General features: G+C 39.7%; 1 protein-coding gene and 1 non-coding gene across 3 annotated transcripts; one reads left to right on the top strand and one right to left on the bottom strand.

Annotated features, from left to right (window-relative positions):
- Positions 1-3428: 3428 nt before the first annotated feature.
- On the bottom strand, positions 3429-118165 carry SPATS2 (spermatogenesis associated serine rich 2). 2 transcript variants are annotated; one of them, XM_076007231.1, is made up of 14 exons: positions 68398-68570; positions 67915-68026; positions 63414-63666; positions 47964-48043; positions 46091-46199; positions 44552-44601; positions 41297-41558; positions 38736-38915; positions 35052-35187; positions 22672-22730; positions 18158-18267; positions 13907-14009; positions 11856-12070; positions 3429-10729 (listed from the first exon to the last, which is right to left on the bottom strand). In XM_076007231.1, exons 3-14 carry the CDS (start codon positions 63436-63438, stop codon positions 10409-10411), a joined length of 1650 nt encoding a protein of 549 aa, XP_075863346.1. In that variant the 5' UTR covers positions 63439-63666; positions 67915-68026; positions 68398-68570; the 3' UTR covers positions 3429-10408. The 2 variants fall into 2 exon arrangements, with proteins under 2 accessions (XP_075863346.1, XP_075863345.1); XM_076007230.1 differs by lacking the exons at positions 67915-68026; positions 68398-68570 and adding an exon at positions 117824-118165.
- Positions 65035-65141, top strand: LOC142873551 (U6 spliceosomal RNA). The gene has a single exon (XR_012921565.1). It is a non-coding gene; the product is annotated as a U6 spliceosomal RNA (small nuclear RNA).
- Positions 118166-123107: the final 4942 nt, after the last annotated feature.

Below are 123107 nucleotides of genomic sequence, written 5' to 3'. Positions count from 1 at the left end.
GGTAGCCCTAGGAGTAAGGTTCAGACGCCCTCCTGTGACCCCGCCCTCCTGTGACCCGGGACGTGGACAGGGTCTGTGGTGAAGAGGGTAGCTCTAGACCCTTTGTCTTGCCCCTGTGTTTCTCTCTTGTATTTGTCACCTTGTGCTGCTCGTAGGCCGCCCTACAGGGTCGGGGTGCAAATACTGGGGACCGGTAGAGGTCAGACGCTGGGAAAAAATTCTAACCTTGTGCGTGTGGGTCACTGTAAGGGGAGTGAGGCGGGCTGAGCGCCCCCTGACCATCCCCTCAGTCCCCGAGAGCCGGGCTCGGAGCGGACTGCGGAGCTGCGGCAGGCGGCCGCCGGAGCCCCGCGCGAGGGGGCGGGAGGAGGGGCTGGCGGGGCGGAGCGCAGCGGGCCAGGGGCGGCCGTCTCTTGCCAGTCTCTAGCGCGTCTCCTGCGCCGCGGCGGTTCCCCGGCCTCGCCTGCCAGCGCCGCTCCTCCTCCCTCCCACGATTTGCCAGCGAGCACGGCTACCGCCTGCGCCCAGAGGGGCCGCCGGGGCCAAAACAGCAATTTGTTCCCGAACGAGTGAGGCGGGATGCTCAGCACCCCCACCTCTCGGGACACACCCACAGTCACCAGCGTCGGAAAGAAAGGAGTGTTCCCAGTTCCACCTACCACTCATCAGTGACCAGGTCCAAAGCCCAAGGCACCTGTATTTAAATGAAAAGGAGGAAGCGCTCCCCCTCCCCCAGTCCTACGAATTCTGGAATCTGGCTCCCAGGAAGAGGAATGACCCTAAAGAGTCTGCAGATCATGCTCCCCACCCCACTTCCAACCTTAGATGGGTCCTTGGATGTCCCTTTTCCAGCCGCCCATCTATTCTCTTGGCAACAAGGAAGGTCAAGCATTCATTCTACGACAGAGAGGGGCATTTTAGGAGTCAGTTCACTTTGAGACGGATGAGGCTCTGGTTGAAAGCACCTATTGACTTGGGAACCAGGCTACCTAGGTTTGAATACAACTCTACCACTTGCTGTCTGAATATTATTATTAGTGTTTTTGGTCCGCGTGGTTTTTTAAAGCAAGTTATTAACTTATCTGTGACTGTTTTCTCATCTGTAAATTGGCGATAGCAATAACCACCTCCCAACGTTGTTGTGAGGATTACAAGAGTCAACATGCATAAAGGACCTGGAACAGCATGTGACACTTGCATCGTGTAAATGTTTATTGTTTACTGATTATCTGACTTTGAGACTCACAGGAGCCCTGTGAAATAGCCAGGGTACATGCTTCTTACACTGCACTTCACAAAGGAGGAAACAGAGGCAGAGTTCTCTGTTCTCAGAGTTCCCTTCAGAGAGACAGGGAGAGAGGATGACAGGGGTGAGGGGTGGGAGGGGGGAGACTTGCTCAAGGTCACAAAGTTGGTACATGGCAGAGGCAGGATTCCAACCCTGACAATTTCCCAATCCCAGGTCCTGAGTCAGCCTCCCTCCAGCATAGCTGTGTGGGCACTCAGAGGACTGATTATCGGTGGTTGTGTATCATGTCCAGGTGGTCCTTGAGTCACCCTTGTAAGAACGAAATGTTTAGACTATCAGGCTTCTAGCTCACCTGCCTGGGCTGGTTTTGGGCACTAAGCCAAAGCAGACACCTTGGGTTAGGGTGAGCCATGGGTAGAGGGAATGTGTGGGGTCCCCCTGAGAATTGCAATAGCTTAGATTTATTTTATTTTTGTTTTTGGTTTTTTTTTTTTTTTTTTTTGAGACAGAGTCTCGCTTTGTCGCCCAGGCTAGAGTGAGTGTTGTGGCATCTGCCTAGCTCACAGCAACCTCAAACTCCTGGGCTCAAGCAATCCTGCTGCCTCAGCCTCCCAAGTAGCTGGGACTACAGGCATGTGCCACCATGCCCGGCTAATTTTTTCTATATGTATTAGTTGGCCAATGAATTTCTTTCTATTTATAGTAGAGACGGGGTCTCGCTCTTGCTCAGGCTGGTTTCGAACTCCTGACCTCCAGGGATCCGCCCGCCTCGGCCTCCCAGAGAGCTAGGATTACAGGCGTGAGCCACCACGCCCAGCCTGTTTTTGGTTTGTTTTGAGACAGAGTCTCACTCTGTTGCTCTGGCTAAAGTGCTGTGGCGTCAGCCTAGCTCATAGCAACCAAGTGATCCTCCTGCCTCCCGAGTAGCTGGGACTACAGGCATGTGCCACCATCCCCAGCTAATTTTTTCTATATATTTTTAGTTGGCCAATTAATTTCTATTTTTAGTAGAGACAGGGTCTCACTCTTGCTCAGGCTGGTCTCAAACTCCTGACCTTGAGCGATCCTCCCACCTCGGCCTCCCAGAGTGCTAGGATTACAAGCATGAGTCACCACACCCGTCCTTACAATAGCTTAGATTTATTGAGCACTAACTTTATGCCAGGCACTAAGTACTTAACTTGGATACCCTATTAATCTTCATAATATTTTTATGAGCTAGTTACTGTTACAATTAACAATTCAGAGGGAAAAAATGAGGCAGAGAGGTTCAGTACCTTGTCTAAGGAGTACTGCCTCCTCTAGCAGCTCCAAGCACAATGCCTGTGTCACCAGGTTTGGTGCCCTAGTTCCCACTTCCAGAAGAAGATACACTAATATTTATTAAATGTTATGGTCATTCTTTATCCCAGAGTGAAGCAGCAGTCTGTCCAGGCCTTTAAACCCCTTCCCCCAGTACCTCTCAAAGAACTTGTGTGTGTGTGTGTATGGGTGGGGTGCAGCCACTGACTCTTTCCCTTAGTCTGGGCCTTTCTGTTTAGATGAGTGCATTCAGGTGTAGAATCTCAGCCACTCTCCTCTCTCTGCACCTTTACCTGGTTCCTCAAATCTTCCTGCCAGACCTGGCTTTCATTAGTTTGGATAGGTTCCCTCAGCTCTTGGTGGTTAACTTACTACCTTTCCTTCCTCCCTCCCCAGCACACACACACAAGTGGCAGAGACCAATGTTTAGGTGGGGATTGGGGAGGAGTTGAAACCTGAGCAGGACACTGGGAAGTTGGGACCACTATCCTCCTCACTGTAATCTCCTTTTCCTCTCCCCTCCTCCAACTCTTGACTCATTCCCCAGCCTTGGTGGGGAGTCACTGGGAGGGGAAGGTTGAGGAGGAGCCCTGTTAGAGATGCTCAGAGCCTTTGTCAACAAGAAACTCAGGAGGCTGCATTTTGGAGCTGCTGTGGGAGGCCTGTGGGAGTATTATCTACAAAAAGGAACAAGGAGAGAGAGTAGAGAAGAGCAAAGCAAGGAAAAAACTGCTCAAGACACAAAAGATGGAAAAAGCTCCCCAACCCCCCAACCACAAAGCGCAGGCGGAGTCAGACAGTGTGTGCATGCGATGGGAACAGGTGGCTGTCGAGGAACAGAGCCCAGACCCTCCTCCCCTCTCCCCCCTCCTCTTACTCTCTCCACCCTCCTTTCTGGAGGTCCCCAGGCCTGTTCCAAGCCCAGGCTCTCAGCCCATGTGGCCAGGCTCTGTGTCTAAGGTTGTGTTCTGTGGTGGGAAAGTCTTGGGCTTTCAAGTCAGACTAATCTGGGTTCAAATTCTAGCTCTGCCACTGACCAGCTGTGTGACCTGTGTGGGGAGAATATTCTACCTTGCAGAATATCAGTGCCTTTGTGAAATGAACCATAGCAAACTGTTATTAAAAGACCTCTGGCCCTAGGTGCTTGAATGAGGGAAATGAGTCAGGATGAAGCCTCCCTGAAGGTCCTCACCCCCACTAAAGCAAACTCAATGTTTTGGAATGCTTTGAGGCCTCCAGCACTTGGTCACTCCTTGGCTCTCTCATTCTAGGCTATTCCTTTTCTTTTAGTGGAAGACTCTAGCTAGAGTGTGAACAGACCACAGTAAACCTTGTTCCAATAAGGGAATCCTGGGAAGTACACGGTTTTATTTACAGATAAAGAAACTGTCACATATTGCTTGGCTAGTAGTAACTAGAGGAACCAAGCCTGAACCAAGATTTGACTAGGTTGACAGCAGTTCCCTGTGTGAAGCTGCAGGGGCGCTTTATCCTGTCCTTTGGTAAATAGCCTATGAAAAAGGAACAGCATGGCCAGTTTGATGGGTAGTTCAGATAGTGATCTGTAGTGAGTGTCCACTGGGAACAACCACCTGGACTTCATACCACAGGGAGACACTGCTGTTGACTGTAGCAAGAACAGGCCCCGACCTCCCAAGAAACCTCATGCTCTCTGCTCTGTGCGTTCTAGCAGCACCAGAAAACCATGTGTTTGAAATCAAGTTATAGAGAAAGTCTGAGTTAAGTTGGAGAGACATAATAAGGAGACCTGACTTTTCCCTGAGGAATCAGAATGGGTGGTATTTGTTCCTGCTGTTTTTTTTTTGTTTTTTTTTTTGAGACAGAGTCTCGCTTGTTGACCAGGCTAGAGTGAGTGCCGTGGCGTCAGCCTAGCTCACAGCAACCTCAAACTCCTGGGCTCAAGCAATCCTTCTGCCTCAGCCTCCCGAGTAGCTGGGACTACAGGCATGCGCCACCATGCCCGGCTAATTTTCTATATATATTAGTTGGCCAATGAATTTGTTTCTATTTATAGTAGAGACGGGGTCTGGCTCTTGCTCAGGCTGGTTTCGAACTCCTGACCTCGAGCAATCCGCCCGCCTCAGCCTCCCAGAGAGCTAGGATTACAGGCGTGAGCAGCCACTGCGCCCGGCTGTTCCTGCTGTTTTGACGGCAGTGAAGGGGCAGGCAGAACAGTTGTGCTGGTGGTGGGTGAGTTGCCTCACCCAGAAACATCTTCAGGTAGGGTTTCCTCCTTGGTATGGAATATCAAGGCAGGTAATAGAACTCCATCACCACCTGTATGGAAATGATGTTCCTCGGCTGTACCCAGGGAAACCTTGGCCCTGGCTTCGCTCCTGCCAGGGAGCTATTGCAGTGAGGAGGACTGTGTTCACCGAGTCAGCTCCATCAGCATCTACCTGCCCCACTCACATAGCTCTGAAACTGGAGTGAGGGGACATTTTCTGACAGGCATTGCAGACAGGGGGCATGAGGCTCACATGCTAGAGGGACATGTACACAGGGAGAAAAGCTACAGAAGGAATAGGATAACTGAATTCAAATTTTTTTTCTGGGCTGGGAATGGTGACTCATTCCTGTAATCCTAGCACTTTGGGAGGCCGAGGCTGGAAGATCCCTTGAGACCAGGGGTTGGAGATAGCCTGGGCAACACAATGAGACCCCTTCTATAAAATTAAAAATGAAAAACATTATTTGGGTATGGTGGTGCACACCTGTAGTCCCAGCTACTTGAGAAGCTGAGGCGGGAGGATCCCTTGAGCCCAGGAGTTTGAGGAGCTATGATTATACAGTGAGCTATGATTATGCCACTGCATTCTAGCCTGAGCACCAGAGACCCTGCCTCAAAAAAAAAAAATCTTTTTTTTATTAATAGTGTCTGTATAGCTGGAGATGGGGAAGTCTTTCAGTTTTTAACAGAGCAGGAGACAGAAAAGCAAAGGAATTATGGTGAGTGAACGTTCAACCTGTCATAGGTTAGGTTAGATACCTATTCTGTAGCACCTAGCTAGATACCTCTTAAAGTAGTTGCCATTGTCTCCGCTTTACATTTCAGGAAGAGGTTCAAATATATTGTTACTTGTCCAAGGTCAGTCAGTCACACAGCTAGCCAGGGTTTTTCTTTTCTTTTCTTAGAGACAGGGTCTTGCTCTGTCACCTAGGCTGGAGTGCAGGTGCGTGATCATAGCTCACTGCAGCCTCGAAGTCCTGGGCTCAAGTGATCTTCCTGCCTCAGCCCCCAAGGAGCTGGAACTATAGGTGTGGACCATCGTGCCTGGCCCTACCCAGTCTTTCAACTCTACCACACTGCCTGGCCACCAGGCAAGGCTTTCAAGGGTTTAAGGAAGAGCTCTACTTCCTTTACCTGCAAAGTGGTTGAGGAAAGAGCTGGAATCATTTATGTTTGCCTCAGAGCTGAGCAGAGTGCCTAGCACACAGGAGGTGCCTCAATGTTTGAAGGAAAGAAAGAATGTGCCCAAGTGACTACAACAACCAGAAGTTTGATTGACTTTGTAATATGTTGTTCTGGCTACCAGGATCATGGGCCAGTACTCTGAACTCACTGGTTAAAATTGTGATAAAATAATTCTTTGTATTAGTTGGTGGCCTCCCAACATGTATTGTTTTGGACACCTGTTTCTTCCAAGAATTGTGCTGCTATAAGGACACAGTTGTCACCAGGTGGGACAATAAGGTGGGATGAACCCTATAAATTAGGCAAGACGAGACCTCATTTTGGGCTTACACCTATAATCCTAACACTCTGGAGGGCTGAGGCAGGAGGATTGCTTGGGCTCAGGAGTTTGAGACCAGCTTGATCAAAAGCAAGAACCTGTCTCTAAAGAAAAAAACAAAAATGAAAACCCAGTTTTGTTAAGTCATGTGGCAGGATTTCCAGGGACAGGAAGTCATTATTGACTTCTCTAAGAGAATCGGTTAGTTCACATGTTGATGACCATGTATCTTGGATTTTTCAGGCCACTCCTAACCTCAAACAGTTTATCCTCTTCCCTCTATAAATATGTTCATGCTCACAAGATTATACCCTCATTTGGGATTCTGAAATAGGTTACCATCTCTAAACACCACTGCACAATTGCCTGATCACCTGCTGGTATAGTTCTAGCTTAAGCAAAGGACCCAGCCTTTTTGGCCCATCCTCCACCTTACTCAAGAAGACAGTGGTGCCTTCAGACAACACTATTCCCTTGTATTATTTATCCATATGTCTCAGTTACCAAAACTAGTTTATCAGCCACTTGAAGTCAGGGACTGTGTTTTAGTTACCTTTCTCTCTCCTTAGCCTCCAACTCAGTGACTATACAAAGCATTTCCAAACACTGGAAAGTGCAAATTGTGCAACTTTATCAATAATAAAGAATACTTTATCAATAACAGTATGACCTAGCAATTCCACTCCTAGGGATTTATCCTACAGAGATACTCTCACAAGTGAGGAATGATACATGCATTATGGGATGCTCATTGTAGCAATACGTGTAATAGCAAAAAACTGAAAACTTTCATTAGGGACTGGTTAAACTAATTATGGCAAGTGTATACAATGGAATACTGTTCAGCCACAGAAAGAACAAGGTATGTTTATATATACCTACACAGGATGAGGTCTAAGTGGTATACATTCTTATGATATACTTGTACTAGCTAGAAAATCTCCAGAGGTATCGATACACAAGAAACTTAACAGTGGTTGCCTCTGGGGAGGGGATGATAGTTCAGCGAGGTATAAAGGCTTATTTTCATCATATGCCCTTTTGAAATATTTAGATTTTTTTTTTACTCTTTGCATATGATTTTTCTTAAAACAAAAACAAATTAGTTATGAAAAGTGAGGACAAGTGAAAAAAAGCACGCTTTGTAAGAGTATGCATAGTATGAATCCCATTTATGGAAAAGAAAGAAAAAACTTATTTCCACATTTGGGTTTACAACATTTCTGGAAAGATACATAAGAAACTTGCCAGTGATTTCTCCTGGAGGGTGGGACTTTTAAAATTTTCACTATGTATCCTTTGTATTTTTAAAAATTAGTCTGCATTACTTTTTTAAAAAGTAAAATTTAAAAATGGCCATAAATTAGGGGCTTAGGAAATATTCGATGTTTATAATAAAGTAATGCCAACTTAAATTTTCCCTCTCACAATTTAAATACTGACAGAGCTAAACAATTTAAAGTCCTAGTCCTATCTCTAGTCTGGGAAAGGCAAGGCATTTGTCTGCAAGGAGAAATGGAAAAGGGAAGGAAAGATGATGGCTAGGTAGGGCATCTTTGAGCACCAATAGTAGCTGCCCAGGGTATGGAAACTTCCTTCCCTCTTTTGCGAAGTCCGGAGTTATTATGGTGAGGAGTAAGGAATAGGCTACACAATTCAAACTTAAGATAAACCTAACTTCTCTTCACTGCAGCAAAGTCAAATGGGCAAATTTAGGAGAATATCTACAGCATGAGATCCTAAATGAATTATGGTATAGACAGATTAAAAATGAATTATAGAATATGTATAGTATGATATTTTTTACAAAAAGCAAACATTTAAAAACCTGAATACCCAGATGTATATGTACATATATGCTTTAAAAAAGGTCTAAGCCAGGAGCAGTGGTGTACTCGGAGGCTGAGGCAGGAGGATAGATCACTTGAGCCCAGGAATTCAAGGTTGCAGTGAGCTATGCTCACACCTCTAAATAGCCACTGCAGCACTCCAGCTTGGGCAATACAGTGAAAACCTATCTGTAAAAATAAAAAAAGAAAGAAAAAGGTCTAGAAGGATATATGCCAAATAATGAACAGTTATTATCCCTGAGGAGTGGAATGGGAATATAGAAAGCTTTTTCTTTTTCTTTTCACATTTCTATATTATTTGATATTTTAAATACTACTTTTGTAATTAAAAACAAAATACAAAAAAACCTTCATAATGTTCAAACTTTTATGTCCAAAAAAATTCTTCAAATATTTTTCTATAAGGAGATTTTAATTTTAACCTCAGGTGGTTTTGACAAACATGGTTTCCCATCTGTCTGGGTGGTTAAATACGGTCTTGCCTGGATAAAGGGAGAGAACTCATAATTCTTCAAGGTTGTTTCAATCTCTGGATTTCTGATAAAGTATAGGTAAGGTAAGTAATTAATCAGAAAAGCAGGGCTTTTTCCTGACACCCAGCAAGCTGATGGTATTGAACAAATTCCTAAAACTGGGGTGATTGGCCCCTTGGAAAATGGCTTCCCCAGTAATCCTTGACTAATGTTTTCTTTACCGAAAGACACACACATATATTCTCTCTCTCAATCTGTTCAACCAACCTGAACCTTGGCAGCTCAGCTTCAGCCAAAGAGCCAGGGGAAGCCCTGAGGCAGCTACGTTCTGCACTGCTGCCACTAACAGTCTGGGCTTCCAACTTGGGGAGAATACACGCTGGAGAAAAAGCTCTGCTGTTATTAAATCATAGATGCTGGGGGCGGGTGGAGGGTGGAGGGGTCTGGCATCCATGCCACCTGCTACATCCAGGAGCTCAATTATATGTTTACATTTACTACTCAGTCAAGGCACAAGGAGTGTGGGAGAAAAGTGCCAATATAACCTTTGCTTGCCTGGCAGAGCCGTTGGCAGCTGTGGTTTTTCTTAACTGGTAAATTCTCCTTAGGAAAGTCACCATTCCTTATCCTACAGATCCTTTCCCACTAGGAACAGCTGCATTTGCTCATCCTCGCTTTCACATTTTAATTTGGTCCTGAAGCTATAAGCAGCAGTGGACAAATGACTTGGGAGTCAGATACCTCATTTAAGCCCAGGAACAAGCTGTCTGAGTAATTTCCACCCTATGAGGCCCAAAGAAAAACAGAAAATGAAATGAAATCACTTGCTGCTGTGAAACAAATGTGGGAACATTTATGCAGTTTTTATTTATTCAACTATAAAGATTGCAGCAATTTTTTGATGGGTAACACCTTATATTAACACTAATTATATTGCTATAAATTTGGTTCAGGATCAGAGCAGGATTCAGGAAAGGGAGAGAACAAAAAAAAAAAAAAAAAAAAAAAAAAGAGTCTCCGAACATCAAAATAGAGAAATACTTTTTTTTTTTTTTTTTTAACTTTTCCTTTTAACTTTAATTAAATGTACTTTCCCACAGACTTCCCTGGACTGGTTTGTAATCTAAGGTAATAGGAGACAAGGCTTTGGGCATTTTGAAGAAACTGCAGGGTAAGCCATGGGTGCCAAGCAGAAGATTGAAAAACCCTGATTTGAGTTTCAAATCTCAGGCATGGTCTGGGATACAGGCAGATTCTCAAATGTTTCCTAGTGTTCTCTCCTTTACACCAATTTTCCCTTCTCTGGCTGATCCAGTGCAGTATATAATCCCCTCATTGTCTCTCCTTGTCGAACTACTGTTTGGAGGAAACCTGGCAGGCATCTGTGGCTTCTGCTTAGATTGGCAAGGCCACAGACTAGCTCTGACCCACCTCCTCCTGAGACAGCCTGACAGCTGGGGGCAATTGGAAGGCCTTATGCACTGGGAAGAATGTTGCTTACTCTTGGGAAACCTGGCAACAGTTGCCTCTGATTCGTAGTGGAAATGCCCAATTTGAATCAATCCATATTACTGGGAAAGATCAAGGAAAAAAACAGCTTCCCCTCCAAAAGTGGTAAAGAGGAAATAAGGAGACAAGAAACCAAAAATATTTAGAATGGCACGAAAAGTTGTATGCATAAACTTCTTTCTGTTATTAAATCTAACTGTAAGTTTCCTAAAGTCCAGTTATCAGGTTGAACTGTGTGGGATAGAGGAGAGAGGCCAATTGGAATTTTCCTCAAGAGTTCACAGCTTCTGCCCGAGAGGTCCTGGGTTTGCGCTGGGGGAGCCCCTTTTTGAATGAAGGCTTGGGTGGGCTAGGCTCCACGCTGACTCCGCTGACTCCAGTTCCGCTGGTCCCTGCAGAGTGAGCCAGGCCCCATTCACTAGCATTTCCTGGTGCCTGGGGTGGAGCACTCTGATACCTAGAACCAGATGAATACCACGAGCTATTTCTATAACGACCCACATTGTCATGTCGCCCTTGGTTCATAGGGTCACTGGACTTTTGGCCTTGTGGCCTGTAGCCTTGTCCTCCTCGTCTGTTCCCCGGCAATACCTAAGGAGAAAAGAATACAATGTTCAAGGTGCTCTGGCATTATCATGCCCCATTTGTTCTAGTTTTGTTTACAGGAGTATTCTGAAAGCATAACTGTGGTATCCCATGCTTGGGACTCAGTTATCTCTCAAGACTCACAGAATTCTGTCAGCAATCCAACACACTCACTATAGAATTAATACATCTTTCCCTGCCTTTCACTCCTAGGCTCTTCTCTATTGAAGAGGAGTTTATTTTTCTTAAGCTGGGCACAAGAAGAAAGCTAAGAAGGAAGAAAGAACATTCTTTGGGTTGTTACAAGACCTCAGTTGGACAAGTATCTTATCACACATCTGAACTTCGCAGATCACAGGCCATTTGTAAAGGTAATAAACATCAGTATAATAAAATAAAGTATCATTATGGTCTGCTTTGCTATATATTTTTTTTTAATTTTTTTTTGCTATATATTTTAAACTATAGATTAAACCATGCTGCTGTGACATGTAGTACATCTTTCACATTACAATCCAAAAAGCTTATGCTTATGGCATGATGGATTATGGCATGGGATTTTATTTTTGTCCTCCAAAATTCCAGTGTTTTACCAATCCTATAGAATTACTGACAGCATTGCCTCAGAATGCTTTTGTGTTTCTTCTCCAAACAAGGAAAAGAAACTATGGTTATTCTTCAACTTTCTAGTGTTTGCTCCTCATCCCCCATCCCCAGGTTCACTCTCTTACCCTGATATAGTCCAACTTCTAGGGAGTTGCTGATTTCAGTTGCTGGTGAACCTACCACAAGTGTTATCTGTCTACCTTAAGATGGGTGCACAACTCCCAGTGTGACTAATTACCAGGCAATACTACCTACAACGGCAAGGTTCACTGCCAACATAAGACAGTCAGCAGTTCTTGGCACCAGGAAATCTAAACTGGCTGACAGTTTGGAGTATACATCTCAAATGCTTTCTCAAGAACTAACTGGGGCTGGAGGGATTCAAAATAGGTGTGGAATGGGAATAAAGAGAGTAAGGTAGTATCTTTATTCCCAGTGTATTACCTAACACTGAGCTATCAACATTTAAACTCTGACAGTCTGGTGGCTTTTCTTCCTAATATGCTCAGCGTGGAAGCTAGGTTACCTCCCGGTGCGGCTGGTAGGGCCGGCCACTGGAGTGTGCTGTGGCTGCAGGCATCTCTCCTGGCGTAGAGTTTTTCTTGTTAGCACTTGTAAGGCTGGGAGCAGAGGCACAGGTGGAAGAGGAAGCAGCAGAGGCATCACTCGGGCTATTCAAGGACACAGATGTAACTAAGCTACATCGGGATCTGGTTGAATAGCTATTCTTTGGATGGGACACTGAAAGAGAAATATGAGGAGTATGTGGGTCATATGATGGGAGAGTACAATGGGTAAGGTTTCTACTATATATCAATTTCACAATGAGCAATTTAAGATAAAGAACTGTCTACTCAAGTAGTCATTTAAAAAATCTATAAAATGGATAACAGGAAGAAAAATCTCTCTTCTGCCTTCTTTTTCCACCCCTCCAAATCTTCACTGCTTTTTTTTTTTTTTTTTTTTTTTTTTTTTGAGACAGAGTCTCGCTTTGTTATCCAGGCTAGAGTGAGTGCCGTGGCGTCAGCCTAGCTCACAGCAACCTCAAACTCCTGGGCTCAAGCAATCCTCCTGCCTCAGCCTCCCACGTAGCTGGGACTACAGGCATGTGCCACCATGCCCGGCTAATTTTTTATATATATATCAGTTGGCCAATTAATTTCTTTCTATTTATAGTAGAGACGGGGTCTCGCTCTTGCTCAGGCTGGTTTTGAACTCCTGACCTTGAGCAATCCGCCCGCCTCGGCCTCCCAAGAGCTAGGATTACAGGTGTGAGCCACAGCGCCCGGCCTTCACTGCTTTTTTGTAAAGGAATTCTTAGAGACAGGAGAACAGCTTAGGACTGAAGTTACTCATCTCTCCAGCTAATGACTTCTTGGCATTTCCTACTACCTAAACTCCTGGCTACGGCTCTAGCAGCTGACTAAGCCTGAAAACAATAGTATGGGCCATATGTTCAGTTTCCTATGCAAGGAACATTCTAAAGTACAGACTTTGCAAAGAAAGAGAAAGGTAAATAAATCAAATCTTTGCTAAGTCCCTTTTTAAAAATTTGAATGATGCAAGGTATAAATAATCAAGATCATTTAAATATGAATAGAACTAATCTTTACAACAAACATGTACCTTGTAAAAAAAAATTTTTTTTTGAGACAGAGTCTCACTCTGTTGCCCAGGCTAGGGTGCCATGGCATCAACCTAGCTCTCAGCAACCTCAAACTCCTGGGTTCAAGTGATCCTCCTTCCTCAGCCTCCGGAGTAGCTGGGACTACAGGCATGCGCCACCATGCCCAGCTAATTTTTTCTATTTTTGGTAGAGACGGGGTCTTGCTCTTTCTCAGGCTAGTCTTGAACTCTTGAGCTCAAATGATCCGCCTGCCTCGGTCTCCCAGAGTGCTAGGATTACAGGCGTGAGCCACCGCGCCTGGCTTTGTCAAATTTCTTTCTGCAAAAATAACTCCAAATTCAAAATACCAATCTAACTGAGAAAGTATTATTAAATAAATAATATGTTCAATTCAAATTTTGTCAGAATTCAATGGTTTAAAACTACTCCCCCGATTTTTTTCTTGGCTTTAAGCCTGGGCTAATGATGAATTCATAATTATTGCCCTAGGTTCAACATTTCACTTTTGTACTGAGATACAAAGAACACAGAAGCTGAGTTCAGGGCTTGAACAGTAAGTCACCATAACACTCACCTTGTAGGCACCCCCCCCAAAGTTAAATGCTATTATTTAAGGATCTATTATGTGCCAGGCATTATTCTCTCTATTCTGAAAAGGTGGAAAATGAGGTTCCAAGAGGTTAGTGTAGAGGCAAGGTCTGACTGCAGAGCCCTATGCTCTTTGCACTATATGTCACACACCTCTCGATTCAGCAGCAAATCATGAAAAACTAGCCCTCCACATTTAGGGAGCTGGCAAAGGCTCATCTGGCAAAGGCCCCAGAATTCAAAGTATCTGCATCCATGGAGTTCATGTGTACCTCAGAGTTACTTTTCAGAGAAGCCAATCAGCATGTTAGTCTCTAATTAATAATCACCACCTCTATTGCCAGAGTCCCTCACCGCCTCACCTTGTCCAAAGGAATCAATGCTCTTCTTTAGGGTCTCCACATCACAGGTGAACCGGGCTACTCGTCCCAGATCTTCGTCATATTTACGTTCACTAACAAAGTGCTGGAGAAAGGGCAAAGAAAGGCCTCCAGGTTGGATAAACAATACATAATCAGGTCCATAACTTAAAATGTACAGATAAGACAGAATTATTTTCAATTGTCTTCGTTTTACTGCTTCAAAGTTTACTAAATGACCATATTACCAATGCTGAGTGATAGAACGAATTCACTCATTTCCTCAAGAGCCCAAAGATAAGTTTGGAAGTTTTATGAAATGCTACACAATGGTCAAAGCCCATTAGGTATAATCAAGAGAAACTGTACAGAAAGGAAAAAGGAGGAAGAATTTATAGTAGAGGCCATCTTTCCACTGTTGGCTATTCTCTACTTCATGCTATTCTATATAGATACAGAGGCAGCAACAACATTTATAAGCTACAAAAATGATCCCATTTAGATAGTTTGGTGTTAATAGGAACTTCCTTAGGAAACCCACTTCACCTTTTTATAAAGTAGGATTTTATTTTATTTTATTTTTTTGAGACAGAGTCTTGCTTTGTTGCTCAGGCTAGAGTACCATGGCGTCAGCCTAGCTCAAACTCCTGGGCTCAAGCCATCCTCCTGCCTCAGCCTCCCGAGTAGTGGGGACTACAGGCATGCGCCACCATGCCTGGCTAATTTTTTCTATATATATTAGTTGGACAATGAATTTCTTTCTATTTATAGTAGAGACAGGGTCTCGCTCTTGCTCAGGCTGGTTTCGAACTCCTGACCTCGAGCAATCCGCCCACCTTGGCCTCCCAGAGTGCTAGGATTATAGGTGTGAGCCACTGCGCCTGGCCTAAAGTAGGATTTTAGTCCTTGAAACAGGAACAATTGCTTGAAATGGAAAAATCATTCATGTGAAAAGTCAACTTTGCAAATGAGAAGAGTTTTTGCTGCAGGTAATTTAATCTTTTTAAGTAGGTTGAGCTAAGAAGTAACCAACCCCTTAAGTCAAAAACTAACTACTACAGAAATTGTGGGACTAGAAATATGTCAGGAATACAGTGTTTCTGGGAGTCTATTTCCATAAACAATGTCTAAGATAGCCTGCAATCATTTTTTTTTAGATGAAAAAGAAAAATTAAAGACCTAGATATAATTTGGAAGAATTGAACTAACTCAGAGCACTCCTCCTAACTGGAGGTGGTCTGATACCACTTTGAATGCATCAGAATTCTCAGGATGTATCCAGAAGCACTGAAAGGGAAAGAAGAGATAAAAATTACCTTTCTGGCCTTGAAGTCTTAAAGCATCAGAGTATATCATGGCTTAGGAAAGCACATAAACTTCTTATAACAAAGCCTTCGACATGTAATATCAGTCTAAGATTAATTGTGAAACAAATTTCTAGGGTTGAGCCAAAGACATAATAGGAATAACGGAAATAAAATGATCTGGAAATAAGACATTTAAATTGCACAGCACCCACTTCAGTACACTGAAAATGTGGAGAAAAACAGATCCTTAGTCAGCCTGCAGAAATATTTCTAGCAGCTTTTCAGCCACGTGGGAAGGGGAAACAGATGAAGTCTGTGAGAGCCAGAATTCTCATCTAATTCCAAAGGGGTTTCCGGCTTCTCCCAGATAGTTGAATGAGCCTGACTGGCATCAATGTGAAAAGCCTTTCTACAAAATTTAGTAATACAGTTTTAGTTAAACAGAACATGGTAACTTAAAATTTGTGTTGTTTGGCTATTTCATCTCAATAGAGTCTAAGGGGAAAGAGTGTGAGAATCATAATACTCCATGGCTTTGTGTAAAACAGTGGGTCAGAATATCACAAGGATCCTTGCAGGGTCCTAGATATCTTCCACCTATGTTTTTATTTTACAGAGGCTATTGTATAGCCTTTGCAGCAATGTTTCTATTATGATAATAAATCTATGTGTTCAGAAAGAGCAGAGGTTGAGGGCACAGGAGTAGAGAAGGCCAATTCTTGTTCCTGCAATTCATGGTCTATAACCAATTATTTAGAACATCAGGCCAGGCGCGGTAGCTAACACCTATAATACTAGCACTCTGGGAGGCTGAGGTGGGTGGATCGTTTAAGCTCAGGAGTTCGAAATCAGCTTGAGCAAGAGCAAGATCTCGTCTCTACTAAAAAAATACAAAGAAATTAGCTGGACAATGAAAAATATATAGAAAAAATTAGCCGGGCATGGTGGCACATGCCTGTAGTCCCAGCTACTTGGGAGGCTGAGGCAGGAGGATTGCTTGAGCCCTGGAGTTTGAGGTTGCTGTGAGCTAGGGGACGCCATGGCACTCTAGCCTGGGCAACAGAGTGAGACTTTGTCTCAAAAAAACAAAACAAACCACCAATGTCCACAACTACCGATGAATATCATCAGTAGTTTCTCTTGGGTTCAGATGCTTAGTCTCATAAACACTGTTCTTTATATAAGAATTTAAAAAGTATGAATGTTGAACCCACGGAATCTTTATAAATAAATTATAATATAATGAACATTTCAAATTGCTAATTTTTCCTCTATAAAATCAGAATCGACCAACCAACTACTATTTACTGAAGACCCACTATGTGCCAAGGCACTATATTAGACACTAGGGATACAGCATATCCTGCCATTGTGAAGTTCACAATCTTGTGAGGAAGACAAATTAATCAAACATACATAAAATTATAAGTGTGCTCTGAAAGCACAGATTATGGGGATATGGTAATCAGGGAAGTCAGGAAGGATGAGTAGGTCAAGAGTGATTGAAGAGTGATTATGGGCCAGGCATCATGGCTCATCTGTAATCCCAGCACTTTGGGAAGCTGAGACAGGAGGATAGCTTGAGACCAAAACTTTGAGACCAGTCTGGGCAAAACAGCGAGATCCTGTCTCTACAAAAAGATATATTAAAAATTAGCCGGGTGTGGTGGCTTCTGGCCTGTAAGTCCTAGCTACTTCATGCCTGTAAGTCCTAGCTACTCAGAAGGCTGAGGTAGGAGGGTTGCTTTAGCCTTAAGCCTGGGTGACAAAGCAAGACCTTGTCTCAAAATAAAAAGTAATTACGTCTGTTCAAGAGGGAGAGGGAAAAGTGTTTTGGACAGATGGAAAAGTACATGTAGTGGCCCTCTAGCAGGGTGGAGCAGGATATGTCTATGAAGAGGAAAAGCAAATACAGCTGGAGGACAGAGGACAAGACGTGCATGGGGTGAACAGAGCGTGATGGCAGAGTCAGACCACGCAGGCCTACAGACCAGGTTAAGGATTAGAACATTCATCCTAAAAGCAATGGATTGTTCCCTCTCTGCTCCCACTGCTTCACTTGACTAGCCTCAAATAAATCCATACATAAATAAAACCAAAACCAGCCGGGCGTGGTGGCTCACACCTATAATCCTAGCACTCTAGGAAGCCGAGGTGTGTAGACTGCTCAAGGTCAGAAGTTCAAAACCAGCCTGAGCAAGAGCGAGACCCTATCTCTACTATAAATAGAAAGAAATTAATTGGCCAGCTAAACATATATATATATAAATTAGCTGGGCATGGTGGTGCATGCCTGTAGTCCCAGCTACTAGGGAGGCTGAGGCAGGAGGATTGCCTGAGCCCAGGAGTTTCCGGTTGCTGTGAGCTAAGCTGATGCCACAGCACTGTAGCCCAGGCAACAAAAGTGAGACTCTGTCATTCATTCATTCATAAATAAATAAATAAATAAATAAATAAATAAATAAATAAAAAAAAACCAAAACCAACCAACCAACCAAACATGAAAAAATAAAAAAAGGAATGGAAAGTTTGGAGCAGACTGCTATAGTGGAAAGCAGGGGCAGTGGCAAAATAATACACAGAATCAGTTCAGAGGCTATTACACAAGTCCAAGCAAGAGACAGCAGTAACTTGATCATGATCCTGATGGTGGTCGTAGAGATGAAGAGATACGGTCAGATTTGAAATTTAGTAGGAGGTCAAATGGACAGGGTCTGCTGATAGATTTAATGTGGGAAATGGAGAAATTTCCTAAGGTTTCCAGCTTGGACAACTGGATAGATGACAGTTGACAGTACCACTTACAGAGAAAGGTACTGGAAGAGGGCCAGGCCTGGGAAGGGAAGATCATGAGTTCAATATATTAGATATGGCCATGAATTACAGAGATTTGTTACTTTAGCCCCCAAGGGAAAGAAGAAAGGCAAAAAGAAGAAGGAAATTTTACCTTGATATCAGCTCTGAGCTCAACCAATTGCTCCTCTGACATTCGAACAGCCACATCAGTCATCTTCTTTAGAAGTTCGGCTTTCTTTTGTCGGCTGAGCAAAATTTCCACTGTAGAGGAAAAGCAAGTATGAATCTTATGTTGCTGCTAAACAGGATAAACAAGAACTAGAAGTATGAGCCTTTCAGTTTGTATTTGGACAGCCAAAGGCTTAGCTGCCCACCCATCCAGAAAATGAAAATATCAAAGGTCCAGTTTCTACCTTCTGGAGGCTCTCTGAAGGCAGTTAAAGGGTAAACATTTTTTATGAATCATAAAGATTCATAAATCATTTGTCATTTCTCATTTTCCTCTTCCCAGTCAAAAAAACTTTTTATTAAGTAGCATAAAAAACAGAAATATGCACACATGGTAAAAATTTCATCTAGAATAAATGGGTATAAAACAAAAAGTAAAAGCATCCTTGTACTTTTGATTTTGTGATCTCCTATCCAAAGGAAACCACTGTTAATGATTTCTTGTGTATACTTCCAAACATTATCTATATCTATATAGAACATAAGTATCTCTCCTTGTTTTTCCCTCCTGACAAAGGGAAGTATATCATACACATGGTCCTTCCTTTATATTAGCTTTTTTAAACTTAATATATCTTGAAATTCATTCCCTATTAATATATCTGGATCACTTTCATTCAGTTTAACAGCCACCTAGTATTTCACTATGTGGATATATCACAATTATTTACCAAGAGAGTGATAGCTATTTATATTGTTACAGTCTTTAAGAGGCACCTGCTTTGGCATGCTCCCTGATGTCCAGCTCACATATGGTGGATAAGAGACAATAAGAATCTCCCAGAGAAGGGAGACAAGGGCTACAATGAGCAATGGGTAAAAGAAATCCTCCCAGAAAGCAGAACTAGGGCTGTAAGATAAACCACTCAAGGAACTTTCTCTACCACCAGGGGAGGGCTATTTCTATCCAGTGAGACTTGATCATTGCTTTTCCAAATGGGAATTCTGACTATATTTATCCTCATCTTTCTCTAACTATGTAATATTGGTAGGTGGGGCATTTAACTTTTCTTTTAGTTTATGAGACCCCAGACCACAACACACCATATCTAGACCTGATGGAAGATCTGAAATTACTCAGAAGACTTGGCCTTTCAGCTGAATATACTAACTAGATGTGACTTTGGAGGTGTTGCCATTGAGAAGAGGGTGAGTATGTTCTGATTTGGGGAAAAAGAGGGATATTGGCTAGCTACAGGGGAGGATTGTAGCAAAGACTGTTAATTAATTGAATACGCGTACTCCTTTTCTTCCTAGCTATCAGAAGTCCAATGTTGTTGGGTACCAACAAGCTCAGGTAAATATCTACATTTTCTGGCTTTGTTACAACACTTACAGGATGGGATGCACAGGAAAGCTTTTAACAGGAGTCATAGAGATCTCAAGATGTAGAAACTGTGATGAATAAAGATTTCTACATGTCAGGTAACTCACAGGACCTAATTATACAATACTTGACAAGTCATACTTATTCCAAAGAATGAGTTTCTTCATTTATGAAATGAAAAAAAAAAAAGAAAAGAAAAAAAGAAAACCAACATACCTTGTAGGGTTAATGTGAAGATCATACATGAATGTGTATGAAAAAACTCTGAACTGTGACCTACTATGAACATATAAATTATTTAATTAAACTAATGTGTAAAAAAGAAAAAAAAAGCACCTTCTTGATAGTATTGGTAGTGAGTAATCATATTGTGTCACTAAGAACCAGGATGTTCAGGAAGAAAGGAAGCATAGATATAAAACTGAAGAAGTGAAACTCTGTGGCCTTGGAATCTGATAAAATAAGATTGGCCATGAATTGGTAATTGGTTGAAGCTGGGTAATGGGGATTTATTATATTAGCTCCTCTATTTGAAATACATTTGAAATTTTCTATGAAAGGTGTATTTTCAAAAGTACCTTCTTCTCAAAAGTAAGGACTACCTCTTCTTTTTTTTGAGACAGAGTCTCATTCTGTTGCCCAGGCTAGAGTGCCATGGCATCAGCCTAGCTCACAGCAACCTCAAACTCCTGGGCTCAGGAGATCCTCCTGCCTTAGCCTCTCAAGTAGCTGGGACTACAGGCATGCACCACCATGCCCGGCTAATTTATATATATATATATATATATATTTTTTTTTTTAGTTGTCCAGCTAATTTCTTTCTATTTTTTTTAGTAGAGATGGGGTCTTGCTTTTGCTCAGGCTGGTTTCAAACTCCTGAGCTCAAATGATCTGCCCGCCTCAGCCTCCTAGAGTGCTAGGATTACAGCCGTGAGCCACCATGCCCAGCCAGGACTATGTCTTCTTACTGATTTTAGTTTATTAAACCTTTATCTTCAAAAAGAGAATACACAGATGTAAGAATGGGCTGAAACTGTCAAATTTAGAAATTCTAAGATATACTCAATGTAAATGAAATCTCACTTTTGAAAAATAGTGGAGAGCATCTCTGCCACATTCTCAACATTTCAAGTTAAAATGGACCAAAATTGTACTCAGTTCAGAGCCAAGCTGCCTCCCCTGGCCTGTGACCACAGACACAAATGATTTAACTATGAGTCATCATCTCAACCTAGCCCAGCATTTCTATTCCTAGCAGTTTGAGGGTGAGTTAAAAGAAACAACCTTCCTAATTATAAATCTGGCATTCAATGCAGGAAGGTAGAACCTGCCAATGAAATGCCCCAAATCAATGCTATTGTATACATTGCAGTTGGCAATTCCTACTTTTCATACAGCTGTATATCTTCAACCTAACATTTAACAGAAATGACCAAAAAGCAGTTATATGGTTCTTCTATACAAAACCTCACAAATTACTTAAGTTAGACTCTATCCCTCCAGAATCTATTTTAGTCAGCTTTCAAGGAATCCTAGTTATGGTATCCTGAACCCTCAATTCTCTGAGTTTTCTTTAATCCATTGATAATAGACACTGAGTGAAAACTGTTTTATAAATTGAGAAAACAAAGTAAGTTCTGAGATAGGCAATGATAGAAATGTATATACTCAATTATAGGCAACCTGATGAAATCTTCTCTGATTGTGCTAAAGGTTTTTCTCCAAGTAGAAAAAAATCCTACTCACGCCTGTAATCCTAGCATTCTGGGAGGCCCAGGCAGGTGGATTGCTCGAGGTCAGGAGTTCAAAACCAGCCTGAGCAAGAGTGAGACCCCATCTCTAAATAGAAAGAAATTAATTGGCCAACTAATATATATAGAAAAAATTAGCCGGGCATGGATGCTTGTAGTCCCAGCTACTTGGGAGGCTGAGGCAGCAGGATTGCTTGAGCTAGGAGTTTGACGTTGCTGTGTGCTAGGCTGACACTATGGCACTCACTTTAGCCTGGGCAACAAAGCGAGACTGTCTCAAAAAAAAAAAAAAAAAAATCTCAGTGGAACTGTTTAATCGCCAGAGGAAAAAACAAAATAAAACAAAACCGTGGTGGCAGATACCATGATGCAGTCTCTTATACATTGAACTCTACATTCAAAATATTAAAATTTGGAAACATTTTAAAAGCAGGCTTATATAAAGTTACTTTAGCTAAAAAAAATTCACATGCCAAAAAAATAAAAAAATAAAAAAAATTATATGCCAGTGCAGTACAACTGTTCAAGACTGTTTAACTAAATATATAAAATCATTTTTTAAATTAAATTAAATTAATTAATTTATTTTTTGAGATTGAGTCTCACTCTGTTGCCTGGGCTACAGTGCTGTGTGGTGTCAGCCTCCTTCACAGCAACTTCAAACTCATGGGCTCAAGTGATCCTCTTATCTCAGCCTCCCAAGTAGCTGGGACTACAAGGCATGTGCCACCATGCCCAGCTAATTTTTACTGCATATTTTTAGTTGTCCAGCTAATTTCTTTCTATTTTTAATAGACGGATTCTCGCTCTTGCTCAGGCTGGTCTTTTTTTTTTTTTTTGAGACAGAGTCTCACTTTGTTGCCCAGGCTAGAGTGAGTGCCGTGGCGTCAGCCTAGCTCAGAGCAACCTCAAACTCCTGGGCTCAAGCGATCCTGCTGCCTCAGCCTCCCAAGTAGCTGGGACTACAGGCATGCGCCACCATGCCCGGCTAATTTTTTCTATATATATTAGTTGGCCAATTAATTTCTTTCTATTTTATAGTAGAGACGGGGTCTCACTCTTGCTCAGGTTGGTTTCGAACTCCTGAGCTCAAACGATCCGCCCACCTCAGCCTCCCAGAGAGCTAGGATTACAGGCATGAGCCACCGCGCCCGGCCTCAGGCTGGTCTTGAACTCCTGAGTTGCAGCTATCCTCCTGTCTCGGCCTCCCAGAGTGCTAGGATTATAGGAGTGAGCCACCATGCCTGGCCTATAAAATCTCATTGTGGCATTTATATTAAGCTTTTGTTGTGACAGTTGGGAGGCAGGTACCTATTGTTTACATAGGTAATAGCTTTAATTAAAGTTCAGTCATCTTACTTGCTTCAGCTTTTACTTTGTCCATTTCAGCAAGCAACGCTACTTCCCGATCCATTAAACTAAGAAGAAATGACAAAGGAAAAAAAGGTTTGATTAGAAATTCAGACACAGAAATAGCACATTATTAATAGTGGAGGACAGGTCAGTTTGTTCACTAAAAGCATACTACATACTACAAAATAATACCGGATGGACCACATAAAACTTCTGATGTCTTACTCAACAGAGAATATTTTAGAGATTTCCAATAAAATAAGCAGACTCAATTCCCCTTTATTTCTATTTATTACAGTTGACCAATCGCTATCAGTCTAAGAGTTGATAACCAGTAGATGGCAGTAGCAAGCTACAAAACACATTTCTTGGTAAGTTGTGCTAAAGGAAAAGTCTTTGCAGAAATTAATTATTTCTACATATGCACTCACATACTTTTTTTTTTGTTTTGAGACAGAGTCTCGCTCTGTCTCCCTGGCTAGAGTGCAGTGGTGTCATCATAGTCACTGCAATCTCAAACTCCTGGGCTCAAGTGATCTTCCTGCCTCAGTCTCCCAAATAGCTGAGACTATAGAGGCACGTGTAATGACGTCCAGCTAATTTTTCTATTTTTAGTAGAGGTGGTCTCGCACAGGCTAGTCTCAAAGTCCTGAGGTCAAGCAGTCCTCCTGCCTTGGCCTCTCAGAGTGCTAGGATCACAGGTGTGAGCCACCTCACCCGGCCACTCACATGCTTTTTGTATTTTGGTCTATAAAATCTGACATGTTTGCTTCTAATGAATTTTTACCAAGCAATATCCGCTTGGGTATAGTAAATTCAGCCAAGATTAGGACTTGTATATCTCCAACAGCTGACCACAGCTGCCCAAGGTTCACTGGCATTTTAGTATGTAGAATATAGAGTAGTCAAGAGACAGACATACAGGGTGCTGGTTTCTGAGTAATATTTAATAGTAAAGGAAGGAATTAAAGGTTTCTGGTAGGCTCTTTACAGAAAAAGAACATTAAATAGGCAATAAGAATTTTTTCCACTGCAAATGTATATGGTTTGGAGACACATAAAGCTTTTCAGTGTCCTTATAAAAGAGCCCACAACCTTTAATGTATAAGTTTAGATGATAATAGGTACCCTAGTATTCAACCTCTGGATGGGAAGAATTTTCCTTACCATATCAGTTTTGTTTAGTGGTGGCAAAATAAAAAAATCTAAAATTTTAATACCTGTAGAAATATGAAATGTTTTAAATCTCTTCAAATTTGTTCATTCTCATTTCTCCTTTTGAATGGGAATATAACAACAAGGTAAATAAAAGTTTCACTCTCGTTTCTGTTTGTAAAAGCAATCACACTTGCGCACACACACATACAATTTAGCTCAATATGTAGTTATGTTAGCACAAAGTAGTTAATATGGAGACTACGGTGTGAAACATACAAAAATGTATAAGGCTGAATCATTTCCTCAAAGAACAAAATCCTTTATAGGGCAAGTTCCAGAGAACATAGGTTTGATAATCATTACGCATGTTAATAAACAGACTTGTAACTAAACAAATTTGGTTGGCATATTAATCCAAAAGCACCAGACTGGAGAGAAGATACTATTGTGGAGTAGCAATACTTTGCTAAGAAAACATTCCCAAACCTTGGCAATATTGCTCCAAGAACTCTAGCAGCCTTTGGAATACCTAAAAGGCAAAACAAAAGCACAACTGAGACAGGAGCTGCCAGGCCTACAGTTTGACATTACCTCTCTTCTGCTGCCGAATCACCTTAAGATGCAGACACTGTGTCCACCAGATGACAAATTCTTTGTCTCTGACAAAGCTTGTAAAATATTTATCAAAAGACTTTGGCAAACAAGCAAGCTTTTCGCAGCTTACAATCTTTATTATGAAAACTAGAATGTCACATGACACTGTAGCAAGGAAAGAAAGTTCTACATCAACACGATCAGACCTTTTGTGGCAATAAGCGCTAGCATATTGTGACAGCAATTTTTCCCCCTTTGAGAATGACTAGCATCCATTTAAGTAAACTTTGTCTCTTGATTTACTCACTGGTGATCACATGAAATTTGTAAGGCAGGGCATGGACAACCATATAACCCCTTCAATAAAAAACAATTAGTTTATGTTTTCATGCCAAAAAACCAAATGAAAAAAATAGTGGTTTTTTTTTTTTTTTGAGACAGAGTCTCTCGCTTTGTTGTGCGCCCCGCCAAAAAATAGCATTTCTTTTTTTTTTTTTTTTTTTTTTTTTTTGAGACAGAGTCTCACTTTGTTGCCCAGGCTAGAGTGAGTGCCGTGGCATCAGCCTGGCTCACAGCAACCTCAATCTCCTGGGCTCAGCGATCCTACTGCCTCAGCCTCCCGAGTAGCTGGGACTACAGGCATGCGCCACCATGCCCGGCTAATTTTTTGTATATATATTTTTAGTTGGTCAATTAATTTCTTTCTATTTTTGGTAGAGATGGGGTCTCGCTCAGGCTGGTTTCGAACTCCTGACCTTGAGCGATCCGCCCGCCTCGGCCTCCCAAAGTGCTAGGATTACAGGCGTGAGCCACCGCGCCCGGCCAAAATAGCATTTCTATTTCTTTTTGTTTGTTGTTTGTCATGTTGTTATATATTGATAACATCTATTGAAAGGTCCTGTGATGTCAGCTCAGCATTGAACAGAAGAACCTACTGGTTAACTGAGGCTATTGGTTTATTTTCTCAGAGTAAAGTTTGATCAACATCTGCAATTTTCCATTAAAATTTTTAAGTCTTTAAAATATAAAAATAAATAAATGTTAAAATGTAATCATAACTTTCTTATTAAAAATATATCAAAGAAAAAGCACATCAGGCCGGGCGCTGTGGCTCACGCCTGTAATCCTAGCTCTTGGGAGGCCGAGGCGGGCGGATTGCTCAAGGTCAGGAGTTCAAAACCAGCCTGAGCAAGAGCGAGACCCCGTCTCTACTATAAATAGAAAGAAATTAATTGGCCAACTGATATATATATAAAAAAAAAATTAGCCGGGCATGGTGGCGCATGCCTGTAGTCCCAGCTACTCGGGAGGCTGAGGCAGAAGGATCACTCAAGCCCAGGAGTTTGAGGTTGCTGTGAGCTAGGCTGACGCCACGGCACTCACTCTAGCCTGGACAACAAAGTGAGACTCTGTCTCAAAAAAAAAAAAAAAAAAAAAAAAAAAAAGCACATCATATAATGAATGGCATCAGAGCTGAATAGAAGAATTACCTACTTTCAGGTCATCTATGCTAAAGCATCTAGGAGTGGCATATCATATTTGCAATTTCCAGATGGTTCCACCAAAATACAAACACATAGCAAATACACTGATCACTGTACTATCCTTTCAACTTTTCTGTATATTTCTTCGTACTAAAAAATTACAGAAATGTGTGCATGATAAAACAATAGAGATGGTAGGAAGAGTTCAAAAGTGAAAAGTAGGTCAGATACAAGGATAATAACACAAGCATTTTTTTAAATAATTAGGAACAATTTACCATAACACACCTTTGTAACAAAGAAATTTAAGCTAAAGTTTTTCACCTATTCCTGAGCGAAACGGTGGTCCCACTATGTACAGTATCTGTGGCCAAGAGACTCAAAAGTAACTATGGTTATGAGGCAATAGTTTTTATTAATAGATGCCATAACTGCAAGCAGAGAGTCCTCTCAGAGAGTGATGAAAGGCTCATTCTGCCTGTCAGACTTTCTGCTACCTTGCTCATTCCAATGCCTCAGGGTACTAAGCTTCTCCCAAGGCTTTCCTGAATGGAAATATGCCATAATAAGCATCTCTTCACTGGATTCAGAAACCGTTAATGAAATTCAGCTAAATATTGCTGGGACCCTGTTTGGAAAGACACTAGGTCTTATTAAGCCTGGTCCTTCTTCAGTGTTGAGAATTTCCATATCCTCTTTTTTTTTTTTTTTGAGACAGAGTCTCACTTTGTTGACCAGGCTAGAGTGAATGCTGTGGCGTCAGCCTAGCTCACAGCAACCTCAATCTCCTGGGCTCAAGCGATCCTACTGCCTCAGCCTCCAAGTAGCTGGGACTACAGGCATGTGCTACCGTGCCTGGCTAATTTTTTGTATATATACTTTTAGTTGGTCGATTAATTTCTTTCTATTTTTAGTAGAGTAGAATTGCACTTGAATTCGAAACCAGCCTGAGCAAGAGCAAGACCCCATCTCTACTAAAAATAGAAAGAGTAGCACTGTGGAAGGTAGAGACGGGGTCTCGCTCAGGCTGGTTTCGAACTCCTGACCTCGAGCAATCCGCCCACCTCGGCCTTCCACAGTGCTAGCATTACAGGCGTGAGCCACCATGCCTGGCCTCCATATTCTTTCTTTAACCATGAAAGATGGTTTGGGATGTCTGGTCACTTACTAAGGAAAAAAAACTGGTAACTAAATGTTCTACATTTTCTCCTTTTCTTGCCAGGACTTTTTACCATTTTCATATTTGCTCAACTTATTCTAAAGCTTTTGCATAATTTAGTTGCTCAGAATAGCTGTTCCTGCAGCATCACTCTTCACATCTCTAAGATATAGTGTGCCCATCATTTAAAGGAAGCCCTTTAATTAATATACAGGTATTTAACATGCAGCTATTGATTCTAGCTCTTGCCTTTAGTAATTCCTTGGTACCAAAAATTGTTAATTATCATTTGTTTATGGTTGTTGCATTAGAAAAATGACATTATAATGAAAACACAACTCTGGCAATTCCACAGCCAATTATTTCAAGGGATAAAACCACCATAAAAAAAAATTGCCAATAGTTTTCATTATCAGAGAATTAATGATGCTTCATGTGTTTGCCAGCATTGGCCTTACTGGAGTACAGTAGACCCACCTGAGTTCAAAACAAAATAAAAAACACCAATTAGGTAGCCAGAGCCAGATCATCACATTGAGCCAAAGGGCACAACTGAACTAAAAGAACTAGCTTGTTTTTTATTTTTTTAGAGACAGGGTCTTGCTGGAGTGCAGGGCCATAATCATTGTTCACTGTTACCCCAAACTCAAGTCATCCTCCAGGCTTAGCCCCCTGAGTAGCTAGGACTATACGTAGATGCCACCATGCCCAGTTAATTTTTAAATTTTTTGTAGGACAAGGTCTCGCTATGTTGCCCTGGGTGGTCTTAAACTCCTGGCCTCAAGTGATACTTCGGCCTGAGCCTCCTAAAGTGCTGAGATGACAAGTTTGAGCCACTATGCCTGGCTGAACTTGCTTATTAAATCAAATTTGGACACTATGAAAATTCTGATGGGTTCCTATTTGTAAGGAGTCATTTACACAAACATGGGGACATGTGATTTCATATTTCAACAGTCTGAAATTGCTTTTTAGAAGTTCAAATGTCAATATAAGCCATGGCTCTTGTGGGACAGGCCTTCAATGGGGTAACCTTTCTTTCTGTTCTTTTCCAACGGTCAAAAGCACCTCAATTCTAAACTAATCCTATAGACCATGTGAATCTGTTTAGGAAAAAAGAACCAGTGGCAATCTGTATTATCAAAGAGTATGCACTTTAAGTTTATAGTTAAAGAAAAACGGTTAGAATGTTAAGTCCCCATAGAGAGCTGCTGACCAGATAGATCCTCATTTGAAACTGCGATTTATTTCTTGAATCCTCCCTCTGGAATTATGACACCAATGTCTAAAGATCCAGAAACAGGGGAGACATATGTGAACCAGGAAGGTAAAGATTGCAGAAAAACAGAAAATGGAAGAACGGTATAGTGGAAAAGTATCTCTTAATATCAGATATGACTTTGGGCAAAATATTTTTTGTGCCCATCTTTTTCATCTATAATTCCACAAGTGATATTGTTAAATAGATTAGAGATACTGTAAATAAAGTTTCTGACATACAATAAAAGCTCAGTAATGAGCTCAGTATAGCAGTAGCAACTATTATTTTAATTTCTGTATTTATCTTGATTTTTCAGTTTCAGCAGAATATCTTTTTAGTAAAATGCATTCATATTAACTCTGACAAATCATTATAAATTGCAGATCCATTGTCCAGAATTATTTTTTTCTTGAGATGTAGTCTTGCTCTGTTGCCCAGGTTAGAATGCAGTAATATTGTCATAGCTAACTGCAACCTCAAACTCCTGGGCTCAAGCAATCCTCCTGCCTCAGTCTCCCAAGTAGCTAGGGCTACAGGCATATGCCATCATGCCCGGCTAATTTTTCTATTTTTTGGAGAGACAGGGTCTTGCTCTTGCTCAGGCTGCTCTCAGACTCCTGGGCTCAAGTGATCCTTCTGTCCTGGCCTCCCGGATTGCTAGGATTACAGGCGTGAGCCATCATGCATGGCCTAGAACGTCTTAAGTAAACATGTACACATACTAACACAATGTTACAAAGAGATGAATCAAACATAATTTTAAATTTTGAAAAGAACACACTAAAAATTACACTGTCACTATGATTACAACTATTAAGAATATGTATGAATATGTAAAGAACACAAGGGAACACAGAAAATAAAAATTATGTTGGCTGGGTGCGGTGGAACCAAAAGGTCCTGTTAAAGAGGAGTTAAGTAAAGGGGCTGGGAGTGGTGGCTCATGCCTGTAATCCTAATCCTAGCACTCTGGGAGGCCAAGCCGGAGGACAGCTTGAGGCCAGGAGTACAAGACCAACCTGAGCAAGAGCAAGACCCTGTCTCTGAAGAAAATAAAAAAGGAAAGGAAAGGGAAAAGGGAAGGGAAGATTCATTTCCTCCAAGAACTCTTTTCTGATTAACCCCACACCACAGTGACCTTGCCCTTAATCTTAATATCTTTCCCACTATTAAGATCTGACCTGAAGAATATCAGAATCATGAGGCATTCCAAGTTGTGACTTAAGAATAATGATTTAGGACCTTCTGAATTATAAAATCAAAAGAACATTAAATATTCAGATGGAGTGAGTATCTTTTCTTGTAGTTTTATTTTATTGAACTTAAAAATATTTTCATAGGGTCAATCAAAATGCTAGTCCTCTTCATTCTAACCCTGTTCCATAATGACTAAGTTCCACAGTCTCTAAATTCTCCTATGTTGGGGTTTCGCTGTAACCTTGCTATACATATAGCCTTTAAGCTGAGGAGGAAATAATACAGATACTTCTTGACTTAGGATGTGGTTACATCCCAATAAACTGACAGTAAATCAAAAATATCGTAAGTTGGGCCAGACGTGGTGACTCACGCCTGTAATCCTAGCTCTCTGGGAGGCCGAGGCGGGTGGATTGCTCAAGGTCAGGAGTTCAAAACCAGCCTGAGCAAGAGTGAGACCCCATCTCTACTATAAATAGAAAGAAATTAATTGGACAACTAATATATATAGAAAAAAAATTAGCTGGGTATGGTGGCACATGCCTGTAGTCCCAGCTACTCGGGAGGCTGAAGCAGCAGGATCGCCTGAGCCCAGGGGTTTGAGGTTGCTATGAGCTAGGCTGACGCCATGGCACTCACTCTAGCCTGGGCAACAAAGAGAGACTCTGTCTCAAAAAAAAAAAAAAAAAAAAAAAAAAAAAAAAAATATCGTAAGTTGAAAATGCATTTAATACACCTAACCTACTGAACATCATTACTTAGAGCCTAGACTACCTTAAATGTGCTCAGTATACTTACATCAGCCTACAGTTGGGCAAAATCATCTAACACAAAACCTATTTTATAATAAAATGTCGGATATCTCATGTAATGTAATTTATTGAATACTGAAATTGAAAAACAGAATGGCTGTATGAATAGTCAAAGTAGGATTTCTCTTGAATGTGTATCATTTTTGCACCATCATAAAGTCAAAAAATCATAAGTTAAACCATTGTAAGTCAGGGATTGTCTGTATATGTGACATGTACCAATTGTGTCTAGCATTCCCAAGTTTTAGTGAGAGAAGTGAACATCAATGAGATATGGGATAAAAAGCATAGAGGTTACTGGGTCAGAATACATAGATTCAAATATTAGGTCTACAGTTTATTGATGCCATGTTAGATAAACTGCTTAACCCAAAACACAAATCTTTTTTCAGTAAAACAGAATTAAAAATACCTACTTTGTGGGAAAGAAATCAGGATAAATAAATCAGATAATATAACTGAACATGTTCAGTAAATTGCATTCTTCATGTTACTATAGATCAAGCATCCTTAATCCCAAAATCTAAAATATTCTAAAATCTGAAGATTTTTGAAAGCAAAGATGACACTAAAAGGAAATGCTCATAGGAACATTTCAGATCAGGGATGCTCAACTGGTTCCTACCAATATTTCAAAATTTAAAAAAATGTGAAATACTTCTGGGTCCCAAGTATTTCAGCTAAGGTATACTCAACCTGTAATTATTTCTTTTTTCTTTTTTTTTTGAGACAGACTCTCATTCTGTCACCCAGGCTAGAGTGCCGTGGCATCAGCCTAACTCACAGCAACCTCAAACTCCTGGGCTCAAGTCATCCTCTTGCCTCAGCCTCCTGAGTAGCCAGAACTATAGGCATGCACCACAACACCCGGCTAATTTTTACTATTTTTAGTAGAGACAAGGTCTCACTCTTGCTCAGGCTGGTCTTGAACTCCTGTGCTCAAGCGAGCCTCTCGCCTCAGTATCCCAGAGTACTAGGATTACCGGCTTGAGTTACCCCAACCGGCCAACCTATAATTATTTTCACAGATGGTTAAAGAATTAAATTTTAAACCAAAGACCATCAAGAACCATGGTGTCAAGCACTAGTAGAAATAAGATATCAATGTACTAAACATTCAAAAACTGAAGAATAATTTAGAACTACAGTGCTATGTACATTTTTGATAATACTATATTAGCACATTCCTTTACTTCTATGCTTTTTACATATTTTTGGAGACACTTTGGTTTATAAAATGATTCCTAAGATTTCAGCATGTCTACAAGTAAGGCCTTTACATTTAAGGACTTAAAGCCTTTGGTAAGACTACTGATAGCTTATTTTAACATAAGTAAACAAGCTCAAACAAAAGGATATAACTTTTCTAAGATCAATGAGAAACTGGGAAAAATTTCTAAATTTTAACCACAGACTTATATTACCCTATATGTTGTATAATCTCAAATTTCTTGACAGTCTTTCTCTTACCCATTTTCCCTTTTAATAAATACTTTTTGACTGTCATAAAATTGAAACCTTCCTATTTATTTAAGAGAAGCTGAGTATGTAGCCTGTCAGCATTTTTCACCTACACATTATATGAAAACATTCCAAAGGAGTTTATACACTCCAGCTTCATGTTCCATTCTATATCCTGCCTCCTTAATAGCTTAAATTTAAGTCAACTAACAGCTCCAACAATGTAGAGAAGTATTATTAATTAACGAGGTAAGTAAACTTGGATCTAGAGATGATTATTACTAAATCATCAATAAGAACAAATTTTAAGTTGTATATATTGGAAAGCTTCTGATTTTACCTTCCTATAGGTGTATCAGTTTTTATTTGGCATCAAAGTGAAAGGAGTTATCTGTATAATTCCCCTAGTGCCCTGTCAGAAGTAATGTAATCTTACTGCTGCAAATGTGTTAGAACCCTTTTCTTTCCTTTTATACTATAACCAACACAAAAATGGTTTCCTAAGTGACATTAACTCCAAGTTCTGGTTTGGTGCCAAATGGAGTTAGCTCATCTGCCAATTATGTCTTGAAGTAGCAACTACAAGGAACATTGAAATAAGGTAGTTTATAAACCCAATCAGCCAGAGAGAAGGGCTTTATACCAGCAGGAAAGGGCAAGTAATCTCTTTCCTCAAGTTAAATTGACCTGGCTGTTACGCCTGCTAATCAATCCTAAATACACAGTTCCCAGGCAGGAAACCATTTCATTTGTCATTTACTGAAGGAGGCTCCTCCTGGCTGGGTTCCAAGTCAGCAGGAACTCACACATCTCTCTCCCTGAACTGTGTTTCCTGGTTTAGGCTTGTTCTGAATGGAATCAGATCCTGTGGCTAAGTAATCAGTAAGCTAAACAATCAAGGAGACCAGAGGCTTATCAAGGCAAAGTTGTGATGGCCTACACTTAGCTCTTTATTTTCCAAATGAGCCAACAATATCCAATATGACAAGAAGGTAGTACAAAGGGCAAGGTTCTTCCTCCCAGAGGTTCAGAAAAAGGAGAAATCAGTTACCTAGAAAAATTTTCAGGAAAAGTTAGAGCTTTAAAAATTTAAGGGGAGTTTTAGAGAATTGGTTGGATTTAGATAAATAGAGAGGTATAAGAGGGTTTATTGGGCTGGGAAAGTGGTATTAACTAGCATATGAAGAGGAAATGTGAATGTTAAATTGTGAGACAATGAGTTAATCTGGCAGGAACAAAAATGTATGTTAAGAAAAACAGAAGACATGGTATTAAGTTCCTAGCTATAAAACCTCAAAGGTAAACTCAGGGTTCAAGACCAGGCATGGGTAGACTACTAGATGAATTTTCTATCCTGAAAGTACTTTTTGGTTATGATGATTTAACTTTCTGGAGGTGTTAATTAATTCATCTTTATTAATTCACTCCTTCAATTCCAGAGACCAGGAGGACTGAGGGGACCCACACTCCTCCATCTCTGGTTTGTTGTGGCACAAAGTGACAGACTAATTTTGTGAATAGAGACATAGTTGGGTATGACCTAAGGGAACAGTCCACAGACAGGCAGCAAGAAAACGATGGATGGTTGTGAGGAATAGTGGTGTAGAGTTTCTCTATTCATGAATACTTCCTCCCATATTTCAGATCTAAGCAGTTATTACAATTAAGTAGAGTGAACAGTCCAAAGTCCCAAAACATCAACCTAACTCCTTCCCTTCCAATCATTTTGATTAATTTGTTCCTTAAGTCTTTTCCAGTTTCAAAAAATCCCTTATAAAATGCAAATACCCCCAGAAATGAGCTACGGCTTAAATTTCAGTTAACACCTTAATTTTTTTTTTTTTTTTTTTTTTTTGAGACAGAGTCTCGCTTTGTTGCCCAAGTTACAGTGAGTGCCGTGGCGTCAGCCTAGCTCACAGCAACCTCAAACTCCTGGGCTCAAGCAATCCTACTGCCTCAGCCTCCTGAGTAGCTGGGACTACAGGCATGCGCCACCATGCCCGGCTAATTTTTTTCTATATATATTAGTTGGCCGATTAATTTCTTTCTATTTTTAGTAGAGACAGGGTCTCACTCTTGCTCAGGCTGGTTTGGAACTCCTGACCTCAAGCAATCCACCCGCCTCGGCCTCCCAGAGTGCTAGGATTACAGGTGTGAGCCACCGTGCCCGATCAACACCTTAATGTTTAATAGTTAAAACAGATCAGTGTTCTGGGAAACATTAGAATATTGCTATGGCTTGAATGTGTTCCCCAAAGTTCAAATGTTGGAAACTTAATCCCCAATGCAATGTTGAAAGGTAGGACCTTTAAGAGGTGATTAGTCATGGCCCTCATGAATGGATTAATGTTGTTATCATGAGAGTAGGTTCATTATAAAAGTGAGTTTGGCCCTCTCTGGTTGTCTCTCACTTGCCCTCTCTTGTCCCTCTGCCTTCTGCCATGGGATGACACATCAGAAGGCCCTCAGCAGATGTGGGCCCTTTGACCTTGGACTTCCCAGTCTCTAGAACGGTAAGAAATAAATCACTGTTCATTACAAATTACCCAGCCTCAGGTATCCTGTTACAGCAATGCAAAATGGACTAAGACAAATATATTCTTCCCCCAAAAAGATTCTATCATCAAATATATTTGATAAACACAGTATAGCGTCTTCTTATAATTCACAAGACACATTAGCATTGAAAAGGCACTGAGAAGTAAAATAAAGTATTTTCATATCTCTTTAACCTCCAAACCCAGTTTTCCCCAAAGAATATATACTAATATATCTTAAGAAATGAGTATTCCACAGAGCACAGTTTGAAAACATAAAATTAAAAACAAATCCATAATTAATAATAGGGCACAGAAAAGACCATTGGGATGGGGTGCATTAAGAAGGATGGAAGAACCCAGGAAAGCAAAGATAGATCTTTTCCACTTTACAATTTTGTTCAAAAACATCATCTCATTTGTTATAGGATCCTGGTGACAGACCTTAAAGTAAGAGGGTATAATCTACTCTGTAATTATTTGTCCCTTTCTCAATAATATTAACCTCAGGCCCATTTCTAGAACATTGTGGGTTCTTTGTATTACTCATTCCCACACTGACTAAAAGTAGAATGAAGCAGAAAGCTAATTACACCACAGAATTAAGTCTCTCCCACTATGTAGTTAGTTAGGAGTTGGGAATGAAAGAATTTGGTGAATGGCTGACCATCTTTATGAAGTGATCATTTTTATGCTACTGATATTAAATGCAACTTAACTTACCAGCTCTGCAATTCAGCAAAAGCTTGTTTCATTTTCTTAATGGAAGCATCCATCTCTTCTTTAACTACAACTCGATACCGTGCAAGTGACACTGTGCAGCGCTGGAGGTCTTTTACAGATTTTTCAATATTGGAACCTTGGGGGAAAAAAACCCAAGATTAATAAAGAAAAGGTACATAGCTAACTTGACAGTTGGATATGAACACCTAAGGCAAATGTCGTGTGGACTAAGGATGTTTTCTAAGTGACCACTCTCTCCAACAAAAAAACTGATGTTTTCATAGATTTTTGAAACAATAAGTAGCCCAGTCAAGAATTGGATTTATTCTCCTATCTTTTTTTTTTTTTTTGAGACAGAGTCTCGCTTTGTTGCCCAGGTGAGAGCAAGTGCCGTGGCATCGGCCTCGCTCACAGCAACCTCCAACTCCTGGGCTCAAGCAATCCTGCTGCCTCAGCCTCCCGAGTAGCTGGGACTACAGGCACGCACCACTATGCTGGGCTAAGTTTTTCTATATATATTAGTTGGCCAATTAATTTCTTTCTATTTATAGTACAGACAGGGTCTCGCTCTTGCTCAGGCTGGTTTCGAACTCCTGACCTCGAGCAATCCGCCTGCCTCAGCCTCCCAGAGTGCTAGGATTACAGGCGTGAGCTACCTCGCCCGGCCTATTCTCCTATCTTAAACAACTAAACACAGGCACACACTGACAAAATATACAAAACAACGGTCAGCCAATGGACAGCAGGGAGTACTTTCCCCCTGAGAAAACAGAAACAAATGAAGTGAGGTCTATGATTGCCCCAACTTATTGCCTCAAGAGAGTTTCCAGGCTGTAGTGCAGGGAGGAAAAATACTTAACTGAGCCTGGTAGTCTCTCTGATTTGAGTGAGCAGAGTTGAAAATTCAGGGAGGCCACGGTGGCTAGAATTCTCAGGGGAGAGTACTGGTGAGGATAGAGCTACACAGAACTACAGAGGATTCTGAGTATTGATCAGTGCACAAGTGTGAAGAAACCACCCGAGACAGGAAAAAGAACAGGTGGAAAGCAGCAAGCGGAACAATCACCAGAGCTTACCCAGGCCAGGAATAGTTTGTGTTCACACCAGCAAGAGTGAGAAATGGGACACAATACATGTGGTACCAAGCAGAATACTTGGAAAGATACTGCCTCAGTAACAAGGCAAAATTACCCTGGACTAAAAGGCTGCTCTAGTCCCATCCAACAATGCTTAAAAGCAAGCCTCAAACAGTTTCCACATAACCAAGTCCTCCCAAAAATCATAAGGATATTTAAAGAAATTCAAAAATATTGAGTAATCTACGAAGTAAAATTCACGTCTGGCATCCAATAAAAAATTAGGCATACAAAGAAGCAGAAAACTATAACTTATAATGAAGAGAAAAATCAATCAACAGAAACAGATGTAGAAGTGACAGAGATGATAGAATTAAGAAGGTAAGGGCATCAAACAGCTGTTATGATTAGATGACACAGGTTCGAGAAGGTAGAGGAAAGCACATAAGCATGTTAAGGAAAAACATGAAAGATATTTTAAAAGACCCCAATTGAACTTCTAGAGATGTAAAAAGCAATGTCTGAGATGCAAAATATACTGGATGGAATTAAATGCAGACTAGAAACAGTTTAAAAATAGATTAATACATTTGAAGACAGCAATATTTGAAACTACCCAAAATGAAACTACGCAGAGAGAAAAAAGACTTCAAAAAGAGGCTGGACATCATGGCTCATGCCTGTAATCCCAGTGGTTTGCGAGGCTGAGGCAGGAGGATCGCTTGAGGCCGGTAGTTCAAGACCAGACTGGGCAACATAGCGAGACCTTGTCTCTACAAAAAACAGAATATAATTTAGGCTAGGCGTGGTGGCTCACGCCTGTAATCCTAGCACTCTGGGAGGCCAAGGCAGGCGGATTGCTCGAGGTCAGGAGTTTGAAACCAGCCTGAGCAAGAGCGAGATCCTGTCTCTACTATAAATAGAAAGAAATTAATTGGCCAACTAACATATATAGAGAAAAAATTAGCCAGGCATGGTGGCACATGCCTGTAGTCCCAGTTACTCGGGAGGCTGAGGCAGCAGGATTGCTTGAGCCCAGGAGTTTGAGGTTGCTATGAACTAGGCTGACGCCACAGCACTCACTCTAGCCTGGGCAACAAAGCAAGACTCTCAAAAAAAAAAAAAAAGAATATAATTTACCATGTGGACATGGCAAAATTAAAAAGTTCTCTCTCTATAGTGCAGTTTGAAGCACAGTATGTGAGGAAGCCAGCTTTGTAGAAAAAGACGAAATGCACTTACCTACCCAACACATTTTAACCAGTTTCCAAGAATTTTATTAATCTTTCTATATTTACTTATATACAAAGTTATATATACAACTGACTGTCAGAATCATGGATCTGAAAAGTTTAAAATTGTGCCAAGATACACTGTTTCAATTTTTTATTTAAAGTCTTCCTCATTTCAACTTGATTTCTTTTAGAACCTACCTAAAAGCTTTCAAGCCTTGTGCCTATATACCTTCTTTTATTTTTGCTTGACCAGACAGTCGAAGACTTGCTGTTCCCCAGCAGGCTGAGGGCTACTAGAAAAATGAAGAAGGGCCTCACTAATTAAAATTTAGTTCATATGGAATAAATAATTCCATAAAGAGCTACTGATTACAAATGTCCTTTACATTTCTGTGTTTCATTTGTTCAATGGAGTGGCCCACTATGCTTAGATGTATAAAACTCAGAGGGGGGCCGGGCGCTGTGGCTCACGCCTGTAATCCTAGCTCTTGGGAGGCCGAGGCGGGCGGATTGCTCAAGGTCAGGAGTTCAAAACCAGCCTGAGCAAGAGTGAGACCCCGTCTCTACTATAAATAGAAAGAAATTAATTGGCCAACTGATATATATATAAAAAAATTAGCCGGGCATGGTGGCGCATGCCTGTAGTCCCAGCTACCCAGGAGGCTGAGGCAGAAGGATCACTCGAGCCCAGGAGTTTGAGGTTGCTGTGAGCTAGGCTGACGCCACGGCACTCACTCTAGCCTGGGCAACAAAGTGAGACTCTGTCTCAAAAAAAAAAAAAAAAAAAAAAAAACTCAGAGGGGCTACTATCTCTGTTAAATTATTAGCTGTTTATTCAAATGATTATTATAGTTTTTTTAAAAAAAGGGCAAAGCAAAGAGCTACTGCCAGTCAATGCTAAGTACTTACTTAAGAGGAAATGATCTTATCTAAAGCTAGAGTCTGCCAGACATTAGTAAGAGCATGAAGTTGTGAAGAGGAGTGAAAATATTTCTTTAAAATGTCATCTCAGAGATGGAAGAGCTTTTTACTTGTGAGTCAACCAGGAGATAAAAATGAAGGAAATAGCACAAAAACATTACAGTAAAGCAAATAAAAGAAACAGGTTAATGTTAGCAGATAAGTCATCCTGACAGTAGAATTTGACTTTAATTCACTTATTGTAATAAGACTGTACAGCATTTAAACTACTATCGGGCTCCAGCAGAATACACAGAGGTAGGGGAAGGGCTAGGTAGTCACTGCCTGGCAAACCAAAAAGTATTACTAGATGCCCTTCTGAAACCTTATCTATGAGAACATGAGATAATTTGCCCTCTTTAACCAAAACCACAGATTTTTCTTTCTCTCTCACAGGTGGGCCCCTCACTTACCTAACTTTTTATTGGTGGAGGAGAAGGGAACATCTTCCATCCCCAGATTTGACAACTGAGGTGATGTGGTAGGTCTTGAGAGAGATTTGGCAGCATTCCTGGATTGTTGAGAATTCTGAATAGAGTGCATAGTCCAGGACTTGGACCCAAAATCAGAGACACCATTCTCCAGCATGGATCCTGTCCAAGAAAGAGGACAGTATTTTAGAGCACAATTTAGATGTAAATCAATCGAGCAATCTTAAGTACACAAAGAAAACAAGTAAAAATGTTTTAGGCAAAAACATGCCCCTTAAGAGGTTGTGAACAAAATCAATTGACAAAATACAACAAAGATCAGAATCAGTGGTTGTGGCTATCAGTAGCTTCTGGCTTAGCCCTAAATGGCATGTGAATGAAGAAGAGGAGTCTGTGGTTAACACATCTTTTGATAGGGAGCTCATTCCCTACAGCTTAGTGGCTTCCCTGTAGCTTGGTAGCTGCTTTGTAACTCTGACATAAGAAAATAGAGTCAGGCCGGGCGCAATGGCTCAAGCCTGTAATCCTAGCCCTCTGGGAGGCCAAGGCGGGCGGATTGCTCGAGGTCAGGAGTTCGAAACCAGCCTGAGCAAGAGCAAGTCCCCGTCTCTACTATAAATAGAAAGAAATTAATTGGTCAACTAATATATATATATATATAAAAAATTAGCCCGGCATGGTGGTGCATGCCTGTAGTCCCAGCTACTCGGGAGGCTGAGGCAGAAGGATTGCTTGAGCCCAGGAGTTTGAGGTTGCTGTGAGCTAGGCTGACGCCACGGCACTCACTCTAGCCTGGGCAACAAGCGAGATTCTGTCTCAAAAAATAATAATAATAATGAAAAAAAATAAAAAAAAAGAAAAGAAAAGAAAGAGTCAGTATCACCAACTTCTGCTAGCTTCCATAAGTTATAATGAGAAGAAAGAAGAATTTAAAGCTTTAGGGAATAGAAAGGACAAAGAGTTAGGAAATGAGAAGAAAGCTAGCTCAGAAAAAAAATGAAAGCCACTGACTATAATTGGTTTGTCTGAGGTCAATATAGGTGCAATGGTTCTCTCTAAGTCTTTGTGTGTGGGGGTGTGTATGTAAACTAACCAATAAAAGAACATCTAAAAAGCACAACATAATTCTTACATTGGCATTACATTTATAAAGCCAGAAGCAGCAAGGCAAGAGGAATTAGATTAACAAATATGTGGGTTTTTTTTTTTTTTTTGGAGACAGAGTCGTGCTCTGTTGCCCAGGCTAGAGTGCTGTGGTGTCAGCCTAGTTCACAACAACCTCAATTTCCTGGGCTCAAGCCATCCTCCTGCCTCAGCCTTCCAAGTACCTGGGACTACAGGTGCATATCACCATGCTCGGCTAAGTTTTTCTATTTCTAGTAGAGACAGGGGTCTCCTTGTTCCTCAGGCTGGTCTTGAACTCTTGACCTCAAGTGATCCTCCCACCTTGGCCTCCCAGAGTACTAGGATAAGTAATTTTTAAAAAGAGATATTCCCAGCAAATTCCCAGCCCTTAACAAAATGGTTAACAAACAAATAAATATACAAAATATGTAAATTTATAACCCTAATCTTAACACTTTACCAGAAAGAAAATGTGAGACTATAAAAACCAACAGTCTAGTTCCTGTGAAAGCTGGGATTATAATTATCGTCACATATTTTTCATTATGCTAGGTCTTAGACTAATAATAGCAACATCATCATCTCATCATGATTTTTCTCAATATTATTTATTTATTCATTTAGTTTTGAGACAGGGTCTTGGTCTGTTACCCAGGCTGGAGTGCAGTGCCATGATCATAGCTCACTGTTACCTCGAACTCCTGGCCTCAAGTTATCCTCCCATCTGAGCCTCCCAAAGTGCTGGGATTATAAGCATGTGCCACCATACCTGGCCTACAATTTTTTAAAAAAAAACTTAAAAGTCTTAAAACCTTTTGTAGTCTCTTAAGGTACTCCTCTGCTATTAAGTTAGAAGACTTCCACAAGACTCAGCTAGAGTCAAAATATGAGAAAATGGAAGAATTATATTTTTCTAGGACTTTGATAATAAATGTGGCTCTTTTTTTTTTTTTCTTCCGAGACAGAGTCTCGCTTTGTTGCCCAGGCTAGATAGAGTGAGTGCTGTGGCGTCAGCCTAGCTCACAGCAACCTCAAACTCCTGGGCTCGAGCAATCCTGCTGCCTCAGCCTCCCGAGTAGCTGGGACTACAGGCATATACCACCATGCCTGGCTAATTTTTTCTATATATATTAGTTGGCCAATTAATTTCTTTCTATTTATAGTAGATACGGGGTCTTGCTCTTGCTCAGGCTGGTTTCGAACTCCTGACCCCGAGCAATCCGTCCACCTTATCTCCCAGAGTGCTAGGATTACAGGCGTGAGCTACCGCGCCTGGCCATAAATGTGGCTCTTTTACCCAAAAGGCAATAAAAACTAAAGAGTAAACTAGATTTAATTTATTGATTACATTCTCAACCAGGAGGCTACTGTCTATTTCAACTGAATGCATCTTTTCAAAAATCTGTTAACAAACTCACCTGTTCTATCCAGCATATCTGGTGTGGCAGACTCAGGATCCTCCAGTTCTCTGGCATCTATTGAAAGTGTTTCCAAACCTTCACTGAGTGAGTCCACAGACTCAGTATCATTGATGGCACCATTGATGTGGTAACCATTAACACCACCTTTCTCTGAGGAAGGCACAGACTGTTCTTCTTGAATAGAAACTGATTTACTGGAATCTGGGATACTGCTACTTGCTTCTGCTGCAGGTTTTGGTTTGTTCTTCTTCTTTTTGTTCTAAGGGTATTAAAGATTTGAAAAAAAGGAAAGAAAAGGAAGGACCCCCCCAAAAAAAAAATCCAGATAGGTAACTCTAGCTATCCAAAGGTAATCAATGTTACCAATTTTTCATGTGTTCTTCCATTTAACACATTTTTGTATATGTTGAACTACTGCCTAAAATAAAATTTTACTATATAAAATCTTATACTTTGGATAAACTCAAACACATAAATATAAACATTTCTTCATGGCAAAACCTGCCTTAAGCAAAATCAAAAGATAAATTACAAAATATAAAAAAAAATGTGCAACTTATATTCAAACAAAGAGTTAGACATATACAGAGAGCTAACAAAAAATAAAACAATCCATAGAAAACAATGTTAGAAGCTATAAACATATAAAATGAAGTGCAACCCCAGTCTAATAAGAGATATGAATTATCAGTTTTTATTTATTAGACTAGCAAAAGTGGAAAAGTATGATAACACTGTAGGGTTAAGAGGGTTGAGGATATAGAGAAACACACATTCTCGTAATACTTGTGGGAGTGTAAAGTGGTACTCTCTATGGTAATCTAGCAATACTTATCAAAATTATATATGCATATACCCTTTGCCCAGTAATTCTACTTCTAGAAATCTATTCTAGGCAAGACTAACACTTGTGCAAAATTACACACATACACAAACACACACACAAGTATTATAGTATTGTTATTAAAAGCAAAGGATTAGTAACAACCCAAATGTTGATCAGTCTGGTTAAATAAGTTACGGTATATCCAAACAATAGGATAACTATACATAAAAAACAATAAGAAAGCTCTTTATATATTAAGACATGGAATAAGCTCCAAGATATGCTACATGAAAAAAAAGCAGGCAAAGAGGAGAACATATATTCTTATTTGTTTATATGTGTATAAAATATCTTAGAAGATACATAAGAAATTGATAATACACTGTTTGCCTAGTGTGGGGGGAACCAAATGCCTGGGGCAAAGGAATGGGATAAAGATGTTTCAGTGTATTAAGTCTGGTATCTTTGAATTTTGAGCCATGGGAATGTATTATCTATGTTAACAATAAAATTAAACAAAAAAGTCCTTTATCTTTTGTTTTGTCAACCCACAGCTCCACTGGCAATACTTAAATTCTATTCCTAAAGCTAGAAAGATACAACTCAATCAGTTTTCCCCAAGTCCTTTCTGTGGCCCTCTCCTGCAAGAGCACTACTGAATTCTAGATATAATTTTCTCCTCCACACAGCTCTCAACTTTCTTTCTCTTAAATAAGTCTATGTAAACTGGCTAAGTTTTCACATCATTATCCCATGTATGTAATAACTATGCCAGAAACTACCCATAGTCACATCCTATTGGACTAATCTCAAAAGTTAAATGGACTGAATTAGGGCATTTGAGATGCCAAAATAAAGCCATTTTTCTTTCTCCATATTTTAAGAAATTTGCCTATCTCTAACACACATACTTTTCCAGCTTCACGCATATCTTTTTTTTTTTTTGAGACAGAGTCTCGCTTTGTTGCCCAGGCTAGAGAGTGAGTGCCATAGTGTCAGCCTAGCTCACAGCAACCTCTAACTCCTTGGGCTCAAGCAATCCTACTGCCTCAGCCTCCTGAGTAGCTGGGACTACAGGCACATGCCACCATGCCCGGCTAATTTTTTTTCTCTATATATATATATTAGTTGGCCAATTAATTTCTTTCTATTTTTAGTAGAGATGGGGTCTCGCTCTTGCTCAGGCTGGGTTCAAACTCCTGACCTTGAGCGATCCTCCCACCTCAGCCTCCCAGAGTGCTAGGATTACAGGCGTGAGCCACCACACCCGGCCTTCACGCATATCTTGTAACATTAATAACTTATAATCCTGAGCCAATAAATTAAGAAATTGGTGTTTTCCAGAACACTCAAAGCTATCTATGTAGGTTGAAAGCAGTGGAAAGAAGTTAAACAAACATTCAAAGCTTCAGGCATGGAGAGCTTCAGGAGAATGTGGTAGTATAATACTAGGTATCCCTTGGAAAAAATTCTGAAGGGTCATTGAGGCCAAGCCTGGTTTGGTCAAGACATGAAAAGACTCCTAATAAAGTGATATAAGAGTTATCAAGAAAACATTTCAGAACTCCAGCACTAACCTAATATAGAAAAGAATACCCCAAACAGATTTCACAGAGATACTTGATTAAATCCATACTTAAAGCATTTCCTTAAGAGGCTACATATAAGGTATAGAGCTGTGGGGAGAATTTTAAGACAACCTAGTATCCTTTGGGAAAAGCATTTGGTCTTAAGTGGATAAGGAAAACAGAATGAGGACTAATATGTTAGGAACTATATTTAGGTCCTTGTACTTATTAGTATTATTTTCCTGTTTAGAGATAAGAAACTAAGGCATATAAAGGTTAAACGATACTCCCAGGTCACAAAGGCAGCATACAGTGGAACAGGATAGAAATTCAGTTCTGACTGAATCCATAGCGCAAATGCCTTCTGCCTTCTCAAACTGGAATATCAGAGCCCTATGCAAGTCACCTAATAGAGAAGCAAAGGCCCTCTTTAGGCTTTATGTCAAAGCTAATTAATATTAGGTCCAGTTGTCTGACCTAAAAATCTGAACTGTTTTATTATTATAACTTATTTAATATGAATATGGTTGAAAACTACTCAATTAGATCACTTTGTCTGGAGGAGCTCTACTTTCTTTGATTTGCTCTCTTTTTCACTTCCGTCCAATATTCCCTCAGCAAATGCACTGTGGCATGGCAAAGTCATTCTGTTTCCTGCCTTAAACCACATGGAGGGGACTGTGTGGCACTCAGTGAGACACAGCTGTGGTTCCATGTCAAAGAAGAAGATGTGTTTTTAACCCAGGTAAACTAAAGATGTGTACGTAAACCTTTGCTTTCAAATATTTTTGCAGAGCCTAAATTTTTAGAAATAATATAAACATCAATATCATGCTTTTAAATTTAATTCATTTTTACCTTTTTCTTGCCTGTTACTGTCCATTCTTTGAGTACTTCACTGGCACTACCTGTAAGAGAAACCAATCATAGATTTTCTCTCCTACCACACACAAGCAGGAATTAGTGTCCCCCCCCACCCCCCATTTTGTAATTGCTGGAGAATTTCCAAAGCTCCTAATAGGAAAAGTTAAGGATTCAAGTGTCTGAAGTAATTTAATGAGATAACCATTCTTGCTTCCCTTTTGGAATATCTGCCTAGATAGCTCTTCTCCATGTAATTCCCTCAGTAAGTTCTTCCAAGAAGAGACTAACATAGCCTGGCCTTTCTGAAGATTCTTTTATCTATACATCTTAGATCAAATACCAAGATGACTGGTTTTAGCCAAAATGGGCCATCACCTCCCTTCCAGGTTACATATCACATTGGCTACACTGTTTTGGAGAGAGCTACACAATTATCTTAGACGCAAACATTAACATTAAAAGAAAATAAATGGCCGGGCGCTGTGGCTCACGCCTGTAATCCTAGCTCTTGGGAGGCCGAGGCGGGCGGATTGCTCAAGGTCAGGAGTTCAAAACCAGCCTGAGCAAGAGCGAGACCCCGTCTCTACTATAAATAGAAAGAAATTAATTGGCCAACTGATATATATATGTAAAAAATTAGCCGGGCATGGTGGCGCATGCCTGTAGTCCCAGCTACTCGGGAGGCTGAGGCAGAAGGATCACTCAAGCCCAGGAGTTTGAGGTTGCTGTGAGCTAGGCTGACGCCACGGCACTCACTCTAGCCTGGACAACAAAGTGAGACTCTGTCTCAAAAAAATAAATAAATAAATAAATAAATAAATAAATAAATAAATAAATAAATGAAGACAATAAAAAACCTTATAGCATTTGGATCTGTTTATCCTATACTGGCAAATTCAGGAAAATGGAAACACGGAGACCCAATCTGATGTTGCTTTTCAATGATACAGTAGCTTATGGTAAAGTTTTTCTCAAATGAGTTATGTGGAAAGCAGCTTGTAAAACATTCTTCAACTCTACAGAACTATTTGACTAAGCCCTCCAATCTTCTATATGTTAGATAAGGAAATTTAAACCCACACATTTGAGTCACTTGCCAGAGCCAAACTAATGAATGATATTAGAGTCCAGAAGAGAATGCTGAGTCCTTGAATTTGCCATCTGTTGCTGGGCCACTGACTCACTACTTTGATATTAAGAGTCTCTTACATTCTTAATCAACCCAAATCCAATCAAGTTCCTTATACCACTGGCCACACAATTTCTTTCTAAATACCATTAGAGAACATTTTGAGCAAAATAATGGTGTTTCTCAGCTTGTCTCTTATTCCATATATCATATAACTTATGAGTGAATTGCTTACAGTATTGAAAGAGGTTATTTAACATTTTTAAAATGTCATGGTATGGTATGTTATCATGGGGTCTGCTATATTATCTATGAAGAATTGGATGGTTGAATGTTATAAAAGTCTGAAGCAAATTCTATTTGAACAAATACAAACTTAAAAAAAAAAACTGAGCTAGGATTACCTTCCATGAATGCTTGTACTGTTTTGTCCACACAATTATCAAAGTGCTGCAAAACCAGGATGATTTCATTGTTGCTTTTGTTGGGAACTATTGCACGTACTGCATTTATCTGGAAGAGATGACAGGGTCATTTAATTCTAACATCTATAGGTCACTAGGCAGCTGAGGCCTATTATAGAGAATAACAGAAAGAGTGATTTCATTTTTAATAATATTTATCACTCTTTAGTGTCAGTGAGAATACCTACAACCATCTCACTGGGAATGATTAATACACGAATGAGAACAGCATATAAAAAATTAATTTCAAAACTTAGAAAAGCAGAACATTTCTAGAAATAGAACGTATGTACTAGATTTTACATCAAGAAAGGGTAGTTTAATTTAGTTATTCAGGTACTACATTCACTCATCAACATTCACTCATTTTTAGCATACTGTAAGAAAGGTGGAAAGTTTAATGAACCACCAAAATTAATAACTTAGATTTTTTATAGCATTTTCTAAAATATGTTTACTTTATATCATTTAATTGGATATAAACGTTATATATATAATTTAATTATTATAAACTATTTCAGGTACATAAAACGTAATGGACACCCACTACGTGACACCCTGTTTACTAAAACAAAACAAAATTAGTGAAGCCCCATGAATGCCTACTAAATCCCATTTCCCTTCTTCTCTCCTCAGAGATTTCTACCCTGAATTTGGTATTATTTCAATATATGCTTTTGCATTTTTATGATGTGTGTATGTAGCCATAGGTAATATACATTATTACTTTACATTACATAAATATTATTATATCATATTTATCTTCAATTTGCTTTTTTTAGGTAGCATTGTTTTTTAGGTTTTTTTCCATGTTGATAAATATGTCTCTTACTCATTTAACTTCCACATAGTATATCCATTGTATGATATACCAAATTTATTCATTCTATTGATGACCCTTACATTGTTTCCAGTGTTTGGCTATTAGGAACAATGCTGTAATGAATATTCTTATGCTGCTAAATCCTCAGTGCATAAAACAATCTTTAGAACATAGTAAACAATAAAAAAAATTGAATCTTCTGTGAACACTGAGAGAATGTGTCTGTTATATAACTACTAGTACAATTCCTGGATAGTAGGGCATCTGCAACTTCATCAGACAATGCCAAATTGCTCTCTAAACTAGATATTCTAATAATGACGCTACTGCATTCTAATCAGCTGACAGAGCGAGTCCCAGTCTCAAAAATAAAATAAAACAAAACCCTTAGCATTGATGTCTAAAAAATGGACTTTAGGCAAAACTTACAGATTCCATGATAAAGGTAAGATTCTGATAATTCAAAATGTGAGTGTTTATACTACTGAACCACTGTATATCTATGACAATATACTTTTTTAGAAAGGCAAAAAGCATATAAAGCTTTTTATATTTTTCTCAGTATAGTTCATTAAGGGCTATATTACTAAAAATATCTGGTTTTCTTCCAAAGGAATGCTCTGTAGAAGATCTATTTCTCTTTTTGCTCTAATGTCTCCTGGACTTACTGCTTGCTCTTCAAGTGAATAACAGGATCTTACTCAGATTGTTCCTCAAAGAATGTTGCCAAATGAGATGCAAACTCAGCCATATAAATATTAATTAATTAATATTAAATATCTTCAAAAGAATTTAGAATGAATATATACGGAGATATGTAAAGAAAATCATGTTGGCACTTAACGTCATAGTGGTCACTCTGATATATAGAGGCATTGTTTTGTTCTTAAAATTTCACTTTCATAATGAGTTTGTGATAGCCATTGACTATATTAGTAAATACATTTTCCTATGACATTCAAGTTTACTATCCATAGTGCCTAGTCTTACCTTCTCTTTCATGTTCTCAAAAGCTCCTCCCTGAGCCAGTACAGTATTGGACTGCAAATCAAAAATGAATCCTGATGAATCTGAAAGAATGAGAAGGGGAAAATATATTTAACATGATCCAAAACTAATATGTAATACATCCCCAAAACAGAAGGGTCAAGATTGGTTGCTTTTCTCCCATAAAACAGTTAACAACTTAGTTGCTATTTGGCAAATTTTATTAAATGGATAACTTCTATGTATCTTTTGAGTTTAAATTATAAAATAAAATTTGATTTCATTAGAAACTTTCATGTTTCCATGAGGGAAACACTAAATATATCAATTATATTAGACTGTCCTGTAATCCTTGACATCCTTATTAATTATTCTGCCTTAACTTGAAAGTCCCTCTAAAAATGTTGTAAGTGAATGGCTCCCTATGGTAAAATTTAACACTAAAGAATCTGAAAATGTGAGTGGGATGGAAGCTTCTGTAACATTCATAACAACATATGACGGCCGGGCGCGGTGGCTCACGCCTGTAATCCTAGCTCTCTGGGAGGCCGAGGCGGGCGGATTGCTCAAGGTCAGGAGTTCAAAACCAGCCTGAGCAAGAGCAAGACCCCGTCTCTACGTCTCTACTATAAAAATAGAAAGAAATTAATTGGCCAACTGATATATATATAAAATTAGCCGGGCATGGTGGCACATGCCTGTAGTCCCAGCTACTCGGGAGGCTGAGGCAGTAGGATCGCTTGAGCCCAGGAGTTTGAGGTTGCTGTGAGCTAGACTGACGCCACGGCACTCACTCTAGCCTGGACAACAAAGCAAGACTCTGTCTCAAAAAAAAAAAAAAAAAAAAAAAAAAAAAAAAAAAAACAACATATGAAAGTAATTTCCTCTTCTACACTGTACCATACATATTATGTTCTTAGACTACAAACTCCACGAATACATTAATGTTTGTGTCCCCAATATAATCCTTGATGAAGCAATGTCCCAATTTTACATTAGGCAAATGAAGCTCTGTACCCAAGAAACAATGTACCTGAGTTTACATTATGAGAAAACTTAAGTTCAATGTGATTGATTACAAAAAAGGGTTCTGGCTTCTCTGTACTTACAAAGAAATGCTATGTATAAACTTAATCAGTTTCTTTACCTGTGACTATGTGATCAATAAATTACCTCAGTTTTAACACTCAATTACTTAGTTTTAATCCAATGAAATACAATCCCAGGAATTGGTTAGAGTGCTTTTCAAATTCTGATGTGCACCTGTCATCTGGGTAATCTTATGCTAAAATGTAGGTTTTGATTCAACAATCTAGCCTGTGGCCTGAGATTTTTACTCCCAGGTAATAACATTACTGATCCCTCCACTGTACTTAGAAGTAGCTTGGGAGTTAGAATTTCAATAAGGCAAATAAAAGGGGAAATTTTGAGAAAACGAGTTCAAAAAAACACAGTAATATTCTATTATACTTTACAAATTCTTTTGCTATTACTGAAGATGTTTTAATTAAAGCTTCTTTTATAGCTTAATGTTGAACTTTGAATTAATTTAGATTTAACCTCTGTTAATACTGGTAGTTTATAGATTTACTCAAATGAAAAATCAGGTTGCACTTACACAAACTCAGCATTTAAGCCTGAGTCTTTCAAATGATTACATAATATGGTTAACTTCTAACTATCTTTATTAATTGAAAAGAGACACAATAGGCTGGTCACGGTGGCTCATTCCTGTAATCCTAGCACTCTGGGAGGCCGAGGCGGGCGGACTGCTCAAGGTCAGGAGTTCGAAACCAGCCTGATCGAGACCCTGTCTCTACCATAAATAGAAAGAAATTAATTGGCAAACTAATATATATATATATATATAGAAAAAATTCTCCGGGCATGGTGGCGCATGCCGGTAGTCCCAGCTACTCAGGAGGCTGAGGCAGTAGGATTGCTTGAGCCCAGGAGTTTGAGGTTGCTGTGAGCTAGGCTGACACAACGGTACTCACTCTAGCCTGGGAAACAAAGCAAAACTCTGTCTCAAAAAAAAAAAAAAAAAAAATAATAATAATAAAAAGAAAAGAGACACAATATATAAGATGATGATCCTATATAGTCACAGTACTATCTAGAACTTTCTCAGAATTACTCATAGATCAGCCAAACAATATATCTTGAATGTTTTAACACATCCTCCTCCAAAGAGGTATTAATGAGAATAAGATGATACAAAAGGACATTGATTTACTCATTAGAGAATGAAATCACTAATCTCTTTTAGGAAAAAGAGAGAACACAAGAATAAAACAGCATTTTAGGGTCTATATTTAAATGAACTATTTCATTACTACATCATTTAACACGGCTTTTTTTCCTCTTAAGAACACACCAGAAGGCTGGATGCGGTGGCTCATGCCTGTAATCCTAGCACTCTGGGAGGCCAAGGCGGGTGGATTGCTCGAGGTCAGGAGTTCCAAACCAGCCTGAGCAAGAGCGAGACCACGTCTCTACTATAAATAGAAAGAAATTAATTGGCCAACTAATATATACAGAAAAATATTAGCCGGGCATGGTGGCACATGCTTGTACAGTCCCAGCTACTTGGGAGGCTGAGGCAGTAGAATTGCTTGAGCCCAGGAATTCAAGGTTGCTCTGAGCTAGGCTGACGCCAAGGTGAGACTCTGTCTCAAAAAAAAAGAACAGACCAGAAGATATAAACTGCAAGGAAAACAAAGGGTAGTTCTGCAAACACTCAGTTATTGCCCAAAACAAATTAGCATAAGTATTATTAGGGTTTATCTGGCATATCAATTAGGATAATGATTAAAAATACATAAAGCAGCTATTTTAGTCAGCATCCCAACAGGAAACAAACAGCATACTCAGATTAGGAAATCTGAGTAGAGTCTAATAAAGGGATTATTTTCAAAGGTACTTGCAGGGAGTAGGGAAATCACCAGATACAGTGCAATACCTCTTCGCTACTAAGAGGTATTAGCGATATCAACACATATCAAGCAATATGTGTTGCTACTCTGAGGTGTTAAGGAGGGAGCAATTTTAATTGCTGGAACCCATAGATAGAAAGGGCTCTTTCATCTTTGTTTCATTGGAGAGGGCCATCAGATAGGTGCTGTGACCTTTGGTCAAAGAACACAGTCAGCCCACAGATACCCCTCAGAGAAAGATTAGAGGAATGTAGACCCCTACCATACTCTCCTCCCTGCCTCAGAATCTCCTGCCAATGCTGCCCAATGGCCAAACTCAACCCAGCCAGAGGGCACAAGAGTCACTAAGATAGTTTATACAGGTCACCATCCCAATGCACAAATGACAATTTTGTACTTTAACATCATGAGGTTACCAAAAAGAGAAAACAATAATCTAAAATCTTAATTTGTCTACTCACTAGCTAATATTGCCTTGTTTAACTTAAACCAATACTAGAGTCAATGCACTGGAACTTAAGTGTCAGCATTATAGAGAAAGTAATTTTTAATTTCCATCAATATTTAGTGATTTAACAACTCTAATTTTTTTCATGAAAATAAAGTCTAAGATTTATCTAATTTCACTGGTAGGAAATAAAGCAGAATTTCATCTTTTTATTTAGCTAGAAGAGCATGCATTCTATCAGAAATAAATTTTTAAAGAAAAAAACTGTTGTTAAAGGCAGGGCGCTGTGGCTCACGCCTGTAATCCTAGCTCTTGGGAGGCCGAGGCGGGCGGATTGCTCAAGGTCAGGAGTTCAAAACCAGCCTGAGCAAGAGCAAGACCCCGTCTCTACTATAAATAGAAAGAAATTAATTGGCCAACTGATATATATATAAAAAATTAGCCGGGCATGGTGGCGCATGCCTGTAGTCCCAGCTACCCGGGAGGCTGAGGCAGAAGGATCACTCGAGCCCAGGAGTTTGAGGTTGCTGTGAGCTAGGCTGACGCCACGGCACTCACTCAAGCCTGGGCAACAAAGCGAGACTCTGTCTCAAAAAAAAAAAACAAAACAAAAAAAAAAAAAAAAACTGTTGTTAAATATTATCCCCAGGCTAGACCAGACACAGCAGCTCACACCTATAATCCTAGCACTTTGGGAAGCCCCGGTGGGAGGACCACTTGAGGCAGGAGTTCAAGACTAGCCTGGGCAACGCAGTACGACCCTGTCTCTACCAAAAGATGAAATTAGCAGGCATGTGCCTATGGTCATAGCTACTCTGGAGGCAGGAGGATCACTCAGCTCAGGAGTTGGAGGCTGCCGTGATCTATGATCCCACCACTGAACTCCAGTCTGGGTGACAGAGCAAGACCCTGTCTCTAAAAAAACAAACAAACAAAAAATTATTCTCAGGTAAGATTCATAAATGAAAGTGAGGACCACTTGAGCTTGAGCTTTCTTACTATTTATTTCACTCTGTTATGAACCATCTCAGAAGCTTTTGGAATGATTTCAAATAGCACAACACATTCAGGTACATTTTAGAAAAAGTATGAAAGTATATTATTCACAGTACAACTGACACATATTTGTAGTATATACTTGTAGGTTTGTTTTTGCTGGCTTCAAAAATCATGAAAAGGTTGTTTTAGGTACTAAGTATGACATAGAAATAGCTGAACCTAATTATTCCATGTATTAAATCAACCTTGAACAAGTATCTTAACAAGCTTTGTAACATAGTCTAACAACTGTTAATTTATAATTTAACCTGAAGATCATATTTTATTAAGTGTTTTATTAATTTGTTTTAAAGTCCTGATTATATTCATACACAGAATGCCTATTGATTTAAAAAAAATAAAAGAAAAAAGAAAACAAGAAGTGTTGGTAAGGATGTACAGAAATTGGAATTCTGGTGCACTGCTGGTGGAAATATAAAATGGTATAGCCACTATAGAAAGCCTTCCTTAAAATCTTCCTTAAAAGATTTTTTTTTTTTTTTGAGACAGAGTCTCACTTTTGTTGCCCAGGCTAGAGTGAGTGCCATGGCGTCAGCCTAGCTCACAGCAACCTCAAACTCCTGGGCTCAAGCGATCCTCCTGCCTCAGCCTCCCAAGTAGCTGGGACTACAGGCACGCACCACCATGCCCGGCTAATTTTTTTGTATATATACTTTTAGTTGGTCAATTAATTTCTTTCTATTTTTAGTAGAGACGGGGTCTCGCTCAGGCTGGTTTCGAACTCCCGACCTCGAGCAATCCGCCCGCCTCAGCCTCCCAGAGTGCTAGGATTAAAGGCGTGAGCCACCACGCCCGGCCTTTTTTTTTTTTTTTTTTTTTTTTTTTGAGATAGGGTCTTACTCTGTCACCCTGTGTGGAGTGCAGTGGTATGATTATAGCTTACTGCAACCTTGAATTCCTGGGCTCAAGGATCCTCCTGCCTTAGCCCCTGAATAGCTAGGACTACAGGTGGGCGCTGCCACATCCAGCTAATTTTTTAAAATTTTTTATTGAGACACAGTCTCATCATATTGCCCAGACTAGTCTTGAACTCCTGGCCATACGCAATTCTCCCACTTTGACCTCCTGAACTGCTAGAATTACAAGCATGAGTCACCACGCCCAGCTGTTACAAGATTAAACATAGAATTATCATACAATTCAGCAATTCCACTTCTTGGTATATACACAAAAGAAATGAAAGCAGGGTCTCTAAAAGATATTTTTTACACCTGTTTTTGGTGCTAGGCATTGAGGATTCAAAGGTCAGACATATATGGTTCCTGCCCTCTTAGAGTTTTACAGTCTAGGACAAGACACCAGTAAAAATATAACCATCTTAATATGATAGCAACTATGCATTAGTTTATCAAATTGCAGAAGTACTAAATACATATGCTAGACCTCCACAATAACATTGTTTATTATGGAGTGAAGATTATTAAAAGCAGTACAACCTTGGGCTCTATCTAAAGAGGTTTAGCAGAGCTAATATTACGAACACATGGTAACCTTCTTAACGAATTCGGCATGATTATCTATGAGCAGACTATATCCATCAGGGAAAGGCCTGTGCACAAATTCCAGGCTGCTCACAGTAGAGACAAGTGTAAAGTGGACTTAACCTAGGCATGGAGTAAGTGTAAGGATTCTCATGGAGGCCACTAAATTTGTATCCTTGAATCTGACAACCAAAACCTTGTGGTTTTAGATTGCTTGTATCTTTCTTTCTTTTTTTTTTTTTTTTTTTTTGAGACAGAGTCTCACTTTGTTGCCCAGGCTAGAGTGAGTGCCGTGGTGTCAGCCTCGCTCACACCAACCTCAAACTCCTGGGCTCAAGTGATCCTCTTGCCTCAGCCTCTAAGTAGCTGGGACTACAGGCATGCACCACCATGCCTGGATAATTTTTTCTATATATATTAGTTGGCCAATTAATTTCTTTCTATTTTTAGTAGAGACAGGGTCTCGCTCTTGCTCAGGCTGGTTTCGAACTCCTGACCTCGAGCAATCCGCCTGCCTCAGCCTCCCAGAGTGCTAGTGCTGATTACAGGCGTGAACCACCGCACCCGGCCTGCTTGTATCTTTCTTTTCATTAACTTAGAGTATGGCAAATTATTCCCTCCGACAAGTGAGGAAAAAGATGGAATTATAAGCCCTCCCAGAATACCCTCTCTTAATTTTATATTGATGAGAAAATCAGCCCATGGTACTATTCCTTGCCCAAAGTCACTATGTTCTACTCTAGAATCAAGAAGGGAGTCCAAGTTTTATGTTATCCATTAGTATTGTAACTCATCAAATATTCTAGAGTTCTCAAGTTGCCATGATTTTAACAGTACCTTGATATATCACCTTTCTTTTAGGGATTTCTGATTCTTACTATTAACTCACTGATATTCCTTACACATACATAAAGAAAGTTGGGTAACAATACTATTCACATTTCACCATAGCCAAAGAAAGACAGAAGAGGTAATGTGATCCATTTAAAATGTGGGTGAAGTCAACAAATAAATCCTAGAAGTCCAGATAACCTGACAAATGCATTTGTCATATTTTCTCTCACTGTATCAACTTCCTCTTAAAAATTAAAAAGTAAATTCAGGAGCAGAGCCTATGTAAGTGCCAGTTCTTGCAGAAGTGGTATCATATGAACCTGAATTAAACAACCTAAAGTTCTCCTTTACACTGAACACAGCCAATACCTGACCATAGGCCGGGCGCGGTGGCTCACGCCTGTAATCCTAGCACTCTGGGAGGCCGAGGCGGGTGGATTGCTCAAGGTCAGGAGTTCAAAACCAGCCTGAACAAGAGCGAGACCCCGTCTCTACTATAAATAGAAAGAAAATTAATTGGCCAACTAATACATACAGAAAAAATTAGCCGGGCATGGTGGCGCATGCCTGTAGTCCCAGCTACTCGGGAGGCTGAGGCAGTAGGATCGCTTGAGCCCAGGAGTCTGAGGTTGCTGTGAGCTAGGCTGCCGCCATGGCACTCACTCTAGCCTGGGCAACAAAGTGAGACTCTGTCTCAAAAAAAAAAAAAAAAAAAAAAAATACCTGACCATAAAACAAAGTAACCAATTTCTTGGAAATGCTTTTGCTCACACCAACTTTGAGAATAATCCACATGTTAAGTCACCAATAAAATTACTAGTTCAGTTTTTTTATGTGCCCTGGTTTTAATGGCAAATGGGGACCAGGGTTATATTATAAAAGTATAAGTGCAAGGAAAAGAAAATTATTGTCACCTTCATAGCTAAGGACTAGAGTGTGTTCAGAACTTCAAAACTAAAGATGCCACCAACTTTAATTTTCTGGGTGGTAATTCTCTCTTTGCCAATTTACCACCTAAACTTTGAGAAAACATGACTGTTCTGATAAGAAAATAAAATGTTAGGCCGGGCGTGGTGGCTCACGCCTGTAATCCTAGCACTTTGGGAGGCCGAGGCGGGCGGATTGCTCAAGGTCAGGAGTTCGAAACCAGCCTGAGCGAGACCCCGTCTCTACCAAAAATAGAAAGAAATTAATTGACCAACTAAAAATATATATACAAAAAAAAAATTAGCCGGGCATGGTGGTGCATGCCTGTAGTCCCAGCTACTCAGGAGGCTGAGGCAGTAGGATCGCTGAGCCCCGGAGATTGAGGTTGCTGTGAGCCAGGCTGAGGCCACGGCACTCACTCTAGCCTGGGCAACAAAGTGAGACTCTGTCTCAAAAAAAAAAAAAAAAAAATACAGAAAATAAAATGTTTATGAAAGAGAATGAAAATAATAGGGAATTAGGGTTGGAAGGGGAGCTTATCAGAGATGGGAAATTTAGAAAAATAATTATGTCAAAATGCTATTTTATAAGACTTTGGGGCCAGGTGCATTGGCTCAAGCCTGTAATCCTAGCATTTTGGGAGGCTGAGGCAGGAGGATTGCTTGAGGCCAGGTATTCAATACCAGCCTGGGCAACATAGTGAGACCCCACCTCTACAAAAAAAAATTTTTTTTTTATTAGCTGGGGAAGGTGGCACACACCTATAGTCCTCGCTACTTGGAGGCTAAAGTAGGCAGACTGCTTGAGCACAGGAATTTGAGGTTGCAGAGAGAAATGATGATGCCACTGCATTCTAGCCCAATGGGAGAGTGAGACTCTATCTCAATAAATAAATACATATATACATAAAAACAGAATTACTACATGATCCAGCAATTCCACCTCTGGGCATATACCCAAAAGAATTGAAAGCATGGATTATACCCATGTTCATAGCAGCATTAGTCACAATAGACAATAGGTGGAAGTAACCCAACTGTCTATCAAGAGACGAACAGATAAACTGTGGTGTATACATACAATGCAATAGTATTTATTCAGCCTTAAAAAGGAAGGAAATTCTGAGACATGCTACAATAAGGATTAATCTTAATGATATTATCTCCCTATGTGAAATAAGCCAGTCACAAAAGGACAAATACCATATAATTCTATTTATATATGTATTACCTAAAGTACTCAACCTCAAAGAGACAGAAAGTAGAATAATGGTGGTTGCCAGGGACTGGGGGGAAGAGGGAATGTTTAATTATTGTTTAATGGGTAAAGAGTTTCAGTTTTATAAGATGAAAAGAGTTCTAGACATGAATGGTAGTAATGGTTGCAAGACAATATGAATGTACTTAATGCCACTGAACTGTATGGTTAAAACAAGTTAAAATATAAATTTTGTTTTATATATGTATGTATTACAATTTTAAAAAGTAAAATAAAGGAAGTCTTGTTATTGTCAATAGATAGTAAAAAATTATTCTGAGAGGGAAAAAAAATAACATCTCAAGAATTCATGGATATTTAAAAACATGGTACTATTATAACCAGATGATCATTTCTCATTCTGAGAAATCCTAGAATTAATTCATTTCACAAATATATACTAAGCAAAAGCATATACAGTATTTACTAAGTACTGTAGGATAAACTCTTAATCTATTTAGGGAAATAAAGGGATAGAACAATTACATATGAAAACAGAATAACAATCTCATACCATTAAGTGTTAAGTTAGTGGAAAAGCCATTTGGTATATAATTAATATGCAACTTTGCTAAACTTATTTTTCTATCTCATCTCTCAACATGTATGTATATATGTATGTATATGTGTATGTGTGTGTGTATATATATATATATTGAGAGAGAGAGAGAAGCTGAGATTGTTATGTACTTTGCAAACCCAATAGCCTCTTCTTTCTGGATATACAACTATACCACATTTCCCAGTTTTCTTTGTAATTAAATGTGACCATGTGACTGAGTCCTGGCCCATGAAATGTGAGGATAGGCGGTATGTACTATTTCCAGACAATACTCATAAAAACTGCCTCCTGGTGATCCTTCAAATCTATTTCTCCATATGGTGGCTGGATGTGAACATCTAGAATGACCTTGGAAGCTACTGTTGAAAACGGTACAGCCTCCACTAGCCAGATATGACTACAGGGAGTTGAATCCCCCTTTCCTGTCAACTAGATGTTATGTGAAGGAGAAATAAACTTTATTATGTTAAGCAACTGAGTCAGGATTTACCTATACAATATTAACTTTTTATACAGACACACACAAACACAGTTCTCTTAGTTGACTAGCATCATATTGAGGGGTAGGTAGGTAGGATATTTTTTCTGTGGTGAGTTACTTTCCTTCTCTGGTCCTATGTTTCCTTATCTGTAAAACAATGTAGTCAAAACAGATAATCCTTTGCTTCAACTCAGGAATTTGAGGTTGCAGTGAGCTATGATGATGCCACTGCACTCTAGCCTGGTCAACAGAACAAGATTTCGTCTCAAAACAAACAAACAAATAAAAACAAACATTCAGAAAAACACCCCCAGATATTCCTTAAAGACTGCTGAATTTTAAAGTCAGAAGAGATCTTTTATAGACACAGACTAAAGAGGTTAAATTACTTGCTTAAGGTTGCACTACTGGTCAGCATGTAAGTAAACGGTAAAAAATAGTGAGAGCAGACTCTGTAAAGTCAACAGCAGCTGGCTGTACTGCCCACAAGAGGCATTTTAGAAATATATGGGGCATTTTTGGTTGTCATAATAATTAGCAGGGGGGGTGTATACTAGCATTTAATGGAAAGCAGATAAAGATGCTATATATTCCATAATGAGGAATTGTCCTTAATCCTGTACAATCTTTGAAATCCTGTACAATCTTTGAAGTCCACCTAGACAATTAGTTAAGAGCCTGTTTATAAACATCTGATCATAGAACCTGTCTCCATATTACATGCAAAAACAAAGTATGTTTTATACTATTTTACTAATTTATACTAATATGCATTAGGTTTTTCTAAAACTATAATACTATGTAAATAAAGGAAAACTTGTATTTTTTTTTCATTCAGAAGTTTACCAACAATAAAATCTTTATTTATCAATTTGGAAAAATCATCACTGATTGCAAGGTAGCTTATGTTATTTGACTCACTAGTGTAAGATATTTATATTAATCTATTTTTATAGCTATCTCATTCATAGTAACTTACATATAGTTACAGCATCAAACTACTTCATTATATCTCCTAATTAGTCATATATAATTTTAAAATTATAAATAGACATAAGTATTATTTTATTAAAAATTAATTTTTACTATTCATTTTTATGAAGACATTATATTAAATTTTAAGTTGTCTATGTAAGTAAATTATATTATCCATGACTTTTATTTCAGGATAATAAAGGACATGTTATAAAATATTCCTTTTCAAAAGAGAACATGGGTCTAACAGTTGAGAACCACTGGATTACATGAATTATAAATGGTCTAAAGATAAAAAAGGCTGAACAGACTACCATAACAACAGCTAGCTCTTTTTTTTTTTTTTTTTTTTTTGAGACAGAGTCTCACTTTGTTGCCCAGGCTAGAGTGAGTGCCATGGCATCAGCCTAGCTCACAGCAACCTCAAACTCCTGGGCTCAAGCGATCCTGCTGCCTCAGCCTCCCGAGTAGCTGGGACTACAGGCATGTGCCACCATGCCCTGCTAATTTTTTCTATATATATTAGTTGGCCAATTAATTTCTTTCTATTTATGGTAGAGACGAGGTCTTGCTCTTGCTGAAGGTGGTTTCGAACTCCTGACCTCGAGCAATCCGAGCAATCCACCCGCCTCTGCCTCCCAGAGAGCTAGGATTACAGGCGTGAGCCACCGCGCCCAGCCAACAGCTAGCATTAATATGTGCTTTATTCTACTAGACACTATGCAAAGAGCTCTACATGAATTATCTCATTTAATACTCACAACATCCCTACACAAAAGTCTTCTGCTATCTTGCTATTTTACAAAAAAGGAAGAGGAGGCCTAGAGCAGTAAAGTGATTTTCTAGCTAGCTCCTGACAAAGCTAGAATTTAAAAAATTTTTTTAAGCAACAAGGTCTCATTCTGTCACACAGGCCAGAGTGCAATGACACAATCAAAGCTCACTGCAGCCTCTAACTCCTGGGCTCAAGCCATCCTCCCACCTCATCCTCCCCTGTAGCTGGGATTACAGGTGAACGCACTACCATGCCCAGTTAGAGTTTGTCTTGCTCTAACAGACAAGGTCTTATACCACTACTCGTAGTTATATTGCCTTTCCTATTTATCTTCAAAGGTTTTTAAAAAGAAGATGTCGAACAATTGTTCTTCATTCCCTTGAAGCTACTAAAGAAGATACATACTTATATTTATGGCAGGAACAAATATGCTGAACATTAACTCATGATGAATAAGTGACAAAACACTGGAAAAAGGCTCAAATGCTAACCACGGTGCTTCTCAAGTCTATTCTTTTTGCTCCTCAAAAAGGTCATATAAGACTAACAATATACTAGGTGGTTGGGACATACTCAAAAAAAGGAGATGATCTCTATGTCATGATTATCACTAAACAGAATTTAAGAAGTCTATGCTAATAGATAAGGACTAGAAGATATGTGAGAAACAAATGCAGTTGATTTATTAGGTGGTGGGCAGCTCCTAAGTTATATTTTTTATTTTCTTGGTCTCTATTATTAATGTTGTTTTTTTTGAGACAGAGTCTCGCTTTCTTGCCTAGGCTAGAGTGAGTGCCATGGTGTCAGCCTAGCTCACAGCAACCTCAAACTCCTGGGCTCAAGCGTTCCTCCTGCCTCAGCCTCCTGAGTAGCTGGGACTACAGGCACGAGCCACCATGCCCGGCTGATTTTTATATATACATATATATATATATTAGTTGGCCAATTAATTTCTTTCTATTTTTATGGTAGAGACGGGGTCTCGCTCAGGCTGGTTTTGAATTCCTGACCATGAGCAATCCGCCCGCCTCGGCCTCCCAGAGTGCTAGGATTACAGGCGGGAGCCACTACGCCCAGCCTATTATTAATGTTTTAATTTGTACCTAAAACACAAATATAATTTACAATTCAGGTTGGGAATTTAACTGTTAGAGAAAATAATAGACTTACATGCTATATAAATAATATAAATACTTAAGCTGGGCCAGGCGTGGTGGCTCACTCCTTGTAATCCTAACACTCTGGGAGGCCAAGGCAGGCAGATCACTCAAGGTGCAGGCGGATCACTCAAGGTCAGGAGTTCGAAACCAGCCTGAGCAAGAGCGAGACCCCATCTCTACTAAAAATAGAAAGAAATTAATTGGCCAACTAAAAATATATAGAAAAAATTAGCTGGGCATGCTGGCGTGTGCCTGTAGTCCCAGCTTCTCGAGAGGCTGAGGTAGCAGGATGCTTGAGCCCAGGAGTTTGAGGTTGCTGTGAGCTAGGCTGAGGCCACGGCACTCTAACACGGGCAAAAAGTGAGACTGTCTCGAAAAAAAAAAAAAAAATCAAATTATATAGTTATAATGGGTGAATTTTATGGTATTTCAATTATACCTCAATAAAGCTGTTTTTTAAAAGGGCTTAGATGTACCACTATCAAATCGCTATAAAAGAGCTTCTAAACACTCTCCATTTCTACATATTTCACCAGCTCATAGACAGGCACTAGTCTGTGGCCCACACTCTGAGAAGCACTGAGCTACCTGACTGACTTCTGTTAGGTTATGGCTAAAAGGCTTGGAGCAATCAATAGCTGTAACTGAAACTGGAATTTAAGCTATGCAAGTTTAACTTCTCTAAATATTTCATTAAATAAGAAATTTACAAGTATTATTGACAAACAGAAAATACACAAACATGGTCTATTGTGGAATAAAATCATAACTCATTACGAAATAACTAAATTAGATGCCTCTAGAGAACAAAAACTATTAAGTGGATATAAAATCGCTATAATTATAGATTATTTGAACTAATAAAACCCAAAATAATGAAAATTTAAATGTACAAATCAATAAATGAGATAAAATTTTATAATATTTTATAATTTTTGGATCAAATATCAGACATGTAAATCATTCTATGCATAGATTTGTTTCAGAGAAAGTCCTAACACATAAGCTATTTTCTATCCAACTAAGTGTAAACATGGGCTAAGTTTAACAAAAATTAGTAAGCACTTAATGCCTATGATGTGGTCTAAAATTTAAGTTCATTTTATAATAAACTGTAATTAACCAATTACAAAAAGTAATTGTATTTTTTATGGCTCTGGTAAAACAGACATGAAATAAATCCAGTTTTAAAGAGATCAAAGCAATCTGCTGAAGTTAACTTTTTTAGGAAAATTTAAATGATAAACTTTTTAAATGAAATTATTTTATTTTCAAGTCCAGAGTCCTATTTTTACTACAGTATTTCTCATTTGCAGGAGGAAAACAGATGCTCAATGTTTCAAGCATTACTGGGAAAAAAACAAACAATTATGATGACTAAGAAAAAACAAACTCAGGTTATAAAAAATCTTCACAGTTTATAAATCTCTTTCCATAAATAATTCAACTTCTTCAATAATCTACCCATTCCTTGAGCTCAGATTTTCTTCATACAGTAAGTATATATGAAGAAAATATAATACAATGAATCTACAGCTTTCAAAACCACAAGCAGCTCTGATGATACATTATTCTCTTATGAGGTTTTTGAATTGCCAAGTCAAAATTAAGTTTAAAAATGTTTCCATGAAATTTAACATGTGAGACCTGGATCTATGGAGCTTTGTTTTGAATTAAAGAACATCAACTTTAAACTGGAAATTAAATCAAATAAGAAGGGAAAAGCCAGGATACCTACGGTCATTCTTTTAATAAATATATTCCAGTAATATATAACAGTTCTAGTGCTATTGTTAAATTTGCCCCTTTAAATTTTTGCAGCTATTCTAGGAAAGTTGAAAAGATTTTACAGAGCCTTGTTGTCCTTCCCCTCATTACAACTACTCTTGATATTTTCTGACTCTCTCTGCACCTTATATTTTACATTAGATAAGAAGCTACACTTGTAGGAGTCCTCAAACTACAGCTCCCAGGCCACATGTGGGTGTTTTTGCCCATTTGTTTTTTTCACTTCAAAATAAGATATGTGCAGTGTGCATAGGAATTTGTTCATAGTTTTTTTTAAACTATAGTCTGGCCCTCCAAAGGTCTGAGGGACAGTGAACTGGCCCCCTGTTTAAAAAGTTTGAGGACCCCTGAGCTAGAGTAACAGTCCCAGAAGGAAAGCTAAAGAAGGAAACAAAAACCAGAAGCATTTACTCTTACTCCATTTCCTTTCTCTAGTGAAATGTCAACTCAATGGATACAGAATACCCTGCAGTACGGTATCTCCTACCACCTCTCCCTAACACATGTTCACTCTCCAAAAATGCATCTCCAAGATGCACTGGCTTTCCTGTAAGTATATTAAAATTTGATGTTTGTATGAGCAGAAAAGCAATTGTTATACAAATTAATTCCCAGACTAGTAATACACAAAGCTAAAATCTAATATCCATGAGTACTTGTAAAACCATTCAAAATACATTATTAGGACAGTTTTTAAACATATAGATATAAGTGGGGCTCATTGCTCTACAACTACAGTTTTAACAATTTATGCCCACATGTAATCTTACCCTTCTGGCTTTGTTTCCTAGACATTGCAGTGTCTTTGATCTCAAAAAATACAGAAGAAAATTATCTTTTTGCTCTGTGGTTCTGAGTGTAGGTATCTCTGATTTAAACGTCTGTAGTTAAAAGCGATGAATACAAAATCCTGGTTGTTCAAAATTCTGCTCACTAGCTGTTAATCCGCTTTCCTTCTCTGGTATCAACTTCTTGTCAGGAAGTATCGTTGCAAACACTCATGTCTCTTTTTCCAGGGAGATTCTAAAGGGAAAAACACAAACATATATTCACTATTATAATAATGGCTATCTATACAAAATTTCTAAGAGATATCCACAGGGGTTACTTTGTATTTCTCCAAACAAAACTAGGGGTTTTTTTTAAGTACTCTAGAAAGAATATAGCTGTTGAAAAGCAGTATTTTTCTCCCTAAGAAAACTTAATCTTAGAATCAGATCATCTTCTTAGTTTAGAAAGCATACTTTCTTAGTCTTATCTTCTGTATCTATCTCAAATACCTCATCCTCATCTCTGCTTCACAACTGAAAATAATACCTCTTACCACTCCCTAAGATCTTTCTTGCCACCTGATCTTCCCTTCCAAACCAAGAGTCTTTTCTCTTCCTCTAGAATTTCCTGTATCTAACCTCTCCTCCTCAGGCTTCCCAGTTCAAATACAGCTGTAAGAAACTTGGGCAGGGTGGGGTGCTGATGGGGAGAGTGCAAAGGAATTTTAATACGGAAAATTGAAAAAATAAAACAAAATTAGTCAATACTACAGGAAGTTTCTCTAAATAACAAAGATACAAATGCTATTTTTTCCATATTACTAAACATTTTAAAGATACATGCCCAAGATTTCTGGGTAAAGAAAGCATGATGAGGATTATAGAACTCTTACATCTGACAGGAGAAACATTTTACAAGAAGCAATGCAAGAAGGAAAGGAAAGTAGCCTTATATGAAATACTTTCCAAATTGAAAAGAGAAGGAAGAGTTAAGTTGGTAATCCTGGGAAAGTTTAAAAAATATATTCCATCAAGAGAAAAAAACCTCTACAAACCACAGTGGGACCTCAGGAAAAGCAGGACAAATAGCTGAGGCTCATGATCTTCCAGAACATTGAGCCCAGTTGGGAGAACCAGCCAAAGCCTATGGAAATACATGGAATATACCCCTGGATAGAGGGAGCTTGATAGGGCACATTTAATGAGATTTTAGAAAAAAGAATAGAATTCAGATGCACCACAAAGAACTGAAATCTTAAATGGCAAGCTGTTCATGACCTTTGCCTCCTCTGCTTAAAGAAACCGGTGCTGTGGGGTGCACATGTAGTCCCAGCTACTCAGAATGCAGAGGCAGGAGGATCACTTGAGCCCAGCAGTTCAAGACCACCCTGGGCGACAAAGCCAGACCAGATCTCATTTCAAAAAGAAGAAGAAGAAAAGAAGATGAAAACAACAATCAACAACTAACCTTAGTCCATAAGCTGGAATGGGGAAGATAGGTCTCAAAAAAGTTTATAAACATATCAAGGGTATTTCATCTATACTCTGTAGCTAAAAACAAAAGGTGTAACCAAAGCTGTTCACACACAACATAGAAAAGATAAATAAAAATAACACAGCAGTGCTCACTTTAGCAGTACATTTACCAAAACTGGAATGATACAAAAAAAATTAGCATGGCCTCTACATAAGGACGACATGCAATTTTGTGAAGCATCCCATATTAAAAGAAAAAAAATATGACACACCAACTATTAAACCTACTATAACAAAAGAGAAAGACAATGAGAGAGAAGAATTACCATGCAACAGATGAAGAATCCAATCTGTAAAATAATATAACCCCCAAAACCAAAATCAGATTCTCCCTTGAATATTTATTTGAATGCTTCAAATAAGAATTTGAATTCAATAAAATAAAAGCTAGAAAATAGATGATAAAAATAGAATAAAAAGAAAGCAGATTGCAAAGTTAAACAAAAACTAAAAAAACACCATTAAGAAAGAAGTCAGCCGGGCGCAGTGGCTCACGCCTGTAATCCTAGCTCTCTGGGAGGCTGAGGCGGGCGGATTGCTCGAGGTCAGGAGTTCGAAACCAGCCTGAGCAAGAGCCAGACCCCGTCTCTACTATAAATAGAAACAAATTCATTGGCCAACTAATATATATAGAAAATTAGCCGGGCATGGTGGCGCATGCCTGTAGTCCCAGCTACTCGGGAGGCTGAGGCAGAAGGATTACTTGAGCCCAGGAGTTTGAGGTTGCTGTGAGCTAGGCTGACGCCACGGCACTCACTCTAGCCTGGTCAACAAGCGAGACTCTGTCTCAAAAAAAAAAAAAAGAAAGAAGTCAGAAATAGCAAGACGCAGAATAGACACATGAAAATAGAATGAATGGAATGAAGGAAAGCCTTCAGAAGAAAAAGAAACAGATTAAAAGCAACTGGAAGATAATATTACAGCACAAAAAAATGATCTGATCTAAGGATAACTGGAATCAACATAGGGACTCAAAAATTATAGGACTCAATAAAGGGAACAGCAAAAGCATTCACAGATAATATACAATAAAATTCCCTTGAAATAAGAAAGATCTGAATCTGTTCCTTCTCTACCACTTCCAATCCATCTGAAAAAATCCCATCTGTTCTACCTTTAAAACACACATCCAGAACTAGACCACTTCTCACCACCTCCACTGCTACCCCTCTTGTCTAGGTCACAACCATCTCTCACCTATACACAACCATCTATCACCTATACTTCTCACCACCTCCACTGCTACCCCTCTTGTCTAGGTCACAACCATCTCTCACCTCCACTGCTACCCCTCTTGTCTAGGTCACAACCATCTCTCACCTATCTCTCACAACCATCTCTCACCTATACTCTCACCAACCATCTCTCACCTAACAGTATTGTTGTGGCCTCCTAACTGGCATCCTAAGTCTTCTATTTTGCCACTCTCTCACTTCTATTTCACTTCAGCCGCTTTTAAAATTATAAGACAGATTATTTCTAACTCCGCTGCTCAAAGCCCTCCAGTAGCTTCCCATTTCATTAAAAATAAAAGCCAAGTCTTTATAGTAGCCTAACTGGTCTTCTCTGTTCTAATGCCCTGCCCCCATCCCCTCTTTACCTCTCTGACCTCCCGCTATCCTCTCACCTCAAGTACTTCACTGAGCTACACTGGCCTCCTTATCATCCCTTTTATACTTCAGGTACATCTCTCCTTAGGGCCCTGAAGGTGTTCCCTCTGCCCATAATGTTCTTCCCCTAGATATCTACATGGAATACTCCCTCATCTCCTTCAGGTCTTTTTTCAAATGTTACCTTGTCTGTGGTTATTCACAAGAAACTACTGAACCTGGGGTAGGAACAGTGGGAGTCTGTGGCACTATTGCCTGGGGCTACTCCTATCACAGCCCCCAGGTCCCATGGAAAACCATGAAAACCAACAGTTTCAAGGAAGAAGTGACTGACTTGATTTGAAGCAAAGCACAGAAAAAATCCACACCCCTGGCCGGGCGCGGTGGCTTACACCTGTAATCCTAGCACTTTGGGAGACCGAGGCGGGCGGATTGCTCAAGGTAAGGAGTTCGAAACCAGCCTGAGCGAGACCCCGTCTCTACCAAAAATAGAAAGAAATTAATTGACCAACTAAAAATATATATACAAAAAATTGGCCGGGCATGGTGGCGCATGCCTGTAGTCCCAGCTACTCGGGAGGCTGAGGCAGGAGGATCGCTTGAGCCCAGGAGATTGAGGTTGCTGTGAGCAAGGCTGACGCCATGGCACTCACTCTAGCCTGGGCAACAAAGTGAGACTCTGTCTCAAAAAAAAAAAAAAAAAAAATCCACACTCCTAGGCAATTTACATTCATGGTGGCAAATAAGCAAGACCAAGGGCTCAGCAAGCCAGAGGTTACTGTCATAGTTGGTGCAAGAAACAGACCAGCAACTAGACAGAAATTTAAAAGCGAAATCCAGAAAGGAGACTATCAGGGACCTTGATAAGTGTTCCACACATTCATGACAGAGATACTGGAGTGGGTCCAAACTATCCAAACATCTCTGGCTGGTCATAAGCCTGTGTACAGAGAGAGGAAGAAAAGATACGAGAAAGCCCAGTGGAAAATAACTGTTAGAGCAGACTTTTAAAATACCTAAACTTTGAAGGTGGCCCCAATACATGAAAAGATCTACAGGCAAGGTTGGAAACTTTACTGGCTCAGGTATTTTAGTACATTTGACCAATCATTAATTGACCACTAGGCTACCAGACATAGGTGTAACTCTAGCAAGCCAGACTTCAATGTTTTTTCATTTTTATTTTTTAATTGAAAAACAGGCACCAGGCACAGTGGCTCACACCTGTAATCCTAATACTTTGAGAGGCCAAGGCAGTAGAATCACTTGAGACTAGGAGTTCGAGACCAGCTGAGCAAAAGCAAGACCCCATCGCTACCAAAATAGAAAAATTAGCCTGGCATGGTGGCACTCACCTGTAGTCCCAGCTACTCAGGAGGCCGAGGCAGGAGGATCACTTGAGCCTAGGAGTTTGAGGTTCCAGTGAGCTATGATGACACCACTGAACACTGAGCTATGATGACACCACTGAATAGCCCAGGTGACAGAAAAAAACAGAAAAGAAACAGGCCAGGTTCAGTGGCTCATGCCTGTAATCCCAGCACTTTGAGAGGCCAAGGCAGGAGGATAGCTTCAGCTCAGTTCTAGATCAGCCTGGGCAACACAGAGAAACCCCCATCTCTACAAAAACTTTTTTAAAAAAATTAGCCAGGCATGGTAGCACGTGCCAGTAGTCCTAGCTACTCGGAAGACTGAAGCAGGAGAACAGGAGGATCACTTGAGCCCAGGAGTTGGAGGCTGCAGTAAGCTAGGACCACTTGAGGCAGGAATTCAACACTAGCCTGGGCAACACAGTTTGACCCTGTCTCTACCAAAAGATGAAATTAGCAGGCATGTACCTGTGGTCATAGCTACTCTGGAGGCAGGAGCATCACTCAGCCCAGGAGTTGGAGGCTGCCGTGATCTATGATCCCACCACTGCACTCTAGCCTGGTCAACAGAGTAAGACCCTGTCTCTTAAAAATAAACAAACAAATAAATAAATAAATCTGAGCAGGGACATTAGTAGTCACATATCACAGTGAGAAAAAGAGTCCACAGATTTAGTCAAGGCAAGTTACTAAAAAAACAACAATAACAAAGCAACAACCCTCAGAAGGAGAAAAAAACAGAAACAAAAGTTGTTACAATATATTATATAAAATATCCAGTTTCAACAAAAAATGATTAGACATGCAAAGGTGCAGAAAAGTATGACCCAAATCCAGGAGATAAAAAACAAAAGGAAACTGAAATTGTCCCTAAGTAGGCCTAAATGCCTGATTTCACAAAGACTTCAAATTTCTTTCTTTAAAGGACTAAAGAAAAATATGAGGCCAATGCCTTAAACAAACAGAAAATCTTAACAGAGATAGAAACTATTTTTAAAAAGAGCAAAACAGACAAGGCGCAGTGGCTCATGCCTGTAATCCTAGCACTCTGGGAGGCGCCGAGGTGGGCGGATTGCTCAAGGTCAGGAGTTCGAAATCAGCCTGAGCAAGAGCGAGACCCCGTCTCTACTAAATAGAAAGAAATCAACTGGCCAACTAATATATATATAGAAAAAATTAGATGGGCATGGTGGCGCATGCCTATAGTCCTAGCTACTTGGGAGGCTGAGGCAGTAGGATTACTTGAGCCCAGGAGTTTGAGGTTGCTGTGAGCGAGGCTGACGCCACGGCACTCACTCTAGCTTGGGCAACAAAGCGAGACTGTCTCAATTAAAAAAAAAAAAGAGCGAAACAGAAATTCTGATGTTGAATACCAGAGTAGAAGAAAATAAATCAACAGAAGTGAGCAATAGAAATTATCCAAAGACAGAGAAAAAACAATGAAGAAAAACAGCCTCAGAGATCTCTGGAACAATGTCAAGTGTACCAATATATACAAAGTAGAGCTTCTAGAAGAAGTGAAGCGAGAGGACAAAAAATAATGACCCAAACAATGCAAACTGATTATTTTTTAAAATGAATCTACAGGCCAGGCGTGGTGGCTCACGCCTATAATCCTAGCACTCTGGGAGGCCAAGGCAGGCGGATTGCTCGAGGTCAAGAGTTCAAAACCACCCTGAGCAAGAGCAGGACCCCATCTCTACTATAAATAGAAAGAAATTAATCAGCCAACTAATATATATATAAAAAATTAGCCGGACATGGTGACGCATGCTGGTAGTCCCAGCTACTCAGGAGGCTGACTGAGGCAGAAGGATTGCTTGAGCCCAGGAGTTTGAGGCTGCTGTGAGCTAGGCTAAAGCCATGGCACTCACTCTAGCCTGGGCAACAAAGCGAGACTGTCTCAAAAAAATAAATAAATAAAATAAAATAAACAGTGATTAAATTGTATAACTTTATAAATGTGAATTTAACATTTTTGTTTACATGTTTAACCAATGTTTATATATTAGACTACATCTTTAATTATGCAGTATTGTCTTGCCATTAAATACTATTGCTGTCTAAAACTTTAACAGAACTGTCCACCATCAGAAATGATTGTCCATCATACTACTTTCCCATTAATGAGAAAAAAAGAGAAAAAAAGAGAAAAAAATAAAATAAAACTGTAAAACTCCTAGAAAAAACAGGGGAGGCCAGGCACAGTGGCTCACGCCCATAATCCTAGCACTTTTGGAGGCCAAGGGGCAGGAGGAACACTTGAGGCTTAGGAGTTTAAGATCAGCCTGAGCAACACAGCAAGACCCCATCTGGATATAAAATAGAAAAATCAGGCTGGGCGCGGTGGCTCACGCCTGTAATCCTAGCTCTCTGGGAGGCCGAGGCGGGCGGATTGCTCAAGGTCAGGAGTTCAAAACCAGCCTGAGCAAGAGCGAGACCCCGTCTCTACTATAAATAGAAAGAAATTAATTGGCCAACTGATATATATATAAAAAAAAAAAAAATTAGCCGGGCATGGTGGCACATGCCTGTAGTCCCAGCTACTCGGGAGGCTGAGGCAGAAGGATCGCTGGAGCCCAGGAGTTTGAGGTTGCTGTGAGCTAGGCTGATGCCACGGCACTCACTCTAGCCTGGACAACAAAGCGAGACTCTGTCTCAAAAAAAAAAAAAAAAAAAATAGAAAAATCAGCCAGGTATGGTGGCACACAATTGTAGTCCCTGCTACTTGGGAGGTAGTGGCAGGAGGATTGAGCTTGAGCCCAGGAGTTTGAGGTTGCAGTGAGCTATGATGATTCCACTGTACTCTAACCCACACAGCAGACAGAGACCCTGTCTCAAAACAAAAAAAAGGAGAAAAATCTTCATTTTTTTGTTTGTTTTTAGTGAAAGAGTTCTTCAAAAACACAAACCATATAATTCATAAAAGAAAAAAACTGATAAGCTGGAATTCATCAAAATTTAAGACTTTTCATGTTTCAAAAAACAACATTCACCTTAAGGTACTGGCAGTAAGGATAGCCATATAGATCAATGGAACAGAATTGAAGAGTACAGACAGGAATACTCACATTTATAGTCAATTTATTTTTAACAAAGGTGCCAAGAAAATTCAACAGGAAAGGAAAATCTTTTCAACAAATGGTGCTGAGACAACTGAATATCCACATGCAAAAGAATATGCACTACCATATACCACATATAAAAATTAGCTCAGAATGCAAAAGAAATGAAAGCAGAGTCTCAGAGATATTTGCCCACCTATGTTCATTGCAGCATTATTCACAATAGCCAACAGGTAGTAGCAACCCAAATGTCTATCCACAGACAAATGGGCAAAGAAGTTGAATAGACATTTCTCCAGAGAAGATGCACAAATGGCCAACAAGTCTATGAAAAAATGCTCAGTTTCACTCATCATTAGAGAAATGCAAATCAAAACAACCACCATGCAGAGCTCATGTGCTCTTAAGAAAACAACGCCCCCTACAATATCACCTTATACCCTTTAGGACGGCTGCTACCGCCCCCCTAAACATTTATATCCCCGTAATATGCAGAAATAAAAAAAGTAAAAATAAAATTTTCAGAAATTGATTTGCAGAAAAAAAAGATGAGAAATGTTAAACATAGATAGGTTCGTACAAATCCATCACTACTAGTGGAATATCAAACCAAAGCACATGCTCTGCTGAGATTGAGTATATCATTGTTATAGATGCCATGTAGCAGAGTGGGTAAGTGAGGGCTCTGACACCAGACAGCCTGAGTTTCCATTCTAGTCTCACCACTTCCTGGCTGAATAACTTCAGGCAAAATACTTGCCTTCTCTGTGTCTCAGTTTCTTCATCTGTAAAAGGCAAATAATGCTAGGATCTTCCTCAGAGGGTTGTTACATGGTTTAAATGAGGTCATACAAATGTAGCTCTCAGAACAATGTCTAACACTTAATGACAACCACTCAATAAACATTCCCTGATATTAACTGCAATAAAAGATTTGTTCCAGGCCGGGTGTGGTGGCTCATGCCTGTAATCCTAGCACTCTAGGAGGCTGAGGTGGGTGGATCGCTCAAGGTCAGGAGTTCGAAACCAGCCTGAGCAAGAGGAGACCCCATCTCTACTAAAAAAAAAAAAAGAAAGAAAGAAATTGGCCAACTAAAAATATATAGAAAAAATTAGCTGGGCATGGTGGCACATGCCTGTAGTCCCAGCTATTCAGGAGGGTGAGACAAAAGGGTTGCCTGAGCCCAGAAGTTTGAGGTTGCTGTGAGCTAGGCTGATGCCACGGCACTCTAGCCCAGGCAACAGAGTAAGACACTGTCTCAAAAAAAAAAAAAAGCTGTGTTCCATAAAACTGAAATGTTCCAATCATAGATTATACAAGTTTCTTTACAAACAAATGGAAACGTTACCAAGACTATGGGTTACTGGAAATAGTTGATAATTACAGGTATTATTAGAGTTTTAGAACAGCAACTTTATTAAATTTAGATAGTGTGCAATTAAGAAACTGAAATGGTCTGAAGTACTCTAAAGATATAAAGGGTATGATTTTCAAGCCTTGGGATACATCAACTTTTCACACTGGTAGGCTTTATAGGGTACACAAAGGTACATATAGTTAGTTATTCTAAATTTACAATACAGAGTGTTATAAAATCTACCTATCAATAGAACCAATGAAAAAGGGAGGATGAGTGAGGAAGGTAGAAAATATAAGAAAACTAAATCACCTTCCATAAGAATATATAAAACTGAAAGATTTTTTAAAAATCAGTATAACCATGTTATTAAAAAATATGAAGGGTGATACCAGAAGAAACACTTATGATTTTACCCATGGAAGCTAGAATAGGGAGTTGAGGGAGGGAAGAAAGCAAAAGATTGCTTATTTGTTGTTGTTATTATTATAAGCCTTATAATACTGTTTGACTTTTAAAACCATGTATGTGCATTTTTAGATTTAAAAAAATACTTTAACCTAGTTTATGCATATTAAAACAACTAAGATACCATTTTTCCCCTCAGACTGGCAAATACCCAAAATGATGATAATACATACTGGTAGAAACAGGCTCCCTCATACTGAAGTGAGAATGTCAATTTGTACATTATCTATAGAAGACAACTAGACAGTAGTTATCAAAAATTTAAATGTTGGCCGGGCGCTGTGGCTCACGCCTGTAATCCTAGCTCTTGGGAGGCCGAGGCGGGCGGATTGCTCAAGGTCAGGAGTTCAAAACCAGCCTGAGCGAGACCCCGTCTCTACTATAAAAATAGAAAGAAATTAATTGGCCAACTGATATATATATAAAAAAATTAGCCGGGCATGGTGGCGCATGCCTGTAGTCCCAGCTACTCGGGAGGCTGAGGCAGAAGGATCACTCGAGCCCAGGAGTTTGAGGTTGCTGTGAGCTAGGCTGATGCCACGGCACTCACTCTAGCCTGGGCAACAAAGCGAGACTCTGTCTCAAAAAAAAAAAAAAAAAAAAAAAAAAAATATCGGAAACGACCTAATTGTCCATTAAAAGAACATTGGTTTAATAAATTATGGTTTGTCTATACAATGAGATACTATTCAAATGTTTGAGAAGTTCTCTATACATTGATATAGTAAAATATATTGTTAAGTGAATATGATGAGGGAGAAGAACGTATTTACACTGGCTTGCACATATATAAAAATTATGTATCTGAAAAGATAAATAAAAAATTCATTCATGCTCCATATTTGGCCGTGAAATAGAAAAAAAAAAGAATAAACGAAATAATAAAATAATTTTAAAAGAGAAAAAAATTCATAGCAGCGATAATCCATTAAGGAATAGAAACTGAAAGGATAGGAAACTAGGGTTTAAGGAGGACTTTTCAGCCTACCTTTTTATATTTTGACATTGGAAAGGCATAAACATTCTATCCATACAAAAAAATTATAACACTGTACCCTTTTATTTTATTTTCATTTATTTGAGACAGAATCTCACTCCATTGCCCAGGCTAGAGTGCCATAGTGTCAGCCTAGCTCACAGCAACCTCAAACTCCTGGGCTCAAACAATCCTCCTGTCTCCGCCTCCCCAAGTGCTAGGATTGCAGGCTTAAACCATCACACCCAGCCAAGGCTACCCCATACCCTTTTTAAAAAGATCCCTCTTCAGTAAATTAAAGCTGAAAGCCCTCATTTGAATCTAAATATTTATTCCACCCCAGAAACCCAACCAACAGGTTCAAGAAATGTGTCAATAATAACTATTAAACAGTAACTCACTATACCTACACAGTAACTGAAAACAAGAAATGAGAAGTTCCAAATAAAACATTTCGTTTCTAGTTTTTAAAGAGTTTTGGTTACAAAAAAGTCACTACAATATCATCAAGTTTGCCAATAAATTGGTAAAATCATCAAGTTTACCAATAAATATCATTCTCATTAGCTTTGTAAAGAAATATGAAAAAAGAAAGACCCAAATTAAAGCACTGGTATATTCTAAAAAAGAATTAGGAACAAAAAAGGTGATTTCCTCAGGTCAAAAAAGTGAAGGTTACCCGGCTCCGTGGCTCATGCCTATAATCCTAGCACTATAGGAGGCCAAGGCGGGAGGAATGCTCAAAGGTCAGGAGTTCAAAACCAGCCTGAGCAAGAGCGAGACCCCATCGCTACTAAAAAAAATAGAAAGAAATTGATTGGCCAACTAAAAATATATAGAAAAAATTAGCCAGGCATGGTGGCACATGCCTATAGTCCCAGCTACTTAGGAGGCTGAGAAGGATTGCTTGAGCCCAGGAGTTTGAGGTTGCTGTGAGCTGGAATGACACCACGGCACTCTAGCCGGGGCAACAGAGTGAGACTGCAACAGAGTGAGACTCTGTCTCCAAAAAAAAAAAAAAAGTGAAGGTGTCCCTTGGCTATTTCAGGCATTTGATGAAAAAAAAAAAAAAGTAAATTAAAAAAAAAGTAAAGGTGTGAACTTCCCATAAGTCTGCGCTCTTAACAAGTGTCTTTACTCACTGACAATAACTTTCCACTCTAATCTAAAAATTCTCCCATAATTATAAGACCTGATTGCCATAAATTTTTTTATAGAAAATGAAACTTTCATTTGGAAAAGCCAATAGATCGGCTGTTTTTTTGTTTTGTTTTGTTTTTTTTAACTAAAAGCCCCAAATTGGATCTACATAGAACTGGAAATTGGAATCACAGAATTTCTGGAAATTTAAAATCCATTCTAAGAGGAAAATCAGAACCATATGATGCCACAACTTTCTCTACTAAACTATTAAAAGACACAAGGCCCCCCAAATTGCTCAACACTAGTCACCAGCAGCAGCTGTAAGTGTGGGAGTAGAGGGAGCTCAAAAGGAGTGGAGTTGGAATACATATCTGTTTGTCTCCTCCTGCTTCACAGCTAGCTTGGTGGTTAGAGTTGGCTGCACCTCCTCCTCACCCAGGTGGCTGAGCCAAATTATCTTCAGCTGTAATGGATTTAAACAATACTGATCACTTCATCCCCACTCCCTACACACATACATATAAACTTTATTCCTCCTAGCTTCCCAAAGCACAGATGAGCAAACAACTCAAGGGAATGGAGGCAGCACTTAGGCAAAAACAAAACAAGGCAATTAAGTGCAACTTTACTCACTGATTCCCATAAAGGGAGAGTCTATGCATATAGAAAAGGCAATTTCTAATCCCCCTGGCTATAAAAAAATATTATTATTATTTTTTTTTTTTTTTTTTTGAGACAGAGTCTCATTCTGTTGCCCTGGCTACGGTGCTGTGGCATCAGCCTAGCTCACAGCAACCTCAAAGTCCTGGGCTCAAGCAATCCTCCTGCCTCAGCCTCCCAAGTAGCTGGGACTACAGGCATGCACCACTATGCCCGGCTAATTTTTTCTATATATTTTTAGTTGATCAATTAATTTCTTTCTATTTATAGTAGAGGCAAGGACTTGCTCTTGCTCATGCTGGTCTCGAACTCCTGACCTTGAGCGATCCGCTCGCCTCCCAGAGTGCTAAGATTACAGGCGTGAGCCACCGCGCCTGGCCTTAAAAAATTATTAACTGATCAATCAATAAGTATTTAATATGAATCTCTGTGCCAAAACTTACGATAAAAAATTATGAAAGATGGAATATTATTCAGCCTTTAAAAGAAAGGAAATGGAAGAACTTTGATTATTATGCTAAGTGAAATAAGCCAGTACAAAGAAACAAATACTGTATGATTTCACTTATCTGAAATACCTAGAGAACTAGTCAAATTCTAACAAAACGTAGAATGGTAGCTGCCAGAGAGTGGGAGGAAAAGGGAATGGGAGTCATTGTTTTGTTTAATGGATGCAGTTTCAGTTTGGGAAGATGAAAAAAAGTTGTGGAAATGGACGGTGGTGATGATTGCACAATATGAATGTACTTACTGCCACTGAACATATACTTAAAAATGGTTAAAATGGTTAATTTCACATTCTATGTATTCTACCACAATTTCCAAATTTTTTTAATTCACTTATATATTTTTTAGAAACAGGGTCTCACTCTGTCATCCAGGCTGGCACACAGTGGCATCATCATAGCTCACTGCAGCCTTGAAATCCTAGGCTCAAGTGATCCTCCCGCTTTAGCCTCCCAAGTAGCTGAGACTACAGGCACAGGCCACCAGGCCTGACTAATTTTTAAATGTTTTTGTAGAGACAGGGTCTCAACTATGTTACCCAGGTTGTTCTCAAAATCCTGTCCTCAAGTGATTCTCTCATCTCAGCCTCCCAAAGTGCTAGGTTTACAGGTGTGAGCCACTGTGTCCTACCTAAAAAAATTTTTTAATGCAGTAAGAAAAAAACTTATGAAAGAAATAATTCATTTCTTGACTTAGCAAGAAAACCCTAGAAATACTGATTTTAAAAAAAGCAAAGAATTATCAATATCAGGAATTTTAAAAAAGAATCAGTATAGATCTTACAGACATTAAAAATATAAGTCAAGGCCAGGCGAGGTGGCTCATACCTCTAATCCTAGCTCTCTGCAAAGCAGAGGTGGGCGGATCGCTCAAGGTCAGGAGTAAGAAATCAGCCCGAGCAAGAGTGAGACCCCATCTCTACTAAAAATAGAAAAAAATTAATTGACCAACTAAAAATATATAGAAAAAATTAGCTGGGCACGGTGGTGCATGCCTGTAGTCCCAGCTACTTGGGAGGCTGAGGCAGGAGGATCGCTTGAGCCCAGGAGTTTGAGGTTGCTGTGAGCTAGGCTGATGCCACAGCATTCTAGCCCAGGCAACAAAGTGAGACTATGTCTCAAAAAGAAGAAAGAATGAGCTACTAATGATACAACATGGATGAATTTCAAAAGTAATGCTAAGCAAAAAATATGTCAGGTACAAAAGAGTACATGCTGCATGTTTCCATTTATATGAACTTAAGCAAGTAAAATTTGTTGATAGTAAAAGAAGTCAGATTACTGGCGGGGGAGAGAATCTGGGTCAGGGCACAAAAGGAGGCTTCTAGAATCCTGGTAATGTTCTATTATCATGATCTGAGTAGTAGTTACATAGGTGTGTGTTCACATTATAAAAATTCATGAAGGTGTACCCTTAAGGGTTTTGTATTTTACTTTACATATATTACACATTTCCCCAAAAAAGTTTACCAAAAAGAAGAAAAAAACTAAAGATATTCTTTTATCTCTTACTTCACAATTTAACTGATATTCTTCATTTCCTTAGTATCTATTGATGATACCCCCAGCTGCACACCAATGAGCTAAGAGGTGACACTGGCATACACTGGGGCATTTCTGCTCCCACTGCACTTACTAGGAATCTGATGTATTTGTTGTTCTCAAACCTATGTAATGCCAGTTGTGTCCATAATTACAATTACATAATTGTGATGATACTAAATACATTAATGAAATGTGAATATAAGAAAAGTTGCTATAGCCTTGAAAACCAAGTTGAAGGCTCTAGAAGACTGAATAATATTAATTGTTTTAAAAACTGTCCTCAGTTTAAGTGTGGGAGAGACGCATATATACAAGCTTGGGAGAAATTTGAAAATCTGGAAGTCTATACTCATTGCTTTAAGTCTGTAAGAGTTCTTAATGCATTTTAAAAAGCTGTAAATAGAATTTGCAAGCAATGTACCACAGGGTATAACTAATGCCAGAAACATTAAGGGTTCTTCTAATCAGCAGACTCACTAAATACATCAAAAGATTGGTGAATAAATGTACGTTTGTTTTAAGCTAAAATAAAATCTTATGTATATATATTTTATTTCCTGCTTTAACCAACTTTTTTCAATTAATAGTAAACTAAATAAGATCTAAATAGTAACAGATAAGAAGACTTCTATAATCAAAGAAAGCTTGCTGTAATAACTTTTGGCAAACTAATACCATCTACTAAACAGAAAAAGCAAAAATATTAACTGTCAACAAGTCTACCTAATATAATGACAAAAGAGAAATAAAATTGACCAAAGCTGAGACTGTTGTGCTTAGAGATATATGACTCTGGGGTCATAATGGCTATTCTCAATAACCAAAAGGGCAGCCTGGTCACCCTGTCTGGGTGTGGTCTGGTAAATACGGGTCTTAGAAGAAGACTGCTGCTGAACAGAATACAATTGACAATAGCTTACATGTTTTTTTCCAATATCTTTTAAGGTAAACACCATTCTACATTTTTTTGTTTTCTTTCTGTTGACTTTTCAAGAACAAAGGTCTTAGCATCACTAAACTGGAAAAACAATGGTCTAAGTTCTTCTGATAGAATAAATAGAAAAGAAACTTCTGCTAATAAATTTGCCTGGAGAGTTAAACTTTCTGTAAAACATATTATTATTATTATCATTTTTTTTTTTTTTTGAGACAGAGTCTTGCTCTGTTGCCCAGGATAGAGTGCCGTGGCGTCAGCCTAGCTCACAGCAACCTCAAACTCCTGGGCTCAAGCAATCCTGCTGCTTCAGCCTCCCGAGTAGCTGGGACTACAGGCATGCACCACCATACCCGGCTAATTTTTTCTATATATTTTTAGTTGGCCAATTAATTTCCTTCTATTTATATAGTAGAGACGGGGTCTCGCTCTTGCTCAGGCTGGTCTTGAACTGCTGACCTTGAGTGATCCACCTGCCTCAGCCTCCCAGAGAGCTAGGATTACAGGCATGAGCCACCACACCTGGCCTGTAAAACATATTATTTAAAAAGTCTTCCCTGAATCTGATACAAACCATGGATTTCTCAGTAAAACAAGAAAACTCATGTTATACAAGAGCATCCATTTAGATTGAATTTGGGTAAGATAGTTTCTTACAACATTTCTTTAAGCCCATTGATTGGAAACATTAGAGGGTTCTCAGTACTGTTAAGCTTCTCATTTTATTCATTATTCAACTAATATTCACTGAATGCTTACAACATTCCAAGCTTTGTGGGAGCTTAGGTAAGAGGGTGCTCTTTCAGTTTCAGAGGAGAATTGGGGTATATTAGAATGCAGGGGTTTAATATGAGAACAGGTGGTAGAAAAGAGTAGCCCAAGCCTCTTAATCATTCAACTGATAAGTCTGACAAGAAAGCAATCAAAGAAACAGGGTATTAGCCAGAGTGGTAGCAAGACCAAGCAAAAGGGGTTTTCTCCCCTAAATAAGGAAGACTTTTTGAAATGGGGGAATGAAAGATCAAACATACTACACAAAAGGGTAATACTTGTGGAAGTAGAACAAGTAGGAGTACTTGTTCCCTAAGGGAGGAACAAGACAGAAAGGTAATCAAAGATAAAATTAATCTTAATCTTTATTTATTATAACTAATATGTCCCAGGAAATGTATGAAGCAATTTCATATACATTATCTTATTCAATCTTCCCTGTGAGGTAATGAAACATACTTCTGAAACAAACAAAAAAGGCAAAACGAAATAGAAAAGAGGGAAGATGAAGGACAACATTCATACTAAACGACGCCAATAGTTTTAGTAATGGAAACAGGTAAGAAAGCAGGATGTCTTGAGAGCTTGAGAGGACTAGATAAGAAACTAACATTTACTGCCTACCCTGTTCCAGGCACTGTTATACCCCTTACACACGTCATATAATTGTGTGAAGTACTTATTCATTTAATTGAAGAACTTAAAGTTGTGAGAGTTTCCCAAGATCAAACAGCTGGTAAGTGGTGATATAAACATAAGAGACTACAATTCTATAGGATGTCTCAAAAGTCACCATACATAAGGAAAATGGGCAATTATAGCTAAATGTATCTTTATTTACAAAATATTCGTTACAAAATTTTTCCATTGTAGGCTCCATACTCCTGGCCTCAAGCAATCCTCCCACTGAAGCCTCCCATAGTGCTAGGATTGCAGATGTGAGGCAGCATGCCCACCTCAACACCGACTTTATTTAAAAGGAGTAACAGGCCCTAAAACTAATGGGCATTGGATTATTGTAAAAAAAAAAATACAGACTCATTTATTTATCCTTTTATGATGTAGGGGAAAACTGTGAAAGCCTTTAAAACAGACTAGAAAGATTACTGGGCATCTTCAATGGAAATTAGGCATTGTGTATATGCACCCTTCCTAGTTATATCTGAATTCTGTGGGATTTTTGTATCATTCATGGTCTTTTTTTTTTTTTTTTTTTTTTGAGACAGAGTCTCGCTTTTGTTGCCCAGGCTAGAGTGAGTGCCGTGGCATCAGCCTAGCTCACAGCAACCTCACACTCCTGGGCTCAAGAGATCCTTCTGCCTCAGCCTCCCAAGTAGCTGGGACTACAGGCATGCGCCACCATGCCCGGCTAATTTTCTATATATATTAGTTGGCCAATTAATTTCTTTCTATTTATAGTAGAGACGGGGTCTCGCTCTTGCTCAGGCTGGTTTTGAACTCCTGACCTGGAGCAATCCGCCCGCCTCGGCCTCCCAGAGTGCTAGGATTACAGGCGTGAGCCACCACACCTGGCCTCATTCATGGTCTTTGAGCTATTTTCTAATTCTGTAAATTGTACGTAACTGGTAGCAATGCAAAGGATTCTCTATATACATGCAAATAAATTCTGTCCAGTAGAGGGAAGAATAATTTTTCCCTATGGAAAAAGCCAGTTTTGTATTGATTTGTAAATTAATTTAAAACATTCTTGATCCTATATATATGTGGTACTTTGAATTTTCCTTTGAACCACTTTAACATCTTACAGGTTCTCTCATTAATTAGTAAATTAAATAACACCTTTTACATTTGTTCATTTTATATTTGTGTAAAAATCATGATTTTGCCTATTTTTCATCCTTTAACAATAAATATAATATGTGATAGATAGCATGGAAAATGAAAATATAATGGAAAAGCTCAAGGGAAAGAAACACACTTTTCCACCCATCTATGTGTTTAAGAAAGGCCAGGCAAAACTTATGCCTTGTCTCTGGCCAATTCCAAAATTTTACTACTCTAAGCAGCATAGTTATTGTTGAAGTTGGTTGTTCCTGAAAGAGCCCATAATTCACAAAATAATTCTCTGAAATGGTATTTACAGCTGCTTCTATTCCTTGATGCATAGTACAAATAAAGCACTGTCTCAAGAACAGAAGCTTCATCATTTCAGAAATGCTTAGAACCTTTTTGTCCCAACTACTTTTGTTAATCACAGATAATAAAATAGATGGCATATTTTCATATTGGACTAAAAAATCTATATTTGACATTTTTTCTGATGCAGAAGATTTTTTTTCCTGTTTACCTCTATACAATAATAAAAATATTAAATATATATGCTGTTTTCAAACTAAGAGATGTCTTCTACGATAGCATGTCAGATGAGAGGACAGGATGAGTAACTATTTTTTAACAAACTAACTTGATTCAAATCAGTACACAGTTTAAAGAAGCCCAAACCAGAAATCAATACATGAACTAAACATTCAATCAACAACATATTTTAAGTTCATTAATGCAGAAAGGAAAGGGCATATCAATGCTCAGAACTTCTGGCTTTCTAGGCCCCAAATTAAAAAACATCTATAATACCACCAGTTTCTATGGAATTACTGGTTTCACAAAGCAGCTTTTTTCCTCATGTAAGATCAAACTAATCCCCCTGACACTCTCAGGAAAGAAAGAATAAAATCAAGTTGTACCAAAAATCTTTACACTCAGCATTCATTCAAATCCTTCCAACCACTCTCAGGCTTGTAATATGTCAGAAAAATATTGCTCTAGTAAGTAATTATTTTGTCCAAAAATGAACAGAGCAATTCAGATTGGAAATAATTTGCTGTCCATGCCATTCATAAATCTATGCTACTGTATTATAATTCTTAAAATGGATGCATAATGCATGCAGCATATCATACATTAAATATTGTAAAAGATAAGTTTTCATCTAGTTGAAATGAGTTAAGTAATACTAGCAGATTTAAAAGCACAGAAAGTTAACTCTTTCTTCTCTCCGCCTCTATTCCCTCCAAACCACTGAGGAACCTTTGAGGTTAGGCAGAGGAGGGCTGGTGGGGAGAGATAATGTGTGTCAGCTGGAGGGAAAAAAGAATGCAGATAAAACAAACAAAACAACTGAAAAAGGTATAGAATGGTAATCCCAAAATTTCTTCCAAATTGGAACTGAAGTTAAGGAACTATAGTAAATTCTTGCGATTTTCATGTTATGTACATGTTGTTTTCCTTCCTGTAATCTAACTCATTCCAAAACATTCTTTTCTGATTCTCTAGTGGTTCTTATAACACCATAAATTAGCATGTGTTTCTAAAGATTCTATCAAAGTTTTGTAAAAGTATTTTCAAATACTAAGTAAAAAATAACTGAGTCATTCAAAATAAATGCTAATAGGCTTTTTCCCTCTACCCCAAATTCAACAATGAATGTATAGATCTGGATACCAAGAAAAATAAAACAAGTAAATGATTAAATACAGGTATTTCTTCTTCCCAGAAGTGAGAAGAATAATATGGCAGGTAGCTATTTTTGTAGCAACTTCATATTTGCTAAGCTATGGTCTTATGGTCTTTCAGGTCATCAGAGAATATGGGTGGAACAAACCACAAAAGAAGATAAAGAAGCAAAATGGGAAGAAAAAGAAAACAAAATGGAAAGAACACAACACACAAAAGTCTCTACAAACATACATCATAAAATACCCCAACTTTTCTGATCATCTTGCCTCCTGTTCCACAGGCAGTGGAGCAGTTCCGGAGGCCATTCCCTATTGCAATCAAAGTCTCTTATAACCTGCTTTACCACCTACTCCAGAGTCTCCAAATTTAAAATTATTTCCCTTTTCAAAATTTCCCTTAGGACTATCCCTATAGGAATTGAGAAATCGAGCTAAACTAATTCAACTGAAAATGTGAATGACAAATAGGCACATGTACTCTTTAACCCTTGCAAAGATATTACTTACAAATTCAAGCAAATCTCTAAATGGTAAAATTTTTAATAGTTTCAGAGATTTTTCTTTCTTTTTTCCTTTCTTGAGATAGACGCACCATTATGCCTACTCTGATACAAAAGGAAGAAGAGGAAAAAGAATTCCAGTCCAAAGCTCCCAGGTCCTATTGCTACTGAAGAAAAGAAGTATTTGTTACTGTGAAGTCCTTCCACAGCTCTTAACAAACCCATTCTTGAATATTTTAAAAAGAAGAGAGACAGTCTTTCATCTCCCTCCCCAGTGAAAAGGGAAGAGAAAGCTTGAGCTTTCTCAAGCTTATATTCTTGCTTATAAAACTATATTCTAGCTTATAAAACTATATTCTAGCTTATTCTAGAATAAGCTATATTCTAGCTTATAAAACTATATTCTAGCTTATAAAACTTGTTGATAGATGTGTGGGGGCAGTTTTGTGTTTCAAAACATGTTTGCAAATTCTTTGATGCTTCTCCCACCAAAATGTAGAGTCTAATTCTTCTCCCCATGAAGAGACTGCAGTGGAAGGGACACAACCTCAGAAACTAGGTCATAAAAGGTGATAAAATTTCTGACTGGCACTCTCTTAGGCAACTCTGGAGTCCTAAGTAACAATGTAAGATACCCAATGAATCCTCATAGGGTTAGAGAGATGTCTGGGAGCAACAACTGTTCAAGTTTTCCCAGCCCAGCCACCAGATTTGTGAATTAGGAATACCTTGAGATGATGATTCCAGGTCCATTTTTCTCCAACTGCATAAGAGACCCTGGTGAGGAAGGCTTCTAAATAATTGCAGCCCTAGCTGTCATTTGACTACACCTCCATGTGAAGGTGAAACCCTAAGAAAGAACTGCCTAGCCAAGCCCAGTTAAACATCAGAACCATAAAAGATAAAAAGGAGTTTTGTTTTATACTGCTAAATTTGGGATGGTGTGTTATACAGCAGCAGATAACCAAAACAGATTTTGGTATAGGGAGTGGATTTTTTGTTCTGCCATAACAAAAATTTAAATGTTTGGCTTTGGAACTGGGCAGCAAGGGAAAAGCAAGAAGAGCCTTGAGAGTGCTAGCCAAAGCCCAATCCCAAAGCCAAACATTTTAATTAAAAGGTTTAAAAGAAAATGAGGAAAATGTTATTGGAAGCTGAAGGAAAGGATAATTTTATTAAGGTAATGGTGGAAAGTTTAGCAAAGCTGCCATATGTAGTAATGTGGAAAACAGAAAATATAACTAACAAACTGATATACAGTTATGATAAGGAGATCTTCAGGCAGAATATCAAGTGTCAACTGGTTTCTTTTGGCTGAATATCATAAGGTACAGATAGAGATGAGCTAAAGAAGGAATTATATAATTTTCAAGCTGAATATAGAAGAAATATGAAGGAGCCAGGACTTACTAGGTCCAAAAATAAAACTGCTTCCTATTCCCAGCCTCCCCATATAGCAAACATTTCTCAAATTAAGAAATGTGATGGCCGGGCATGGTGGCTCACACCTGTAATCCTAGCACTCTGGGAGGCCGAGGCGGGCGGATTGCTCGAGGTCAGGAGTTCGAAACCAGCCTGGGCAAGAGTGAGACCCCGTGTCTACTATAAATAGAAAGAAATTAATTGGCCATGGCGACTTCTGGGGCCCCCCTCTCTTGGGGCCCCAGAACCTCGTCCAATAAAAAAAAAAAAAAAAAAAAGAAATTAATTGGCCAACTAATATATATAGAGAGAGAAAAAATTAGCCGGGCATGGTGGCGCATGCCTGTAGTCCCAGCTACTTGGGAGGCTGAAGCAGGAGGATTGCTTGAGCCCAGGAGTTTGAGGTTGCTGTGAGCTAGGCTGATGCCACGGCACTCACTGTAGCCTAGGGAGGGAGGGAGGGAGGAAGGGAGAAAGGGAGGGAGGAAGGGAGGAAGGGAGGGAAAGAAAAGAAAGAAAAGAAAGAAAGAAAAAAGAAATGTCCTTTACCCCTGTAATCCTAGTATTTTGGGAGGCCAAGGTGGGAGGGCTGCTTGAGGTCAGGAGTTAGAGACCAACCTGACTGAGCAAGAGTGAGACCCTGTCTCTACTACAAATAGAAAGATTAGGTGGACATACTGGAGCATGCCTGAAGTCCTATCTACTCAGGAGGCTGAAGCAGGAGGATCACTTTAGCCCAGGATTTTGAGGTTGCACTGAGCTACAATGACACCACTTTACTCCAGCCCAAGTGACAGAGCAAGACCAACCCTGTTTCAAAAAAAAAAATAAATGTCCTCTGGACAAAGATCAACTCGAAGGCAGTGCCAGGAAAACGTGGCCTGAAGATTATTAAACCTTTATTTAGACCAAGAGTTGGCAAACATTTTCTGCAAAGGGCCAGATAAATATCTTAGGCTATAAGGACCATTTATAGTCTCTGTTGCACATTCTTTTTTTTACAGTCCGTTAAAAATGTAAAAACAAATCTTAGCTCAAAGGCTTTAGTTTGCCTACCCCTACTTTAGACTTCAAAGAGATTTAAGGTGGTACCTCATAGATCCTTTCAAACAAAGGCCTTCTAAGAATTTTAAAGGTGTTGTTCCACAAAACCTTATAGGAAGCCTAAAGAAGGCTCTATGTTATATCAAGGCATAAGTAGCTTTTGTCCAATAGATTGAAACTTCCATCCCATAATAGTCACAGGAAACCTACAAAGTTTTAAAGGAAATTTTATGTTCAGAAACACTGTCATCTTGGACGAAAAGGGACACAGACAGGACAAAATGAACAGCAGCTTTGGATGCCCAAACTTCTATGGGCAGGAAACAAACTGAAATTACTCAGCTGCAACACAGAATACACTTTAGTGAAAAGGAAGAAGTCAAAATGCAGACCAAGAGCTATGCAGGATCACTGCTAGGCAACAGGGCTATGTGCTATCTCAGAACTGGTAATATGTGCCTGGTTACATTTCAGAATTGCTGTGGACCAGGGATTATTGTGCCCCTTCCATTTTTCTTTATTTATGAACAGAAGTGTGTATAGTAGTTATTTTATGCCTGTCTACTGTTACTGGGTGAGCTGGTGATGGGAAGAAATAACTTGTCTCTTCAGTTAACATAACTTCAGAGTGAAAGCAGTGGTACTCCAGGACCTGTATCCAAGGAACCTTATCTATAATACAACTAGATCTAGTATAGATAGCCAGATCCTGCACCTCAAACCTAAGCCTGATGTTGAATTGTACTACATGAGACTTTGGGAGGCTTGAGAAGGGGTGAGGGTATTTTACAAGTGAGAGGAATGTAAATAATTTGTGACCAGAGCCCAGACTGAAGTGGCTTTGAAATATGACACTTTGACACTGCTCCCAGCAAGAATTAGAGTCTAATCCTCCTCCCTTTGAATAGAGGCTGGTCTTAGTGACACCCTTCTAATGAAGAAAATGTAGTGAAAACAACACTGTTTGATTCCAAATCTTGGTCATAAAAGATAACACAGCTTCCTTCTGGCTTTCTTACTTAGAACTTGTGCTTTTAGAGCCCTAAACCTCCATGTAAGATGTCTGGCTATCATAAAGCTGCTATGCTAGAGAGACTATACAGAAACAGATGTCCGAGAGGCTCCTGCCTATTTGGACTTCCCTGCTCAAGTGCCACGCATGTAATAGTTGGAAGCCTTTGAGCTAACTCCAAACTAACCACTGGACTGCAACTGCACGGCAGAACTTGAGCAAAAATCACTTAGCTGAGTCCAGTCAACTACCAAAACCATGAGAGTTTTATGCCATGAACTTCAGAGTGGTTTTATTCCTTAGTAATAAATAACTAACAACATGCCTGGAGATCCCAGCCTAAGATGCAGGGAGGTCAAATGCAGCCTGTTTTTCTATATTATCAACCAATTAATATCAAACAAAAGCTTTATGCTCACCCAGCTCCTTCTTCCTCTTCCTCCAGCTGAAATGTTTGATTTGACCATGGTAAAAGATATTTTTATGATTTAAAGTATCTTATTTAAAATTTAAAATAATTGGTTTAACATATATCTAATTACAGCATCACAAAATTACTGCAAATATCTAAATTTATACCAATCTAATGTTAAGTGTTACTTGAAATCACCTCTATAATTATTTATACACACACACACACACAAAGTGTCAACGGTTTACTGTTTACTAGCACATTATTTCATTCATTTTACAAATATTTAAAAAATTATTATGTAACTTGAGAGTGGTGGTTATGCTACCTCCTCTGCAGCATAACAATAATTTGTAGGGTTTTAAAAAGTGGTTATAGGGCCAGGCCCAGTGGCTCATGCCTATAATGCTAGCACTCTGGGAGGCTGAGGCGGGAAGGCTGCTTGAGCTCAGTAGTAGTTCAAGACCAGCCTGAGCAAGAGCGAGACCCCATCTCTACTAAAAATAAAAAAATTAGCTGGGTGTCCTGGTGCATGCTCTACCCAGGGCAATAGTGACTATCTCAAAAAAAGAAAAAAAGTGGTTTGTAACAAGGCACTGTGACTCACATCTGTAATCCTAGTACTTTGGGAAGCTGAGGTGGGAGGATTTCTTGAGACCAGTCTGAGCAACATAGAGAGAACTCATATCTACAAAAAATAGAAAACTTAGCTGGGCGTGATGGTACATGCCTGTAGTCCCAACTACTCAGGAGGCTGAAGCAGGAAGATCGCTTGAGCCCAGGCATTGGAGGTTGCAATGAACTTTGATGATGCCACTACACTCTAGCCTGGGCAACAGAGTGAGACCCTGCCTCAAAAAAAAAAAAAAAAAAAAAGTGGTTATATCTGCAGAACTAAAATAATCATAACTAATATGCAATAATCACTATCTTTGAGGTCTCTTCATTTTAAATGCTATAAGTTTGGAGAGAATAAACTTTTTGCATTTGAAGATATATAATTCAATTTGTTTTAGATCACTGGCAGAGAATTTAATGTTATAACTCTCTTAGAATAGAAAATGGAATTTGATTTTCACATATTATAAACATGGTTAAACCCAACTTCTGTAGAAACTAAAACAGCTGAGCCAAGAACTAATTGGTCCCAGCAGAATGGCAGAAGGTATTCTGGAAGAGGAATAGCAAGAAGCCCTGAGGTCAAGGTAACTTACCTCTGAAGGAGTAATTACTTTCTCCATTGTGTGAGTACTTCCAACTAGACATTTTGAGGGAAAAAATCCTTAATCCTCTAAGCCACCAAATAACTAAAAGATCCTAAATTATTTAGCAGCAGTTTAATTAACCTTTTTTCACTTTTTCCTAGACTGCCAAATGTTTGATTTTTTTAGCAAGTACCGAGAGGAAAAAATCAAATAAAATCATAATTAGTTTGAGAAGAAATTTTAAAGAATAAAATATGTGTTCTGCTTTAGATATAATTCTTTGAATATTGAGTAATACAGATACCCAAGTCTAGTTGCTGAAGAAACTATTTTAATAAGCTTTTATATTACTACATTAGATGGGTAACTAAAAGGAAAGACACAGTCAGTATGCAAAAGTCTATTTTTTTTTAAGAGACAGGTTTTTACTCTGTTGCCCACGCTAGATTGCAGTGGTATCATCATGGCTCACTGTAGTCTTGAGCTCCTGGGCTCAAACAACCCTCCTACCTCAGCCTCCCAGTAAGTAGCACTATAGGCATGTAGTAACCACACTTGGCTAATTTTAAATTTTTTTAGAGCTAAGGTCTTGATATGTTGCTCAGGCTGGTTGCAAACTTTTGGCTTTAAGCCATCCTCCTACCTCAGCCTCCCAAAGTTCTGGGATTACAGATGTGAGCCACCAAGCCCAGTGGCAAAAATCTATTTAACCCATAATGTGTCAGATTTTAAATATCAGTCTATGCTCTAAGTCCTGAAAGCAGAGAGTCATCCAATCTGAGGGAAGGAAAAAGGTTCTCTCTTGCTCATAGGGCAAAAGTTTAGACCCTATACAAATTTTGAAATAAATACATGTCACCTCCCTCAGGGAACCCACCACTACCTAATTCCTTCCTCCTCATTCAAAAGTTCCATTCCTGGCTAAGCATGATAGCTCATGCCTGTAATCCTAGCACATCAGGAGGCTGAGGTGGGAGGATCACTTGAGGCCAGATGTTTGAGACCACCCCCAGTAAGGGCAAGACCCAGTCTCTTCAAAAAACAAAAAAATTAAGGCCGGGCGCCGTGGCTCACGCCTGTAATCCTAGCTCTCTGAGAGGCCGAGGCGGGCGGATTGCTCGAGGTCAGGAGTTCAAAACCAGCCTGAGCAAGAGCGAGACCCTGTCTCTACTATAAATAGAAGAAATTAATTGGCCAACTAATATATATAGAAAAAATTAGCTGGGCATGGTGGCACATGCCTGTAGTCCCAGCTACTTGGGAGGCTGAGGCAGAAGGATTGCTTGAGCCCAGGAGTTTGAGGTTGCTGTGAGCTAGGCTGATGCCACGGCATTCACTGTAGCCTGGGCAACAAAGCGAGACTCTGTCTCAAAGAAAAATAAAAACAAAAACAAAAAAATTAGTCAGGGATGGTGGCACATGCCTGTATTCCCAGCTATTCAGGAGGCTGAGGCAGGAGGATCATTGAGCCCAGGAGTTTGAAGTTACAGTGAGCTATGATAACACCACTTCATTCAGCCTGGGCAACAGAGAAAGACTCTGTCTCAAAAAAAAGTTCCGGTCCCTAAATAAAATTAATTTCAAGTGTCAGAAATACACTAAACTTTAGAACCACATCTTTTATTTATCCTGTTAAAAAAAAAGAGAAAAATAAAAGTATAAAAAATTATAAAAAAAGAAAAAAAGAAATACACTAAACTCAATGAACTTAGTCATATTAAAAAATAAATAGGCCGGGCGCCTATAATCCTAGCACTCTGGGAGGCGGGCAGATTGCTCAAGGTCAGGAGTAGGAAACCAGCCTGAGCAAAAGCAAGACCCCGTTCTCTACTAAAAATAGAAAGAAATTAATTGGCCAACTAAAAATATATAGGAAAAACTTAGCCGGGCACAGTGGTGCATGCCTGTAGTCCCAGCTACTCGGGAGGCTGAGGCAGAAGGATTGCTTGAGCCCAGGAGTTTGAGGTTGCTGTGAGTTAGGCTGACGCCACAGCACTCTAGCCAGGGCAACAGAGTGAGACTCTGTCTCAAAAAAAATAAAAAATACATGGTAGGCCTAACCTTCCCATGAGAGAAAAGATTATAAACTAAGTATAATACAATATAATGGGAAAAATGCTGGTTTCCCAAAAAAATTCTTTTAAGTTCTACATCAAGAGATATGGGTGTTTTACTTACCACTGTATCCCTCAGCATCTAATACAGGAATAAACACACTGGTGAGCACTCAAAACTTTGCATAAATGAATAGATGTTTTGCTTTTATCTCCCATGTAAGAAATATGCATTCTAGTTTCAGTCTATCAGTAACTAGCTATGTAACCTTGGGCAAGTTACTTGATCTCTCAGGCTATATAGTTTCCATTACACAACACAAAATGAGGTCAAGTAAGTGTTGGGGAAGACTAAATCCTAAGCCTCATGAAGGCAAGGACCCTGACTGACTTATTCACTTCTGTATCCCAGTGTCCAACAAAGTGTTTAGAATGCATTCAAATATTTATTGAACAAAGCTTCTTCCGGCCCTAATTCTACAGTTCTTTACCATTTGCTTAGATTATATTTGTTCTCCAAACATACAGTATATAGTCCAATAAGAAGTATATAGAATATAAGTCCAACAAGAAGAATTAAGATTCCTTCTCTATATCAGCTGAGCTACCAGTAAAGATCTTTTAAAAGTAAAATACTTTTAAAAAGCTTCTCTACCTCTCCATTCAGATGCTTTGCATAACAGTGATACTATTTATCCCCTAGATGCAGCTTTTATAATTTCTAATTATCTCTAGCTATGTTTAATGTATATCATATGTTTAAAAAATACTGCTATTGGCTGGGCGCGGTGGCTCACGCCTGTAATCCTAGCACTCTGGGAGGCCGAGGCGGGAGGATTGCTCGAGGTCAGGAGTTCGAAACCAGCCTGAGCAAGAGCGAGACCCCGTCTCTACTATAAATAGGAAGAAATTAATTGGCCAAGTAAAACATACAGAAAAAATTAGCCGGACATGGTGGCACATGCCTGTAGTCCCAGATACTCGGGAGGCTGAGGCAGGAGGATTGCTTGAGCCCAGGAGTTTGAGGTTGCTGTGAGCTAGGCTGACGCCATGGCACTCACTCTAGCCAGGGCAACAGAGTAAGACTCTGTCTCAAAAAAAAAAAAAAAAAAAAATACTGCTATTAAAAATGAAAGAAATTATATGTAAAAGAGTAAACTTTCAATTACTTGAAAATTTTATATGTGTACCTTCACATATAAAATACATTATCTGCTCCTTTTGTTAACAAGGGAGCAGATAAAAATTATATATATGAAAGTTATTGGCAGTGGCTCATTTCTATAATGCTAGCACTTTGGGATGCTGAGGCAGGAGGATCCCTTTTGAGGCCAGGAGTTTGAGACCAGCTTGAGCAAGAGTGAGACCCCATCTCTACAAAAAACAGAAAAATTAGCTGGGTGTGGTGGCGTGTGCCTACAGTCCCAACTACTTGGAAGGCTGAGGCAAGAGAATTGCTTAAGCCCAGGAGTCTGAGGTTGCAGTGAACTATGATGACACCGCTGCACTCTAGCCCAGGAGACTGAGCAAGACCCTATCTCAAAGAAAAAAAAAAAAAAAATTAAGAATAATATACATTTATTTTGGTCTCACCCTGTGCTGGAAATGGTGGCTATAGGAAAAAGTAAGCTATCATTCAAACTCAACTTTCTTCTTGAGAAAGATAAATATAATCAATTATAATACAGTGTGATCAGTGAAATGAATAGACTCTGAATTCAGACAATTGGGTATGAATTTTGACACTGATACTTATTAAGGGTCTAACTTTAGGCATTACTAACATCTCTGGATGATTATTGAAAAGATTATATATAAATACGTAAAGCATCTAGCACAGTAGACTAAACACAGGAGATGGATGGTAGCTAATTATAATCTTCATCCTCATATATACATGATACTATGAAATCATAATGATGGGCTAGACTAGGTGCCAGCAAACTTTTTCTATAAAGAGCAAGATACCAAATATTTAAGGCTTTGCAAGCCTTACGGTCTCTGTTACAACCACTCAAATTTGCTGCTGCAATGTGAAAGCAGCCACAGACAAGACAAAAAAGAATGAATTAGGCTGTGTTCCAATAAAAGTTTTTTTATGGACACTGATATTTGGATATCTTATAATTTTCATGTTACCACAAAATATTCTTCTTTTGATTTCTTTCTACCACTTAAAACTGTAAAAACCATTGTTAGCTTGCAGGCCATATTAAAACAGGCAGCAGACCAGATGTGATCCATAAGCAGTAGTTAGATAACCGTTGGTGTACAGAAACATTGGGGATGAAGACAGTAGCTAGAATAGAAGATTCTATTTCCTGTTGCCCTGGATAAAATAAGGTTTGGCAGATGGAGGGGCAAAGACAGTACACCTGTCGTTATTGGACACATAACTATCCTCCCCTATTCCTGCTGCTCATCTTTTAGGTCTCTGTTTAAATGTCACTAATCCACTAACTACAGAACCTGAACTCTTTTTTTTTTTCTTGCTCTGTCACCCAGGCTAGAGAGCAGTGGCATCATCATAGCTCACTGCAACCTCAAACTCCTGGACTCAAGCAATTCTCCTACCTCAGCCTCCCACGTAGCTGGGAATACAGATACACGCCAACATGCCTGGCTAATTTTTCTATTTTTAGTAGAGACGGGTCTCGCTCTTGCTCATGCTGGTCTTGAACTCCTGAGCTCAAGCGATCCTTCCTCCTTGGCCTCCCAAAGCGCTAGGATTACAGATGTGAGCCACCACACCTAGGCAGAACCCCTCACTTTTACTCTCCCTACCCCCCCCACCCCCCGTCTAAGATTAATCTGATGCTTTCACTACAGGCTTCCAAAAAAACCTGACAACTTCTATCATAGCATTCACCATATTAAATTGTAATTTTGTGTTTAACTGGCTTCCCTTCTAGACTGTAAATACATGTAAGCAGGAACTTGTGCATGGCATATAGTATTAATAAGTGCTAGTAAATATCCACTGAAATGAATGAAGCTAGCAATAGAGCCTCATGTTCAGCAACAGTTCTTCCAGGAACTTGTCAGAACACAGATTCTTAGGCAGGTTCCCTCCTTCTAATCAGTACTTTACCCTCCCAGGACAATGGTCAAACTCTTTCCCCTTCTAACTCCTCTTTTCCCTTGGTCAGATTTAAGGACTCTAAAGGTAATCATCTCTAAAACTTCTTTCCTTCCTTCCCTTTTAAACCCTTAAGCTAAGCCCCCCAATTCCTTATTCATTAATGTGAATTTTATGTGAGAACTGTTCTGTATAGATAGGGTTTTTTTTTTTTCTTTTTAAAGCTGTATTTAGCTACATGGTGCAGGCATAGAGTAGACAGTTGCATTTTTTTGTTTTTAACATGTTATTAGGGAAAGTTTTAAACATACAAAAGTTGCCTTGCTGTGCCTTTCTGTATGGTGGGTTTACTTCTAATTTATATTCTCATGTAATTTCCCAGCTTTATGTGGGACCTTTAATGGACTATCCATCTTGGGCTTATTTCTCTTTTCTAGTAATATGTAAAATAATAGTGCATCTTGCACTAAGTATCAGAAATAGCAATACAAGCACGTTATTTACAGAAATGGAGATAAAAGTGTTAACTATAAAAGCACCTCTGAAGAAAGGGAATAAAGGAGGGGGGTTCTTTAAAACAAATTGTACAATACTATTTGATGCAATAAACCATATACATATATGACTTTGATAAAAATGAACACTAAAGCTTAAAGAAATAAAGAATTAAATGATCTTTGAGAAAAAAATCCAAAAAAAAGAGAGGAACATGTATGTGGAAATGGGAAAAAGGCAGGGGTTAAAGGTGGGAAGCCTTTGAGTATGGCAAAGGCAAAATAAATAGGAAGGACAAAAACAAAAGAAGAAAAATCTAGGACAGCTTTGCAAGGACTGGAGACAAAGCATGCTAAAACAGCCTAAGATAGAAAAATATCAAAATTGTCAGGCTGTTTTCACTGAAATTGCCGGAAATGGTACAGAAATAGACCTTTTTAACTGAGCTCCATATTATCTAATGTACATCTCCACCTGGACATCCCACAGGAAATTCAAATTAAACACGTCCTTAGTTAAAAAAAAAAAAAAAAACTTAAATCATTTTCTAAAAAGCAAAGGGTGAGTGGGGTTTTTTTATATTTACATATAAAGGATTAAGTGTGTATAAGGGGAAAAAAAGAATATCCATTATCCGGTAAACCTGACAATAGTTAATACAATTACCCAGATTTTCCATGTTTGAAAAATTAACATTGTCTCAAATAAATTCCATTCCCAAGCTTGCCATTCTTCCTATAGTGCCTAGGTGGGTGGCACTACTACCTCTCAAATAAGAAACCCAGGAAGTGATATAAGATTCTTCCCCTTACCCACTATCTTTATCCAATCCCACCTATTTCTTTCTTTTTTTTTTTCCTTTTTTTCTTTGAGACATGTTCTCTCTCACTCTGTCACCCAGGCTGGAATGCAGTGATGCCATCACAGCTCATTGTAACCTCAAACTCCTGGGCCCAAGTGATCCTCCTGCCTTGACCTCCTGAGAGTAGTTGGTACTACAGGCATGCACCACCACCCAGCTAATTTTTCTATCTTTAGTAGAGACGGGGTTTCGCTCTTGCTCAGGCTGGTCTTGAACTCCCAGCCTCAAGTGATCCTCCCACATTGGCCTCCCAAAATGCTAGGATTATAGGTGTGAGCCATGGCCCCCAGCCTCTCTGCCTAACCTATTTCTAAATGTTCTTGAATTTATCTTCTCCAACTACCTTATATCAGGATTTCACCTCTTCTGTGGATTACAGCAATAGTTCTGTAATATTCCTACCAGGCCCTCAGGTGAGTAGGAGCACAAAGCATTAAGGAAAATAAAAGGCCAGAGTAACTAGAGTAGGAATGATGCCAGATTAAACTGACAACACAGGCACTAAAATGTAAATTAAAAAAAAATGATCAGTATGTTCGGAATGGATTATTAAAGGCTCAAGAGTGGAATTTAGGGGGCCCACTTACAAGGCTAACAGTAATCCAAAGCTGAAGCCAAATGATACACAGGAATATCTGAACCAGACAGATGCCTAAATGCCGAGGAGTTGCAAAGGAGTCTAGGCCACAGGCCCTGTGTCCAAGTCCACAACAAGTTAGAACTAAGCATAAATTCAAGAAATACAAAGTACGGCTCCATCCATGAAATGGGGAAGCACAAACACTCAGCTCACTAGTGAAGCAAGTCTTGCACTTGGGTCTAGAGATAGAAAAAGTTACCTTCAAGAAACTGGATCCTAGGCCTGCACCATTCACAGATGTGGGCTCTAAATTCATACTACACATGTGATGCAGGACCCCCCCACCCCACCCCGAGCTGACACTTTATCATAAATAAGATTCAGAACTAAAGAATGAAATGAGCTGGGCAAGGTGGCTCATGCCTGTAATCCTAGCACTCTGGGAGGCCGAGGCGGGCAGATTACTCAAGGTCAGGAGTACAAAACCAGCCTGAGCAAGAGCGAGACCCCGTCTCTACCATAAACGGAAAGAAATTAATTGGCCAACTAATATATATAGCAAAAATTAGCCGGGCATGGTGGCACATGCCTGTAGTCCCAGCCACTCGGGAGACTGAGGCAGTAGGATCACTTGAGCCCAGGAGTTTGAGGTTGCTGTGAGCTAGGCTTACGCCACCGCACTCACTCTAGCCTGGACAACAGAGTGAGACTATGTCTCAAAAAAAAAAAAAGACCAGGCGCGGTGGCTCACGCCTGTAATCCTAGCACTCTGGGAGGCCGAGGTGGGCGGATTGCTCGAGGTCAGGAGTTCAAAACCAGCCTGAGCAAAAGTGAGACCCCGTCTCTACTATAAATAGAAAGAAATTAATTGGCCAACTAATATATAGAGAAAAAATTACCCGGGCATGGTGGCGCATGCCTGTAGGCCCAGCTACTCCGGAGGCTGAAGCAGGAGGATTGCTTGAGCCCAGGAGTTTGAGGTTGCTGTGAGCTAGGCTGACGCCATGGCACTCTAGCCTGGGCAACAGAGTGAGACTCTGTCTCAAAAAAAAAAAAAAAAAAAAAGTTTCAGTTATAAAAGGTAATTAAGGTCTAGAGATCTGCTATACAACATTGTCCCTAGAGTCAACAATACTATATTATACAATTAAAGATTTGTTAAGAGGGAAGATCTCATGTTAAATGTTCTTATCACCAAAAAGAAGTAACACAACAATTTGAAAAAGGTATGTTAAAAAACAAAGTAGTGTTCCCCCTAAAATTAGGAAGAATACCAGGATATCTTCATTCACTATTTCTCTTCCATACTGTACTAGAGGTTCCAGCCAGTCAGGCAAAAAAAAAAAAAAAAGAAAAGAAAAGAAATAAAAGGGATCCAGATAGAAAAGAAAGAAGAAGCTGGGTGTGGTGGCTCACAATTGTAATCCCAGCTACTTGGGAGGCTGAGGTGGGAGGACTACTTGAGCCCAGGAGTATTTGAGGCCGCCCTGAGCAACATAGCGATACCTATCACAAAAAGAAGAAAAGGAAGAGAGAGAGAGAAGGAAGGAAGGAAAGAAGGAAGAGAGGGAGGGAGGGAGGGAGGGAGGGATGGGAGAAAAGAAAAACTATCTTTATTAATAAAGGACATAATCATCTGCATGAGGCTGGCCCCAATGGCTCATGCCTGTAATTCCAGCACTTTGGGAGGCCAAGGCAAGAGGATCACTTGAGACTAGGAGTTTGAGACTAGCCTGGACAACACAGTGAGGCCCATCTGTACAAAAAAAAATTTTTTTTTTTTTTGAGACAGAGTCTTGCTTTGTTGCCCAGGCTAGAGTGAGTGCCATGGCGTCAGCCTAGCTCACAGCAACCTCAAACTCCTGGGCTCAAGCAATCCTGCTGCCTCAGCCTCCCGGGTAGCTGGGACTACAGGCATGCGCCACCATGCCCGGGTAATTTTTTCTATGTATATTAGTTGGCCAATTAATTTCTTTCTATTTACAGTAGAGATGGGGTCTCGCTCTTGCTCAGGCTGGTTTCGAACTCCTGACGTCGAGCAATCCGCCTGTCTCAGCCTCCCAGAGTGCTAGGATTACAGGCATGAGCCACCACACCCGGCCTATAAAAAAAAATGTTAAAGATTAGCCAGGCATGGTGACACAGACCTATAGTCCTAGCTACATGGGAGGCTGAGGCAGAAGGATAATTCAAACTCAGGAGTTCAAGGCTGCAGTGAGCTATGATCTAACCTCTGAACTCCAGCCTGGGTGACAGAGTGAGACCCCATCTCTAAAAAATAAAAAATCTGGTGCCTAAATTGTGGTCTCTAAATACCATTTCCTAATAAAAAAAAAATCAGGACTCCTTAGAGAAAAGGCTTATTCCAGATCTGTGGATGAAAATAAACAGATGAGCCTGGGTTATTTTCTTATGCTATAAAGCAAGAAAGCTATCAAAGACTACTGGGGTCATATCAAAAGGACAAAGAAGGCAACTTAAATGGGTTACCACTGAACTAAGATGAGACAATATGAACATCAATAACAATAATGTCTATAGTACCTGAAATATATTAAATACATAAAAATCCACTAATTCATAATCATACTCTAAAACAAACAAAACTCATTAGTCACTTTTGGAGGTTAGTAAAGCACTAACTCATTTCATTATTCTAAATACTGACAAAGACAAAGAACTAAGCATTTATTCTGCTTCTCCTGTACAAAACATATTTCAAAGTAATCAAAAAGTTAATGAAGGAAAAAGTTTTCTTTATATAATAATAATAGAATTGGAAAGTTCTAGTTTGCAAGTTTTAAGAAAAGAATGGATCATCAATGGCTGCTAAAAACATTCAATGAAAGGCTGATGGAGAACTTTTAGAAGAGGATCAATCATGTTGACAATACTGAAACCCACTGATCAAATGTAGGAATGGGAAGAATAGGGGAAACTAAGAATGAAAAAATATGTTGATAATTGCGGAAGCTAAATGAGGATACATAGGAGGTCATTATATTGTTCTTTCCACTAGTGTGGAATGTTGAAAATGTCTACAATAAAAAAATCAATTTTAGGCCGGGCGCTGTGGCTCACGCCTGTAATCCTAGCTCTTGGGAGGCCGAGGCGGGCGGATTGCTCAAGGTCAGGAGTTCGAAACCAGCCTGAGCAAGAGCGAGACCCCGTCTCTACTATAAATAGAAAGAAATTAATTGGCCAACTGATATATATATAAAAAATTAGCCGGGCATGGTGGCGCATGCCTGTAGTCCCAGCTACCCGGGAGGCTGAGGCAGAAGGATCACTCGAGCCCAGGAGTTTGAGGTTGCTGTGAGCTAGGCTGACGCCACGGCACTCACTCTAGCCTGGGCAACAAAGCGAGACTCTGTCTCAAAAAAAAAAAAAAAAAAAAAATCAATTTTGGCCGGGTGTGGTAGCTCACACCTATAATCTCAGCACTTTGGTTTTTTGTTTTTATTTATTTTTTTGAGACAGAGTCTCACTCTGTTGCCCTGGCTAGAGGGCCATGGCATCAGCCTAGCTCACAGCAACCTCAAACTCCTGGGCTCAAGCAATCCTTCTGCCTCAGCCTCCTGAGTAGCTGGGACTACAGGCATGCACCACCATGCCGGGCTAATTTTTTCCAATTTTGGTAGAGATGGGGTCTCGCTCTTGCTCAAGCTGGTCTTGAACTCCTGAGCTCAAATGATCCGCTCGCCTTGGCCTCTCAGAGTGCTAGGATTACAGGTGTGAGCTACCGCACCCCAGCCTAATCTCAGCACTCTGGAAGGCTGAGGCTAGGAGGACTGCTTGAGCCCAGGAATTGGGGGTTATAGGGAGATATGATCGCGCCACTGCACTCCAGCCTGAGTGATAAAGTGAGACCCTGTCTCTAAATTTAACAACAACAACAAATTAAAGGGAGGGAAAAAAAAAAGATAGTAGCAGGGGGCAATAGGCGATAGTGCACACCTGTAATCCCAGCTACTCAAGAGGCTGAGGTGGGAGGATCACTTGAAACCTGGAGTTGGAGTCTAGCCAGAGCAACAAAAAGAGATCCTATCTCTTAAAAAGAAAAAAACATATAAAGCAAATTGGCATAATTAAGATAATAAGACAAAGTCCTGGTAAGTACACAGACATTCCTATATTATTTTCTATTTTTATCTATGTATTTGAAATATTTCACAGTAAGCATGATTTAAGGTGGAATTAAAATATCAAACAATAAAAACAGACTGGAGCAGAGACAAGAAATATAATTTAGAGCATTGCAAGGTTCTTCTAGTGTTCAGGAAGGCAAAGATATTAATTTTAGACTTCAGTAAGTATGCATGTTAAAAATTTAATGGTTTAGGCCGGGCGCTGTGACTCACGCCTGTAATCCTAGCTCTTGGGAGGCCGAGGCGGGCGGATTGCTCAAGGTCAGGAGTTCAAAACCAGCCTGAGCAAGAGCGAGACCCCGTCTCTACTATAAATAGAAAGAAATTAATTGGCCAACTGATATATATATAAAAAATTAGCCGGGCATGGTGGTGCATGCCTGTAGTCCCAGCTACCCGGGAGGCTGAGGCAGAAGGATCACTCGAGCCCAGGAGTTTGAGGTTGCTGTGAGCTAGGCTGACGCCACGGCACTCACTCTAGCCTGGGCAACAAAGCGAGACTCTGTCTCAAAAAAAAAAAAAAAAAAAAAAAAATTTAATGGTTTAGCACTCTGGGAGGCCAAGGCGGGCGGATTGCTCGAGGTCAGGAGTTCGAAACCAGCCTGCGCAAGAGCAAGACCCCATCTCTATTATAAATAGAAATTAATTGGCCAACTAATAGATATAGAAAAAATTAGCTGGGCATGGTGGCGCATGCCTGTAGTCCCAGCTACTTGGGAGGCTGAGGCAGCAGGATTGCTTGAGCTCAGGAGTTTGAGGTTGCTGTGAGCAAGGCTAACGCCACAGCACTCACTCTAGCCTGGGCAACAAAGCGAGACTCTGTCTCAAAAAAAAAAAAAAAAAAATTAATGGTTAACTACTTAAAAGAGAGATAAAATGTTCAACTTAAAACTCAGCAGAAGCTATGCAGGAGGCTGAGGCAGGAGGTTTGCTTGAGCCCAGGAGTTTGAGGTTGCTGTGAGCTATGCTGACACCATGGCACTCTAGCCTGGGCAACAGAGGGAGATTCTGTCTCAAAGAAAAAAAAAGAGGGTCAGGCCTGCTTAGTACTTGGATGGGAGATAAAATGTCTACAAATTCTGTCAGCCAGTCTTCCCTTCAAACTCAGAGCCAGGGCTGGGCACACTGGCTCACGCCTATAATCCTAGCACTCTAGGAGGCTGAGATGGGAGGATCGCTCAAGGTCAGGAGTCTGAAACCAGCCTGAGCAAGAGCGAGACCCCGTCTCTCCTAAAAATAGAAAGAAATTAATTGGCCAACTAAAAATATATAGAAAAAACTAGCCGGGCATGGTGGCACATGCCTATAGTCCCAGCTACTCAGGAGGCTGAGGCAGGAGGATCACTTGAGCCCAGAAGTTTGAGGTTGCTGTGAGCTGGGCTGATGCCACAGCACTCTAGCCCAGGCAACAGAGTGAGACTCTGCCTCAAAAAAAAATTATATATATATATATATATATATACACTAAAATGGCAAAACTAAATTTAAATTATCAATAAACACATTAAACATTAAAAGATTAAATTTATCAAAAGACAATCAAGATTTTTTTTTTTAGATCCAACTATGTACCACTTACCAAGATACACTTAAAGCAAGATAAGCCAGAAAGGTTGAAAACTAAAAAGATGTTAGAAAATATGTTATACACACCTCTTGTATATTCCTAGATAGAGCTGGAACCCATTCTACTAAGTGAAGTATCTCAAGACTAGAAAAACAAGCACCACATGTACTCACCAGCAAACTGTTATTAACGAATCAACACCTAAGTGGACATATGGGAGTAACATTTATCGGGTGTCGGGAGGGTGAGTGGGGGGGAAGAGGGGATGGGTATATACAACCAAACGAGTAAGATGTGCAACATTTGGGGGATGGACACACTTGAAGCTCTTACTCGAGGGGGAAGGGGGGCACGGGCAATATATGTAACCTTAACACTTGTACCCCCATAATACGCTAAAATAAAAATAAATAAATTTAAAAAATTTATTTATGCCATACAAATATTAATCAAAAAATATTATTGTTATTCATTAATTAATATTAATAACACACAATAAAACTTAAAACAAAATAGCCAGGCATGGTGCTGTGTGTGTGCCTGTAGTTCCAGCTACTTAGGAGGCTGAGCCAGAAGGATCACCTGAGCACAAGAATTTCAGAGGGGCCTGGGCAACACAGTGAGACTTCATCTTAAAAACAAAAAGACTTAAAGCAAAAATCATTCATATGTGATCAAGAGAAAGCCCACAGAATCCATCTAAACAGAACCCCTTACATCCAGAATAAGATAACCCTCCTCACCTTGGACAGATATCTAAGAGAGAGGTGCAAGTACTCTGAGTAAGAATGCCCTTCCCTCCCTACCAACAAACACTCTTACCATCACCTCTGGTATCTGCTTGCTCTTTACCAGGCCTAATCGTTTTTCTTTCTTCATCTCTGTTTATGCTGTCCATCAAAAAAAGTCCCAGACTCCCAGACTGCTCATCTTCCCATCTTCTAACCCCCACACAGTTCTATACATCTCTGGCTCTGTCTCCACGTGTCACCCATCTCTTTCCAAATTTCGATACCCCTTCCTCTGTGCCCTACATTTTCAACATCTTTTCTGAACATTCCCTTCAACTTCTTGCTCTAACTGAAAACCTGTGTCTTCTCTGAGGCCATATTGCCCTCTGCAGCCATAAAGTCGAGTAAGTTATCTTTCCCACACCCCTCATACTGCTGGACCTGGGGCTGGGTTAAGTGTCTTCCTTGCTCCTCACAAATGCTTCCAAATCAGTCTCCCTCCCTCTTCTTTGAAGAAAAAAAAAAAAAAAGAAAAAGCAACAACAACAACAACAAAAAAAACCCTGCTTTGAACGTCCTATGAAAACTCTATTACCCATTACTTGGCTTACTGTGACTTTGCATAACACTACTCATCTTAAGTCTCAGTGATTTCAGCCGGGCGCGGTGGCTCACGCCTATAATCCTAGCACTCTGGGAGGCCGAGGCGGTCGGATTGCTCGAGGTCAGGAGTTCGAAATCAGCCTGAGCAAGAGCAAGACATCTCTACTATAAATAGAAAAAAATTAATTGGCCAACTAATATATATATATATAAAATTAGCCAAGCTAATTATAGTGGTGCATTCCTGTAGTCCCAGCTACTCAGGAGGCTGAGGGAGGAGGATTGCTTGAGCCCAGGAGTTGAGGTTGCTGTGAGCTAGGCTGACGCCACAGCACTCACTCTAGACTGGGCAACAAAATGAGACTCTGTCTCAAAAAAAAAAAAAAAAAAAAACTCAGTAATTTCATAAAGATGATCTTTCCAACACCCTACCTCTCTGAATTCCTATATCAATTCTTTAAATTTATCACCTCCAATGATATTGTCCCTCACCCACTCAGCCCATGATCATATGCCTCCACTCTCTGACAATGACCTAGTATCTTTATAGTTCAAAATCTCACATACCCAAACTCTAACAGCTTTTGCTACCACCAAAACATTCTATCCATCTTTTCACTCTCTTTTAGGCACTTCATGTCCTCCCTTCCCTCCTTACCTGGTTTAAATTCCAAGTATATTATATAATTGCTTATACAAATAACCTCTTTTCCCTTGCTTTGTTCTATTATCTTGGCAAAAACCCCTCCCTGGTTAAATCCACTCCATATATACACCCCTGTAGCTGAATGTGGCTGGAGGAAAAAAAACAAAACATACTGACTGATCTCACTTTAAATTCATGACCACAAACCTCAAGGGGCCCTCAATGCTGCCTGGCAATCATACATTATTTCCCTACTGCAGCCATTCTCCCATTCTCTTAAACAATTTCACACCTTCTCTCCCCACAAACCTCCACTCCTCCCCACCCTCGCTCTCAGCTGAATACTTTGTTTTCTAATCCACTAAGGATATTAAAACAATAAGAAAAAAACTTTTGGCCAGGGCGACCGCCCGTAATCCTAGCTCTCTGGGAGGCCGAGGTGGGCGGATCGTTTGAGCTCAGGAGTTCAAAACCAACCTGAGCAAGAGCGAGACCCCTGTCTCTACTATAAAGAGAAAGAAATTAATTGGTCAACTAATATATATAGAAAAAATTAGCTGGGCATGGTGGCGCATGCCTGTAGTCCCAGCTACTCGGGAGGCTGAGGCAGAAGGATTGCTTGAGCCCAGGAGTTTGAGGTTGCTGTGAGCTAGGCTGACGCCATGGCACTCACTCTAGCCTGGGCAACAAAGTGAGACTCTGTCTCAAAAAAAAAAAAAAAAAGAAAAAAACTTTTACAAACTCCCACTGCTAAATCAATCTACCTACCTGGTAGGTGGGTTTTAGATATATTTTAAAGATGAAATCAACAGAAATTGGCAATGCATTTGATGTGAGGTATGAGGAAGAGAAAGGAATCAAAAATGACTTTTAGGTTTTTACTCAAATACTACTTTCTCAATGAGGCCTTCCCTTACCACATCTGTATCTCTCTGTCTCTATCACACACACGCACACACGCGCGCGCACACACACACACACACGGTCTCACACACTCACACAGTCCCTGTCTCCTTTCCTGTTTTTTTTTTAATTTGGGGTTTGGTTTTTGGTTTCGGTTTCTTGGCAATACCAGTAATCACCATGTGAAATACTAAACATTTCACTCCACCAAATATTTGTCTTCCTCCACTAGAATATAAGCTTTTTTAGGCAAGAATTTTCATTCACTCCTGTGTAGCTAGCATATAGTAGGCACTTAATAAAACTTTGTTAGAAAAAAACGAATAAAAGGTTTCTGGCATGAATAAAGGCATGGATGGTGGTATCGTTTATACAGAAAAAGAAAGGTTTAGGGTGGGAAGAATCATGGTCTCTGTAGGAAAGAGCTTGTCTAATGAGAAAAAGATATTAGATTTTATGTGAAACATACACTTACAATACATTGGTATTCTACTATTTGTTAACAGATAAAAGCAAAATTGTATAACTAATATAGTTATTAGTTAAGCTTGTTTCTGCCAGGTTTCTTCACTGTAAAATTTGTTTTTCTCTTTCCATATACTATTTGTTAAAAGCAGTCACTTGGTCCAGCCTACACTCATGGGGAAGAGAATTAATATAGAAGCCTACTTATTATCCATGTGTTTATATATACATACACACTTGTACACATAAACACATACATACATGTTTCTGCACCTACACAGAAAATGTTCTGGAAGGAAAAATACTAATCTGTTAGCCTGTGGGGTAAGAACAGAACCCAAAAAGGTAATGGGATTGAAGAGAGGATGGGGAAATATGACTTTTCACTTTATACATGTTTTATAATAAGCATATTACTTTAGTACTTTTAAAAAAAAAAAAGGTGCCAGATGCAGTAGCTCATGTCTCTAATCCTAGCACTCTGGGAGGCTAAGGCAGGAGGATCATTTGAGCCCAGGAGTTTGAGACCAGCCTGAGCAACCTAGCAAGATCTCATCTCTACAAAAAATAGAAAAATTAACTGAGTGGGTGCACCTACAGTCCCAGCTACTCAGGAGGCTGTGGTAGGCAAATTGCATGAGCTCAAGAGTTTGAGGTTGCAGTGACCTATGATGACACCACTGCACTCTAGCCAGGGCAACAGAGCGAGACTCTGTCTTTAAAAAAAAAAAAGGCAGCAATTTGGCAGCATTCACCAAAATTTTTAAAAGAGCATATCCTTTCACGCAGCAATTCACTTCTAGCAACCTAAAGAAACATTCACATATGTCCCACAAGCAACATATAAAAAGTGTTCATTGAAGCATTGTTAGAAACACAAACACACACATATACATATCCCTACCAATTGGGAAATGATTAAATAAACGGTATAAGTATATTATGGAATAAATACCATACAGAGGTTAAAAGAATAAAGTGGCTCTGTATGTAATAACATGAAAAAAATCTGAGACATATTTACTAAGAAAAGTCATAGAATAATACATAAAATATCATAGAAAACAACAATATAGGCTAGGCGTGGTGGCTTATGCCTGTAATCCCAGCACTTTGGGAGGCAGAGGCAGGAGGATTGCTTGAGGCCAGGAACTCAAGACCAGCCTGAGCTACATTGAGACTCCATCTCTATTTAAAAAAAAAGGGAAAAAACCCAACATACAAAAAAAATATACACTTTTAAATAGGTATGTAAGTATGTAGCTGTAATGGAACAATCTGAAAGGGCACACACTAGGCTTATAAGAGAGATTATCTCTAGAGAGAGGAATGATATTAGGTGAGTATTATTTGGAAAGGACTAGGGTTAGGGATCAAGGCAAAGGGGACCTTTTTAATTTACACTCTATACATTTCTATAATGCTTGAATTTTTTTAATATTTATAAATTACAATAAAAGATAAGAAGGAAAAAAACATTTCATAAACTATAAAAATTCTTGTATCAGTACACAGTATCTCTGGAAGGATCTAACAGAAAGTGCTACCAGTGATTACCTTTGGGGAAGAGAACTGGGAGACTATTTTCACCATTTACTTCTGTACTGTTCAATCTTGTTTACCATATGCATACACTGCTTTAAAAAATTAATGTGAGCCAGGTGAGGTGGCTCACGCCTATAATCCTAACACTCTGGGAGGCCAAGGTGGGCGGATCACTCAAGGTCAGGAGTTCCAAACCAGCCTGAGCAAGAGTGAGACGACATCTACTAAAAATAGAAAGAAATTAATTGGCCAACTAAAAATATATAGAAAAAATTAGCCAGGCATGGTGGCGCATGCCTGTAGTCCCAGCTACTTGGGAGGCTGTGGCAGAAGGATTGCTTGAGCCCAGGAGTCTGAGGTTGCTGTGAGCTAGACTGACGCTACGGCACTCTAGCCTGGACAACAAAGTGAGACTCTGTCTCCAAAAAAAAAAAAAAAAAAAAATTAATGTGCATTTTTTAAAAGTACTCCAGGATAAGTGCTATTAGGAAAGTATGTGACAGATCTAAACTCCCAAAAGGAGTGTTTGTGTCCACCTGAAAAAATTCAGTAAGCTTGAGGGGTCACCAACTACTTAGAAAAGGTACCACAGGCAGACTTCACAGAATGGGTAAAGGCACAGAGGTATCACAAAAGACAAGAGAGTTCGGAACAAAGCTGGGGAACACAGAGAGAGGGGGCCTGCAGGAGGGATGTGAATGATCACTAGTTCCGGAATGCATGTACTTCCCATTGTTTTTTCCAAGAAAATAACCAAATTTAGACTTGCCGACAGCTTTCTCAACGTTCTGCTTAAAGCTACTATAATGAGCATGTCCACCTATAAACCTGGCAGATTATATTCATTAGTTCAAGATGGTTCAATCCTGACTAGAAGGTAAAATTCTAAATTAATAATAATAAATAGAAAGAAATCAACTGACCAACTAATATATATAGAAAAAATTAGCCGGGCATGGTGGCATATGCCTATAGTCCCAGCTACTTGGGAGGCTGAGGCAGGAGGATGGCTTGAGCCCAGGAGTTTGAGGTTGCTGTGAGCTAGGCTGACGCCACAGCACTCACTCTAGCCTGGGCAACAAAGCAAGACTCTGTCTCAAAATAATAATAATAATAATTACCTTGATCTTCTGTTTTCATCTATCTTCTTCTTTTGACCATAAAGCCAAGTTACATTTAGCATAAAGCAATTATAATACATCAACTGCATATCATTAAATATAAAATGTAGGCTTCACTGACGCAGTTTTCAAAATATTCTGATTGTGGCATTTACAGCAAATGTCTCCTAACAGGGGAGAATGAAGAAAAATGATCTAAATCTCAGCTATAACTAGATGGCACTATTGCTTTGTAGTTCTTAAGAATGAATTAAACAATGATGATAAACTGATTTCTGTCAAAGATAAACTGATTTTATGTATATGTATTATATTTCCAAATTCTTGATTTGGAGGCATCAATTAACACAATGACTGCCACACTAGAAAAAAAATTTTTTTTCCTCAGGGCCACAGTGTTTTATTATGAAAAAAACTTTGAATATAAACTTTGAAATAAATAATTTGATTAATTTAATAAATAAAAAACTTTGATATACAAATAATAAATATTCTTTGAAAGAATAAAAACTTTGAAAATAAAATAATCCTTTCCAATTTAATGAAAAATTTGTTATTTTTTATTGTTTTCTGTTCATGAGTCACATGTAACTTGAAAAATAGTTATCTCAGCTCCAAGGTGACAAGACATGTCAGTTACATATGCTTCACTGAGGCCCCAAGCTCAAAACTAGTATGAGTTAAATACAACTCACATGGCAGTTAATGTGTTAAAAGCAAACAATAAACAGTACCAGAGTCAAACCTCTATTGATAATAAATATATTAATAAGTTTTGTTGCATCTCCACTCCTACATGAAAAAGCTAGGCAAAATTTCCTTCCAATTCAGGCCACATGTAGCAAAAATAATTATAATTATAGTATAAGCTAATATTTATTAAGTGCATACTACATACACTATTTTATAGGCATTAAAATTCAATAGTCATAATTCAATAAAAGGACAACCCAATATAAAAATGGGAAAAGGATTTAAATAGATATTTCCCCAAAGATATACAAATAGCCAACAAGCACGTGAAAAGATGCTCAACATCACTAGTCATTAGGGAAATGCAAATGAAAACCACAAGATACCACTTTGCACATAGTAGGATGGCTACAACTTTTTTAAAAAGAAAAAAATAAAAAATGTTGACAAGGATGTGGAGAAATCAGAACCATCATAAATTGCTGGTTGGAAAGTAAAATGCAGTCACTATGGTGCAGTCACTATGAAAAACTGTAGGTCAGGTCCTAAGAAAGTTAAATGTGGAATTACTATATGACCTAGCAATTTCACTTTAGGTATAGAAAGAAAAGAATTGAAAACAGGTATTCAAACAAATACTATATGAATGTTCATAGCAGTATTTTTCACAATAGCCAAAAGTAAAAGTGATACAATTGACCATCAATAGATAAATGGGTAAACAAAATGTGACATATCCATACAATGGAATAGCACTCGGCCATAAAAAGGAATGACATTCATACATGCTACCACATGGATGAACCTCAACATTATGCTATGTGAAAGAAGACAGACACAAAAGGTCATATATCATTCCATTTATTTGAAATATATAGAATAGGTAAATCCATAGAGACAGAAAGCAAATAGGTGATTGCCAGAGACGGGGGGAAGGGAGAATAGAGAGTAAATGCTCAATGGGTATGGAGTCTCCTTTGGGGGTAATGAAAAAGTTCTGGAACTTTCAGATAGAGGCAATTTTGTACAACATAAAACAGTTCATTTTATGTTATGTGAATTTCACCTCAAAAATAAAATCTAAGGCCGGGCGCGGTGGCTCACGCCTGTAATCCTAGCTCTCTGGGAGGCCGAGGCGGGCGGATTGCTCAAGGTCAGGAGTTCGAAACCAGCCTGAGCAAGAGCGAGACCCCGTCTCTACTATAAATAGAAAGAAACTAATTGGCCAACTGATATATATATAAAAAAAATTAGCCGGGCATGGTGGCGCATGCCTGTAGTCCCAGCTACTTGGGAGGCTGAGACAGAAGGATCGCTCGAGCCCAGGAGTTTGAGGTTGCTGTGAGCTAGGCTGACGCCACGGCACTCACACTAGCCTGGGCAACAAAGCGAAACTCTGTCTCAAAAAAAATAAAATAAAATAAAATCCAGGCCGGGCGTGGTGGCTCACGCCTGTAATCCTAGCACTCTGGGAGGCCGAGGAGGGCGGATTGCTCGAGGTCAGGAGTTCAAAACCAGCCTGAGCAAGAATGAGACCCCGTCTCTACTATAAATAGAAATTAATTGGCCAACTAATATATATATAAAATTAGCCGGGCATGGTGGCACATGCCTGTAGTCCCAGCTACTCGGGAGGCTGAAGCAGGAGGATTGCTTGAGCCCAGGAGTTTGAGGTTGCTGTGAGCTCTGACACCATGGCACTCACTCTAGCCTGGGCAACAAGCGAGGCTGTCTCAAAAAATAAATAAATAAATAAATAAAAATAAAATCCAACAGTATGACAAGTAGCAGGGTTTACTACTCCATTTCACAGATACAGAAACACAGGTTCAGAGAAATAAAATGACTTCACCAAGTCCACAGAGGGAATAAGTAGAGCAGTAGAGATTCAAAGCAAGATTTGTGCACACAAAGGCTTGTGCTCTTAACTAACATGTTATACAGCTTCCCTATTTTAATAAGAAATTAAAAGAAAAGTACTGGAAATATTATACCTAGAAATATAACTATACTATCAGTATTGACTTGATGGTAACTAACACCATTCAGCAGATTCACATTTCAGGTATCAAAAACTTCAAGTGCCAAGAAGGTTAATAATTTCACTTGGGGCTATTTCACAATGAAAATAATTAGCCAGCAGAGTATGAAAGGATCATGTGTTCTCAGCTTTACTGCCCAATCAAAAATATGATCATGTAAAAGTTGAATATATTCTTACTGAAGTGTTAAGATTTCAGGTAACAAGAAGTAATCAGGATGAAAGCTTTTTCAGAAGCTTTTTCTACTTCACTGGCTAGACAGCCAAACACATTTAGTAATCATTGTTGTTGAATTGTTTCCTGTGCTCCCAAATTACAGTAACATCATATAATATCCTATAGTTTAAGTTACAGGATCATCATAATATTATGGGCTCGCAAACTAATGACAAAGGTCAAATATCAACTTTAAAAGATTACCCACTATCATCAGATTGAATGTGTTCCTTATTGAAAAAAAAAAAGAAAGAGTTATATTTAAAAATTTTTATAAGAAATTTAAAAAAAAGAAAAATAAATAAAAGATTACCCACTAACCCTTATTTAAAGCACTGTCAACTTAAAAAGAAAGAAATTAGATAACCATTTCAAGAAACCTAGTTGTGTCTAAGGTATATTCTGGATATTAAAAAAACAACAACAACAACAACAGAAAGAAACCTAGTGTGTACTGACTAGTAAGATGTAACACAACATCAAGTTTGGGTCTAAGCTAAATGGCTGACGTAGTTCTGTGGTGGTTCTGTACCACCACACTATCACCTATCACTCAAGTAAAATAGTTTAGCTTCCTGTCATCCTGTATGAGTCACAGATAAGTTTCACTGTTTTTATCAAATGTGATGGAGACTCTTATGATGAGATCCTCATGGGGCTCATGCAGGTAGGCTATGAAGGCTATTTACTACAAAGATGTAACAAGATAACCAAATAAGATAAGAAGAGTTATTTCTGCCACACACTAATGCACATTTTGAATCAATGTTAACAGTAGGCTAGGAAGAGCAAGCAGTGGGCTAACCACATTGACATGCTATAATCAGAGACCAAGTGGATAATTTAAGGAAAATTACTGTTCTACTATTGACGGTAGCCTTAAAACAGCAGCAAGTCATTTAAGATAGAAAAGACTGCAGTCTTACAAATTGGTCTTTTTAGTCCTATCCATGTCAATAGGAAATATTAACATTGGCAGCATCTTCAAGTACAAAAGATACATTCACTTACTACCTTGACTCATCTGTAATCATATAATGGCCTCATCACAAACCTCCTTCTCTTCAGTCCCAATACCTTTAGCCAACTCTAAAGAACTCTCTCTCTCTCTCTCTCTCTCTCCAACTAGTAATCATGTCATCTTGTCAATTAAGTGATGTAAAAATCCTCCTTACCGGCAATGCAAAGTTGTTGTCTAGGGTTTGGACTGTTAGAATCCCTATGTAACTCTTGAAGACTCCCAAAACCCCCAATCAATTCGGGCCTAACCACAAATTAGTCATTGGACAATGGCCGCAGAAAAGTCACCTTTAAGCTACTATCTATATCCTCTGATCTGGCAGAATGTTTTAAGGGCCTGGAGCTACTACAGAATCTGTGTAGAAGATGTATATTTCAGAAACACTCCTATATGTTGTCATGGTGGATGTGAACAGGGAGAGGGAATGCTGGCCTCTGGCCAATCCTTAATATCCAGCAACCTAAAGTGTTTACAAACTTCAGATCTTTTTTTTTTATTTTTATTTATTTATTTTTTTTATTTATTTTTTTTGAGACAGAGTCTCACTTTTGTTGCCCAGGCTAGAGTGAGTGCCGTGGCGTCAGCCTAGCTCACAGCAACCTCAAACTCCTGGGCTCAAGCGATCCTCCTGCCTCAGCCTCCCAAGTAGCTGGGACTACAGGCATGTGCCACCATGCCCGGCTAATTTTTTGTATATATATTTTTAGTTGGTCAATTAATTTCTTTCTATTTTTAGTAGAGACGGGGTCTCGCTCAGGATGGTTTCGAACTCCCAACCTCGAGCAATCCGCCCGCCTCGGCCTCCCAGAGTGCTAGGATTACAGGCGTGAGCCACCGCGCCCGGCCCAAACTTCAGATCTTTAGAAACATTTCAGAACTAATTCAACTGACTGACAGTTAGCCTGGGATTCAGGCAGACCATCTGCAAGGTAAGCATGGGCTCACTAAGTCTCCCATAAGACTGCCAAAAAATGGCAGTCTTGAGCCTGAAGTCACTCTGTATCTCAATAATCTCATGAAGCAAGATGCAGGGATAATTAACCTCCATGTGACATTTACAAAAAATGAAATGGGAGGTTAGATCCATCCTAAGGGTCAGTTCACTGCAGCTATTTCAACCTGTTATATTTGGCATTATATTTGGCATATATTTGGCATTATTATTTGGTACAACTCATATACTGTATGGGGGGGGAGAAAATTGAGTCAAACAAATGACTTCAATCAATTTTACTTCCTGTTCTGTCCATGTATTCCAGGTACCTGCTTGAAACATTTAAAGCATATGCCAAGCATTCAAACTTGTCCCTCCCCTCCCTTCCCCTCTTCTCTCCTTTCCTTTTTTTTTTTCTCGAGTCAGTCTCACTCTGTTGTCTGGGCTAGAGTGCTGTGGCATCAGCCTACCTCGCAGCAACCTCAAACTCCTAGGCTCAAGCAATCCTCCTGCCTCAGACTCCCGAGTAGCTGGGACTACAGGTATGCGCCACCACGCCCCGATGATTTTTTCTATATAGTTTTAGTTGGCCAATTAATTTCTTTCTATTTTTAGTAGAGACGGGGTCTCACTCTTGGTCAGGCTGGTTTTGAACTCCTGACCTTAGATCTCGCTCTTGCTCAGGCTGGTTTTGAACTCCTGACCTTGAGGGATCCGCCCCGCCTCAGCCTCCCAGAGTGCTAAGATTAGAGGGGTGAGCCACCACGCCTGGCCCAAACTTTTTTCAATGAAGAAAAGATACAGAGGGGCTGGGTGCGGTGGCTCACCCCTGTAATCCTAGCACTGTGGGAGGCTGAGGCAGACGGATCACTCAAGGTCAGGAGTTTACAACCAGCCTGAGCAAGAGTGAGACCCTGTCTCTACTAAAAATAGAAAGAAATTAATTGGCCAACTAAAAATACATAGAAAAATTTAGCGGGGCATGGCGGCACATACCTGTAGTCCCAGCTACTCAGGAGGCTGAGGCAGAAGGATTGCTCCAGCCCAAGAGTTTGAGGTTGCTGTGAGCCAGGCTGACACCACAGCACTCTAGCTGGGGCAACAGAGTGAGACTCTGCCTCAAAAAAAAAAAAAAAAAAAAATACAGAGGTTAAGCAGTAACCAGCAGCTCATACATGTAAAACATTTTTAAATGAAAAAAGTACCCTGAATTTCAGAGGCAGCAAAGTGTACTAAAAATGTTCTACACTGTTGACACATTTTTCATAGACACACAGAGTGTTCTTAAGATAATCATCCACATTTGCAAGTATGACTAGAAAGAACTATGTATAACAAATGGTTCCTTCCATAATGGATACATGAAAACTGGGCAAAACATTTCCTTCTGAATCGTTTCCACTACAAGTATTCTGCTAGCAATACAGGAAAAGTCACTAGAGAAAGCACCATCCCTCATCTATAAGGCCAAGTGCTACCTTTAGGCGAACACATAATAAAGCCACCATCTAAAAGTAGCCAAGTTTCCTAAAAAAACTAAACACAGAGGCCGGGGTGGGAGGATCATTCAGGTCAGGAGTTCGAAACCAGCCTGAGCAAGAGCAAGACACTGTCTCTACTAAAAATAGAAAGAAATTAATTGGTCAACTAAAAATATATAGAAAAAATTAGCCGGGCATGGTAGCACATACCTATAGTCCCAGCTACTCAGAAGGCTGAGGCAGAAGGATTGCTTGAGCCCAGGAGTTTGAGGTTGCTGTGAGCTAGGCTGATGCCATGGCACTCTAGCCCAGGCAACAGAGTAAGACTCTGTCTCAAAAATAATAATAATAATAAAACTAAACACAGAATTACCATATGATCCAACAATTACACTTCTGTTTATATACCCAAAAGAACTGAGAGCAGAGACTTGAACAGGAATTTGTACACAAATGTTCATAGCAGCATTATTCACAATCGTCAAAAGGTGAAAGCAACCCTAATGTCCACTAAAGATGAATGGATAAACAAACTATGGTGTATACATACAATGGCATAGTATTCAGCCTTAAAAAGGAAATTCTGACACAAGCTACAATAATGAGGAATCTTGAAGACATCCCAAGTGACATAAGCCAGATACAAAATAGTAAATATTATGTGATTCCACTTATATATGAGGTGACTAGGATAGTCAAATTCATGGAGACAGAATATAGAATGGTAGTTGCCAGTGGCTGGACAAGGAAAGAAAAATGAAGAGTTATTGTTGATTAGGTACGGAATTTCAGTCTGGGAAGATAAAAAAGTTCTCCAGATGGATGGTTATGTTGGTTGCACAGCAATGTTAATGTACTTAACATCACTGATCTGTATACATAAAAATAGTTAAAAGGGTAAATTTTCCGTTATATGCATTTTACATAAATAATAATTTTTTAAAAAGTAACCAAGTTAGCCAAATGCTATAGCATGGGCCTGTAGTCCCAGCTACTGGGGAGGCTGAGGTATGGGGATACTTGAGCCCAGGAGTTTGAGGCCAGCCTGGGCAACAGGGTAAGGCCCCATCTCTAAAAAACATATAAAATACAAAAAACAAAAAATGTAACCAAGCAAGAACAATGGTCAAACATTTGTGGCAAAAACGTAACAAGAAAAGTGGAAGAGTTTGTAATAGGCAGGCTTCACTGTCATCCTCCAGAGTCTAGATGATGTACCTTGAAATTTAAGACCTCAGATTAGAAGTGATGGATGTGCTATTTTCTTGTTGTTGCAGATATACACTAAACAACCAAGGAAGGTGAATTACAGTCTACAGGAGATCATTTGCTAAAGTAATGAATGGACTCTCCTTCCTAACAATTAAATCAGAGAAATATAAGCATTCTTCCAGTTTCCAATAAAAGTTGCAAGACTGAAATAATCAGTTTTACTTCTAACAGAGAGGCAAGGCAAGGTAGATCTGAGTGACTTTTAGTCCCCAGCTTTATTTATTTATTTATTTATTTATTTATTTATTTATTTATGAGACAGAGTCTTGCTTTGTTGCCCACGCTAGAGTGAGTGCCATGGCGTCAGCCTGGCTCACAGCAACCTCAAACTCCTGGGCTCAAGCAATCCTGCTGCCTCAGCCTCCCAAGTAGCTAGGACTACAGGCATGCCCGGCTAATTTTTTCTGTATATGTTAGTTAGCCAATTAATTTCTTTCTATTTATAGTAGAGATGGGTCTCGCTCTTGCTCAAGCTGGTTTCGAACTCCTGACCTTGAGCAATCTGCCCACCTCGGCCTCCCAGAGTGCTAGGATTACAGGCGTGAGCCACCACACTCAGCCAACTGTGCAAGTTACTTAATCCTCGGAGCCTCATCTGAAAAATGAGGATAATATTAACTATCTAATAAAGTAATACATATAAAGCACACATACATATAAAGCAAACAAAAATGCTCAACAAATGAAAATTCCCTCCTCTCACGCCATTCACTAGTGCCTGTAGCCTGATCAGCCTCCAGAGGCTATGCTGATGTTTTGGCCTGTAACTTGTGGCTCCTCCCTCAGGCCCCAGCTGCTTCCCTCAGTTCTAGTTTTTTCACTCTGGGTTTCTAAGAGGATCCTATCTATATTTAGAGGTGATGCCTAGTACCAACTGTGGGCTCAACAGGTGCTTGGAGGGCACTTGAGCACTGAGCAGTTTTCAACTGTTTTCCACAGTTAATTGATTTTGGCCCCACAACTGGCTATCTTGACTTCTACAAGTAAGAGTGCCACGTACGCACAGTACTTCAGCAGCACACACCTGAACAGAATATTTAGTGTGCTCACAGAACAAATTCTTAGCAAGAAGATATTTTTAACCCTATTACCAGGACCCCAGAAGCTTTGTTAAATCACAGGAGCAGTAAACCTTCCATAAACTCCACAGATGTAGTCCAGTAACCCAACTGTCCTCTAAATCACTGTTACCATATCAGACCCAAGTTTCAACCAGTTCATGCTGCTTTACTACAACCAAGATGGCTATGGAGCAAAAAAGAACCATGGGGCAATGATGATTTAAAGAAAGTATCCAACAGAGCTGGGTCTGAATCCAGCTTTGTTATTCACTAGGTATGTGACTTTAGTAAATTATTTAACCTCTTAATTTACAAAAGAATAAATAATTGTGAGGATTAAATGAGATAATACATGCAAAAAAATCTTAGCACACTGAAAGAGGTCAATAAGGAGCCACATTATCACTAATGAGGACACTGCACTCACTTATTGCTTTATTTGGTTTTCATAATATATAAGACAAGTGACAATTTAGGTCATTATTTGTGGACCTTTATAAAGTAGCCTAATGCTACCATCCAAGAGAAATATAAACTGATGAATGCCAAATGTCTTAGATGAGTCAGCAAAACTTAACGTCAAATAAATAAAAAGCTTTAACATGGACTATATATGAACACAGAATGGTAACTACAATTTCACAATCAGCAATATTCTATCTAGTACCATTCCAAGTTTGGTCTGGAAATCCAAGTATTAAGGAAATGCAAAGATCGTAACTCCAGAAATACTTTCTCACAATATTCTCAAATCACCTTAATTCAAACTGGAAGATATGAGGCACATGATAATTTGAAGTCAGCATCAAGAAATAATTTCTTGAGGCAGAACCCCAACTCTCTCCTACAAGCATAAAACCAGTAGCAGATGGTACCAGAACATTTCTCAGTGAGAAATTGCAATTCTAACAAAGTACAGATAACTTAGATTTTATCAAGGCTATGCATTACCTTTTGGTCCAAAAGCAAACATACAAGCTCTTGATTCTTCCCCAAACACCCTGAACTCTGCATTATCACTAACCTAACTCAAAGCAAGATATTTTTGGTTATCTATCCTCTCCTGCTTCGCTAACCACAGGTAAATTACATAAAACAATCTGAACAGAGGGGAAATAAATTTTACAGCCATGCTTTATCAATAAAATGGACTATATTTGTAGCTGTATGTGTTTAAAAAAAATAAAAATAAAAAAAATAAAATGGACTATAAATGATACTCGAATTATCAAAAGAATGACCTGTACTCCTCAGCAGAGGGACAAGATTGAGAAAGAACCACTTTTTAAAAGAACCCAATCACTCTAGTCCACCCACCCTATACTCTCTGACTGGACCTATCTTTCTGCTTTAATTCAAGCCCTAACCACATCTATTGTATATCTCTGACTAATTTGCCATTCCGTTTCCAAGAATGCCCTTCTATCCCTTATTTTCAAATCCCATTATTGCCTCCAAATCCTAGGGACCTCGGACACCCAGGCAGACGACCTTACGCATCCCCACTGCATTCCCAATTCATTGTACTTCTCATCCCAAATGATCCATTCTTTCCTTCTTTTCCATCTCGCTTGTTGTTTCTTAAAATCCAATACCCCACACACGCTCACAGAGTGCCCCCTCACTCCATTGTTTCCCTGGCCTATCGCTTTGGAAACTCCCAACTCGGACCCGTGTACCTCGCCGGCCGTGCTGACCCCAGAAACCTTCCACCCTCAGGGCATTCCCGGTCCCAAAGGTCTCACCTCCCCCTCTTTTCCGTCCCCCAGCCCCCAACAACTGCCCCCACCCCCTTTTCCCTCCCTCGAATCCGATCTCTGCACCTCTGTGCGCCTCAGAGCCCCAGCCAACCCCTCCACCCAGCACCCACAGCCTCACCTAAAGCGGGTCCCCGCAGTCGCCGCGTCCCCCCAGTTCCGGGCTCTACGTCCCAGACGCTCCGGGGTCTGAGAAGAGGAAAGGAGATCCTCCGCCTCCTTCTCCTCCTCTTCTAGAGCCGCCGCCGCCGTCGCCGCCGCGCTCCTCCCCCAGCTCTCTCAGAGCCGGACACCGCCCCGCCCCCACCGCCGTCTTCCCGGCTTCCCTCCCTGGCGGAGCGGCAGGCAGGGGATCACAGCCGCGGCTGGGGGCCGAAGTGTTTGCGGATCTACACCGACCCTCGCCGGGGCTCGAGCTGCTCGCCCCGCCCCGGAGCCCTCTCGGGCGCGTGCGCGTCAGCCAGCCAGCGCGCAGGGCGCGTGCTCGCGCCGGCGCGAACCCGGCGCGCCGAGCTCGAGACTGCTGTAGCCAACGGGCGCGCGAGCACGGCTCGAGCGCCAGGCAGCCTGCGCTCTGGAGATCGTCGAGTGAAGAGGCGCGGGGTGAGGGGCGGGCTCCGGTCGGTCTGGTGACCGCTCCTCTCAGGCCCTGGTCCCTGCGTCTTGCGCGCCTGAATTGTGGGAGCTCGGGCGTCACTGATGATTGGGAATTACCGAGGAAGGGAAGGGGCAGGAGGAGTGAGTCGGGGACAAACTAAGTGGAAGAAGGGAAACAAATGGGACACGAGTTCGTGTCCGCGAGCAGAACGGCCCATGCCCAGAAAAAGCCGGGCAACCAGATGTGGTGGGAATAGCGCGAGCCCGGAGTGGAGGGCCTGACGGAAAGAACCGAAACTCTCCCGGAGGAAACTGACGGAAAGAACCGAAACTCTCCCGGAGGAGGCCGAAGGCGGGCGCCTAGGGGGAACCCCGCTTTTTGCTCTATGCCTGGGCCAGGACTCTCAGGCCGCCCTCCATCGTGCAACTCACTACTCCACCTGGAGGACTTAACACCACTTTCCCCTTTTCCTCCTTTCCAACCCAAGTTTTAGTTCCGAAAGGCCATTTTAGAGCCACTGGCTGCGGGAAACGTGGGAACCTCCGGTCAACGAACGCGGTCTCTCAGCCTACTGGGAGTCCATGGCGGAGGGCGAGAGGGGGTGTCGGGAGCAGCATGGCCTGGCCCAGGGTAACCTCGGGAGGAAATAAGGTCACGCCGCCGCCCGTCGAATGTTTCTGTTAAGTATTCCTCTGTCTTCAAAGACGGACTCCCGACCTCCTCAGGGCCAGAACCATTTCTAGCATCTCAATATCTGTGGAGCCAGTGTCCTGCATGTGTGAGGCACTCACCTCTGTCGACTGGTCAAGAATCTGTTAAGAGGAGCTAGAGTCTGAGATTGTTTTTTTTTTTTGAGACAGAGTCTCACTTTGTTGCCAGGGCTAGAGTGCCCTGGTGTCAGCCTACCTCACAGCAACCTCAAACTCCTGGGCTCAGGTGATCCTCCTGCCTCAGCCTCCCGAGTAGCTAGGACTACAGGCATGTACCACCATGCCAGGCTAATTTTTTCTATATATTTTTAGTTGGCCAATTAATTTCTTTCTATTTTTAGTAGGGAACGGGGTCTTGCTCTTGCTCAGGCTGGTTTAAACTCCTGACCTTGAGCAAACTGCCTGCCTCAGCCTCCCAGAGTGCTAGGATTACAGGGCGTGAGCCACCAGGCTGGGCCTAGAGTCTGAGATTTAGACGATAAGCATTGAAAAGATTAATTTCAGAATCTGTCCCTATATTCTCTTTTGAGGCCCATCAAAGGGGCTCTGAACAGGCACAAAGAACAAGCCCGAGAGTGTGCATAAGTGTAGAGTGAGACACCACGGGAACAATGTAGTTTTGGTTTCCACACATTTGTGATTGCAATCACAGTACATGTAATTGAGTACTATAGTAGAGCTCCGCCAAGCCATCTGATCCTTGTGGTTTTAAATTTTGCATAGAGTAGGGGGTCAAAAGTCCCCTGCAGCCCACTGATCCCTGGTTAATAATGCCTAATCTACTCCAACCATATAATTTATAGACCTAAAGAAACAGAAGACTAGGTCATCCAGCTAGTTAGGGCATTAGACTGTGTTTCCCTTACTATTGAATCTTCTTTCAAAGATTCAAATAGAGCAATCATCCAAATGTCTGCTCTCTTTTCATTCATTAAATTGACATAAATACTCAATGGGTGGTAGATATTGTTCTAGGTATTGGGTTATTTACAAAGTAGAATAAAACAAGACCATTACCCCCAAGGAGAGTATCCAGTTATAAAGGAGGATAAAAGCTATTAAATAATTAACTATAATAACGTGATAAGTGCTGAAGCAGAAAAGTGCAAAGTGGTGTAGGAACACAAAGGAATGAGTGACTAATTCTTCCACAATTCCCCTTCCTTCCTATGTAGAGTAGGAACAAGATGATATGACCCTAGTTAATGGGGAACTTCATTATGAAGAGTGGGACCTGAGCCTTGGATCCTATTCCATGATTACTGGTTTCATCCACCAAAAGTCACTAAGCTCAGGAAATGCCTTCTTTATAGGGCCTATTGCTACTGTAAAACTAATATAGGTTCTTTGGATGAAAAATAAAGTCCCCATTATTGATAACCTAATAGTCTTCTGGGGAAGACATGATCCCTCTCCTAAAAGAGTCCCTGGTCTAATGGGAGAGACTTTTTATATGTGGATAGCCCACTTAAAGAGAAGGGAGCTAGATTAAGTAATATCCTTAGGCCCAATCTATGAGACCTGCTAAAACATCACTGGAGGCTGGGTGTATTAGCTCACACCTATAATTCCAGCACTTTGGGAGGCTGAGGCAGTAGCCTCACTTTAGGCCAGGAGTTCAAGACCAGCCTGGACAACATGGCAAGAGCCTTATCTCTACAAAAAATTCAAAATATACCTGGGTATGGTGACATGTGCTACTCAGGCGACTGAGGCAGGAGGATCATTTGAACCCAGGAGTTTGAGGTTGCAGTGAGCTATGATGACATGACTGACCTCTAGCCCAAGTGACAGAGGGAGACCCTGTCTCTAAATAAATAAATAAATGAAAATACAATAAAATCAATAAAAACACCGGCAATCTGATGACGTGGAGAATATTGTATTTAACAGATTTCCTCCAAGGGAGCATTCTGAGTGGGGTTGGGAGAAACATTTTGCTAAGTCCCTGGAGTAGCAGAAGGGGTGACCTCCTCACAAAGATTTTATTCAAAAAATATCTGCCCTCTAAGGAGGGTGGGTTACATAAAGCAGATGTTGTCCTGAGTGGGGTTGGCAAAAGGGATACTGCAACTCATGGCCCACTTTCACCCTTCCTCCATGCAGCACTCAACTTCTCTAAAAGGACTTTCAATAAATGTTTCAAAAATACTTTTTTGGCCTGGACTACAAATATTAATTTTATTGTTGTTCTTTATATTACATATATATTTTCCAATTATGAGTATGTTTTACTTCACCATAAAACAAACTGTTACCTGCTTTGAAATAATTGCAAAATTGTTCAAAGTCCATGTATAAATTATATTGGAGGAAAGGAAATGCCATAATAAATGCAGCATATAATATTTGTGACTGGCTGGGCACAGCAGCTCACACCTGTAATACTGGCACTCTGGAAGGTCGAGGCAGGAGGATTGCTTCAGGTCAAGAGTTTGAGATCAGCCTGAGCAAGAGCAAGACCTATCTTTACTAAAAATTAAAAAAAATTAGCCAAGCGTGGTGGTACGCACCTATAGTGGCATCTACTCAGGAGGCCAAGGCAGGAGGATTGCTTGAGCCCAGGAGTTTGAGGTTGCTGTGAGCTGGGCTGACATCATGGCACTCTAGCTTGGACAACAGAGCGGAACTCTTTCTCAAATATATATATATATATATATATATATATATATATATATATATATATATTCATGACCTACTCTGAAGAAAACACAAAACAGCCAAATTTCTGAAATGATTATAATAGCTGTTAAGAATTAAAAGGAGGGCCAGGCATGGTGGCTCACACCTGTAATCCTAACACTCTGGGAGGCCAAGGAGGGTGGATCACTCAAAGGTCAGGAGTTCAAAACCAGCCTGAGCAAGAATGAGACCCTGTCTCTACTGAAAATAGAAAGAAATTATCTGGCCAACTAAAAATATATAGAAATAATTAGCCAGGCATGGTGGCACATGCCTGTAGTCCCAGCTACTTGGGAGGCTGAGGCAGAAGCCCAGGAGAAGGCTGAGGAGAAGCCCAGGCAACACAGTGAGACTCTCTGTCTCAAAAAAAAAAACAAAAGAATTAAAAGGAAAAAAAGATCATTTTGAAATAACATCTACATGTCTCAGTTTAGCCTTTAGGGAATTAATTTACCTCAAGTTACTTAGTGATCACTCTATCTACCAGAAGTAAAACTAAAGAAAAATCATGACGTCATCTTCACCTTGGCAGACATATGATGTAGATATTAACCTGACATAATTTGATATGTTTTCAAATAGATCCTTGACATCAGAGCTTTAGTGTTTTTGTTTTGAGTTGATAATGAGTATCTTTTTTTTTTTTTTTTTTTGAGACACAGTCTCATTTTGTTGCCTGGGCTAGAGTGCCGTGGCATCAGCCTAGCTCATAGCAACCTCAAATTCCTGGGCTCAAGCAATCCTTCTGCCTCAACCTCCCAAGTGCTGGGAGTACAGGCATGCGCCACCATGCCTGGCTAATTTTTTCTATATATTTTTAGTTGGCCAATTAATTTCTTTCTATTTTTAGTAGAGATGGGGTCTCGCTCTTGCTCACGCTGGTTTTGAACTCCTGACCTTGATCAATCTGCCTGCCTCAGCCTCTCAGAGTGCTAAGATTACAGGTGTGAGCCACCACGCCTGGCCATGAGTATCTTAAGTGAATAATTGCCATTCCATGTTTTTATTGGGGAGAAAAAGAGGCTCAAGTTAAGCTATAGTCTGAAAGACACAAAAATTTAGTTCATTATCTAAGAGACTTGATAACCAATAAGTGTAATTAAGAAAAAATTTTTTAAAGTCTCCATTGACTGAAGCTACAAACCACAACAGGCATAAAAACCAGCAGAGAACATCTCCTAAAATTGTACTTTTCCTTTTGCCTATACTACCTCTAATACCTAAGAATATTCCTGTTGTCAGGCCAAACTGTGAGTCTCAGAAAATCAGTTTTATAGGATGTTCAGAAGATGCTATCTGGGAAAACTATGCTATGTCCAAATAAGTTTGGGAAACACTTATTAAAATCAAGTTAAATTGGTTTCTTTACTCAGAGCATTTAATATGGTAATATGTTTTGTTCCTATTGAAGTAAG

Source organism: Microcebus murinus, chromosome 10 (assembly GCF_040939455.1).
Source record: "Microcebus murinus isolate Inina chromosome 10, M.murinus_Inina_mat1.0, whole genome shotgun sequence".
Taxonomy (NCBI): domain Eukaryota; kingdom Metazoa; phylum Chordata; class Mammalia; order Primates; family Cheirogaleidae; genus Microcebus; species Microcebus murinus.
This window is presented reverse-complemented; position numbering and strand designations above follow the sequence as displayed.

Coding starts and splice junctions, on each gene's coding strand:
- SPATS2 (XM_076007230.1), bottom strand. CDS start 63,438: ATGTCTAGGAAACAAAGCCAGAAGG. Junction 46,200..47,963: donor TTGAGAACATGAAAGAGAAG/GTAAGACTAGGC, acceptor CATCTCTTCCAG/ATAAATGCAGTACGTGCAAT. Junction 44,602..46,090: donor AGTACAAGCATTCATGGAAG/GTAATCCTAGCT, acceptor TTTCTCTTACAG/GTAGTGCCAGTGAAGTACTC.